The following is a 144,179-nucleotide window of genomic DNA, read 5'->3' as shown; positions in this document are numbered from 1 at the left end:
GTGCCTGCCTGCCAGGGCACAGTGTCACCCCAGTGCAACTCATATCTGGTGTAACAGTAGTGTACATTTAAAAAAACAACACTTTTTTTGACTGTGAAATAATAGCAGTCAGTTTCCTTCACACGTGTGCGTTTCAGTGCCTGCCTGCCAGGGCACAGTGTCACCCCAGTGCAACTCATATCTGGTGTAACAGTAGTGTACATTTAAAAAAAAAAAAAAACTTTTTTGACTGTGAAATAATAGCAGTCAGTTTCCTTAACACGTGTGCGTTTCAGTGCCTGCCTGCCTGCCAGGGCACAGTGTCACCCCAGTGCAACTCATATCTGGTGTAACAGTAGTGTACATTTAAAAAAAAAATACAATTTTGATTGTAATAGATTGAATAGCAGTTAGTTGTCTGCAAGCGTGTGTGTCAGGCCTACAGCGTCTACTCTGCCAGTGCACAGTGCCACTCATATCTGTTGTCACAGTAGCTTGCACGCATAGTACCACTAATCGGAAAAAAAATGACAGGCAGAGGCAGGCCACCCCGCAGGGGCCGTCGTGGTGCTGTGATTCCCTTTGGAATAATGCTCAGTGTTCAGAGGCCATGTACCCCGAACTCGAACAGTTCTGAGAACATAGTTGACTGGCTAACACAGGACACCCAATCTTCTACAGCTTCCGCTCGGAACCTTGACGCACCATCCTCCTCCAGCTTATCTTCGGGCACCTCTCAAGTTACCGCTCGCCCGCCTGCCGCCACCACCAACACTAGCACCACATCCGCTTCACTTGATCTGTCAGAGGAGTTATTTACACATCAGTTGGAAGAGATAGGGGACGTAACAGGGATTAAACTGATAAGAATAGAACTACTTAACACATCACTCCTATCTGGTGGCACATTAGATTGCACGCGCACTGCCCCAAATTTGAAGTAGGAGGACCGACCAAGCATCTTTTTCCATCTCCCGGTTCCTAAAATCGATGCCATATACACGTCCCCTGATAGGGGACGTAACAGGGATTAAACTGATAGGAATAGTACTACTTAACACACCTTATAATAACGCAGAGAGAGGCAACGCAGAGAGAGGAGTCTGAAGAAGAGGAGTCAGAGGAGGAAGGTGGCTTTGAGGAGGTGGAAGACCAAACACAGCAGGCGTCCCAGGGGGCTTGTTGTCACCTTTCGGGGACCCTTGGTGTTGTACGTGGCTGGGTGCAGGAAGAGACCTTCAATGACATCAGTGAGGACAAGGAACGGGACATGGCTAGCTTGGTATCCAACCTTGTGCAAATGGGGAGTTTGCGGTTGTGCAAATGGACTGTTTGCGGTTGTTTGCGGTGCGTTAAACGGGGAGTTTGGTCTGTCACTGTGAAGCGGTGGTAACCCTTACACTACCTGATCGATACAACATCATACCTGATGTTTTAAAGCACGTTATTCCAAACAATTTAGAAATGTTAGGTGATTTATGCCCTTTATGGATTAAAACCAGACTCTGCATCAACTATGTAATTTTCCATGGGAGTTTTGCCATGGATCCCCCTCCGGCATGCCACAGTCCAGGTGTTAGTACCCTTGAAACAACTTTTCCATCACTATTGTGGCCAGAAAGAGTCCCTGTGGGTTTTAAAATTCGCCTGCCTATTGAAGTCTATGGCGGTTCGCCCGGTTCGCCCGTTCGCGAACAGTTGCGGAAGTTCGCGTTCGCCGTTCGCGAATGCAAAATTTTAGGTTCGCAACATCACTATTTGCGATATATATAGGCAAAAATTATTATACAAAAATGCTTGTATTCTCGCTGCAAATCTTCTCCATCTACTTTTGGTGAGCTCCAATATAAGCAATGTAGGGCTCCAGACAGCAGTGCAGAAAAAAATATTTACAGGGAGTGCAGAATTATTAGGCAAATGAGTATTTTGACCACATCATCCTCTTTATGCATGTTGTCTTACTCCAAGCTGTATAGGCTCGAAAGCCTACTACCAATTAAGCATATTAGGTGATGTGCATCTCTGTAATGAGAAGGGGTGTGGTCTAATGACATCAACACCCTATATCAGGTGTGCATAATTATTAGGCAACTTCCTTTCCTTTGGCAAAATGGGTCAAAAGAAGGACTTGACAGGCTCAGAAAAGTCAAAAATAGTGAGATATCTTGCAGAGGGATGCAGCACTCTTAAAATTGCAAAGCTTCTGAAGTGTGATCATCGAACAATCAAGCGTTTCATTCAAAATAGTCAACAGGGTCGCAAGAAGCGTGTGGAAAAACCAAGGCGCAAAATAACTGCCCATGAACTGAGAAAAGTCAAGCGTGCTGCTGCCAATATGCCACTTGCCACCAGTTTGGCCATATTTCAGAGCTGCAACATCACTGGAGTGCCCAAAAGCACAAGGTGTGCAATACTCAGAGACATGGCCAAGGTAAGAAAGGCTGAAAGATGACCACCACTGAACAAGACACACAAGCTGAAACGTCAAGACTGGGCCAAGAAATATCTCAAGACTGATTTTTCTAAGGTTTTATGGACTGATGAAATGAGAGTGAGTCTTGATGGGCCAGATGGATGGGCCCGTGGCTGGATTGGTAAAGGGCAGAGAGTTCCAGTCCGACTCAGACACCAGCAAGGTGGAGGTGGAGTACTGGTTTGGGCTGGTATCATCAAAGATGAGCTTGTGGGGCCTTTTCGGGTTGAGGATGGAGTCAAGCTCAACTCCCAGTCCTACTGCCAGTTTCTGGAAGACACCTTCTTCAAGCAGTGGTACAGGAAGAAGTCTGCATCCTTCAAGAAAAACATGATTTTCATGCAGGACAATGCTCCATCACACGCGTCCAAGTACTCCACAGCGTGGCTGGCAAGAAAGGGTATAAAAGAAGAAAATCTAATGACATGGCCTCCTTGTTCACCTGATCTGAACCCCATTGAGAACCTGTGGTCCATCATCAAATGTGAGATTTACAAGGAGGGAAAACAGTACACCTCTCTGAACAGTGTCTGGGAGGCTGTGGTTGCTGCTGCACGCAATGTTGATGGTGAACAGATCAAAACACTGACAGAATCCATGGATGGCAGGCTTTTGAGTGTCCTTGCAAAGAAAGGTGGCTATATTGGTCACTGATTTGTTTTTGTTTTGTTTTTGAATGTCAGAAATGTATATTTGTGAATGTTGAGATGTTATATTGGTTTCACTGGTAAAAATAAATAATTGAAATATATTTGTTTTTTGTTAAGTTGCCTAATAATTATGCACAGTAATAGTCACCTGCACACACAGATATCCCCCTAAAATAGCTAAAACTAAAAACAAACTAAAAACTACTTCCAAAAATATTCAGCTTTGATATTAATTAGTTTTTTGGGTTCATTGAGAACATGGTTGTTGTTCAATAATAAAATGAATCCTCAAAAATACAACTTGCCTAATAATTCTGCACTCCCTGTATATATTCATAATGCATCATTTTATTTTTGGTCCAATTAAAGGTTTAATTATTTTGTATGCACACACAACCCTTGAATTAAATTACATAAAAAAATGCTTAAAATAAAGAAACCTGTGGAAGGAAAACTTCAAAAATAAAAAGACCACACACTTTTACTGTATGTGAATATCACAGATGAAAGTGAAAACATGAAAATATGCCACATGTATTTTTTAATAAAGTCCTTTGCCTGTACTCATAAGGAAAAACATCCCATCGTGGTATCCTAGAAGAAGAGAATTTTTTTGTGGTGGGCAGTTGCTGTCTATAAAGCCTTATCTATTGTCTTCATAACCTTTAGGACAATTCTTTAATAGGGTAAGAACCTTGGTATTTTTATAAAATTAAATATTAAAAGGACAGTCTACTCCAGAATTTATATTGAATAAAAAGATAGATAATCCCTTTATTACCCATTCCCCAGTTTTGCATAACCAACACAGTTATATTAATATACTTTTTACCTCTGTGATTACCTTTTATCTAAGCCTCTGCAGACTGCTCCCTTATTTTAGTTCTTTTAACAGACTTGCATTTTAGCCAATCAGTGCTGACTCCAATAAATAACTCCACGGGCGTGAGCACAATGTTATCTATGTGTCACACATGAAATAAGGCCCTCTGGCTGTGAAAAACTGTCAAAAGCATTCAGATAAGAGGCGGCAGTCAAGTGCTTAGAAATTAGCATATGAGCCTACCTAGCTTTAGCTTTCAACTAAGAATACCAATAGAACAAAGCAAATTTGATGATAAAAGTGAATTGGAAAGTTGTTTAAAATTGCTTGCCCTATCTGAATCATTGAAGTTTAATTTTGACTAGACTTTAAGGGAAGATATTAATCTTTTTGATATTTTGTGTAGTTTGTTTATTAGTGCCTAAATAATCATACATTGTACTTTTAAAAAAAGATGCATAGTATTTTTCAACTATTAAAGACAGCATTTTAAAATAATCAGTATGCAAAAAACATTGAAGCATTTAACATTGTTAATTGTTAACAATTGTTAATTGTTAATATTTTACAAAGTTTTGCAAATCCAGACACCTGGTAGAATTTTCCATTTAGGAACAGATGTAAATGAGTTTGAACTCTGGCTTATTATTATTATTTTTATTTATTTGTAATGTGCTAACAGATTCCGCAGATCTTAATCAATCACTGTGTTGCAGTCTGATAAATTTCAAAGGGAAAGTCAAGTCCAAAAAAACGTTCATGTTTCAAATAGGGCATGTCATTTTAAACAACTTTCCAATTTACTTTTATCACCAATTTTGCTTTGTTCTTTTGGTATTCTTAGTTGAAAGCTAAACCTAGGAGGTTCATATGCTAACTTCTTAGACCTTGAAGGCTGCCTCTAATATAAATGCATTTTGATAGTTTTTCACCACTAGAGGGCACTAGTTCACGTGTTTCATATAGATAACATTGAGCTCATGCACGTGAATTTACCATGGAGACAGCGCTGATTGGCTAAAATGCAAGTCTGTCAAAAGAACTGAAATAAGGGGGAAGTCTGCTGAGGCTTAGATACAAGGTAATTACAGAGGTAAAACGTGTATAATTATAACACTGTTGGTTATGCAAAACTGGGGAATTGGTAATTAAGGGATTATCTATCTTTTAAAACAACAAAAATTCTGGTGTTTACTGTCCCTTTAAAGGGATATTCCAGCCAAAACTGGAATTCACATGGGTGCATTTCACTTTTGAATAGAACCATTTTTGAAATATACATGTATTAGCAAAAATTATTCTAGGTATATTTAAGTATGCACCGTGCACCAGCATTTGAAAGACAGCACTTGCTCAGAGAGCCTAAGGTGCTTGTACAATCTGGTAATGACTAAATTTGTTAATTGCGGACATGATACAAGCCCACTGGTGCTCTAAGCAGCTACAGTATTTAAAATGCTGGTGAACTGAGAATATCTAGCTATGCTTAACATGCACGTGCAGGAAAAAAAATGTTAACACTTAAACAGTGATAGCTTTTACTACAAACATTTTTGCTAATACATGTATATTGCAAATATGTTTCTATTCAAAGATGTAATTCATCTATGTGCATTTAAAATTTGACCAGAATGTCCCTTTTAATATGAAACTCCAGCCTTTCTAGAGAAAGTGGAACAAACGCAATTTGAAGAAATATTTTACAGGAAAAACAGAAAAAAATCCAAAAAAATACATTTTTAATTGACTTTGCAAAGTTGTTTTATTTTGAAGTAAAAATGTCTGGTTACTTTAACTTTGAGTTAAATGTCCCCAAACAAATGACTGAATATAAAATATTAGAAAAAATATTTAAACTATCTGTTAAAGGGACATACCACCCACATTTTATATTTTATGATTTAGAAAGAGAATGCAATTTAAAACATCTTTCAAATTTACTTATATTATCTAATTTGTTTTATTCTCTTGATATTCTTTGATGAAAAGCATATCTAGATATGCTCACTAGCTGCTGATTGGTTGCTGCACATAGAAGCATCGTGTGATTGGCTCACCATGTGCATTGCTTTTTCTTCAACTACAAAAATTAAGCAAAATAAATAATGGAAGTAAATTGTAATGTTGTTTAAATTTCTATTCTCTATCTGAATCATGAAAGAAAGATTTGGGGTTTAGTGGCCCTTTAACCTCACTAAACCTCAAGATTCCTTTTGTCTAAAAGAAACAGTGCAATGGAAAATGTTTCTGCTTTTTCTGATTTTGTTCTAAAACATTTTCCCTCTTGGCTTACAATCACCTAGATTACAAGTTGTGCGTTATGAGTCAAATAGTAGCGTTGTGGCCCATAATGCATCATTTTCCCTAACGCAGACATTACAAGTCTTGTCGGTATAGGTGTACTGCAAGCCTTTTAGCCTGTACCGCAACGTCAGTACCGCACTCCTAAAAATTACGTTTTTTTCATGGGATTCCCATAGCGCCGGTATTACGAGTTTTGTGTTGAGGCTAAAAAGCGACCATTAGAGCCTAAAATGACAAGATCCGTACCTCCATCTAAATTCAGTAGTTATCAGTTTTACGCTGCAAAGCTGTAGCATAAAACTTATAACTAAAGTGTTAAAAAGTACACTAACACCCATAAGCTACCTATTAACCCCTAAACCGAGGCCCTCCCGCATCGCAAACACTATAATAAATTTATTTACCCCTAATCTGCCGCTCCCGACATCGTCGCCACTAAAAAATTTTATTAACCCCTATTCTCCCACTCCCCGACATCGTCACCACTATAATAAACATATTAACCCCTAAACCACCACCCTCCCGCATCGCAAACACTATTTAAATATTATTAACCCCTAATCTGCCGTCTGCCCACATCACCCCCACTATACTAAAGTTATTAAGCCCTACACCGCTGCCACTATAATAAATCTATTAACCCCTAAACCAAAAGCCCCCCACAACGAAATATATTAATCAAACTATTAACCCCTAAACCGAAAGCCCCCCACATCGCAATAAACTAATTTAAACTAGTAATCCCTAAACCTAACACCCCCCCCCCCGAACTTTATATTAAAATTACAATCTCCCTATCTTAAATTAAATTAAAATTTACCTGTCAAATTAAAAAAACTAAGTTTAAACTAACAATTAAACTAATATAATTATTAAACTAAAATTAAACTGACTACCAATTAAGTAAACTACACTACACATTAAAAAAATCCTAGCACTGCTAATTACAAAAAAAAATACTAAGTTACAAAAAATAACAAACACTAAATTACAAAAAATAAAAAATGAAATTATCCAAAATAAAAAAGAATTACAACTAATCTAATAGCCCTATCAAAATAAAAGAGCCCACCCAAAATAAGAAAAACCCTAGCCTATAATAAACTACCAATGGCCCTTAAAAGGGCCTTTTGTGGGGCATTGCCCCAAAGATATCAGCTCTTTTACCTGTAAAAAAACACAAAGACCCCCCCCAACAGTAAAAACCACCACCCAACCAACCCCCCAAAATAAAAAACCTAATTCTAAAAAAACCTAAGCTACCCATTGCCCTGAAAAGGGCATTTGTATGGGCATTGCCCTTAAAAGGGCATTTAGCTCTTTTACTGCCCAGACCCTAAACTAAAAAATAAAACCCACCCAATAAACCCTTAAAAAAGCCTAACACTAACCCCCTGACGATCCACGTACAGTTTTTGAAATCCGGCTTGAACGATCTTCATCCCGGAGTTGAAGTCCTGATCCAAGCGGCGAGAACTCTTCATCCAGGCGACCTCTTCAATCTTTATCCAGACGGCATCTTTTATTTTGATCCCGGAGGCGCGAAGCGGGTCCATCCTGAAGACATCCAGCACGGAGCATCCTCTTCATATGGTCGCCGCCGTACACTGAATCTTCAATGCAAGGGACGCGATTCAAGATGGTGTCCCTTGCATTCCTATTGGATGAAAAATTTGAATCAGCCAATAGGAATTAGGGCTGCTAAAATCCTATTAGGATTTAAGCAGCTATCATTCTATTGGCTAATTTGAATTAGCCAACAGAAAGAGAGCTGCTTAAATCCTATTGTCTAGTGTTAGACTTTTTTAAGGGTTTATTGCGTGGGTTTTATTTTTTAGTTTAGGGTCTGGGCAGTAAAAGAACTAAATGGCCTTTTAAGGGCAATGCCCATACAAATGCCCTTTTCAGGGCAATGGGTAGCTTAGGTTTTTTTAGAAATAGCTTTTTTATTTTAGGGGGGTTGGTTGGCTGGTGGGTTTTACTGTTGGGGGGGTCTTTGTGTTTTTTTTTTACAGGTAAAAGAGATGATATCTTTGGGGCAATGAGTTTTTTTATTTTGGGTGGGCTTTTTTATGTTGATAGGGCTATTAGATTAGGTGTATTTTTTTTAATTTTGGATAATTTAGTTTGTTATTTTTCATAATTTAGTGTTTGTTATTTTTTGTAACTTAGTTTTTTGTTTTTTTTGTAGTGTTATGATTTTTTTAATACGTAGTTCGGTTTATTTAGTTGGTAGTTTGTTTAATTTTAGTTTAATAATTATATTAGTTTAAACTTAGTTTTTTTAATTTGACAGGTAAGTTTTAATTTAATTTAAGATAGGGAAATTGTAAATTTAATATAAAGTTGGGGGGGGGCGTTAGGTTTAGGGGTTACTAGTTTAAGTTAGTTTATTTCGATGTGGGGGGCTGGCGGTTTAGGGGTTAATAGGTTTATTTAGTGTTAGTGATGTGAGAGTCCTGAGGTTTAGGGGCTAATAACTTTATTTAGTTGCGGTGATGTTGGGGAGCGGCGGAATAGGGGTTTATAACTTTAGTATAGTGTGGGTGATGTTGGGATGCGGTGGAATAGGGGTTAATAAATGTAGTATAGTGGCGGCGATATTGGGAGCGGCAGATTAGGGGTTAATAATTTTATTTATGTGGCGACAATATCAGAAGCGGCAGATTAGGAGTTAATAATTTTATGTACTGTAGGTGCCGGCAATGTTGGGGGTCACAGATTAGGGGTGTTTAGACGTAGGGTTTATGTTAGGGTGTTAGGTTTAAGCATAACTTTTTTTTTCCCTATAGATATCAATGGGGCTGTGTTACGGAGATTTTGTTACCACGATCGCAGGTGTTAGGCTTTTTTTTAGCCCGCTCTCCCCATTGAGCGTGTAAGAGCATGTCAAAACACTGCTTGTATTTTGGTGCAGTATGGAGCTTAAAATTTCCTTATCGCCTGCGCAAGCCGGGTTTTTTTAAACTTGTAATGGCAGCGCTATAGGGGTTTAAATAACACCACTTTTGTTGCGTTCTTTACTTTCCCTATAGTGCTCAAAACTCGTAAACTAAGTGAATGTAAGCACAATAAATGACATACAAAGGAAACCATTTTGATAACACTTAGCCATTTTACCATTGTATTACTGTTTCATATTTACTGAAGTTAATGAAATACACTGAATGAAGCAGTTATAATAAAAACCATACTATTTTACATGTGGATCTTCTACATAATAGAAATACTTTTCATGTGATTGGTGGATACGTGAATATGACATGTTTGATTGACTTACAGACTGTGTCCTTTTCAGAAGATGAAATGCAATTCAACTTGTGTGTGACTTCAACTATTATTAATACAATTACTGCAAACATACAATCTACTGATATTATATTAAATTTATTTTAAAGATTTAAAAAAAAAAAAAAAATTATTTTAAAGATGTACAAAAATGTCAAAATTAATTAGGACAAATCAAGATCCCATTTGCTAATTTGTTTTTAATGAAAGAGACATTAGCGTGTTAAGTAAAATTACTTGTTTATTTTTATTAAACATTTTTTTCACTCTGTATTTATCTCTCTATCCCAGTCCCTCCATTAAAGGAACATGAAACTCAACATTTTTCTTATGTGATTCAGGGGTATAATTTTTTTTTTTTCTAATTTACTTCTATAAAGTTTTGCAGAAAAAGTTTTTGATAAATACCTTTACTTTTTACTTAAACAAGAAAAATTAGTTACACTTTTTTATCAATAGTTTCTGAAAATGATACATTTTTGCAATATACAAAAAAAAGCTTAAAGTGAAGGTCAGTTTTGATGATTTAGTGCCGTTTTTTTGTTGTTTTTTTTTTTAAACAAGCTTTATTAAGAGTATTAGTTAATGATACAGGAGTAAAGACCATCATTGCACAGTGCAGTTCCCTGAACCGGGAAAAGGATAAAATATATAAAAATAAAAAGTCACTGTCAATCTATTGATGTCATAGATCGATTCAGAAACATAAATTTCAAGCGTAACCAGGTTCCACCTAGTAGGTAAGGTAGGTATTCCTGTTCCAAAAAAAAAAATAACGATCAAGAATGTCTGTATCAGTCCTTGGTTCCAAACAAGTTGGAAAAGCTTGATAGTTTTGTAATTTTAACAGATTTACATCATACAGAGAGTTTGAAATATACAAATCATTAATAAACTTGTAAGATAAATTTTGTGCTCAGAAGAATTCAGAAAAGAGAAAGAATAGAGAGAAGAGTAAGAGAGGAAAGAAAGTGTACACAGCCAAGGGGGGGGGGGGAAGAAAAAAAAAAAAAAAAAATCTTGGAAGGGGTGGCAAAAGGGAATTGGGTAAGGGAGATTGTTTAATGTTCTGGTCCGCGGCAGGTAAGTATTTGTAAGGTGATCACTACCCTATTTAGTAATGAACATTAAAATGCGGTGCCGTTCCAAATTGCTAACATCATCTCATAGGTTTCTAGTTGTTTGATTTTCAAGTAGTGCAATTTTTCCAGATTCAGCAAATCCTCCACTGAGGAGTGCCACTCGGCAAGGGCAGGGACCTGTGAAGACTTCCACCTACAAGGGATAAGCCTTTTGGCGCCCGTAAGCATAATCAGCATTAGGGCCTTAGTGGGGCCATCCCTGGTCTTGGGGAGGTGTAGAAGTAGCGTTGTCTCGGGTGTGTGCGGGACAGGGGTCTGTAACTTGTGTGACATGGTCTCGAGCACTGCCGACCAGTAGCTCTGTAGCTTGGGGCATGCCCACCAAATGTGAAGGAGCATGCCGTGGCCCCCGCAACCCCTCCAGCACAGGGGGCTCGCAGACGGAAAGAGCCTGTGTAACCTCGCCGGGGTGTAGTACCACCTAGTCAACAATTTAAGGTGGATTTCCTGAACAACCGCCGAGACAGAGGATCTTTTTGTTAGTATGAACGCTCTAGTCCAATCCTCCTCGTCTATTGTAGTGTTGAGATCTCTCTGCCAAGCCAATGTGTAAGCAGGCAGTTGGGCATCCGGAGGTAGGAGCAAAAGTTTATAAACTTTAGATATCAGCCGTCTAGGCGGGGTAGTATCCACACATAGAGTCTCAAACGGCGTAAGTTCCCTGTTAAAGCTTCCCCTGCACCTATGGTGCAGCAGGAAATGTGCTAGCTGATGATATCTAAGCCAGGATTGAAAAAGTTCCCTGTGCCGTTCCGAGAAATCGTGCTGTGACCGAAGTTTCCCCGCTTCAAGTGCAAAATGCAAGATACCGTCGCGTAGGCTGTAATCAGAGCCCAGTCGAGTGCCCAAAACATGATATGGGAGCTTGGGGTTTTCTATGATCGGAATCATTTGGGAGTAGATCGATGATATATGAGTGCTAGTGGCTATTAGTCTGTCCCACTCCTGAAAGGTAGTGAGAGTTAAGTGGTATTTAAGTATGAGCCGGGGGCGACTCAGCGCAGGGACCCACGCCATAGCGCCGATGTTGTGTCGCTTGAAAATTTGGCCGTCAAGTCTGACCCATTGTTTTTATGGTGTGTTTCGTGACCACTCGATCAATCTTTGCAGTAATATTGCTCGCCTATATTTGGACAAGTCAGGGAACCCCAGACCGCCCCTGTCTCGGGGGAGGTATAGAGTCTTCCTAGAGACTCTAGGTCTTGTGCCATGCCATATAAACTGCTCAAGGGAGCGTTGTAATTGAGCTAGAAAATCTTTGGGCAGTGAAATAGGAACCGTTTGCAGGATATATAATATGCGTGGTAAAACATTCATTTTAATTTAGCCAATCTTTCCCAGCCATGACAGCATTTTATTTTTCCAGGATGATAGATCGTTGGTTATTTCTCTTTTCAGTGTTAAATAGTTGTTTTTGAAAAGATCGGCAGGGTTGGCGGACAGGTATGTCCCAAGATATTTTAGTTTGGAAGAAGCCAGAGTGATGTTATGGTTTGATGCTAGGGTCTGGATAAGCTCCATAGGGGCATTAATGTTCAATAACTCAGACTTAGATAAGTTCAGATGAAAGTTGGAAAATTTCCCGTACTGTTCTAATTCACGCAGGAGCTCTGGAACAGAGGTCTCTACATTAGTGAGGGTATAAAGGATATCGTCCGCATAGAGTGCTTGCTTAACTTCAATGTCCCCCACCCTCAATCCCGTGATCCTTGGGTTCCCCCTTATCTTGTATGCTAGCGCTTCAATAGAGAGCGCAAAAAGGAGCGGAGATAGAGGACACCCCTGCCTGGTCCCATTTGTAATATTAAAAGTGTCCGATAGCGTACCGTTAACCCGAATCCGGGCGTTTGGTGTTGAGTACAGAGCGAAAGTCATGTTTATGAAAGATTCGCCAAAATTCATCACTCTCATGACTCGACGCAGAAAAAGCCAATCGACCCGGTCGAAGGCCTTCTCCGCGTCGGTCGAAAAGAGGACCAGGGGGGTGCCCTCATTTTGAGCATGACTGATCAACTGGATCACTTTGTTGGTATTATCTCGCGCCTCCCGACCAGGTATAAAACCAACCTGGTCGGAGTCGATTAAGGCTGGGAGGAATTTATTAAGTCGTCTTGCCAGTATCTTGGCGAAGACCTTCACGTCCGAATTAAGCAACGAAATTGCGCGGAAATTGGCAGGGGAGGTAGGGGGCCTTCCCGGTTTGGGTATAATTGCAACATGGGCTTCTAACATCGAGCCAGCAAGCGTCGGATCGTGCATAAGTGAGTTGAATAGAGATAGCATAGAGGGTCCCAGGATCCCCAGGAAAGTCCTGTAGTACCTGGGGGTAAACCCGTCTGGGCCGGGGCTCTTCCCACCAGGGAGGTCTTTTATAGCCTGAGAGAGTTCTTCAATGGTGATTGGGGCGTCAAGGGAGTCCCTGTCCTCATTATCTAAGTGAGGGAGATCTACTGAGGCCAAATAGTCATCTATTAACGTTTGTCTATACATTGTGTTATTTGGTTGGTGTGAGACGTCTTGTGTGCGGGAAATATTATAGAGCTTAGTGTAATAGTCGTGAAAGGAATTCGCTATTTGTTTACTACCTCTCAGTGTTGTGCCGTCCGTGTTCTGTATATAGTGTATGTGTGACTTTAATTGCTGCCTACGTATGCTTCTAGCTAGCAGTTTGCCTGGTTTGTTGCCCCCTTCATAGTATTGTTGTTTTGTTGCCAGCATCTTACGGTGTAGGATCTCGCATTGGTGTTTATTGAGTTGTTTCTTGGCGCTCTCTAAGGATTTGTATACCTCTTTGTTTCTTGGGTCTCGTTTGTGTGTAGTTTCTAGGTCTATAATACTATCTAGGATCTGTTTGTGCTTCAAGTTTTGCATTCTAATCATACGGGCCTTATGCTTGAGAAATTCGCCATGAACAACGCATTTGTGAGCCTCCCAAAAGGACGTGATTGAGGTATGTGAGGGGTCATTATGTGATAAGTAATCTAAAAGAGCCCTTTGGATATCCGCCTTCACCTCTGGGTTCTCTAGAAGAAACTCGTCAAGTTTCCATACATACGCTGTAGGGTGTATGTCAGGCCATTGTATATTACAAATTAAAGGGGCATGGTCCGACCATGTTATTGGGTCTATTGTGCATTTATTTACCATATCCAACCCGGTTGAGTCAAAGAGAAAGTAATCTATACGAGAGTATTTGTTATGCGGTGGTGAAAAGTATGTGTAGTCTCTGTCTGTCGGGTGGAGTGTTCTCCAAACATCGTGTAGCTGTAAGTCTGCAATGGTTGTCTTAACTGATTTAATAATTTTACTGGAGATGCTTGACGTGCCGTTAGAAGTGTCTATACTTGCTTCCAGTGGGATATTAAGATCTCCTGATAGGAATACAGGGCCCTTGGCAAAGTCCAGAACAAGCTTTGAAATTTTTTTAATAAAGTGGTGCTGGTCTGAGTTTGGTGCGTAGAGTGTGGCTAACGTCAAAGGATGATCGTAGAGTGTGCCTGTGAGGAGTAAGAACCTACCCTCCGGGTCTCTCTCTATGTGTGAAATTTTTAATGGAACAGAGTGGTGAACAAGGACACCGACTCCGCATTTTTTGGAATCTCCAGAGGCAAATATTGCCGTTGGATATTGTCTAGGGCTCCACTTTGGCTCCCTGCCCCTACGGAAATGGGTCTCCTGTAGAAAGATGATGTGACTGTGCAATTTACTGAGTTCTCTTATTGCTATCGATCTCTTGCCAGGGTCATTCAGGCCCTTTGCGTTAATCGTAACGAGATTGAGGCTATGTAGGCTGAACCTGCGTTGTGCGTGAGTCATCTTTGTGAGAGGAGAAAAAAAAAAAAAAAGGGGGGGGGGGGGGCGGGTAGGCGTAAAAAAGAAGTAGTGTATTAGAGTTGTGTCCGGAGCAGTCGTAAAAGTAGGGGAAATGTAGGGGTTGCCTGAGAGTCTGAGAGTATTCAGGCAACGGAAAGAAAAGATAGAAAGTATTCAAGAGTAAAGAAAAGAAGACCTCTGTGAAGAAAAGAAACAACAACTACGCGAGTCGTTAAGATAAACCACTAGAGTAGAAGGAGAGGTAGATAAGGGAAAGTAATCCTTTGGCAAGTACAATCTTTGTTACATCATGAAATTTTCCAGGGTGCAGGGAGTCCCCCGCCCTGGTAATATCTTAGGCATGGCTTCGGGGGAAAAGGAGGAGGAAAGAGGAAGACAAATGGTAAAGGGAGGGAGGGGGGAAAGGAGGGGAGAGGAGGGAAGGGATGAAGGAGGGGAGGAGAAGGAGAGGGGATGAGGGGAGGGGAAAGGAGGGGCGGGGGGGAGAGGGAAGGAAGAGGGGAAGGAAGGGAAGAGGGGAAGGAAAGAGGAGGGGGAAGGGGAGGGAGAGGGGAGGGGAAAGAGAGGGGGGAAGAGGGGGAGAGAAAGGTGAGGAGGAGGGAGAAGGAATGGAGAGAGGGGAAATAGGGAAAACAAGGCAATTTGTTACAGTATATTCATTAAGAGAGTGTCTAACAGTACAAACATAAACATTTTTAAACATCAACATGTGTACATAAAATCCCCCGTGCTATAGGCCCGGGCAGAGAGCACATGCAAACATATAACAATAACCGCCCATCAAGAGCAACATAGTTGAAGATATCTTTACATTGACGACTACACGAGTCGCCACGATAAACCACTCGAGCAGAAGGATAGGTAGAGAAGGGAAAGCAGTCCCCTGGCAAGTATAATCATTGTTACATCATGAAATTTTCTCAGGGTGTAGGGAATCTCTCACCCTGGTAGTGACTTAGGCGTGGTTCCAGGGGAAAAGGAGGAGGAATAAGGAAGACATTGGAGAGGGGAGGGCAGGGGAGAGGGGGAAGTAGAAGGGGGGGTGGAGTGTTAGGGGAAGGAGGGAAAGGCCGGGGTGGGAGGGAAGGAAGAGGTGAAGGAAAGAAAGAGGGGGAGGAAAGGAAGAGGGGAAGGGGAGGGAAGGAGGGGAAGGGGAGGGAGGGAGGAGGGGAAAGGAAAGTAAGGTGGGGGGGGAAAGGAGGAAGGGGAAACAGGGAGAACAAGGCAATTTGTTACAGCATAGTCGTTATGAAAGTGCCTAACAAAACAAAACACAAGCAGTTCTAAACATTAACGTGTAAGATCACATGCATACGAACAATAATAACCACCCATCAGGAGCAGCATGTTTATAGATATCTTAATGTTTTTTTTTTGTTTGTTTTTTTTGTTTTTTTTTGTTTGTTTTCCTTTTTTCTTTTTTCTCTGTCTCTTTTTTTTTTTGTTTTTTTGTTTTTTGTTATTTTGTATGAGATAGGCCCGAAGAGAGCACAGGTCAGGCTTGGGGAATCTGGGATAGTGCTGTCAGGCCAAGGGCCATTTTGTTCTGCATGTCCCAAAGTGAAGGGACACTGTTGCCCCCCAATTCAAAAATACAAAAAGGATACTAGGTGGACTGGCTCAATCAGTGTGGCCAACCGTCACATCTGGTGTTGTATGTTGAGTCCTTCCACACCGTCAGGGAGCCGAGGCGGAGGCCTCCAAATCCGCACCCCGCAGAGGCGCGTTGTCTTCCACTGAGAGGCTGGCCAAGAAGGCTTGGACATCTGATCCGGGACGGTGAATTACTGTTTTGTTGTTTCGTGTGGCGATTATTGATACAGGGAAACCCCAGCGGTATGGAATCTTGTTAGCCCTCAGCTTCGCTGTGATGGGGGTCAATTCCCTTCTCTTTAGCAAGGTTATTGGTGAAAGGTCAGAGAAAATCTGTAAGACCTCGCCTGCATGCTGGATTGGTTGCTTGGTGCGTGCACATTGGAGTATTTCTTCTTTATCTTTAAAATTTAAAAAGCTGACTATTATGTCTCTAGGAGGTGCTTTAGGAGGCGGTCTTGCTCGCAGAGCCCTGTGGGCACGTTCCAGTGGTAGGTTAGGGGATAATGGGGTGTTTTTAAGTGTGCGAAACAAACTTTGCAAGTACCCCTCAATTGCCGGAGGGTGTATTGTTTCCGACACGCCTCTGAATCTCAAATTATTGCGGCGGCCCCTATTATCCAAATCCTCTAATTTGTCAGATAGAACTTGTATGGTTTCTGATTGCTGCTGGATTTCCAGTTGCATCTGCATAACTGACGTAGTGGTTTCGATTTGTTTGGTCTCAGAGTGTGTCAATCTGGTATCTAGAGAATTGATGTCTTTCCTGAGGTCATTAAACATGTCACGCATTTCTTTCACTGCATTTCTAATGTCCTCTTTGGAGGAGAGGTGTTGCAAGTCCTCTCTTGTAATGTGCTGTGTCGCCTGTATGTCTGTAGTTTGCGGGGGTGGCTGGGGTATGCTTTGAAGGGGTTCCATGTCGCCTGTGGCCTCCGGAGTGCTGTGATCAACCTGTTTTAGATATCCGCTCAGAGTGCGAACTGGCGTGCCTTTGTCACTTTTATTTATGTGTTTCTTGCAAGGCATATCTGGGTAGATCCCTGCCTGAAAGGGAAATAGTTGCTGAGTCTATCTGCCTGTCTGCACTGCTGGTGTGCTGAAGGGGCTGTGTATCTTTGTCTAATATATATTTAATTTCTTGTTTTTGTTTTTTTTTTTTCACTTTTTATTTGTGTTATTATTTTGTTTGTCTCCCTTATCTTTTCTTTTGTTTTTCTTCACTTTGTTTTTTTTTTTCTTTGTTTATGATTCTGCCCTGGTGTCTCCTCATATGATTCCCCCCACCTCATAAACTTTTATCAAGTCCAAGACTGTACTGTGGCAGTGCCTAGAAGAGGGTGGCAGCGGTATTAACTGTAGGTAACGCTGGAGTTTGCTGTCAAGGCCGCCGCCCCTCCCATGTGCTGACAAGGTGGGGGCCAAATGTATGCTGCTACGCAGCGTTTTATGAGGGCATTAGTGCGGGCAAAGCAGCTTTCGGCTAACTGAGAGAGCTGTTCAGGGAGCGTGATCGTCGTTTGCAGGTATTTTAAAGTCTGGGCCCTGGTTTGTGTGTGTGTTATGAGCGGCGCGCAATGAGCAGGTCCTGTGTAGTGCGGTCACGTGGCTATGTGGGTGATAGTGTAAGTCTCTCACCTAGTAGCGGTAGCCGTTTTATGACCTCTCCACGCTCCGTTCTCTGGTCTGTGTAGTGTCCTAGAGCTCCGGGCTGAAAGGCGGTAGTCAGTTTGCACCGCAGTGTCCACAGTGTTAAAGGCCCCAAGCTCCGTTTTAATTGCGAGCCCCTGAAACTCCCACAGCTTTTGCGGGGTATAACGAGGCTGACAGGCTGAAGTAGTGAAGTCCTGTCAGGCAGGGTGTTGAGCCAAGTTGTCCCTCATAGGTTAGGGGAAAAAGGTTAGGGAATTGCCATCTTTATCTTCATGTACTGCCAAAGAATTCAGGAGCTTGTTCAGTACACAGCCATTCGCCTGCGTGGCTAAGCTCCGCCCCCTCTTAGTGCCGGTTTTTAATAAACATATTAAAAACAAGGGCACTTTAATTCATCAAAATTGACATTTCACTGTTTTCTTCAAAAACGTATCTTTTAATCCTGAATGCCGCTCCAGCAATTCCCCCGGGCGTCAAAAGCCTCTGCAGACATCCGAAATGACGAATCCGGCTTCCTCCAATCACAGCTTCCCCCCCGGGAGAATCTTGGCCTGATGCAACGCTGTGATTGGAAGAAGCCGGATTCATCATTTTGTACCCGCGAAGACGGCTTGCGATGGGTGGAGGAAGTGCTGGAGCGGCTGCCAGGATTAAAAGGTAAGTTTTTGAAGAAAACAGGGAAATGTCAATTTTGATGAATTAAAGTGCCCTTGATTTTAATAGGTTTATTAAAAACCGGCACTAATTCATCAAAACTGACCTTCACTTAAAGGGACAGCCTACACCAGAATTTTTATTGTTTTAAAAGATAGATAATCCCTTTATTACCCATTTCCCAGTTTTGCATAACCAACACAGTTATAATAATATACTTTTAACCTCTGTGATTATCTTGTATCTAAGCCTCTGCAAACTGCCCCTTTTTTCAGTTCTTTTGACAGACTTGCAGTCTAGCCAATCAGTGCATGCTCCCAGATTACTTCACGTGCATGAGCACAATGTTATCTATATGAAATATGTGAACTAACACCCTCTAGTGGTGAAAAACTGTTAAAATGCAATCTGAAAGAGGTGGGCTTCAAGGTCTAAGAAATTAGCATATGAACCTCCTAGGTTAAGCTTTCAACTAAGAATTCCAAGAGAACAAAGCAAAATTGGTGATAAAAGTAAATTGGAAAATTGTTTAAAATTATATGCTCTATCTAAATCATGAAAGTTTATTTTGGACTAGACTGTCCCTTTAAAGAATACTAATAATGCAATTTGGGTTTATTAATAACTAATACAACTAAAAAAGAAAAGAAAAATGCAATATTAACAAAGTATGTTTGCAGAACACATCATTACTTAAAACAGCAAATGAAAAAAACAAGTATGACTATTACATTCAACGTGATAGGAAAGACACTTTTATTGAATTTCATTAATCTTATAGAATTGTGTAGTGCTTGTAGTACAAATAAATAAATAAATAACAATGACTCTACAATATCTACAGTTTTTCTACGTCACAAGCTATATCTGCAGTATATATACAGTATATTAAGTAAACACATTGGCAGGAGGCTTTTTAGGTACAAGTGATATTTACAACAATTATTTTCTGAATACTTAAAGGGATACTTAACATAAATTTTTTCTTTAATAATCTTTATTTAAAAAGCAGGAATGTAAAGCTCAGGATTCTGCCCATTTTTGGTTAGGAACCTGGGTTACGCTTGCATATTGGTGGCTAAATGTAGCCACTTAGCCACCAATAAGCAACTGCTATCCAGTGTTCTGAACCAAAAATGGGCCAGCTCCTAAGCTTTACATTCCTGCTTTTTAAAAAAAAAAATAAAGATAGCAAGAGAACAAAGAAACTGATAATAGGAGTAAATTAGAAAGTTGCTTAAAATTGCCTGCTCTATCTGAATCATGAAAGAAGAAAATGTGGGTTAAGTATCCCTTTAAGACAACTCAACATACAAAAGAGTCAGGACAAATAATATGATTAGCCAAAAGTGCAAAATTATTCAATCTGCTGAATAAAATATGGACACATAAAAAACCGAGGGCACAAATATCTAAAGAAGGCTTCAGTTAAAGTCCTTATGTTTCTTGGTAACTAAATTGTTCAAGTCACCATCCATGAATGCACCAACCTATGAAATGACTCAATACCCATTATGAACTCTGTGACATTGGGGATCATGAATAATAAATATATAAATACAGATCTCTTAGGAGTCTCAATAAGGCTTCTACCAAAGCTTTAGAGCAGTGTTTCCCAACCGTGGTCCTCACGTACCCCCAACAGTCCTGGTTTTCATTATAGCTGAACCAGTGCACAGGTGAAATAATCAGCTGATGGATGAGAGCAGGTTGGTTACTGATCAGCTGATTACTTCACCTGTGCACTGGTTCAGCTATAATGAAAACCAGGACTGTTGGGGGTACTTGAGGACCGCGGTTGGGAAACACTGTTTTAGAGGACAGTGTTATACCCACTAGAAACGCATTCCTTTAGGCCAACAATACAAACGCTCTTTCCACTCAATGTCCTCCTGTAACTGTAGAAATGCAACCATGTGATCTCAATCAAGCTACATTGTTGTCACTTGTCACTCAATAGAGCCCAAAGAGTAACTGCAGACTAAATAAAGGTTTGTAAATGGTGTACGATTGCCCTTTTAGAACTTCATACGGTCATGGTTTGTTTTTTTAGATAAGCTTTAAAATGTATTCAAATTAGAAAATGATATTAGGTATGTATATCTCTTATCACTACTTTTATTTGCCACAATCATAGAGCACCTAGTGTTAAAGCTTGTGATAAAATACAATGGGGTCGATTTATCAAGCTGTCAATGCAGCTGTTTCTGTGCGAGCCCTCAGGCTCACCGGAAACAAAATTTAAGAAGCAGCGGTCATAAAACCGCTGCTCCTTAACTCATTCGCCACCTCTGAGGTGGCGGATAGCAATCATCCCTATCGGATATGATCAGGATGATTGACACCCCCTGCTAGTGGCTAATTGGCTGTGAATGTGCAGGGGGCGGCATTGCACAAGCATTTTACACGAAATGCTTGTGCAATGATAAATGCCGACAGCGTATGCGGAGCGGACATGATCTGCTACAGCCCGCAGTCCGTCCGCACATTGATAAATCGGCCCCAATGAGTTAAAATTGCATAAGAAATGGCAAATTAGGTATAAGTAAAAAATAGAAAAAAGAACAAATGCAAATGATCTACTTCCCTATTGTTAGATAAATGGGCCTGGGTATGTAACCCTCTGTAAAATAAATAAGTAATGGGTGTGTTAAAATTATATCATAATTTGAAAAGCAATGAATAGACAATATTAATGCTTCAAATTAGATTTATAATAAAATTTGAAGAAAAAACAAGAACCATTCATGGAAATAATTAAATATAAAGGACAGTAAACACCTTATAATTACAATACATTTCTGTTGAGTTGCTATAGAATAACATATCAGTCAGGTCTTAACATTTTTAAAACACAATAACATCTTGTTTGCTGCAATTCTTTTTCAATAGCCAAACTCCATCCACCACTTGCCTCATTTGAGGGAGCCAATTTGGGCTTGAGTTTGCAGCAGACAAGGCTAGCTACTGTCATACTGTTACTATAAAGTAAATTGTCTTATCTATTAAAGCCAATTAGGGAAAGATATGTAGCAGGGTTAGTCTGCAGTGTGCTTTTTCAGTTCTGAAAATTATAGAAGTCTCAATTCTCAGAACTAAATTACAATAAAAATGGAGCAAAATAAAATAATTAAGGTATATAGTGAAGTTGTTTTACTACACATAACTTTTATATTAACATTTTGGGGTGCGTACTGTCCCTTTAAATAAATTAGGCGCTGTAGACATTTATTGCATGGCTTTTTCTTCTTATTTTGTTCACTGATCTTAGTAATCCCTATCAAGACAATAAAAAAAAATGGTTGATAGGTTTATCTAGTCTAGAAAAGCCATTAAAAATAGAGATATGAAATGGCAGATAAGAAATTATACGAGGGTATGATTCTGAAGCACAAGACAAAAAAACATTAAAGTTTACAATAAAAACACCATATTTATTGAAAATGATTAAAAACAATGTGGCTGTACAAATAAGCATTGCAACCTCTGCGGTCTTACGCGTTTTGCCTTGCAGCCTTAATCATAGACATAGTCCATTTACATTCCACTTATTAATAGCAAACACTTAAAAAAAACAATGGTTACCTGCGGTCACACTGTAAAACAATTATACAAAGGCAACCAACCTAATTAGACTATATCAGAGTTTACATATTATATTAGGACAATCATTACTAATACAATATCGTATCTCTCTAATAATCTTAAATTCTAAACATTACTAGCCATATCAGAACATGGTTAAAAGATCCTAAACATGTCATTTATGCTCTTTTTAACAGAATTTCAAAAGTAAAAGCACTATTTTGTGTTAATACATTAATCTTTTTGACATAGCATCATTTCCAAATCATCATGAATCATGTGCAAAGATATATCTGCTTAGGTGACTTTCTCTCATTCTTTTTCAATAGATTTCTATTACATTAGAGAAGCCAAAATATTGTAATGTGATCTTTCAGGTTTTATAGGAAGCAAAACATATAGGGTCCTATGTTTGAATTATCAGGGGGGTAGAAGGTTCCCGACCTGGCTTTGCAGGCGAACGGACAGCTGACACTGTACATCCACTGCGTGACAATCACCCCAAACCAAAACACATTTGCAGTGTTTTATCTTCACCACCTCAAAGGTAAAACAGCTAAAAGTGGTAATCTACACTGAGTTATAGTAAAACCCAGTCTGCATAGATCCAAATACATTATGTTCATCAATTAATATTTGACAGTATCAACATCCTACAGACACACACAAAACACATACAAACACACATGTAGATATAATGTAAAATACATAAAAACAAATACAACTGATTGATAGATAGATGATAGATAGAGAGATATATAAATAGATAGATAGATAGATAGATAGATAGGTGATAGATAGATAGATAGATAGATAGATAGATAGATAGATAGATAGATAGAGATATAGATATAGTAAGATAGATAGATAGATAATAGATAGATTTAGATATATAGTAGATAGATATAGATAGATTATAGATATATAGATAGATGATAGATAGATAGATAGATAGATAGATAAAGATAAATAGATAGCTAGATAGATAGATAGATATAGATAGATAGAAAGATAGATAGATAGATAGATAGATAATAGATAGATATAGATAGATGGATGGATGGATAGATATAGATAGATAGATAGATAGATAGATAGATAGAGATAGATGGATAGATAGATAGAATAATATATATATATATATATATATATATATATATATATATACACACACAAGTCAAAATTCTAAGTCACTTACAATAAACATAAGAGAGAGGATGCTTAAAGGAAATGTAATTTATACTAATATGTGGCAATGTATAATCAATACATGAAAATAAATGCAATTGATTTATAGATAGAAAGATAGATAGATAAATATAGATAGACAGATAAATAGAGATAGACGATAGATAGATAGATAGATAGATAGATAGATAGATAGATACATACATACATACATACATAGATAAATAGATTTATAGATAGAGATAGATAGAGATAGATAGAAGATAGATAGATAGACGATAGATAGATAAATAGATAGATAGATATATGATAGCTAGATAGATAGACAGATAGATAGTAGATAGGTGATAGATAGATAAATATAGATAGATAGACGATAGATAGATAGATAGATACATACATACATACATACATAGACAGATAGCAGATAGGAGATAGATAGATAGATAGATAGATAGATAGATGATAGATAGATAGATAGATAGATACATACATACATAGATAAATAGATTTATAGATAGAGACAGATAGATGATAGATAGACGATAGATAGATAGATAGATAGATAGATAGATAGATAGATAGATATATGATAGCTAGATAGATAGATAGACAGATAGATAGTAGATAAGTGATAGATAGATAAATATAGATAGATAGACAATAGATAGATACATACATACATACATACATACATACATAGACAGATAGCAGATAGGTGATAGATAGATAGATAGATAGATAGATAGATAGATAGATAGATAGATAGATAGATAGATAGATAGATTCTTATGATTTATAAAACATATATTGCTAACAGTTTTCCCTAGGCTATCCTGCTTGGAGTAATAAATTTTCCGTTAATTATATGACAGTTTAATGACTTCACTGAATGTTCTAAATCGTGTTTGTGTCTTATATATGAACCCATAGTGCAATAAATAAACATTCTATTACAATCTTTCTTTCAGTACAAAATGGCAGCAACCAAATGTTCATAGATTTTGATGAACTATTTTCTTAGTAAAACATTATTGATGATTTCAGTTACAGATTAGTGATGACCAGTCATTATTATGTATTACTCAAACACATAAAGTATTTCATCAGTCTCTTATTTACAGTTTCAGTTACAAAGATGAAAAACTATACAAGTATGATTCTTATTCAGATTTAGCCCAATCTGCAGAAACTATAGCAAAGAAATATTCAGTTCTCTATTTCACAGGAACTGAAAGTGAGAAAATCTGCAGGTGGAATCAATAGAGCATAAGCCTGTTTAGTCTCTACCCAGCTCACACCTTGTGGTTCAGTTATGTAGAGAATTTGTCAGTTTCTGTCTCCTAATATGTTTTATTGATTTATTAGTAATTATTTAATGAATCAAGTGTTTAATCTATATCTATCTACTCATTTATCTATCTATCTCTCTTTCTACCCATCTATCTTGCTATATATCTATCTACCCATCTATCTATCCATCCATCCATATATCTATCTACCCATTTTTTCTATCTATCTGGTTATCTATCTATTCATCAATCTTTCTACCCATCTATTTATCTATCTATCGATCTATCTCTCTTTCTACCCATCTATCTTGCTATATATCTATCTACCCATCTATCTATCCATCCATCCATATATCTATCTACCCATTTTTTCTATCTATCTGGTTATCTATCTATTCATCAATCTTTCTACCCATCTATTTATCTATCTATCGATCTATCTATCTATCTGTCTGTCTATCAAATATCTGTCTGTCTATCTATCTATCTATATCCCCATTTATTTTTTTATCTGCACCTATCTATATATCTACCTTACTATCTCACTAGAGTCAATACCTATATTTCTATCTATTTAATCAATCTATCTATCTTTAAATCGCTAGAGGGTATAGTGGGGTGGGCAAGTGAATGGCCACAAAACAAAAAGCACTTAAAGGGACAGTAAAGTTATAATTAGAGATTCATAATTTAGATAGAGCATCCAATTTTAAACAACTTTCCAATTTATTTCTATTATTTAATTTGCTTCCTTCTTTTGTTATCCTTTGCTGAAAGGTTTATCTAGCTGCTGATTGGTGGCTGCATATAAATAACAATTGCCATTGGCTCACCCATGTGTTCAAGTAGAAACCAGTAGTGCATTGCTGCTCCTTCAACAAATGATAGAATGAGAATGTAGCAAATTTGATAATTGAAGTAAACGGGAAAGTTGTTTAAAATTGTATGTTCTACCTAAATGATGAAATAAAATGTTTGGTTTTCATGTCCTTTTACGGTCACATAATATCTTGTATAATTTATATCCATTTTTAGCCAGTAAATATTTGTGTGTTTTCTTGTTGCCATAATGATTAAATTTGTCATTTTAAAATTATATGTAAGAAATATAATAATATAAATTATAACCCAGACTTGTGCAACCTAAGACCCGGTGACATAATTTAGCCTGTGTTTTTCCTTTATGGCTGAAAATGTGAGAATATACAGTAAATAAATAAATCAATAATATTATAGCCAGTGCATATTCAAACACACAAATCTAAACAGTAAAGTTAAAAAAATATTAATAATAACAATTTTGTCGTTAATAAATAAATAACAATTGTCTAAATGTATCTAACATTTTTTCCTTGGCCGTTCACTCTCTCTCCTGCTTTTCTGCAACTGTTTACAAGGCTGAAATTCATCATCAGGTGTAATCATTTATGTCAAAAAGCACATACAGGGGCACAAAGATGCAACCAGAATATGCTCTTAGGCATTTGAGCATTCTCTTCCTGCTGTATTGATTGCCTATACCCATGGGGTCTATACCCTGCAAAGGGACAAATACATAGTTTAAGTCAACACTTGATTGTCAAAACACTGCTGATCATGAACTGAACAGAGCCACCCATTGGCTGCTATGAGCATATACTGCTTCTGGTTGGCTAATTAGTAGGCTGACCATATTGCCGCTTTAAAAAGGGACATATGAAAAATACATATGTCAGGGCTGTTTTCAGGGCTGTTTAAAGAAATGGTTTTGTATAAGAACCCTCACATATGTATTTTTCATATGTGTTCCTTCTTAAAGCGGCAATATGGTCAGCCTACTAATTAGTCATTATCAGCTCCAGGTCAGTAGTATTCTGCTGGTCTGAAGTTGACTTTAACTAGGAGTTTAACCCTGTTGTGTGGGTTAAACACATACATATAGGTAATCACTAAAGGAATATGAAACCCATGTTTGTTCTTTCATGATTCAGAGGTAGAATGCAATTTTAAACAACTTTCAAAAAGTTGTTTAAAATTGTATACGTTATCTGAATCATGAAAGACAAACAATGGGGGCCAAATCAGGCCACTTCTTGTGAGGTACAGGCTATAAAGGGACATTAAACACCTCAATATATTCATATAAATGGTTTAATGTAGTAAAACAACTTTGCAATATACTTTCATTATTTATTTTGTTCTCATTTCCTGTAATTTAATTCTGAATATTGTGGGCTTTCCAATTAAAGGGACACTAAACCCAAAATTTTTCTTTCATGATTCAGATAGAGCATGCAATTTTAAGCAACTTTCTAATTTACTCCTTTTATCAATTTTTCTTCATTCTCTTGCTATCTTTATTTAAAAAGCAGGAATGTTACGCATAGGAGCCGGCTCATTTTTGGTTGAAAACCTGGGTTATGCTTGCTTATTGGTGGGTAAATGTAAGCCTCCAATAAGCAAGTGCTATCCATGTTGCTGAACCTAAAATGGGTTGGCTGTCAAGATTTACATTTCTGCTTTTAAAATAAAGATAGCAAGAGAACAAAGACAAATTAATAATAGGAGTAAATTAGAAAGTTGCTTAAAATGTCATGCTCTATCTGAATCATGAAAGAAAAAAAAATTGGGTTCAGTGTCCCTTTAATGTTAAACATCGAAGTGCAGACACTGCTATGTTCCACACAGTCATTGGTTGCACACTCTAGTAAGCCATTTATAACCATTCCTAATTGGCCTCAGCAGAAAAGGTAACCTAAGTTACAATATGGTGGCACCCATTGCTTTATGGACATTAACATTTTTTAAAAACAAATAATATATTTAAAAATACATGAACAAATGACTAATCTTTCATCTGAATACATAATTCAAGCAATGATTTATTTAATGTTTATTGTCCCTTTAAGGTAACAATCGGCTAGATTTAGAGTTTTGTCGGTAACGACCCGCGTAGCTAACGCATGCTTTTTTTCTCCCGCACCTTTTAAATACCGCTGGTATTTAGAGTTCACAGAATGGCTGCGTTAGGCTCCAAAAAGGGAGCGTACAGGCATATTTACCGCCACTCTCAATACCAGCGGTGCTTACGGACGCGGCCAGCTTCAATCCTCCGGTGTGGTGAAGACAAGATAGGAAGATCTTTAGGGGCTTAGTGTTAGGTTTATTTAAGGGTGGTTTGGGTTAGATTAGGGGTATGTGGGTGGTGGGTTGTAATGTTGGGGGGGGGGTATTGTATGTTTTTTTTTACAGGCAAAAGAGCTGAATTCTTTGGGGCATGCCCCGCAAAGGGCCCTTTTAAGGGCTGGTAAGGTAAAAGAGCTTTTCTATTTTAATATTAGAATAGGGTAGGGCATTTTTTTATTTTGGGGGGCTTTGTTATTTTATTAGGGGGCTTAGAGTAGGTGTAATTAGTTTAAAATTGTTGTAATATTTTTCTAATGTTTGTAAATATTTTTTTATTTTTTGTAACTTAGTTCTTTTTTATTTTTTGTACTTTAGTTAGTTTATTTAATTGTATTTATTTGTAGGTATTGTATTTAATTAATTTATTGATAGTGTAGTGATAGGTTTAATTGTAGATAATTGTAGGTATTTTATTTAATTAATTTATTGATAGTGTAGTGTTAGGTTTAATTGTAACTTAGGTTAGGATTTATTTTCCAGGTAATTTTGTAAATATTTTAACTAGGTAGCTATTAAATAGTTATTAACTATTTAATAGCTATTGTACCTGGTTAAAATAATTACAAAGTTGCCTGTAAAATAAATATTAATCCTAAAATAGCTACAATATAATTATAATTTATATTGTAGCTATATTAGGGTTTATTTTACAGGTAAGTATTTAGCTTTAAATAGGAATAATTTATTTAATAAGAGTTAATTTATTTTGTTAGATTTAAATTATATTTAACTTAGGGGGGTGTTAGGGTTAGACTTAGCTTTAGGGGTTAATACATTTATTATAGTAGCAGTGAGGTCCGGTCGGCAGATTAGGGGTTAATACTTGAAGTTAGGTGTCGGTGAGGTTAGGGAGGGCAGATTAGGGGTTAATACTATTTATTATAGGGTTAGTGAGGCGGATTAGGGGTTAATAACTTTATTATAGTAGCGGTGAGGTCCGGTCGGCAGATTAGGGGTTAATAATTGTAGGTAGGTGTCAGCGACGTTGAGGGGGGCAGATTAGGGGTTAATAAATATAATATAGGGGTCGGCGGTGTTAGGGGCAGCAGATTAAGGGTACATAAGTATAACGTAGGTGGCGGCGGTGTGCGGTCGGCAGATTAAAAAAAATTAATCGAGTGGCGGCGATGTGGGGGGGCCTCGGTTTAGGGGTACATAGGTAGTTTATGGGTGTTAGTGTACTTTAGAGCACAGTAGTTAAGAGCTTTATGAACCGGCGTTAGCCCAAAAAGCTCTTAACTCCTGTTTTTTTTCTGTGGCTGGAGTTTTGTCGTTAGATTTCTAACGCTCACTTCAGCCAAGACTCTAAATACCAGCGTTAGAAAGATCCCATTGAAAAGATAGGATACGCAATTGGCGTAAGGGGATCTGTGGTATGGAAAAGTCGCGGCTGCAAAGTGAGCGTTAGACCCTTTAATGACTGACTACAAATACCAGCGGGCGGTAAAAACCAGCATTAGGAGCCTCTAACGCTGGTTTTGACGGCTACCGCCAAACTCTAAATCTAGGCGAATGTTTTTTTAAGCGTATAAATGCTTGTAAAAAGGTTTTATTGGAACACAACCACTCTCATTTATCTATGTATCATCTATGGCTGCTTTCCGCTACAACAGCAGAGATCAGTCGTTATGACAGACACTGTTTGTGGTGCTCACATCACTTTGCACTGACGCTTGGCGCCATACAATATACATCATCACAACTCAAAGGAAAGCAGCATTAGATCATTTCAAATGGAATATCAACACAGCATATGTTTGGAAATTTGTCAATAAAAAATTGTGAAAATTGTTCTCTCTCTTGTTATAGAAGTACCTATATAGTGTCCTCTAGTTGTTACATGGTCTATAAAGCCTAAACATATTAAGAAATGTTTTTCCTGTCCCAGTTTTGTGGCATTTTTTAACTGCAGCTCAATGTCCTTTTAACTAATTTTTAGTATTGCCAAAAGAATAATAAATTCATTTTATGTGCTGACCATCTTAAAGGGACATAAATCCCAAAACATTTCTTAATTTAGGTATAACATACAATTTTACACTACTTTCCAGAATATGTCTATTATCTAATTTCCTTCATTCTCCTGGTATGATTTGTTGAAAGATCAGGGGCCTATCTATCAAGCTCGGAATGGAGCTTGATGACCTGTGTTTTTAGGGAGTCTTCAGACTCGCCAGAAACAGCAGTTATGAAGCAGCGGACTAAAGACCACTGCTCCATAACCCTGTCCGTCTGCTCTGAGCAGGCGGACAGGAAACCGCTGCAATTCAACCCGATCGAATACGATTGGGTTGATTGAAACCTCCCTGCTGGTGGCCGATTGGCCGCGAGTCAGCAGGGGGCGGCGTTGCACCAGAAGCTCTTGTGAGCTGCTGGTGCAATGCTGAATGCGGAGAGCGTATTGCTCTCCGCATTCAGCGAGGTCTTTACTGTCCCTTTAAGGAGTAAAATAATTAAATATATTAAAGAGAATTTGGAAAGAGCACATACAGAAAGTTGTTTTTTCATATCAGGTGGTATGTGATTGAGGACACTGGGAGAAGGGAGCAATTCTAACATTCTTTGTTTTATTATTGTAAATAGTTGCAGTGGCTTTTATCACTTCGTACATATGGGCATGTGCAGACACTCATATAATGCTTTCCCTACCAATACACGTCAGATGTGCTGTATGTTTGAAATAATATATCCAAATCAATAAAACAAAATATTAATGCCTCAAAAAAATCTTGGTTCTGTCTCAAATTATTTTATTTATCTTAAAGGGACACTGAACCCAATTTTTTTCTTTTGTAATTCAGAAAGAGCATGCAATTTTAAGCAACTTTCTAATTTACTCCTATTATCAATTTTTCTTCGTTCTTTTGCTATCATTATTTGAAAAAGAAGGCATCTAAGCTTTTTTTGGTTTCAGTACTCTGGACAGCACTTTTTTATTGGTGGATGAATTTATCCACCAATCAGCAAGGACAACCCAGGTTGTTCACCAAAAATGGGCCGGCATCTAAACTTACATTCTTGCATTTTAAATAAAGATACCAAGAGAATGAAGAAAATTTGATAATAGGAGTAAATTAGAAAGTTGCTTAAAATTTCATGCTCAATCTGAATCACGAAAGAAAAATTTTGGGTACAGTGTCCCTTTAAGCAATAAGCATTTACACTTATTTTGGTTCCTTTTTCTATTGTTTTTAATTGTATTATACTAGATATAAGGAAAAGACAAATGTTTGGCATGCTTGTTGGCAAAGATTATTTTATTCATTTTCTTTAATGAATGATAGAGATCAATATATGTAATATATTTAAATGTTGGTTGATTGTAATCTTTCCAAAATTTTCAGTCAACATAGAAAAGTCCATTTTTAATTTTATTGTTTTCAAAATGATCCCTGTATCCCAGTATCTCCATTTCCTCCATAATGACTCTAGTCACCAAAAAACAAAATAGGTTAATGACGTCCATGTGTGAGTTTTGCAATTAGATTTCTAATACATGCTAAATAATCTAAATGTCATATTTATGTGAGCAGATGAATATACTGGGCATGTTAACGCAATGATTCTATTTAAAAATAATAATAATAATTTAAAAGTATGGGGGCTGTATTTATTTAATTTTTTATTTATTGAGAAAATCTTGTTTTCCATTTTGGTGAGATTTTCCTCTAAAATCAGGAAGTACAGTGCAGAAAATACATTTTTAGAAGAAGAAAGTGACCCAAACTTATCTCTCTTATAACAGGATTTTAACAGTTCTCTCACACTGTAAATCATGAAGTTATAAGGTTTAAAATATCGGCAAAAGTTCCAAACCTCACTGTACAGAACGAGGTTTGTTGCTAGCGAATATATATTACTGTAAGACGATTTTTCACAAGGCTCTAGATATTGTAAATCAAGATTATGGAAAAACCATCTCAGTTGTCAATAAACATGACAGAATGGCAAATAGTATAATCCCAAACACGAAGACACAATTAGAGATAGAAATTACTGTAACTTTCAATAAAAAAACTGTGAGTATGAAATAAAAACAAATATTTGAGACCAGAATTGCTAAACACCATTTCTAGATGTTGTGGTCATAATTTTAATTTTCTTATATGAGAGCTGATATTTTTCCAAACTAAAATTGTGATTGCTCCGATGTCGAAAATGGTGCATTAAGAGCTAAATAAAACCACTGCTAAACACAATCAGCAAGATTGGAAACGACTCCATCATTTGTTTAAAAAAAAAAAGTTGGAAAACCACAAAATTAAGATTGACTCAATCAAAGTCTTATATATAAGATTCATAGAAGTTACCATCTATACTGATTTTTTTTTTTTTACTTTTCTAAACATTGATTTAATCTATTTTGATTTCATGTAGATTAATTTTCTATGTATTAACAAAAAAATATGTTATTTTGCCCAAAAAATCTATATACTTTCTTTTTCATATTTTTTATTTTTTTCTCTTACATTAATTTATTAGAAAATAGGGTAGATTAATGTTCTAGCACATTTGTTAAAAAATGTTGTTTGCTGCAACTGCCCATTCCAAGTTAATGCCAAATAATTGGCAAATATTATTTTATTCTTTCTTTTAAATAAATGTTAGAGATCATTAAATAGAATGTAATATTTAAACATAATAATAGCAAGAAATAAAACAAAAAAAAACTTAATATTTATGGGTTGAATCTCTTACTGATTGTGGTTTAAGATGTTTCATCACCAACTGTAATAGTGTACAAATAAGTATCTTCAAATCTGAAAATATCTACCAACAACATTCAGTATTATTCACTACGTTTCCTATGATTATTACATTTGTGCAATATATTTATTTTGAAATTCTATCAGTTCCTCAAATACTAATGTGTAGTGCTTTGAGAGGCAATGTGTAATTCAGATGTAAAAACTGTATTAAATATGACTCAGCTCAAACTAAGACTCAAGAAGATTACAAAAAAAGGAAGAAAGATGTGGTAATGAATGTTTAAAATGTGTGAAATGTTACTGTCAATGCAATTATAGAATAACCATCAGAAAGATTGTTTGTCAAAAATGTTATGTCTTCCAAAACACTAAGAGCCAGATTACGAATGGCGTGCTAACAGCTACTCACAAGCGATATTGGGTTTATAGCAGCTGTTTGTGTGTGTCAGAAGGAGCGCTCGCATAACAAGTTGAATGTAAAAGTGAGCACAATCCCAATGTATGCCAGAATGATTACCGCAACCTTAGAGCTCTGGTTAACGGTTTTGCTAAAAAAAAAAAAGTGTCACAAAACACACCACAAATACATTTAAATGTACAGTTACACTCATAATAACACTATCTAATAAACATTCTTAAAAAAACAATGTACAAAAAAAGTTATAAGCGCTCAAAGAGTTGGTCTCAGGTGTTAGCAAAAAAAAAAAAAAGGCAGGCAAAGTTTGGCATTAACATAAAGATACATAAATATCCATGTCTATATATATATATATATATATATATATATATATATATATATATATACATTTATATGTGTGTACTTATGTATTTATATATTAATATATGTATTTACAGACATTTATACAGATATAAACACAAATACATATGTATACATATATTGACAAATATATAAGTGCGATGTAGCCCTTTTGTAGCTAAATAGATTGAAACATGTAAAAACATATTTATGCAATATTCCTATTTAATAAAGTGTTATACAGTGTATTTACTGTAAATATTTCACATTCCAATGTTCTTCACATAGGGGAATATGTTCTTTGTATTTTTAAATAGATATTCCTATATATATATATATATATATATATATATATACTGTATACATCTATACCTATATATAATTATATAAGTATATGTTTTACCCAAAAACATTATATATATATATATATATATATATATATAATCCAAGTTAAGCATAGCACAATCTTACAAGTATAAATTGCCAAGGTGCACTGCAAACAATAATGCACAATTCCTCCAATAATGCAGGCACTCACTGGTCTTAGTTAAAACTTAATCATTTATTTAGTCCATTTAAAAGGTATACATGACGTTTCGGTACATTCCTGTACCTTTATCAAATGTTACCAAAGTGCAAAACTCACAAATAACACTTAACGCTGAAACACTTTTGCATATGGGTGCTTTGATATTTGAGCACAAGATTCCTGGAGATCAGGCATTAACGTAGTTTTTGGAGTATAAATATACTCACAAAGGTGTGACAGTGACGATAGGACTGTATTTGGGTGAACAGCTGACAGAGCCGAGTGTACACATAGGTTGCCATGGTAACAAGGGTATTGCTGTGGGGACGTTGCGCTTAGTGATGCGCATTGATGACGTCAGACGCTTGATCCGGCTGGCGGCAATGTGGTCGCTGTTCCCTGAATACAGGGGTTATTTAAGAGCGAGTAAGGGGTAAGTTTGTTAGGGTTTTTATGTTATTTGTGAGTTTTGCACTTTGGTAACATTTGATAAAGGTACAGGAATGTACCGAAACGTCATGTATACCTTTTAAATGGACTAAATAAATTAGAATGTGAAATATTAATATTTTCATGTTGGGTTAGCGCACTTGAGAGAATGAGATCAGGTTTGTGAGCAAGTAGGGTGTTGGGTTTTTTCCACTTTTTGCAGTCGATTAAGGTCTATGGTGAAATACGTTAACGCGGTCGCGATATTAGAAGTTCTGCTTTTTCTGTGTCGGGTTAAAGTGCTATGAATACATAGAAAATATTTGGGTTTCATGTCCCTTTGAGAGGTTAAAATACTTTTTTTAATAAATGGCCACTATAAGTAGTTTGTGTCTAAATAATTTAGTCTTAAGCTAAGCTTCAATAGTTGTAAATATTTAGAAGAGAAAATTGAAAAAAAAAATTAAAAACTCAATGCTTTTCAATGGTTTGGTGCATACTCAAGGTGCAGTCATTTTTGCAATGCCTTTAACAGAAGAGACCTCTCCAATGGTATATCTATATGAAAGCATCCTGGTAGATACTCCATGCCCAAAATAACGGTGACTTTTCCTCTCAAAAAGGGAATCAATCATGCTTCTGAGAGCTGTGCATTTTAAGTATTTGAGATATTAAATAAAATGTGGATAGTGATAAACTGAATGATACCAAGATGTCAAATTATACAAAATTATGATGGCTAATAAAAACATGGCATAGCAGGCGAGGCATCAGTGCATTCCCAGGAATATGATAGTTTGAAGACCTCCTCAGGATTCTGGAGCCCTTTTAAAACTTTATATAGTACAGTGTTTCTCAACCGTGGTCCTTAAGTTATCCCCAACAGGCCATGTTTTCATTATAGCTGAACTAGAGCACAGGTGAAATAATCAGCTGATTATATCACCTATGCTCAAGTTTAACTATATGAAAACATGGCCTGTTAAGGGCACGTGAGGGCCGCGGTTGAGAAACACTGATATAGTATATTTGCTCTGGTTGGACATGTACAAGAATTTTGGAGAAGATTATCACCAGGAATTTTAATAGAAAATAGGCAAACAAATTTGAAAATCACATCATCATAAAATTTCAAGAGATGGATTTCTTATTTAAAGTGGACTATCGCAATATGGAGTGACATTTGAAATTGTAATATGGATGAATAAAAATTGTCATAACAGACAAATTGTTATGAGTTGTGATTTTAATGGCAAAGGATTAAAGGGACAGTAAACACCAGATTTTTTTGTTGTTTAAAAAGGTAAATAATCCCTTTATTACCCATTCCCTAGTTTTGCATAACCAACACAGTTATAATAATACACGTTTTACCTCTGTAATTACCTTGTATCTAAGCCTCTGCAAAATGCCCCCTTATTTCAGTTCTTTTGACAGACTTGCATTTTTAGCCAATCAGTGCTGACTCCTAGGAGCTTCACGTGCCTGAGCTCAATGTTATCTATATGAAACACATGAATTAACGCCCTCTAGTGGTGAAAAACTGACAAAATGCTTTCAGATTAGAGGCAGTCTTCAAGGTCTAAGAAATTAGCACATGAACCTCCTAGATTTAGCTTTCAACTAAGAATACCAAGAGAACAAAGCAAAATTGGTAATAAAAGTAAATTGGAAAGTTGTTTAAAATTACATACCCTATCTGAATCATGAAAGTTTATTTTTGACTTGACTGTCCCTTTAAGACTAAGATGATGAGTTGATTAGGTAACGTTGTGTTTAGAAGAGACTAAAGTACAAAAGTTAGAAAAATTGCAGTACAAAAGAGTTGACTGGAGAATAGCATATGCATAGGATTGACTATGTCCTGCTCCTGTATCTAGAAATGACATTGGAGTGTGACTGGTTTAAAGGGACAGTCTAGTCCAAAATAAACTTTCATGATTCAGATAGGGCATGTGATTTTAACCCCTTAATGACCAAGGACGTGCCAGGCACGTCCTCTATAGGAGGTCACTTAATGACCAAGGACGTGCCTGGCACATCCTGTGGAGTTTGAAGCTCTGGAAGCGATCCTGATTGCTTCCAGCAGCTTTTAAGGTATTGCAGTGATGCCTCGATATTGAGGCATCACTACAATACCTTTTTGGCACACCGATGTAGAGAGAGCCACTCTGTGGCCCTCTCTGCATCAGCCAGCGATGGTGCCGATCGTTGGTGGGTAGGAGCAGCTGCAGGGAGGCAGGTGGGCAGCCCATTGCTGGCAATCTTCCGCCCAGCAGTCGGAAATGATTGTCGGATGTGCGCAGGGGGCGTTCACGACCACACCCGCGATCGCTCCATTTTAAATTTTGAAGTGTGGGAGAGGGTGGTGGGTGGCGGTTGTGGGTGGGAAAGGACGGGGGAAATCATTTTTTAAAATAGGTTTGGGAGGGAGTATGGTTTGGAGGGGGGGCAGCTACACTACAGAAAAATAGTGGTTTATTTTAGAAAAAACACATTTAAATGCAAAGTGGGTACTGGCAAACAGCAGCCAGTACCCAAAATGGTGGAAAATAGTTAGTGGGGGAGGGTTAGAGAGCTCTTGGGGGGGGCAATGAGGTTGGGGGCTAAGGGGGGATCCTACACAGCAGAATATAAAAAAAAGCCTTTTATTTTAGTACTGGCAGACTTTCTGCCAGTACTTAAGATGGCAGGGACAATTGTGGGGTGGGGGAGGGATGAGAGCTGTTTGGGAGGGATCAAGGGGTGGGATGTGTCAGGTGGAAGGCTGATCTCTACACTAAAGCTAAAATTAACCCTTCAAGCTCCCTACAAGCTACCAAATTAACCCCGTCACTGTTGGGCATAATACAAGTGTGGTGCACAGCGGCATTTAGCGGCCTTCTAATTACCAAAAAGCAATGCCAAAGCCATATATATCTGCTATTTCTGAACAAAGGGGATCCCAGAGAAGCATTTACAACCATTTGTGCCATAATTGCACAAGCTGTTTGTAAATAATTTCAGTGAGAAACCTAAAATTGTGAAAAAGTAAGCATTTTTTTTTATTTGATCGCATTTGGCTGTGAAATGGTGGCATGAAATATACCAAAATGTGCCTAGATCAATACGTTGGGTTGTCTACTACACTAAAGCTAAAATTAACCCTACAAGCTCCCTAATTAACACCTTCTCTGCTGGGCATAATACATGTGTGGTGCGCAGCAGCATTTAGCGGCCTTCTAATAACCAAAAAGCAACGCCAAAGCCATATATGTCTGCTATTTCTGAACAAAGGGGATCCCAGAGAAGCATTTACAACCATTTGTGCCATAATTGCACAAGCTGTTTGTAAATAATTTCAGTGAGAAACCTAAAATTGTGAAAAATGTTACGATTTTTTTTATTTGATCGCATTTTGGCGGTGAAATGGTGGCATGAAATATACCAAAATGGGCCTAGATCAATACTTTGGGTTGTCTACTAAAAAAAATATATATATATACATGTCAAGGGATATTCAGGGATTCCTGACAGATATCAGTTTTACAATGTAACTAGCGCTAATTTTGAAAAAAAGTGGTTTGGAAATAGCAAAGTGCTACTTGTATTTATTGCCCTATAACTTGCAAATAAGCAAAGAACATGTAAACATTGGGTATTTCTAAACTCAGGACAAAATTTAGAAACTATTTAGCATAGGAGTTTTTTGGTGGTTGTAGATGTGTTACAGATTTTGGGGGTCAAAGTATATATTTTTTATAGTAAATTATAAGATATGATGAAAATAATGGTATCTTTAGAAAGTCCATTTAATGACGAGAAAAACGGTATATAATGAGTAAGAGGAAAATTACAGCTAAACACAAACACAGCATAAATGTAAAAATAGCCTTAGTCCCAGACGGTCAACAAATGGAAAAGTGGTCTGGTCACAAAGGGGTTAAACAATTTTCCAATTTACTTTTATCATCAATTTTGCTTTGTTCTCTTGGTATTCTTAGTTGAAAGCTAATTCAAGGTAGGCTCATATGCTAATTTCTTAGACCTTAAAGGCCACCTATTTTCTGCATGCATTTTGACATTTTTTCACCAATAGAGGGCATTAGTTCACGTGTGCCATATAGATAACATTGAGCTCACACACGTGGAGTTACCTAAGAGTCAGCACTAATTGGCCAAAATGTCAAAAAGTCTTAAAAGAACTGAAATAAGGGGGCATTTTGCAGAGGCTTAGATACAAGGAAATCACAGAGGTAAAATGTATATTAATATACAGGTAACTGTGTTGATTATGCATAACTGGGGAATGGGTAATAAAGGGATTATCTATCTTTTTAAACAATACAAATTCTGGTGTAGACTGTCCCTTTAACTATATGATTAATCAGTACATTTAAAAAAAAATCTTTTATCAAACGTATTTCTATACTTTTATGTCCCTTTAAGTATACATTTTGTTAATAAAGAAGATCACTCTTATACACACATTATATTTGTTTTATTGTCTAAGATCCATTATTTCAAATTAAAAAACAATGAAGAAAAAATGCACAATTCAAAGGTGGCTTCATAAAATTCCCTAGAGTACATCTGCAATTTATTTTAAGTTGTTCTCGTAACTACACGTGTACAACAGCTACAACTTTTGTAATTATTCACTTTTGGGTTTTTCCCCTTAATATCTCAAGTGTAGGTTCTTTTCATTCTTTAAGAATATGAAAAGAAAAAAAAAAAAAAATATATATATATATATATATACACATACATATATACATAGCTAAATTATTATTTGTTTTAAATACATTGAAAAAAAATTTTTTCTAGAATTCTAGCATTATATTGCATACAAAAAAATATTGTTTTATATATTTGGTCAATTTAATTTAATATGCAATTTAACAATATAAATATATTGTTTAAAACATGTCACACACTCTTCTTTAACAGTTTATGTAAGTAAGCCAGCTGTAAGTTTTCACTGTGTGAACAGTGAATAAGCGATCCACCTTATAAATATATATTTATGTATATATATATATATATATATATATATATTTATTTATTTTGTAAACAAAAACATTGTCCTAAAAACATTTGCATTTGAGTCAATTAACATCTTAAACAAACAAAAAACTGAAGCTTATTTCAAAAATACATATTTGTGTATTTTTTATATAATTACAAATAAGTAATTTCGAGTATAGAGGACAGTATATTTAAAACCATATGAAAACATATACATATAATCATTAATATACTTCAGAATATTAAACTATTATATTTAGTAATTTTTTTTTAATAAGAACAGTTGTAATCAATGTAATTTATAACAGAACTGAATGTACAGTTTGATGTTATAGCTTCTAATTTCTCAACATTATGGAATTATAGTTATTAATTGCTGAAAAGCATATTTGTAGCTTGAATAATCTTTGTCAATTTTGTTAACATTTATTTCAATATATGTTTCAGGGAAATACAGCACTGGATCATAACTTCACTCGTGGTTAAATATTGTTTTAAAGAAAGTGTAAAACACTTGCATCTCCCATTTCATTTAATTATCCCCTAGTTTCTGAAAACAGGTGTTATGGAAACAAAACTCTAATGTAAAAAAAAAAAGAAAAAGGAAGAGAGAATTATAGATTTTGCTAATTACTATCTCATAATGGATATTGTATACACCAAATTCTATTGATATTCACTGGTGGATACATTTGCCATTCTTTATCAAACACATAGAAAACTAGGCTCAAAAATGTGAATTACTGCATGTAACTTTTGCATTTGAATGTCTCTAAGTAGAACCCTAAATGAGAACAGGTGAGACAAATAATGGCTAAAGCACTTAGGTATTCACAGAGTGACATTTAGTTAAAGGGTGGGTGGCATTGTGGTTGTATAAACAGTAGAGATGGGTATTCACTCAATATTGGTGTCTTGGTCTACTCATGAGTATCAGTGGATAATATGGGAATTTCAGTCTCTTGCCAAGCCTAGACATAAATGGGGAATAAACAGGGGTTGGATCTCCATCGTTTCTATATTTATCTGGTGTTTTTCTGTTACATTCTTTATCGTACACCTAGCTGTCCATTGTGGTTTGTTTTCCTCTGTTCTGTTATATTCCTGAAGAAGGGACCTTAGTGTCCTAACACCCTGCAACTGTTTGCCTTCATATGTAGCTAATAAATATCAGTAGCAATTCTATATTACAACCACTTATTGTTCCCACTGAATAGTTGATGCTGTCGTGTGTTACTCTCCAAGAAAGCAAAATGTGGTCATTTGCTAAAAGTTTTAAAAGAAAGCACTCCTCATACTGGAGTATTGTGTATACTGTAGCAGAAGGGGAGTCTCATCTTGCTTGAGTCCTATCTCGCATTTTTATTCCTATTTCGGTTCCTATATTTGCAAGTTTTTTATTAAATAAGGTACCAATATTCAGATCCTGGACACAAAGTTATATTATTGGTTCCCATGGGGTTCATACAAAATGTTTATTTTTTTCGGGGATGAGATGTTATTGTAATAAAAGTCCTGTTTATCAACACAGCAAATATATAAATGAAACAAAAAATTAAAGAAAAAAACATATAATGTGAAATAAACTCCAATAATTCTTCAGGTAGAAAATATTTGTACATTGAGTAAAATATTCATTAATTCTTTAACATTAAAGCAAAATAAAACCCACTGTTTTATGCACCAAGTTCTCTACAGACATTGCTGTGCATTGGAGAGAAACAGAGCAGTTAGGTGTAAAATACAATGGGGCAAAGGCAGGTTTGTAAAGGCCCAATAATTTAGAGGAATCAGGGTGGAGTGCGCACAAGAGGAAGTCAAGATTAACAGCTGTAGGTAAAGGGTAAATCCTGTACAGCTGGCAGAGCCAAGCAGCTTCAGCATTTAGACTATCAATAAGAGTCATGATAAAAATTATAAATGGTCTTCTCCAAATTATCTTGATCACTTTATTATTAAAGCATTGTACGCTATCACTAATACAACAGCATTACTGAGTTGTTGTTTTCAGTACTAATAGTAACAGTAATATGACCTAAATTATGATCTGATTTTTAAATAACAAAACACATTGATCCAGCAATAATTGTAGGAAAAGTAATCATGGCTTGAGGGGTTGTTAAATGTGAAATCTGGTTTGCTGCGGCATTTAAGATATGTTTGATCTGGCATGCACATAGGCAGGTGTACAATATATCACAAACAATGACGCTTATGAACTTAACAGCATCAAATTACTGGTTATTTTAAAATGGGCCATTTTTATTTTGTTCTATAAAAATAAACATGGACCTCATTTTCCGCATGTACAACAAACATACAACCGAGTGTTCTTTTCTCAAACGATAACAGGACCTCCTTGTTTACATACAGTAATGATGATGTACTCAGCACTAAAGTGGTATTTACAAATACTAACAATAAATGAATGCTATTATGATGGTTAGATGACTGTTTAGATTAAATAAATGCATGAACACCTACTACTATATAATAGATTTTAAGGTGAAACACTTTGAAGTTGTAATATAAAACATTTATGGCTAGATTACGAGTGACACGCAAACAGTAGCAAGCAAGCTATATTGGGTATTTCTCGTCTTTTTGCGCACCACAGAAATATTGCGCATACTACAAGTTGAATGTAAACACGTTCTTTCAAGAGCAATCATAATTTACTCTCGCCGGGTTAGCGCAACTTCAGAACTTACGTAAAGGATAGAGGAAGAAAAAAAAAAAGTTGCAACATAAATTCATGTAAAAGTACAGTTACACTTATATAAACACTGTCGGATAAAAATAAAGTTATAAGGGCTCAAAGACAGATGGTATAAGGTGTTTGACAAACAATGGGCTTTAACATATATATGCATTCATAGACATGACTACATGTGTGTATACTGTATGTGTATATATGTGTGTGTGTTGTGTGCATGCATAGATGCGTGTACATAAGTATTTAAATATTTGTGTTTTACTGTATTTTTAAATACATATTTCTATATATACATATACCTGTATATCTATTCCTATAGATACAGTATTTAGGTATAGATACAGTATGTATTTTACATTGACATTATCAGATAAATAGAAAAAAAAAAAAAAAATATATATATATATATATATATATATAAAGTACATTATTTTCTATGTGACGAACATAAGAACGGAAGATATGCATAATGCGCAATGGGGTTCATAAAACTTAGGACTAATGAGGCCGGGTTAGCGTACATAAAGAATTGCTATCTTCAATGCGCGTTATTGAAATAGTAAATATAACATATTAAAAAATATTACATTTAAAATTAATGTACATACTGTAAAAATAGCTATATCCTATGCATTATTTAGAATATTTACATTATGAATAATGATTTTAATATTTTAAACAGTTCATATTTAATATTTCAATACTGCGTATGGCAAAAGCCAGTTCTTCATGTGCAACAACCAGACAGCGTTATTCCTAAATTGTGAACCCTGATTTACGTTAGTTTTTCTATTCCTTTGTTCTTAACATACAAAATAATGTAACTTATTATTAAATATATATTTATATATCTGATACCATTCATGTAAAATACATATCTATACCTATAGATCTATAATAATAAACAGGGGTGTGTGTGTGTATATATGTATATATATGTGTGTTTAACATAAAAAGGTCATTGTCCTGTTTATGAAGAACATTGTAATGAGTAATTTTTTTCTAATGCCTGTCAGGTAAGCACATAAGTATAGGTGGTAGTTTTTTTTTCATTTTTTTTTTTTTCATTTTGCGCTCTCCTTTGACTTCTATGGGCAGAATAAATTAACAAGGTTGCGATATTTGGTAAGCACACGTCGGGTTTTGCTCGCAAACATTTTACTTTCGACTTGTCTAACAAAGTTAACGTATGAGCGGGAGCGCAAAATAGTGCTCCACTCGTATTCTAGCCCTTAATTATGTGTAGGAAAGACGCATTCATTCTTTATTTATTTCACTTAATTTTTCTGTAATTTAACTCATTAAAACATTGTGTTTTCCCAACTTAAGAATACTGCTACATTTTACAGAAATAAGAAAAAAATGGAGGCTGAACACCTTTTCTTGAACTCTTATACTTGTACACAACTGGCCTTAGTAGACATAATAAGAGAAGGTAGTTTTAAACGATTACTTAAACAATGCACATTTTGCTAACAAATTTACAGGCTAAATTATTTTACACATTTAAACAATTATTCTGTATGCAAACATGTTTTAATGTAGTGGTTTCGCTGATTTAAAGCGCATGTATTAAAAATAAATGCATTTATTTGCCCCTTTAAATATCAAAATAAAACATAAAATACAACAATGCTTCTGAAATTAAAGAAAAATTCAAATCAATAAAATGATTTTACATTTATTCATTAAAACACCTAGGGGTGATCACAATACTTTAGAAAAAAATATCAAATTAATCTAAAAAAAAAATAATTGTGGTTTTCTATAAAAATACATAAAAAAAAAAAATTTCTCTAAAGGACTGTGATTCACCTCCTAATGTCAGATTACACTTTAAACTTGAAACCATAAAAAGGTTGTCTCATTTTCAAATAAAATATGAATGTATATTATATAACATATGAAGATCTGTTAAATAGAATGAGGCTAGAATGTGGTTCAAACTGTTATTATTTCAAGGTTTTGTCTTTAATAAAAAAAAAGATCACTGTTACGAAATCCCCTCGGATATCCATAACAAACATCAAATAAACTGTTCTGAATATTCAAGTAGATAAATACTGCTTAATTTAGCACTTTATCCAATTTTCTATCTACATACAGTCAGTATATGTTCAAAGTTTGTGTATTTTAATTCAGTTTTACACATTACACATTAAAAGGGACATTAAACACATTCAGTGTCATTTTTTTTCTAATATTAGTTGTTTAAATATTAAAATATTGAAAAAGTGTAATGTTTTAGTGTCCGTAAAGCAATGGTTGCTGCCATGTTGTAACCTAAGTCTCCTCTGCTAAGGCCAATTAGCAACAGTTTTAAATGAGTCACTAGTTTGCAACCAATGACTGTGTGGAATATACAGTAGTAGTTTTATCTCTTCAAATAGGAAATGGAAAACCCTTAATTTTCAGAGTTAAATTACACTAAAGTGTGAAAAAGAAATAATGAAACAATATTGCAAAGGTTTTATTACTACACATAAATTTTAAAAAATTATAGTGCGATCTAAGGGTGTTTAATGTCCCTTTAAAGGGACATTAAACCTAATTTTTTTCTTTCATGATTCAGATAAAGAATACCATTTTTAAACAACTTTCTAATTTACTTCTATTATCTATTTTGCTTCATTATCTTGATATTCTTTCTTGAAAAGCATATATAGATAGGCTCAGTAGCTTCAGATTGGTGGCTGCACATAGATGCCTCAAGTGATTGGCTCACCAATGTGCATTGCTGTTTTTTTTAACAAAGGATATCTAAAGATTGCAGTAAATTAGATAATAGAAGTAAATTGGAATGTTGTTTAAAATTGTATTCTCTATCTGAATCGTGAAATAAAATTTCTGGGTTTAATGGCCCTTTAAGGAAATATTACTGTTAATATAAACTGCAAAGTTTTTACTTTGCTAGATACAGAAGTCCCAAGATACACAACAAGATGAACATTTGCATGAGAGAAACGAAACAAACAGGTGCACATCAGAATCATGATCTGCAGGGATGGGGAGTGAGACTCAAAAAAGTTTCCATCTCATCAGTAGCTGATTTTTTTTTTTTTTAATTAAAGGGACATTTTTGAACATTCTGAAATGTACAGCACTGCATACAATACAATTCTATTAGAGGCATAATAACTACCCGTACGCTTTTAATACAGGGGTATATGCTAATCATTTAGAAAATTTCACAAGATATATATATATTTCCTTTTTATTAAGGTATACAATATAAAGTCAGTGCAGGCAGTTTTCAAAATATTGCACAAATACAAAATCTTAAAGAGGCTTACAGTGATATAAACCTTATTCGTAACCTTTCCACCCCAACACAAGTGTCAAAAGTGCCCATACAGAACCCAGAAACATTTAGAGTCACTTTTAACCTAAAGTAATATCTGTAACTCTCTATGAATATTTAGTTGATAAAGTTTTACCTTTCTCTTAATATATAACCTGAACTAAAACCTTCTAACTTTTTAAAGGGGGCCCTTGTGGACCCCAGAACATTATTTAAGATTCACAATCTAAAAAAAAGGTAAAGAAAGGTAGGGGACCACTTTTGGGTCCAAATTTATCAATCTGTTTAGAAATCTTTGCTATGCCCTTAGGGTTATTAGGAGGCTTCACCAATGGCTGACTTTGTACAAGCATAGAAGTAAAGGTCACACTGACAAATCATCATCTGAGTATGTACTCTATAAAACAAACCTTGATATCTCTAGGAGTTTGTCAAACCAAAGGTCATCATCACTAGAGATAATAATTATGAATACCACTCCCTATTATATTATAAAAGTTATAAAGTATATTATAAAGTTATCTGAGATAAGCATGTGACCTAAATGCTTTATATATAATGGTTTTAAATTCTTCCAAACTAACCAAGTATAATTATAACAAGTAACATTATCAAGGAGGAGGGAAAGTTTGTGGAAGCAATTTATGGGCCTCTACCAATGCAGACTAGGGAATTAATCAAGGCGTTAATATTGGGGCGGGGGGGGGGGGAGGGTAAAAGTGCATTTTACTAAGCCCAATATTGGTATCAAAATTTAGGCTATTAGAAACTAGGGTAATCAGATACAAAACTACACATTGATAGACAGAGTATAACACATTTAATCAAAAAGAGTAATATAGAAAAAAAGTTCATAAACTGGCAACGAGTGTTTAACATGAATTATATTAATGACAATCCCAACAGATATGTTATATATAATAAAGAGATAAGTAATGAGTTTCAGACCTCAAGATCTTTAGTTAAATGAGACAATAAATTACAGGCTCCTTTAATGGGGAATTTTTTTTTTTAGTAATTTTAACCCATGCTCACTCTGCTAGGTAACCAAATCAAAGATCTATAAAGTTGATGACATTAACTAGGGCAGGTTATTTCTAGTGTTACTGTTAATTCAATCATGAAATAATCCGGGTGCAAGGGACACCCCACATTTTTATTTCATGATTCAGATAGAGCATACTATTTAAAACAACTTCCCAATTTACTTCTATTATCAAATTAGCTTTGTTCTCTTGATATAAGAGTAGGCTCAAGGAAAGCCAATGACAAGACACAACATAATTTATGTAAGAATTTACCTAATAAATTCAATTCTTTCATATTGGCAAGAGTCCATGAGCTAGTGACGTATGGGATATACATTCCTAACAGGAGGGGCAAAGTTTCCCAAACCTCAAAATGCCTATAAATACACCCCCCACCACACCCACAATTCAGTTTAACGAATAGCCAAGAAGCGGGGTGATAAGAAAGGAGCGAAAGCATCAACAAGGAATTGGAATAATTGTGCTTTATACAAAAAAAATCATAACCACCATAAAAAGGGTGGGTCTCATGTACTCTTGCCAATATGAAAGAAATGAATTTATCAGGTAAATTCTTACATACATTATGTTTTCTTTCATGTAATTGACAAGAGTCCATGAGCTAGTGACGTATGGGATAGCAAATACCCAAGATGTGGAACTCCACGCAAGAGTCACTAGAGAGGGAGGGATAAAAATAAAGACAGCCAATTCCGCTGGAAAATTAATGCACAACCCAAATCAAAAGTTTTCATCTTTATAATGAAAAAAACTGAAATTATAAGCAGAAGAATCAAACTGAAACAGCTGCCTGAAGTACTTTTCTACCAAAAACTGCTTCTGAAGAAGAGAAAACATCAAAATGGTAGAATTTAGTAAAAGTATGCAAAGAAGACCAAGTTGCTGCTTTGCAAATCTGATCAACAGAAGACTCATTCTTAAAAGCCCAGGAAGTAGAAACTGACCTAGTAGAATGAGCCGTAATCCTCTGAGGAGGGGATTTACCCGACTCCAAATAAGCATGATAAATCAAAAGCTTTAACCAAGATGCCAAAGAAATGGCAGAAGCCTTATGAACTTTCCTAGAACCAGAAAAGATAACAAATAGACTAGAGGTCTTTCTGAAATCTTTAGTAGCTTCAACATAATATTTCAAAGCTCTAACCACATCCAAAGAATGTAAAGATCTCTCCAGAGAATTCTTAGGAATAGGACACAATGAAGGGACAACAATATCTCTACTAATGTTGTTAGAATTCACAACTTTAGGTAAAAATTTAAATGAAGTCCGCAAAACCGCCTAATCCTGATGAAAAATCAGAAAAGGAGACTCACAAGAAAGAGCAGATAATTCAGAAACTCTTCTAGCAGAAGAGATGGCCAAAAGGAACAATACTTTCCAAGAAAGTAATTTATATGTCCAGAGAATGCATAGGCTCAAACGGAGGACCCTGTAAAGCCTTCAAAACCAAATTAAGACTCCAAGGAGGAGAGATTGATTTAATGACAGGCTTGATATGAACTAAAGCCTGCACAAATAAATGAATATCAGGAAGATTAGCAATTTTTCTGTGGAACAGAACAGAAAGAGCAGAGATTTGTCCTTTCAAGGAACTCGCAGACAAACCCTTATCTAAACCATCCTGAAGAAACTGTAAAATTCTAGGAATTCTAAAAGAATGCCAAGAGAATTTATGAGAAGAACACCATGAAATGTAAGTCTTCCAAACTCTGTAATAAATCTTTCTAGACACATATTTACGTGCATGCAACATAGTATTAATCACTGAGTCAGAGAAACCTCTATGACTAAGCACTAAGCGTTCAATCTCCATACCTTCAAATTTAATGATTTGAGATCCTGATGGAAAAATGGGCCTTGAGATAGAAGATCTGGCCTTAACGGAAGTGGCCAAGGTTAGCAACTGGACATCCGAACAAGATCCGCATACCAAAACCTGTGTGGTCATGCTGGAGCCACCAGCAGTACAAATGAACGCTCCATTATGATTTTGGAAATCACTCTTGGAAGAAGAACTAGAGGCAGAAAGATATAAGCAGGTTGATAACTCCAAGGAAGTGTCAACGCATCCACTGCTTCCGCCTGAGGATCCCTGGACCTGGACAGATACCTGGGAAGTTTCCCGTTTAGATGAGAAGCCATCAAATCTATTTCTGGAAGCCTCCACATCTGAAAAAACACATCTGGGTGAAGAGACCACTCTCCTGGATGTAAAGTCTGGCGACCAATTGTCTATACCTGGGATATGGACCGCAGGAATTAGACAGGAGCTGGATTCCGCCCATGCAAGTATCCGAGATACTTCTTTCAAAGCTTGAGGACTGTGAGTCCCACCTTGATGATGATTGACATATGCCACGGTTGTGACATTGTCTGTCTGAAAACAAATAAACGGTTCTCTCTTCAGAAGAGGTCAAAACTGAAGAGCTCTGAGAATCGCACAGAGTTATTATATATTGATTGGTAATCTTGCCTCTTGAGATTTCCAAACCCCCTGCGCTGTCAGAGATCCCCAAACAGCTCCCCAACCTGAAAGACTTGCATCTGTTGTGATCACAGTCCAGGCTGGACGAACAAAAGAGGCCCCTAGAACTATATGATGGTGATCTAACCACCAAGTTAGAGATAGTAGAACATTGGGATTTAAGGATATTAATTGTGATATATTTGTATAATCCCTGCACCATTGGCTCAGCATACAAAGCTGAAGAGGTCTCATGTGAAAACGAGCAAAGGGGATCGCGTCCAATGCTGCAGTCATGAGACCTAAAACCTCCATGCACATAGCTACTGAAGGGAATGATTGAAACTGAAGGTTCCAACAAGCTGAAATCAATTTCAGACGTCTTTTGTCTATTAGAGACAAAGTCATGGACACTGAATCTATTTGGTATCCTAAAAAGGTTACCCTTGTCTGAGGAATCAAGGAACTTTTTGGTAAATTGATCCTCCAACCATGTCATTGAAGAAACAACACTAGTTGATTTGTGTGAGATTCTGCAGAATGTAAAGACTGAGCAAGTACCAAGATATCGTCCAAATAAGGAAACACCGCAATACCCCGCTCTCAGATTACAGAGAGTAGGGCACCGAGAACCTTTGAAAAGATCCTTGGAGCTGTTGCTAGGCCAAAAGGAAGGACAACAAATTGGTAAGGCTTGTCTAGAAAAGAGAATCTCAGGAATTGGTAGTGATCTGGATGAATCGGAATATGAAGATATGCATCCTGTAAGTCTATTGTGGACATATAATGCCCTTACTGAATAAAAGGCAGAATAGTCCTAATAGTCACCATCTTGAATGTTGGTATTCTTACATAACGATTCAAAAATTTTAGATCCAGAACTGGTCTGAAAGAATTCTCCTTCTTTGGAACAATGAAAAGATTTGAATAAAACCCCAGACCCCATTTCTGAAAAGGAACTGGCACAATTACCCCAGATAACTCCAGGTCCGAAACACACTTCAGGAAAGCCTGAGCCTTTACTGGGTACACTGGAATGTGTGAGAGAAAGAAACTTCTCACAGGCGGTCTTACTTTGAAACCTATTCTGTACCCTTGAGAAATAATGTTCTGAATCCAATGATTTTTGGATTGAATTGATCCAAACATCCTTGTAAAATCTTAGTCTGACCCCTACCAGCTGCGCTGTAATGAGGGCAGCACCTTCATGCGGACTTGGGGGCTGATTTTGATTTTTTAAATGGCTTGGATTTATTCCAGACTGGAGAAGGCTTCCAATTGGAAACCGTTCCCTTAGGGGAAGGGTCAGGTTTCTGTTTCTTATTTTGACGAAAGGAACGAAAACGATTAGCAGCCCTAAATTTACCCTTATATTTTTTATCCTGAGGCAAAAAAGCTCCGTTCCCCCCCAGTGACAGTTGAAATAATAGAATCCAACTGAGAACCAAATAATGTATTACCTTGGAAAGAGAGAGCAATGTTGATTTAGAAGTCATATCAGCATTCCAAGATTTAAGCCATAAAGCTCTTCTAGCTAATATAGCTAAAGACATATCTGACATCAATTCTAATGATATCAAAAATGGCATCACAAATGAAATTATTAGCATGTTGAATTAGCTTAACAATGCTATACACATTATGATCTGGTACTTGTTGTGCTAAAGTTTCCAACCAAAAAGTTGAAGCAGCAGCAACATCAGCAAAGATATAGCAGGCCTAAGAAGATGACCTGAACATAAATAAGCCTTCCTTAGAAAAGATTAAAGTTTCCTATCTAAAGGATCTTTAAAAGAAGTACTATCTGCCGTAGGAATAGTAGTACGTTTTGCAAGAGTGGAGATGGCCCCATCAACTTTGGGGATCTTTTCCCAAAACTCTAATCTATCAGTCGGCAAAGGATATTGTTTCTTAAACCTTGAAGAAGGAGTAAAAGAAGAACCCAGTCTATTCCATTCCCTAGAAATTACATCTGAAATAGCATCAGGAACTGGAAAAACCTCTGGAATAACTACATGAGGTTTAAAAACTGAATTTAAACGTTTACTGGTTTTAATATCAAGAGGACTAGACTCCTCCATATCTAATGCAATCAACACCTCTTTTAATAAGGAACGAATATACTCCATTTTAAATAAGTATGAGGATTTGTCAGTGTCAATATCTGAGGTAGAATCTTCTGAACCAGATAGATCCTCATCAGAGATAGATAAATCAGAATGCTGTCGGTCATTTAAAAATTCATCAAATTTATGAGAAGTTTTAAAAGACCTTTCACATTTATTAGAAGGTGGTATGACAGACAAAGCCTTCTGAATAGAATTAGAAACAAATTCTCTCACATTAACAGGAATATCCTGAACATTAGATGTTGAAGGAACAACAACAGGTAATGGATTACTACTAATGGAAATATTGTCTGCATTTGAAAGTTTATCATGACAACACAAACTACAGCCGGAGGAACAGTTACCACAAGTTTACAACAAATGCACTTAGCTTGGGTAGAACCGACATCAGGCAGCAAGATTCCAGTAGTAGATTCTGAGACAGGGTCAGATTGAGACATCTTGCAATATGTAATAGAAAAAATAACATATAAAGCAAAATTATCAATTTCCTTATATGACAGTTTCAGGAATGGGAAAAAATGCAAACAAAATAAGCCTCTGGAAACCAGAAGCAAAATGAAATAAGGACTTAAATAATGTCAAAAATCTGGCGTCAAGTATGACGCACAACTGACAAAATATTTTTTGGTGCCAAGAACGTCTACAACAAACACAAGCGTCATAGATGACGCAACTACGTGAAAACTCTCGGCGACAACTAAGACGCCGGAAATGACGAAATTACGTCAACAAACGTAATTCTCGCGCCAAAAAAGTCTTGCGCCAAGAATGACGCAATAAATTATAGCATTTTGCACTCCTGTGAGCCTAACAGCCCGCAATTTAGAAAAGAGAGTCAATTTGAAAATTTTCAGGTATTTTTTATTTATTTTTATATATGCATTTCCCAAAATGAAACTGACAGTCTGTAAGAAGGAAATATACCGATTAACCTGAATCATGGCAAATATAACTACAAACATTATATTTAGAACTTTACATATAAAGTGCCAAACCATAGCTGAGAGTGTCTATAATGGTATATAAGAGTATATCGTCGATCTAAAAAGGGAGGTAGGAGATGAATCTCTACGACCGATAACAGAGAACCTATGAAATAGATCCCCGTTAGGCTGACCATTGTATTCAATAGGTAATACTCCCTTCACATCCCTCTGTCATTCACTGCACTCTGAGAGGAACTGGGCTTCAGCATGCTGAGAAGCGCATATCAACGTAGAAATCTAGCACAAACTTACTTCACCACCTCCATAGGAGGCAAAGTTTGTAAAACTGAATTGTGTGTGTGGTGGCGGGTGTATTTATAGGCATTTTGAGGTTTGGGAAACATTTCCCCTCCTGGTAGGAATGTATATCCCATACGTCACTAGCTCATGGACTCTTGCCAATTACATGAAAGAAATATATGTGCAGTGACCAATCAATAGCTAGCTCTTAGCAATGCATTACTGCTTTTTAGCCTACTCTTATATAAAGAGAACACAGCAAATTGGATAATAGTATGATGTATGGTCTATCTAAATCAATTGTTATTTTGACTTTACTGCCCCTTTAACCCCTAGCACCAAATGGACAAAGTACTATGTCACACAGTAATTTGCCCAGCGTACCCAGTAGTACTTATGTCCAACACAGAGGAACATGCTGCATTCCCGGACGAGACAAGACAGCATCCGGGGGCAGAAGGCATCTGCATTCATATTGTAATGGAGCACTAATCGTGCTCCTTTGCCATATGAAGCCAGATCGCCAATAAAGACAGTGTCACTGTCTGTATCTGCTGCGGTAATGCCGTGGGTGGTGTTAGAGGTTAAGGAGAGAGGCGAGTTTGTGGCCTATCGCCGTAGGGGGTGGAAGGGGAGGGTTCCATATGCTACAGATAAGATTTTACTAGGTGAGATGGGCCCTGCAATATTAAATCGCTTGATGGGGGGGGGGGATTTTCTACACTACAGAAAACATTTTTTTTAAATGTATTAATACATAATATTAGAGATCTAATAAACTGGGTACTGGCAGACAGCTGCCAGTACCCAAGATGGCAGAGACAATTGGGATGGGGAGGGTTAAAGAGCTGTTTGAGAGAGATCAGAGAGGTGGGAGAGTAAGGGGGATCCTACACTGAAAAAAAAAAATCCTACCTCAGTACCTAAGATGGTGGCGAGGAGTGTGGTTGGGGGAGAGAACTGCTTGAGGATCAGGGAGGGTAATACATACAATACAATACTATTACCCTTACAAGCTAATTAACCCCTTCAGAAGTGTGATGTGCAGCTGCAATTAGCAGCCTTCTAATTACCAAAAAAACAATGGCAAAACCATGCATGTCTGCTATATCTGAACAAAGGGTATCCCAAAGAAGCTTTTACAACCACTTGTATTATGACTGCACAAGTGGTATGTAATAATTTCAGTGAGAAACCCAAAGTTCGTGAAAAGTGAACAATTTTTTTTTTTATATATGAACGCATTTGGTGGTAAAATGATGGCATGAAATATACCAAAATGGGTGTAGAGCAATACCTTGGTTTCTCTACTAAAAAATCTTTTTATATAGTTTTGATAGGTAAATCTAAAAAAAAATAAAGGCTGTATTTCTGTTTAAATGAAGTGATAGCAAAAAATGCTAAAAATTAGCCATTAGGATGGGCAAGGTTTTCTATGAAATTCCCGGTAGCAAAAGGGGTTAAAAGTGAATTTTGTAGATTACAACATATTTGAGAATTTAAAATCGTCTATATTCTTACTTTAGTTCCATTTAAAAGTTGAATATAAAGCATAATTAGTGCCCAAGCTAAAAAAGTAATATTCTCGCAGATGATACTTTTTTTTTTTTCTTGATGAAAAATGTATTCAAAATATAAAGCAAGGCTTTTAGTCTAAACACTTTTTTTTTAGTGGATTTAGGGAAAATCCAACAACTTCCACCTATAAAAAAAGTACCTGAGATAGAGAAAATTAAAAAAAAATTGTGGTTATGTAAAGAAAAACAAAGGCTACATTAGTTAACAGTGTAATTTATCGAAGCACATTGCATCAGGTTTCACATATTGGTAGAAAACAGAAAACTGTGTTTAATAGTCTTACTGGAAGTATTCAATTAACATTATGATGCAAGAAATAATATGATCAGATTCGAAGGCATTGCAGCTACTGAGCAGGGAAACGATGGTCATTAATGAGTTGCAGCATGTCATTTAAAAATATCCATCAAAATAGAACAGCAGTAAACAGATTGGCAAAAACATTACTGGCAAATATACAACAAATCTGCAATTTATCAGGCAATTTGGACAGCATGAAAGATATTGTGTTTATTATTTCAATACAAAAACATATAGAAGTCATAAACAACCAAGTACCGATTGTAATGTATGTACTGTATATAAAAAACGCAGAAAACAAAAATAAAAAAAAAAGATTATTATGGAATATATTTGAAAGTTCTGTAACATGAAATAAAATTTGACACATCCCATTAGTAAGCTAAACTCAAAAAACATAGAACCTGGGAACTACTTTACATAAGAAATATTTTCCAGTGGTAATAGATTTTAACGGTTTGGCACAGAGCTGCCATAGTATGTTTTGATTAACCACTATGCTGCGCTAGATGACAATACACTAGTTACTCTCAGCTATAAATGGCAATATATAATAAACTATCAACTAGTTTTTACCCACAAGTAGTCACCTTATGTGTGGCATATGCTGAATGAAGGAAGGTTATAGTAAGCGCTGGATGGATCGCCAAACTCCTGAGGTACCTAAGGGTCCCAATCATAGGTGTAAGAATGTAATAAATACGTGTAGTTAGACAGGAGCGCTATAGCTAAAGGTGAAAAAGGGGAAAAATCTATTTGGTGGTGCTCCAAAGTAAAAACCTATAAGCGTGTCTTAGACCAATATTACAGATATTGCTATAAAGATATCTATATGCATTGAATATAGTGTGAGACTATAATATAAGTGTTAAAAAAACGTGAAAAAATAATTAAACACAGTGTTATCTAAATCCAGTAGGATACACAAATAAACACTAATTATATGTGTAATAAATAATGATAATAAAGAAAACGCACAAATGAGTGAATAATAAGGCTCTGCCTAAAATTTAATCAAATCATCAAGTGTAAACGAATAGTTATATTTAAAAACGGACGTCTCCATATAAAAAATTAGGTTGCCACCACATATAAAACAGATACAGTCAATGAGAAATATTCTTGCAAGCCAAAGACGCCAGGGATCCAGATACACAGTTCTTTTTACAAAGAGCAAATCTTGGCTTACCCGCAACCAGTTCAGCAGTCGGTTAGGAGGGGGAATCCTTAGCTTACCCCCAAACAGTTCAGCGGTCGGTTCCGTAACTTTTATGGCCCCAATTCCCCTTTTATTATTATATTTTTTCATAATGGATCGCCTCCTCTATGTATATCAATGATCCTCTTTGTCTTGTCTATTAATTGCTAAGTACTAATATATTTAATGCAAGTTTTTAATAAAATATTTCGTTTACATTCATTACACCTTATATAGTACACAATTTTTATATTAAAAACTTTATATTTATTTATATTTATTAGATTTGAACAGTTTATTATCGAATTAGATAGAATTTTTACTTAATTTTTGTCAAAGTTATTGTATATATTTTTATTATGGTTACCTTAAATATAGGTTTGCCAATACCACCTTAATCAGTTTTTTTACACCACCTTAATTAGGATTTGGTCCAACCAATGGGAAATTGGAAACACCTTTAAAAAGGTGCATTTGTGGCAACACTCATCTTGAAAAAGCCCTGTATAGGGAGAAACGCGTTGTTAGTTGCCAATGAACTTTGTTGCTGTATTTGTAGTTGGAACTACAATTCTGTCTAGAGTCTTTTTTGTATTCTGTCTAATTGCCACGGTTGGTAACTGGTTATAAACATACTGTGGAACAGCACCAGCACTTTCCAACAGGCACCAGCACTTTCCTAATAAGAAAAGACGAATCTATTGCACATTTGTACTGGTCTGTGCACTATACCAGCGTTACTCTGAAGATAAGGTGAGACCAAAGTCCTTGCTCACTATCTCCACTACTTGTCCCTTGAAACGGATGTTTAAGAAGTATCCTGCGTGCTCTCTGGCACTTAAGAGCGGATACTCTATCTAAAGGATCACGGCAGTGAAAAATCCTAAGCCGTTCGCCCAAGGACCAATCAGATTGCGCTTTGAGGACAGCGCCTATAACAGTGACGTCACTCCGCCACGGAGGTAATCTTCATTTTATGGAACCGACCGCTGAACTGTTTGGGGGTAAGCTAAGGATTCCCCCTCCTAACCGACTGCTGAACTGGTTGCGGGTAAGCCAAGATTTGCTCTTTGTAAAAAGAACTGTGTATCTGGATCCCTGGCGTCTTTGACTTGCAAGAATATTTCTCATTGACTGTATCCGTTTTATATGTGGTGGCAACCTAATTTTTTATACGGAGACGTCCGTTTTTAAATATAACTATTCGTTTACACTTGATAATTTGATTAAATTTTAGGCAGAGCCTTATTATTCACTCATTTGTGCGTTTTCTTTATTATCATTATTTATTACACATATAATTAGTGTTTATTTGTGTATCCTACTGGATTTAGATAACACTGTGTTTAATTATTTTTTTCACGTTTTTTAACACTTATATTATAGTCTCACACTATATTCAATGCATATAGATATCTTTATAGCAATATCTGTAATATTGGTCTAAGACACGCTTATAGGTTTTCACTTTGGAGCACCACCAAATAGATTTTTCCCCTTTTTCAACTTTAGCTATAGCGCTCCTGTCTAACTACACGTATGAATATGCTGAATGCACCATTTGCCAAACAAAAGCATATCAAGATCACTGTGTTGGGGGAAGGCAACAATAAAATAACAGTAGTCTACTCGGCACAGATAAAGTCAGATATAAGAGAAGGCATTGCTGGTGATTTCTGGCATTAATGCACAGGTTTTTCTCGCACACTAACGGTTCCATCTTCCATCCCAAAGTAGACTCTCTCGGCCATGTCGATAAAAAGCCCAGTGTCCACAACTCCTAGAATAAAAAACAAAACAACAACAGTCTTGGTTACTTTACATATGTCCTCCAAATTACACAGCCAAGCAATCCCAAGTTAGGAGAATGCATTGTGTTATTAGACCGGTCTAAATTACGCAGCCAAGCAATGCCAAGGTAGGAGAATGCATCGTGTTATTAGACTGGTCTAAATTACACAGCCAAGCAATGCCAAGTTAGGAGAATGCATCGTGTTATTAGACTGGTCTAAATTACACAGCCAAGCAATGCCAAGTTAGGAGAATGCATTGTGTTATTAGACCGGTCTAAATTACACAGTAAAACTGATATACACTTGCATGCTCCAGAGCTTATGTCCTTGCTTTTCAACAAAAGATGAATAATAAAATATTAAAATGGAGCGCTCAAAAAGAGCTAAAGTGCGGCCGTATTGGACAGAAGAAAAAAGTGCACAAAAATACCGGACAGTGATAGACTATAGCAAGCGCAGAAAATTAACCACAAATGCCTAATCTATAAGTCCTAGATAAATGTACTGGGATAAGCTACAAATACATAGAATAAGTAAATACAGTCAAAAAGAAATGTAAATAAAAAAGAAATGTAAATAAAATAGGTATTTTATAAAGTGCAATTCATATACATTTATAAAAATAATACATAGATATTCATAAAAATTCATAAAAAATACATTTAATACAATTGATTAAAGGTCAACCTTATAATGTCAAATAACAATGAATCAAATACAAAAACAAATACAATAAAAATCACAACAGCAAAAACAAAATTGAATGATACTGTGTGTCCAATGAACAATAGAACAAATGTCCTCAAAGTGCCAAAAAGTCTGTAAGAGAGTCTTTGTGTCTGCAAACTTGAAAATCCGTGTAGACAACAAGCCTCCTAATGACAAAGGACAAACTCCTTAAGGCAGTGTGAAGAGCCTTATGTGAAATATAAACTCTGTTGATATCTGCAATAGTATATTGCCCAGGTGCATATACTGTGTAGTTCTGAGTTATTATCCTATCTCGCATAGAGCCGGTATTCCTGTGGTATACGGCGCCTCTGAATTTTGGCCCACGGCACCTCTGACTGTTCAGGCTGATTGTGAATTAGCCTGTCAGTTTCAGGGGGATATTCAGTTAGCAGCCGCTTGTAGGATCTAAGGCTCCAGGATTGCGAGTAGACACTTTTTACATCTTAACGATATTAGTACTTGTAATTTTATATCACTATATGAATGTAACATATATCCAATATATTGAATGTTTTATGTGGTGAGCCTCTGGGACTAAGAACTACACAGTATATGCACCTGGGCAATATACTATTGCAGATATCAACAGAGTTTATATTTCACATAAGGCTCTTCACACTGCCTTAAGGAGTTTGTCCTTTGTCACTAGGAGGCTTGTCGTCTACACGGATTTTCAAGTTTGCAAGCACAAAGGACACAAAGACTCTCTTACAGACTTTTTGGCACTTTGAGGACATTTGTTCTATTGTTCATTGGACACACAGTATCATTCAATTTTGTTTTTGCTGTTGTGATTTTTATTGTATTTGTTTTTGTATTTGATTCATTGTTATTTGACATTATAAGGTTGACCTTTAATCAATTGTATTAAAAGTATTTTTTATGAATTTTTATGAATATCTATGTATTATTTTTATAAATGTATATGAATTGCACTTTATAAAATACCTATTTTATTTACATTTCTTTTTTATTTACATTTCTTTTTGACTGTATTTACTTATTCTATGTATTTGTAGCTTATCCCAGTACATTTATCTAGGACTTATAGATTAGGCATTTGTGGTTAATTTTCTGCGCTTGCTATAGTCTATCACTGTCCGGTATTTTTGTGCACTTTTTTCTTCTGTCCAATACGGCCGCACTTTAGCTCTTTTTGAGCGCTCCGTTTTAATATTTTATTATTCGCTAGTTTTTATAGAATCTGAGAGACTTCTATTTATTTTGGAGTTTGTGTAGTAGTTTTATTTTGGCGCAATCTCACACAATTTTTTGTTTCGGTTTTCAACAAAAGATGCCAATAGAAGAAAATTTGATAAATAAATTTGTTTAAAATTGCAAACTCTAATCATGAAAACATTTTTGGGTCTCATGTCAATTTAAGCTCTCATGGTTCAGATAAAACATGTCATTTTAAACAACTTTTCAACTTACTTATGTTTATCTAATTTGATTCATTTTCTTGGTATCCCTTGTTGAAAAACATACTTAGTAGTGCATTCCTGCTCCTAAGACTACCTGAGAATTTAGTTGCTGATTGGTGGCTGCACATATTAGCCTCCTCTCATTGTATTCAGCTAGCTAGTTAGTTTAAAATTGTAATGTAATGTTACTGATCTGTGAATATGCACTACTTATGTCACAATGTGCAAGTATACGCACAGCTTTAAATACACTGCAGACACAGGAGGAAAAACATTAGAATGGTGACTAGTAACCCTCTTTCTGTAGTTTTATACATTAGTTTTAATATCCCTTTAACTGAAGATGTGACAGTCCATGTAAATGCGACACTTTGGGGCCGATTTATCACGGCCGAATGGGGCCGTATACCCCTGAAACAGGAAGAAGCAGCGGTCTTAAGACCGCTATTCCTTAACTCGTACGCCTCCTCTGAGGCTACTGACATCAATCCACCCGATCTCATACGATCGGTTTGATTGACACCCCCTGCTAGCGGCCAATCTGTAGGGGGCGGCATTGCACAAGCAGTTCACCAGAACTGCTTGTACAATGATAAATGCCGACAGCATATGCTGTCGGCATTTATCGATGTCTGGCGGACATGATTCGCTACAGCGGATCATGTCCGCACGAACATGATAAATCGGCCCCCTTATGAATCCTTTATTGTTTATAGGGCGATGTAAAACCAATAATCCATACTAAATGTTCCTATTATCTATAACAGATTCACATAATATGCTGACATTTTATATGAACCAGCAGTTCTAGTCTCTAGAGTACCGTTTTTCTTTCAGTAAATAGAAACAATTTGCGGTGGACAATTACAAAATTTGATTTGTTTTTCTCTCTGTAAACATTGAGTGAACTAGCAACTTTCCACCCTGAATAAGCAAACTATGGAGATATTTTTCAGCAACATACACTGTTTGCACATGACAAAGTTGTGATCATTTGCTAAACAGCCATCAAAAAAAAAAAAAAAAAATGTAACCACTGAACACTGAAATGCATAAAAAAAATAATAAAAAAAAATACGATCGGGTTAATTGACAACTCCCTGCTGGGGGCCGACTGGCCACGAGTCTGCAAGGCTGCGGCATTGCACCAACAGCTCTTGTGAGCTGGGGGTGCAATGCTGAATATGGAGACTGTATTGCTCTCTGTATTCAGAGAGGTATGGCGGACCTGATCCGCACTGTCGGATCAGGTCTGCCAGACCTTTGATAAATAAGGGCCATAGTGCTCTAGCAATTGACTATAATAATAAAATTATTAATAAATAATATAATTTATAATCTGCTTCTTGCACCATGGGCAGCCAAAAACATTTTTCTGCCGTCAAAACAGGTTTGCCTCCCCTGGCAAAGCAGTCCTAAGATTTTCAATCATTTAATGACACGACTGAAAACACCATGTTAATTTTTATCCTTTATATCGAGAGCGGCAGTTTATTTTGTCTGTGATTCTAGTAACCATTACAAAAACATTTATGGGGAAAAAATGGGAGATTTTAAAAAACAGAATTTATGCTTACCTGATAAATTCCTCTCTCTTGCGATGTATCGAGTCCACGGATTCATCCAATATTTGTGGGATATTCTCCTTCCCAACAGGAAGTGGCAAAGAGAGCACCCACAGCAGAGCTGTCTATATAGCTCCTCCCTTAGCTCCACCCCCCAGTCATTGTTAGGAAGAAAAAGGAGAAACTGTTGGGTGCAGAGGTGACTGAAGTTTTTTTAATAAAAAATATACTACCTGTCTTAAATAGACAGGGCGGGCTCGATACATCGCAAGAGTAAGAAATTTATCAGGTAAGCATAAATTCTGTTTTCTCTTGCAAGATGTATCGAGTCCACGGATTCATCCAATACTTGTGGGATACCAATACTTTAGGACACGGATGAAGGGAGGGACAAGACAGGTACCTAAACGGAAGGCACCACTGCTTGTAGAAACTTTCTCCCAAAAATAGCCTCTGTAGAAGCAAAAGTATCGAATTTGTAAAATTTGGAAAAAGTATGAAGTGAAGACCAAGTCGCCGCCTTACAAATCTGTTCAACAGAAGCCTCATTTTTAAAAGCCCTTGTGGAAGCCACTGCTCTAGCAGAATGAGCAGTAATCCTTTCAGGAGGTTGCTGGCCAGCAGTCTCATAAGCCAAACGGATGATGCTTTTCAACCAAAAAGAAAGAGGTAGCCGTAGCCTTTTGACCTCTCCGTTTTCCAGAATAGACAACAAACAATGAAGATGTTTGACGGAAATCTTTAGTTGCTTGTAAGTAGAACTTTAAAGCACGAACCACATCTAGGTTGTGCAACAGACGTTCCTTCTTTGAAGAAGGATTAGGACACCGAGAAGGAACAACAATTTCCTCATTGATATTCCTATTAGAAACAACCTTAGGAAGGAATCCAGGTTTGGTACGCAAAACCACCTTATCAGCATGGAAAACAAGATAAGGTGAGTCACACTGCAAAGCAGATAACTCAGAAACTCTTCGAGCCAAAGAGATAGCTACTAAAAACAGAACTTTCCAAGATTGAACCTATGCATTCCATAGATATTAAAGTTTTCAAGGGGTTCCGTTAGAAGCTTAAGAACTAAATTTAAGCTCCATGACGGAGCAACAGGTTTAAACACAGGCTTGATTCTAACTAAAGCCTGACTAAACGCCTGAACGTCTGGGACATCTGCCATCTGCTTTGTCTATTCTTTTACACAAACGTCTATCTGCCCTTTTAAGGATCTAGCTGATAATCCCTTCTCCAATCCTTCTTGGAGAAAAGACAATATCCTAGGAATCCTAATCTTACTCCATGAGTAACCCTTGGATTCACACCAATAAAGATATTTTCGCCATATCTTATGATAGATTCTCCTGTTGACAGTCTTTCTAGCCTGAATCAGGGTATCAATGACTGACTCAGAGAACCCACCCTTTAATAAAATCAGGCGTTCAATCTCCAAGCAGTCAGATGCAGAGAAATTAGATTTGGATGCTTGAATGGACCCTGGATTAGAAGGTCCTGCCTCATCGGCAGAGTCCACGGTGGAACAGATGACATGTCCACCAGATCTGCATACCAAGTCCTGTCTGGCCACGCAGGTGCTATCAAAATCACCAAAGCTCTCTCCTGCTTGATTCTGGCAATCAGACGAGGAAGGAGAGGGAATGGTGGAAACACATAGGCCAGGTTGAAGGACCAGGGCACTGCTAGAGCATCTATCAGTACTGCCTGGGGATCCCTTGACCTGGACCCGTAACAAGGAAGCTTGGCGTTCTGACGAGACGCCATCAGATCCAATTCTGGTGTGCCCCATAGCTGAATCAGTTGGGCAAATACCTCCGGATGGAGCTCCCACCCCCCCGGATGAAAAGTCTGACGACTTAGAAAATCCGCCTCCCAGTTCTCTACCCCTGGGATATGGATTGCTGAAAGATGGCAAGAGTGAGTCTCCGCCCATCGGATTATTTTGGTCACCTCCATCATCGCTAGAGAACTCCATGTTCCTCCTTGAGGATTGATATAAGCTACAGTCGTGATGTTGTCCGACTGAAATCTGATGAATTTGGCCACAGCCAGTTGAGGCCACGCCTGAAGCGCATTGAATATCGCTCTCAGTTCTAGAATGTTTATCGGGAGGAGAGCTTCCTCCTGAGTCCATAAACCCTGTGCTTTCAGGGATTTCCAGACTGCACCCCAGCCCAGTAGGCTGGCATCTGTCATTACTATGAGCCACTCTGGCCTGCGGAAACACATTCCCTGAGACAGGTGGTCCTGTGACAACCACCAGAGAAGAGAATCTCTGGTCTCCTGATCCAGATGTATCTGAGGAGATAAATCTGCATAATCCCCATTCCACTGTTCGAGCATGCATAGTTGCAGTGGTCTGAGGTGTAGGCGGGCAAAAGGAACTATGTCCATTGCCGCTACCATAAGTCTGATTACCTCCATACACTGAGCCACTGACGGCCGAGGAATGGAATGAAGAGCTCGGCAGGTGGTTACGAGTTTTGATTTCCTGACCTCTGTCAGAAATATTTTCATTTCTACCGAGTCTATCAGAGTCCCTAGGAAGGAAACTCTTGTGAGAGGGAAGAGAGAACTCTTATGTTCAGCTTCCACCCATGAGATCTCAGAAAAGCCAACACGATGTCTGTGTGAGACTTGCTAGCTTAAAAGTTGACGCTTGAATTAAGAGGTCGTCTAGATAAGGCGCCACTGCTATGCCCCGTGGTCTTAGAACCGCCAGAAGGGACCCTAGCACCTTTGGGAAAATTCTGGGAGCCGTGGCCAACCCGAAGGGAAGGGCCACAAACTGGTAATGCCTGTCCAGAAAGGCGAATCTGAGGAATTGATGATGATCTCTGGGAATATGGATGTGCAGATATGCATCCTTTAAGTCCAAGGTGGTCATATATTGACCCTCCTGGATCAGAGGCAGAATAGTCCAAATAGTCTCCATCTTGAACGATGGTACCCTGAGGAATTTGTTTAGAAGTTTGAGATCTAAGATTGGTCTGAAAGTTCCTTCTTTTTTGGGAACCACAAACAGGTTTGAGTAAAATCCTAGCCCTTGTTCCGCTTTTGGAACTGGGTGAATCACTCCCATGGTATGTAGGTCTTCTACACAGCGTAAGAACGCCTCTCTCTTTGTCTGGTTTGCAGACAATTGAGAAATGTGAAATCTCCCCCTTGAGGGGGAGTCTGAAGTCCAGAAGATATCCCTGGGTAACAATTTTTAAAACCCAGGAATCGTGAACATCTCTTGCCCAAGCCTGAGCGAAGAGAGAGAGTCTGCCCCCTACTAGATCCGGTCCCGGATCGGGGGCTACCCCTTCATGCTGTCTTAGAGGCAGCAGCAGGCTTCTTGGCCCTAGGTCTCCAGACTGACTTGGATTGGGCAAAATTCCCATCTTGCTTCGCAGCCGGGGAAGAGGGACCACCGTTGAAGTTCCGAAAGGAACGAAAATTATTTTGTTTGGTCCTCATTTTATTTGTTTTATCCTGAGGGAGGGCGTGGCCTTTCCCTCCAGTGATGTCTGAAATAATCAGTTCAGTTCAGGCCCGAATAGGGTCTTTCCTTTGAAAGGGATGTTCAAAAGTTTAGATTTTGACGACACATCAGCAGACCTGGACTTAAGCCATAACGCCCTGCGCACTAAAATGGCAAAACCTGAATTCTTTGCTGCTAATTTAGCCAGTTGAAAAGCGGCATCTGTAATGAAGGAATTAGCCAGCTTAAGTGCATTAATTCTATCCATAATATCCTCTAATGGGGTCTCCATCTGAAGAGCCTCTTCCAGAGCCTTGAACCAGAAAGCAGCTGCAGTAGTTACAGGAACAATGCACGCAATAGGTTGGAGAAGAAAACCTTGATGAACAAAAAATTTCTTTAGGAGACCCTCTAATTTTTTATCCATAGGATCTTTGAAAGCACAACTGTCTTCTATAGGTATAGTTGTATGCTTGGCGAGAGTAGAAATAGCTCCATCCACCTTAGGGACCATCTGCCACAAGTCCCGCATGGTGTCAGATATGGGAAACATTATCTTAAAAACAGGAGGGGGAGCGAACGGTATACCTGGTCTATCCCACTCCCTAGTAACAATCTTCGCAATCCTCTTAGGGACTGGAAAAACATCAATGTAAACAGGAACCTCTAAGCATTTGTCCATTTTACACAATTTCTCTGGAACCACTATAGGGTCACAATCATCCAGAGTCGCTAATACTTCCCTGAGCAACAAGCGGAGGTGTTCAAGCTTAAATTTAAAGGCAGTCATATCAGAATCTGTCTGAGGGAGCGTCTTCCCTGAATCAGAAATCTCTCCCTCAGATAGCAAATCCCTTACCCCTACTTCAGAACATTGTGAGGGTATATCGGATACGGCTACTAAAGCGTAAGAAGGCTCAGCATTTGTTCTTAACCCAGAGCTGTGACGCTTCCCTTGTAACCCAGGAAGTTTAGATAAAACCTCTGTGAGGGTTGTATTCATAACTGTGGCCATGTCTTGTAAAGTAAATGAAGTCGACGCACTAGAGGTACTTGGCGTCACTTGTGCGGGCATTACTGGTTGTGATACTTGGGGAGAGCGAGATGGCCTAACCTCATTTCTTTCTGTCTAAGAATCATCTAGCGCTATATTTTTAAGTGCTATAATATGCTCTTTAAAATTTATAGACATATCAGTGGAGGTTCCACAATGGCTTCTAAACACATGGAACAAGGAGTTTCCTTGATGTCAGACATGTTAAACAGGCTAGTAATGAAACAAGCAAGCTTGGAAAACACTTTATTCAAAGTAAACAATACTTAGAAAAAAACGGTACTGTGCCTTTAAGAGAAAAAAAGATGCACAAACTCTGCAAAACAGTGTAAAAAAGCAGTAAACTTTTCGAAATTTTTACAGTGGATTCATCAAGCCTTAGTAAGATCGCCCCACTAGTCAAATAAACGATTAACCCCTTAATGGAAAAACCGGATTGACAAAACGTCAAAAACCGGTACAAAAACGTTCAGCACCTTGCCACAGCTCTGCTGTGGCGCCTACCTGCCCTTAGGGATAGATTTGTGGGGGAAAAGCTTCCTTTAGACCCCCAAGTACAGCAGGACCCTCCAGAGTAGCAGCTTGATGTCTTGTGTGTAAAATAAACTGTGCATCTAAGGCACGAAAAAAGGCCCCTCCCACCTCACTCGATGTCAGTAGGGCCTAAAAGAAACATACCAAAGTGTTTCTAAACTAGCCATGTGGGTTAATAAACCTTAAATAAGCCAAAATGAACCTCCAAGTCCCTCAAAACATTAATCTTTTTTAATAAAAAAGTTTTTCTCACCAGTAACAACTTAGCCCTTTATGCAAGCTGGAATTCCCTACTAACTCTCTGAATACAGCTTACCCTTCCCTTATGGGGATACTTTCAGCCTTTTCTAGAATTATCACAGTCTGTCTAGAAAACAATTGACTGAACATACCTCAATGCAGCTTAGCATGCAAACCGTTCCCCCAACTGAAGTTTTCCTGTACTCCTCAGCCTCTGTGGGAACAGCAGTGGATCTTAGTTACAAAGTGCTAAGAGCATCATCCTCCTTGCAGAAATCTTCGTCCCTTTTCTGCTAAAGAGTGAATAGTACACACCGGTACCATTTAAAATAAACTTTTGTCACCACACTCACTTTACCCTTCCTATTGCTTAGAGCCGGCAAAGAGAATGACTGGGGGGTGGAGCTAAGGGAAGAGCTATATATAGACAGCTCTGCTGTGGGTGCTCTCTTTGCCACTTCCTGTTGGGAAGGAGAATATCCCACAAGTATTGGATGAATCCGTGAACTCGATACATCTTGCAAGAGAAATAAATGTATCTTTATTTAACTTTTGCACCATATTAAATCTATAATGAGACGCACAGCCAGTATTTCGCACACGGAATACCCAACCTAAGTTTCACATTAACCCTGATTATTTCATACTTTAAATATAAATGGTAGCATAACTGTATTAAAGCAGAATATAGTACTTTTTGAATATGGTAATAGACATGCACAGTGGTAAGCAAGAATACTATAGATTATTACTACTACTACTACTACATGTACGTACTACAAGGTTGCAAAATTCCATTGTAAAATCAGGGACTCTGGCGCATTTCGCGCATGCACTTCATCAGATAGTTAAGTGGGGAGCCAGTGTAGAGACTCGCAGAGCGGAGCAGCTAATGTAGATCAGCAACTTAGGTGGATGAGTCTAGCTGAATAATTCATAATAGATGGGCAGGCCATTGAGAAGTAGGGTGCAGTAGTCCATGTGACAAAACAAGGGAATTAATTAGTATTCTTTTTAGTTTCTTGTGTAACAAACCTTAAAAATAGTTAGTTTGGTTGTATTGTTATTAACAAAACCATTTAAAAAAAAAAAAAAAAAAAATTGTCTGCAAGTATTTGAATTCAAATACAAATTTTATCATTCAAATTCCTGTATTCAGAAGTGAATTTATATATTAAAAGTTAAAATGTTTCTTGCATGGAAAAAGGTTAAGTAAATGCAATCTAAATATTTAAAGTGAAACAAAGATGAAGGGCAGATAATACCTAGGTAACTACTGCTCACCAATGCAACAGACCTTCAATTCCCCCTTTCTTTACCCAAGACACTATCAAAATATTTATTCACTCAGTTATTTTGTCTCATACTACTACTACTGTAACATTCTTTCAACTCTCCCCTCTCCCCCTCCAAACTAACATGAATTATTCAGCCATACTCATCCACCCAAGTTGCCAATCCTTATCAGCTGCCCGTCTCAGTCAATCCCTTCACTGGCTCCCCATATGATCTATAACAATTCAAAAATATTGAACCTACAGACATTTAAACACTCTCACACCCAACTATATTCTATCATCTGAAACTGCTCCTCAAACCATGCTCTTCAACTTCTGACCTACATTTTTCCTCTTCTATTATTTACTACTTCCTTCTTTAAGACTTCTAATGTGCTGGACATACTCTCTGGAACTCTCTACCCAATGTACCAGACAGACAGTCTCCAAACTTGTACATTGTTTCAGGCGCTATCTGAAAGAGCAACTATTTAGAGAGAGTCTCCCCCCGATAGTTCCTCTTCATCCAAACAAAATAAATCATAACTGCTGCCTCTTGTTATATTAGTTTGTATTGTTTAGTCCGTTTTAGGATTCTGCAATCCTTTACCCTCTTAAAAACAGCCGACGTACCCTGTACTTTGGCTGTCATTTTTACTTGAAGTAAAGACCACACTATAGCCCAATGCCTTCAGGAGTGAGGCATGTTGTACGTCTCGCTGTTTGCAACGAGACCCCCACTATTGTAAGGCCAAAAAAAACCTTAAGGACATACTGAGTGCATCTGTGTCGTTAAGCGGTTAAAATGACATGGAAATGAAATTGAGAGTACTTTATACATAAATGATAATAATGATAACATTACTAATAATAAAAATAAATTATAACATTGCTCACTAATGTTCAGGGACTTTTCCCAGAGAAAAAAGCAGGCTCATTCAGCACTGGGATATCCAAAATTAGTACATACAATTTGAAAATATTACAACTACTTTTGTGAAAGCGACTTGTTATACAAACAGATTTAAAACTTGTAAAAATGACAATGCTTTCTGACAGTTGTGACTTTTGCAAATTTTTTTGTATACACGGTACAATATTGCCATCTGGTGGACATATATCTATTTATAAAGCACATTATAAATAACGCAGCAACTCTTAAAAGTCACCTGTACCATTCACGCTTGCTAATAATGACAGGGTACTAGTGGTGTCCCCAAACCACCTGCACTTGTTACAGATCAATAGCGGTTATCAGCACGACATTAAAAAGGGACATGAAACCCAAAAAAATAATTTCCTGATTCAGGTAGAGTTTACAATTTTAAACAACTTGAGGAAAGGGTTGCTTCTTTAAGGGAGTTACTGCAGCCATCAAGGGGTTAAGTGGGGGTCCCCATGGGAGTCTTGGGGCTCTAATCCAGGTTACCAGGTCATGATTATAAAGCTCCACTGGTTCTCTTGCCTCTGAGTTTGTCAAGCCCTGACTCAAATAGACCATTCACAAAGAAGAACTTCCTTAGTAAATAATCCTATACATTTTGGTCTATATCTACATTGTCTATGAAGTACAGCTATATGCTTATACATTACCATATGGTGATAAAGGGTCACTTTGCATCAGATGTCTCCCTAAAGACTCTACTGTTCAGGGATACATACAACCTATGCTAACCTTTCTTTATACCAGTTCCACTCCTCCATTGCTATCCCCTGAACCCCCTTAGCATGTAAGCCTAAGAGTCCAGCTGTTTGTATCTCACCTTCTTAAGAGATAACTACAACAGTGCGACTCTTGGCAGGGCCCTATACCCATTTGATCTCTATAATTGTTTTGTTGTACTCTGCCTGCTCAGACATAACAAGAGAGGTGCACAACAAGGAATGCACATAGCTATAATTGTTATCCTAAGAGATGGTAGCTGTGCCTTTCGAATAGCAGCAAACAAACAGCAGCATTCTTCTTTATCTCATAAGCCCAAATCTGGTGCCCTTAGTCATGTCATACTATTGATAGATAGCGAGCAAGTGCAGCTAAATCACTCAGCTATAAATATGGTCATCTTGGTTTTGCTGCTATAGAATAACACATCGGCCAAGCCAAAACTTTCTTAAAACAAGCATCTTGTTTGCTGCAATCGTTTTTCAATAGCCAAAGTCCACCCACCATTTGCCCTCATTTGGAGAAGCCAAACCTGGCTAGTGCCTGCAGACAACAAGGCTAGCAACAGTCATAATGTTAGTATAACATGCATTATTTTGCAGTTATTACTTAAAACAAATGAGGGACAGATGTTAGGCAGGGTTGGCCTAGAGAAGTTATGCTCAGAACTGTAAAAAAAAAAAAAAAAAAAAAAAAAAAAAAAAAAAAAAAAAAAACACGCAACCATTTTTAGGGCTAAATTACATAAAAAATAGGGGGAAAATAAATAATGAAAGTCTATTGCAAAGTTCATCCTAAGCATTTTATATATACATTTTATTTATTTATTTTAAAAATCACAAGCGGTTTACTGTCCCTAAACAATCTTACATTTTTAGTAGTTATAGGATTTTTTTGCTAGCCCCTTAAAGTTCAAAATGATACGAGATTTTGTTACTTACTGAGATAAGGCTGACACCTAGTGGTCACTCAGATGCACACACTCTACAATATAGTTCATGTCATTCTACAGTTTTGGATTGCGATAGATGATAGGAATAGGATAGGAATATAAAGTGATATATGCCAAAATCCCCAAAAGTCTGCCCTTCAAATAAAACATTCTCTGTTTCAAAATGTATAGGTTTACCAGCTGGAAAGAAAGAAATTATGTAAACAAACCAAGCTATAAATGAACAGAGATCAGTGAAAAGACACAATAAGTCGCAGATTAGTAAAATGCATCATAAACAAGAAGGTGTGTTTATAGGACTTAATTATCAAAATTAAAGGGATAGAACAGGCAAAATATGCTGAGAGGGCACTTGCACCAGTATTCAATCTCAGAGAGCTGTTGGTAGTGTGTATTGTGCCTGGGAAAACTTAATTTGTGTCATATAAGCCACTGGTGACTCTCGCAGAAGGTATAGCATTTGAATACTGGTGTATGGACCCTCACAGTATATGTGCATATGCCAGTGAAAAACTTTGGAAGTATATTACAAAAATGCTTCTCTTTAAAATTGAAATGCACATTTTAAGTATGACCTATCCCTTAAAGGGGACCTTGACAGGAAAAAAAAAAAAAAAAAAAAAAAAGTTTGGGATCAAAGAGCAAAGATACTGGAAACTTAAAATACAAAATTAGCTTGTTTAACCCCTTAATGACCACAATGTACCCTATATGTCACTGGTCATTAAGGGTTTTTTCAGGACATAATAGCACAAGTCTAGCAAGAACACGCTATTAATTCCCTCCCTCCAGCAGGCTTTGTGAAATAGAGCAGTCTCAACGCTGGTGGCAAGACCGCGATATAAAACAATCAAGTCCCAAAAAAAGGCCAGCGACATACAGGGTACGTCGCTGGTCCTTAAGGGGTTAAAAAGATAATTGGATACCAAAATAGATTATATATATATATATATATATATATATATATATATATATATATATATATATATATATATATATATATATATATATATATATATATATATATATATACACACACATACACATACACATACATACACACATATACATACACATACACATATACATATACATACATATACACATACATACACTATTTAATGTATAAGGTTTAGGATGTACCATGCTTACCAACTCTTCTAGCTTAATGTAGTACATTCAAAAATACAATAAAAAATGTGAAAAAAAAAAACAAAAAAACATAATTTATGCTTACCTGATAAATTCCTTTCTTCTGTTGTGTGATCAGTCCACGGGTCATCATTACTTCTGGGATATAACTCCTCCCCAACAGGAAATGCAAGAGGATTCACCCAGCAGAGCTGCATATAGCTCCTCCCCTCTACGTCAGTCCCAGTCATTCGACCAAGAATCAACGAGAAAGGAGTAACCAAGGGTGAAGTGGTGACTGGAGTATAATTTAAAAGATATTTACCTGCCTTAAAACAGGGCGGGCCGTGGACTGATCACACAACAGAAGAAAGGAATTTATCAGGTAAGCATAAATTATGTTTTCTTCTGTTATGTGTGATCAGTCCACGGGTCATCATTACTTCTGGGATACCAATACCAAAGCAAAAGTACACGGATGACGGGAGGGATAGGCAGGCTCATTATACAGAAGGAACCACTGCCTGAAGAACCTTTCTCCCAAAAATAGCCTCCGAAGAAGCAAAAGTGTCAAATTTGTAAAATTTGGAAAAAGTATGAAGCGAAGACCAAGTTGCAGCCTTGCAAATCTGTTCAACAGAGGCCTCATTCTTAAAGGCCCAAGTGGAAGCCACAGCTCTAGTGGAGTGAGCTGTAATTCTTTCAGGAGGCTGCTGTCCAGCAGTCTCATAGGCTAAACGTATTATGCTACGAAGCCAAAAAGAAAGAGAGGTAGCAGAAGCTTTTTGACCTCTCCTCTGTCCAGAGTAAACGACAAACAAGGAAGAAGTTTGGCGAAAATCTTTAGTTGCCTGCAAGTAGAACTTGAGGGCACGAACTACATCCAGATTGTGTAAAAGACGTTCCTTCTTTGAAGAAGGATTTGGACACAAGGATGGGACAACAATCTCTTGATTGATGTTCCTGTTAGTGACTACCTTAGGTAAGAACCCAGGTTTAGTACGCAGAACTACCTTGTCTGAGTGAAAAATCAGATAAGGGGAATCACAATGTAAGGCTGATAACTCAGAGACTCTTCGAGCCGAGGAAATAGCCATTAAAAACAGAACTTTCCAAGATAACATTTTTATATCAATGGAATGAAGGGGTTCAAACGGAACACCCTGTAAAACGTTAAGAACTAAGTTTAAACTCCATGGTGGAGCAACAGCTTTAAACACAGGCTTGATCCTAGCTAAAGCCTGACAAAAGGACTGGACGTCTGGATTTTCTGACAGACGTCTGTGTAACAAGATGGACAGAGCTGAAATCTGTCCCTTTAATGAACTAGCTGATAAACCCTTTTCTAAACCTTCTTGTAGAAAAGACAATATCCTAGCGATCCTAACCTTACTCCAGGAGTAACCTTTGGATTCGCACCAGTATAGGTATTTCCGCCATATTTTATGGTAAATCCTTCTGGTAACAGGCTTCCTAGCCTGAATCAGGGTATCAATAACCGACTCAGAAAAACCACGTTTTGATAAAATCAAGCGTTCAATTTCCAAGCAGTCAGCTTCAGAGAAGTTAGATTTTGATGTTTGAATGGACCCTGTATCAGAAGGTCCTGTCTTAGAGGTAGAGACCAAGGCGGACAGGATGACATGTCCACTAGATCTGCATACCAAGTCCTGCGTGGCCAAGCAGGTGCTATTAGAATTACTGATGCTCTCTCCTGTTTGATTTTGGCAATCAATCGAGGAAGCAGCGGGAAGGGTGGAAACACATAAGCCATCCTGAAGTTCCAAGGTGCTGTCAAAGCATCTATCAGAACTGCTCCCGGATCCCTGGATCTGGACCCGTAGCGAGGAAGTTTGGCGTTCTGGCGAGACGCCATGAGATCTATCTCTGGTTTGCCCCAACGTCGAAGTATTTGGGCAAAGACCTCCGGATGAAGTTCCCACTCCCCCGGATGAAGAGTCTGGCGACTCAAGAAATCCGCCTCCCAGTTCTCCACTCCCGGGATGTGGATTGCTGACAGGTGGCAAGAGTGAGACTCTGCCCAGCGAATTATCTTTGATACTTCCATCATTGCTAGGGAGCTTCTTGTCCCTCCCTGATGGTTGATGTAAGCTACAGTCGTGATGTTGTCCGACTGAAACCTGATGAACCCCCGAGTTATTAACTGGGGCCAAGCCAGAAGGGCATTGAGAACTGCTCTCAATTCCAGAATGTTTATTGGAAGGAGACTCTCTTCCTGATTCCATAGTCCCTGAGCCTTCAGAGAATTCCAGACAGCGCCCCAACCTAGTAGGCTGGCGTCTGTTGTTACAATTGTCCAGTCTGGCCTGCTGAATGGCATCCCCCTGGACAGGTGTGGCCGATAAAGCCACCATAGAAGAGAATTTCTGGTCTCTTGATTCAGATTCAGAGTAGGGGACAAATCTGAGTAATCCCCATTCCACTGACTTAGCATGCATAATTGCAGCGGTCTGAGGTGTAGGCGTGCAAAAGGTACTATGTCCATTGCCGCTACCATTAAGCCGATCACCTCCATGCATTGAGCTACTGACGGGTGTTGAATGGAATGAAGGACGCGGCATGCATTTTGAAGTTTTGTTAACCTGTCTTCTGTCAGGTAAATCTTCATTTCTACAGAATCTATAAGAGTCCCCAAGAATGGAACTCTTGTGAGAGGAAAGAGAGAACTCTTCTTTTCGTTCACTTTCCATCCATGCGACCTTAGAAATGCCAGAACTAACTCTGTATGAGACTTGGCAGTTTGAAAGCTTGAAGCTTGTATTAGAATGTCGTCTAGGTACGGAGCTACCGAAATCCCTCGCGGTCTTAGTACCGCTAGAAGGGCACCCAGAACCTTTGTGAAGATTCTTGGAGCCGTAGCCAATCCGAATGGAAGAGCTACAAACTGGTAGTGCCTGTCTAAGAAGGCAAACCTTAGATACCGGTGATGATCTTTGTGGATCGGTATGTGAAGGTAAGCATCCTTTAAATCCACTGTGGTCATGTACTGACCCTCTTGGATCATGGGTAAGATTGTCCGAATAGTTTCCATTTTGAACGATGGAACTCTTAGGAATTTGTTTAGAGTCTTTAAATCTAAGATTGGCCTGAAAGTTCCCTCTTTTTTGGGAACCACAAACAGGTTTGAGTAAAACCCTTGTCCTTGTTCCGACCACGGAACCGGATGGATCACTCCCATTGTTAACAGATCTTGTACGCAGCGTAGAAACGCTTCTTTCTTTATCTGGTTTGTTGACAACCTTGACAGATGAAATCTCCCTCTTGGGGGAGATAATTTGAAGTCTAGAAGGTATCCCTGAGATATGATCTCTAGTGCCCAGGGATCCTGAACATCTCTTGCCCAGGCCTGGGCGAAGAGAGAGAGTCTGCCCCCTACTAGATCCGGTCCCGGATCGGGGGCTCTCGGTTCATGCTGTCTTTGGGGCAGCAGCAGGTTTCCTGGCCTGCTTGCTTTTGTTCCAGGACTGGTTAGGCTTCCAGCCTTGCCTGTAACGAGCAACAGCTCCTTCCTGTTTTGGTGCAGTGGAGGTTGATGCTGCTCCTGTTTTGAAATTCCGAAAGGGACGAAAATTAGACTGTCTAGCCTTAGCTTTGGCCTTGTCTTGAGGTAGGGCGTGGCCCTTACCTCCCGTAATGTCAGCGATAATTTCTTTCAAACCGGGCCCGAATAAGGACTGCCCCTTGAAAGGTATATTAAGTAATTTGGACTTAGAAGTAACATCAGCTGACCAGGATTTCAGCCACAGTGCCCTGCGTGCCTGTATGGCGAATCCTGAGTTCTTAGCCGTAAGTTTGGTTAAATGTACTACGGCCTCCGAAATGAAAGAATTAGCTAGTTTAAGGACTCTAAGCCTGTCCGTAATGTCGTCTAGCGTAGAGGAACTAAGGTTCTCTTCAAGCGACTCAATCCAAAATGCTGCCGCAGCCGTAATCGGCGCGATACATGCAAGGGGTTGTAATATAAAACCTTGTTGAACAAACATTTTCTTAAGGTAACCCTCTAATTTTTTATCCATTGGATCTGAGAAAGCACAGCTATCCTCCACCGGGATAGTGGTACGCTTAGCTAAAGTAGAAACTGCTCCCTCCACCTTGGGGACCGTTTGCCATAAGTCCCGAGTGGTGGTGTCTATTGGAAACATCTTTCTAAATATTGGAGGGGGTGAGAACGGCACACCGGGTCTATCCCACTCCTTAGTAACAATTTCAGTTAGTCTCTTAGGTATAGGAAAAACGTCAGTACTCGCCGGTACCCGCAAAGTATTTATCCAACCTACACAGTTTCTCTGGTATTGCAACGGTGTTACAATCGTTGAGAGCTGCTAAGACCTCCCCTAGTAGTACACGGAGGTTCTCCAATTTAAATTTAAAATTTGAAATATCTGAGTCCAATCTGTTTGGATCAGAACCGTCACCCACAGAATGAAGCTCTCCGTCCTCATGCTCTGCGAGCTGTGACGCAGTATCAGACATGGCCCTAGCATTGTCAGCGCACTCTGTTCTCACCCCAGAGTGATCACGCTTGCCTCTTAGTTCTGGTAATTTAGACAAAACTTCAGTCATAACAGTAGCCATATCTTGTAATGTTATCTGTAATGGCCGCCCAGATGTACTAGGCGCCAAAATATCACGCACCTCCCGGGCGGGAGATGCAGGTACTGTCGCGTGAGGCGAGTTAGTCGGCATAACTCTCCCCTCGCTGTTTGGTGAAATTTGTTCACATTGTACAGATTGACTTTTATTTAAAGTAGCATCAATACAGTTAGTACATAAATTTCTATTGGGCTCCACCTTGGCATTGGAACAAATGACACAGATATCTTCCTCTGAGTCAGACATGTTTAACACACTAGCAAAAAAAAAAAAAAAAAAAACTTACAACTTGGTTATAATCTTTTTTAGCAAAAAAAAAAAACGCACTGTGCCTCAAAGAGGTACTAACGATTAAATGACAGTTGAAATAATGAACTGAAAAACAGTTATAGCAACAAACTTTAAAACAACACAACTTTTAGCAAAGGTTTGTTCCCATTAGTAAAAAACAACGTTTTTTATTCACAGTCACTATAAGAATTCTCACAGCTCTGCTGAGAGAATTTACCTCCCTTCAAAGAAGTTTGAAGACCCCTGAGATCTGTCAGAGATGAACCGGATCATGCAGGAAATATAAAATTAGCTGACTGGAATTTTTTGATGCGTAGCAAAGAGCGCCAAAAACGGCCCCTCCCTCTCCCACACAGCAGTGAAGAGAAACGAAACTGTCACAATTAAAGCAAAAAACTGCCAAGTGGAAAATAATGCCCAAGTATTTATTCACACAGTACCTCAGCAATGTAAACGATTCTACATTCCAGCAAAAACGTTTAACATGAGAATAGTTATTAAAAGGATTAGTGACCTTTAACACAGTAGTTCCGGTGAAATACCATCCCCAGAATACTGAAGTGTATACATACATGTCATTTTAACGGTATGGCAGGCTTTTCTCATCAATTCCATTCAGAAAATAAAAACTGCCACATACCTCAATGCAGATTCATCTGCCCGCTGTCCCCTGATCTGAAGCCTTTACCTCCCTCAGATGGTCGAGAACAGCAATATGATCTTAACGACTCCGGTTAAAATCATAGTAAAAAATCTCTGTCAGATTCTTCCTCAAACTCTGCCAGAGAAGTAATAACACGCTCCGGTGCTATTTTAAAATAACAAACTTTTGATTGAAGTCATAAAAACTAAGTATAATCACCATAGTCCTCTCACACATCCTATCTAGTCGTTGGGTGCAAGAGAATGACTGGGACTGACGTAGAGGGGAGGAGCTATATGCAGCTCTGCTGGGTGAATCCTCTTGCATTTCCTGTTGGGGAGGAGTTATATCCCAGAAGTAATGATGACCCGTGGACTGATCACACATAACAGAAGAAAACAGTATTTCAGAATCACCTGGAATCATTTTAATGGCGGTGTTCACAGATTTCCAGTCATGCACTTTGTCAAACTTCCAGTCCAAAAGAAAATTCCCATTGTCGGTCACAACTGGGCCCTAAAAACAAAAAAAAGGTGATAGTAAAGAATAAAATTGTAACTGGAGCAAGGTTTTAGGCTACCTCCGGTATTTGGAGTCAATCAAAAAAGGGTCTAACGCTCACTTTTCAGCCGCGACTTTTCCATACCGCAGATCCCCTTACGTAAATTGCGTATCCTATCTTTTCAATGGGATTTTTCTAACGCCGGTATTTAGAGTCGTGTCTGAAGTGAGCGTTAGAAATCTAACGACAAAACTCCAGCCGCAGGAAAAAAGTCAGTAGTTAAGAGCTTTCTGGCCTAACGCCGGTTTATAAAGCTCTTAACTACTGTGCTCTAAAGTACACTAACACCCATAAACTACCTATGTACCCCTAAACCGAGGTCCCCCCACATCGCCGCCACTCGATTAAATTTTTTTAACCCCTAATCTGCCGACCGCCACCTACGTTATCCTTATGTACCCCTAATCTGTTGCCCCTAACACCGCCGACCCCTATATTATAATTTATTAACCCCTAATCTGCCCCCCACAACGTCGCCGCCAGCTACCTACACTTATTAACCCCTAATCTGCCGAGCGGACCGCACCGCTACTATAATAAAGTTATTAACCCCTAATCCGCCTCACTAACCCTATAATAAATAGTATTAACCCCTAATCTGCCCTCCCTAACATCGCCGACACCTAACTTCAATTATTAACCCCTAATCTGCTGACCGGAGCACACCGCTATTCTAATAAATGTATTAACCCCTAAAGCTAAGTCTAACCCTAACACTAACACCCCCCTAAGTTAAATATAATTTTTATCTAACGAAATTAATTAACTCTTATTAAATAAATTATTCCTATTTAAAGCTAAATACTTACCTGTAAAATAAATCCTAATATAGCTACAATATAAATTATAATTATATTATAGCTATTTTAGGATTAATATTTATTTTACAGGCAACTTTGTAATTATTTTAACCAGGTACAATAGCTATTAAATAGTTAAGAACTATTTAATAGTTACCTAGTTAAAATAATTACAAAATTACCTGTAAAATAAATCCTAACCTAAGTTACAATTAAACCTAACACTATACTATCATTAAATTAATTAAATAAAATACCTATAATTACCTACAATTAAACCTAACACTACACTATCAATACATTAAATACAATATCTAAAAATAACTACAATGAAATAAACTAACTAAAGTACAAAAAATAAAAAAGAACTAAGTTACAAAAAATAAAAAAAATATTTACAAACATAAGAAAAATATTACAACAATTTTAAACTAATTACACCTACTCTAAGCCCCCTAATAAAATAACAAAGACCCCCAAAATAAAAAATGCCCTACCCTATTTTAAATTACTAAAGTTCAAAGCTCTTTTACCTTACCAGCCCTGAACAGGGCCCTTTGCGGGGCATGCCCCAAGAAGTTCAGCTCTTTTGCCTGTAAAAAAAAACATACAATACCCCCCCCCCAACATTACAACCCACCACCCACATACCCCTAATCTAACCCAAACCCCCCTTAAATAAACCTAACACTAAGCCCCTGAAGATCATCCTACCTTGTCTTCACCTCACCAGGTATCACCGATCCGTCCTGGCTCCAAAATCTTCATCCAACCCAAGCGGGGGCTGGCGATCCATCATCCGGTGGCTGAAGAGGTCCAGAAGAGGCTCCAAAGTCTTCATCCTATCAGGGAAGAAGAGGCGATCCGGACCGGCAACCATCTTGATCCAAGCGGCATCTTCTATCTTCATCCGATGACGACCGGCTCCATCCTGAAGACCTCCACCGCGGACCCATCTTCTTCCGGCGACGTCCAACTGAAGAATGACGGTTCCTTTAAGGGACGTCATCCAAGATGGCGTCCCTCGAATTCCGATTGGCTGATAGGATTCTATCAGCCAATCGGAAATTAAGGTAGGAATATTCTGATTGGCTGATGGAATCAGCCAATCGGAATTCGAGGGACGCCATCTTGGATGACGTCCCTTAAAGGAACCGTCATTCTTCAGTTGGACGTCGCCGGAAGAAGATGGGTCCGCGGTGGAGGTCTTCAGGATGGAGCCGGTCGTCATCGGATGAAGATAGAAGATGCCGCTTGGATCAAGATGGTTGCCGGTCCGGATCGCCTCTTCTTCCCGGATAGGATGAAAACTTTGGAGCCTCTTCTGGACCTCTTCATCCACCGGATGATGGATCGCCAGCCCCCGCTTGGGTTGGATGAAGATTTTGGAGCCAGGACGGATCGGTGATACCTGGTGAGGTGAAGACAAGGTAGGATGATCTTCAGGGGCTTAGTGTTAGGTTTATTTAAGGGGGGTTTGGGTTAGATTAGGGGTATGTGGGTGGTATTGTATGTTTTTTTTTTTTACAGGCAAAAGAGCTGAACTTCTTGGGGCATGCCCCGCAAAGGGCCCTGTTCAGGGCTGGTAAGGTAAAAGAGCTTTGAACTTTAGTAATTTAGAATAGGGTAGGGCATTTTTTTATTTTGGGGGTCTTTGTTATTTTATTAGGGGGCTTAGAGTAGGTGTAATTAGTTTAAAATTGTTGTAATATTTTTCTTATGTTTGTAAATATTTTTTTATTTTTTGTACTTTAGTTAGTTTATTTCATTGCAGTTATTTGTAGATATTGTATTTAATTAATGTATTGATAGTGTAGTGTTAGGTTTAATTGTAGGTAATTATAGGTATTTTATTTAATTAATTTAATAATAGTATAGTGTTAGGTTTAATTGTAACTTAGGTTAGGATTTATTTTACAGGTAATTTTGTAATTATTTTAACTAGGTAACTATTAAATAGTTCTTAACTATTTAATAGCTATTGTACCTGGTTAAAATAAATACAAAGTTGCCTGTAAAATAAATATTAATCCTAAAATAGCTATAATATAATTATAATTTATATTGTAGCTATATTAGGATTTATTTTACAGGTAAGTATTTAGCTTTAAATAGGAATAATTTATTTAATAAGAGATAATTAATTTTGTTCGATGTAAATTATATTTAACTTAGGGGGGTGTTAGTGTTAGACTTAGCTTTAGGGGTTAATACATTTATTAGAATAGCGGTGAGCTCCAGTCGGCAGATTAGGGGTTAATAATTGAAGTTAGGTGTCAGCGATATTAGGGAGGGCAGATTAGGGGTTAATACTATTTATTATAGGGTTAGTGAGGCGGATTAGGGGTTAATAACTTTATTATAGTAGCGCTCAGGTCCGCTCGGCAGATTAGGGGTTAATAAGTGTAGGCAGGTGGAGGCGACGTTGTGGGGGGCAGATTAGGGGTTAATAAATATAATATAGGGGTCGGCGATGTTAGGGCAGCATATTACGGGTACATAGGGATAATGTAAGTAGCGGCGGTTTACGGAGCGGCAGATTAGGGGTTAATAATATGCAGGGGTCAGCGATAGCGGGGGCGGCAGATTAGGGGTTAATAAGTGTAAGGTTAGGGGTGTTTAGACTCGGGGTACATGTTAGAGTGTTAGGTGCAGACGTAGGAATTGTTTCCGCATAGCAAACAATGGGGCTGCGTTTGAGCTGAAAAAAAACCTAACACCTGCAAAAAAGCCGCGTTCAGCTCCTAACAGCCCCATTGTTTTCTATGGGGGAGTCGTGCACGAGCACGTTTTTGAGGCTGGCCGCTTGCGTAAGCAACTCTGGTATCGAGAGTTGAAGCTGCGTTAAATATGCTCTACGCTCCTTTTTTGGAGCCTAACGCAGCCTTTATGTGGACTCTCAATACCAGAGTTATTTTTATGTTGCGGCCAGAAAAAAGCCGGCGTTAGCTTTTCGGGTCGTTACCGACAAAACTCTAAATCTAGCCGAAAGTTTGGAGAAGTTTCACTTAATTCACTAAAGCTTAGCTTTAAAGTGCTTCGATTCTTTTTATTAGGACATGTGGTCCTGGTCCTGTGCACCTCTAAACATTTTGTTATTGTACAGGTACAAATCTCAAAATCTGGAATTCCAAAATCCTAACTTACTCTGAAATCCAAACTTTTTAAATATTTTTGAAAAATATAAAATTATCAAAAATTTCTATTTTTCCCCTCCTGCAAGTCAAAATCTTCTTTGCCTTTGTTTTTTTTTGTGTTCTAAGGTGCAGACACTAGTCTATATTTATTTAAAAACATAACTTACGCTTAACAGATAATTTAATTTCCTTCTGTATAAGGAGAGTCCACAGAATCATTCCTTACGGTTGGGAAATACTGAACCTGGCCACCAGGATGCGGCAAAGACACTCCAGCCAAAGGCTTAATACCTCTTCCACTTCCCCCATCCCCCAGTTATTCTGCGGAGGGAACAAGGTACCGTAGAAGATATATCAGGGTATACATGGTGCAAGAAGAAGGACCGCCCATCGGAGAGCACGGGCAGGGGCCATAGACTCTCCTTATACAGAAGGAAATGAAATTATCTGGTAAGCATAATTTATGATTTCCTTCTTAATGTAAGGAGAGTCCACGGCATCATTCCTTACTGTTGGGAAAACTATACCCAAGCTCTAGAGGATACTGAATGATAACAGGAGGGACAAAAAGAGAGGCGGACCCTAATCTGAGGGCACCACAACCTGCAAAACCTGCCTCCCGAAAGCTGCTTCAGCCGTGGCAAAATCATTAAACTTGTAAAATGTAGAAAAAGTATGTAAGGAGAACCAGGTAGCCGCCTTACAAATCCGTTCCATAGAGGCCTCGTTCTTTAAGGCCCAAGAGGAAGCCACTGCTCTAGTAGAATGAGCTGTAATCCTCTGTTCCGCTGTCTCATAAGCTAAGCGAATAACACTCCTTAACCAAAAAGATAAGGAAGTCAAAGAGACCTTCTGACCCTTACGCTTCCCGGAATAGACAACAAACAAGGAAGAAGTTTGTCTAAAATCCTTAGTAGCCTAAAGATAGAACTTCAAGGCGCCAACCACGTCCAAATTATGAAGCAAACGTTCCTTCGAAGGAGGATTATGACACAAGGAAGGAACCACAATCTCTGGATTGATTTTGTGGCCTGTCACGACCTTAGGAAGAAAACCTAACTTAGTACGTAGGACTGCCTTATCAGAATGGAAAGCCAGATAAGGAGGCTCACATTGCAAGGCAGCAATCTCAGATACTCTGCGCGCAGAAGCAATAGTCAGTAGAAAAAGAACCTTCCAGGACAACAATTTAATGTCAACTTCATGCATAGGCTCAAACGGCGCCCGTTGCAAAACTATAAGAACAAGATTTAGACTCCAAGGAGGAGCATTAGATCTAAAAACAGGTCTGATCCTAATTAGAGACTTAACAAAGTACTGTACATCTGGAAGCTCTGCGAGCCTCTTGTGCATTTAAACAGACAGGGCCGAAATCTGTCCCCTCAGGGAACTGGCAGAAAGGCCCTTCTCCAGTCCATCCTGGAGAAACTATAGGATCCTGGCAACCTTAACTTTATGAGAGGAAAATCCACGCTCTTCACACCAGAATAAGTAGGTTCTCCACACCTTATGATAGATGCAACGAGTACCCGGTTTATGAGCTTGAATGAGTGTATCAAATAATTCTCTCAGAAAAACCTCTCTTGGCTAGGACTAAGCGTTCAATCTCCATGCGGTCAGCCTCAGAGAATCTAGATTTTGATGAACAGGACCTTGTTCCAGCACATCCCTGCAACAAGGTAACTTCCACGGAGGAGATGATGACATCCCCACCAGATCTGCAAACCACATCCTTTGCGGCCACGATGGAGCAATCAGTATTACTGATGCTTGCTCCTGCTTGATGCGGGCCACTACACGAGGAAGGAGTGGTAACGGCGGGAAAAGGTAAATTAGACTGAACCTCCAAGGTACTGCTAATGCATCTATTAGCTCCGCCTGAGGATCCCTGGACCTCGACCCATGTCTGGGTAGCTTGGTATTGAGACCTATCTCCGGCGTCCCCCAACTGTTGCATATCTCGCAAACACTTCGGATGGAGAGACCATTCCCCCGGATAAAAGGATTGTCTGCTGAGAAAATCCGCTTCCCAGTTGTCCACACAACTGGAATGTGAATCGCTGACAGCGAACAGCTGTGGGCCTCTGCCTACTCCAGAATCAGAGATACTTCCCTTATTGCTAGGGAGCTTTTCGTTCCACCCTGATGGTTGTTGTAAGCCACCAAGGTTATATTGTCCAATTGGAATCTGATAAACTGGGACAAACCCAGAAGGGGCCAAGCTTTCAGAGCATTGAAGATCATTCCTTCCGAGTCCACAGGCCCTGTACCTTCTTGGCACCCCAACAGCTCCCCATCCTGAGACTTGTGTCCGTATTCACAATCTCCCAGGATGGTTGCAAGGATGTCCCTCAGGTGAGATGATCTGGACAGAGCCACCAAGAGAGCGATTTTCTCAATTGGCTGTCCAGAGAAATCTGTTGAGACAGATACAATGATCGCCATTCCACTGCCTCAGCATGCACAGTTGCAACGGTCTGAGACGGAACCTGGCAAAGGGAATGATGTCCATGCTAGACACCATGAGACCAATCACCTCCATACACTGAGCCACAGAGGGCCTTAAGGAGGTACAGAGGGCAAGACATGCCGAAGCTAGCCTGCAATGTCTCTGGTCTGTTACAAATATCCTCATGGGTATGGAGTCTATTATAGTACCCAGGAATTCCACCCTGGTGCTTGGTATAAGAGAACTCTTTTCTAGGTGTATCTTCCATCCATGAGATCGAAGAAGAGAGAGGAGAGATTCCGAATGGTCTTCCGCCCCACGAAAAGATGGTGCTTGTACCAGAATATCGTCCAAGTAGGGAGCTACTGCTATACCCGGATTCTGGCAACAGCTAGAAGAGCCCCTAGAACCGTCGTAAAAATTATTGGAGCAGTAGCTAGACCAAACAGAAGTGCAATGAACTGGAAGTGCTGGTCCAGGAAAGAAAACCTTAGGAACTGGTCCTTGTGGATTGGAACGTGAAGGTAAGCATCCTTCAGATCTATAGTGGTCTTTAACTGTCCTTCCTGAACTAAGGGAAGGATGGACCCATGGACCTTATCGTCTCCATCATTTAAATGAGTGAACATTTAGAAATTTGTTTAAGCACTATTGGTACAGAATCGGGGGGAAGTTCCCTCCTTTGGGACCACGAAAAGGTTTGAATAGTATCACAAACCTCTTTCTGCAATAGGCCCCGGGACAATGAATCCTAAGGAGGACAGATCCCGCATGCACCCCAGAAAGGCTTCCCTCTTTTCTGGTCTGGAAGACAGGATTGAGATGAGAAATCTGCCCTTGGGTGGATGAGACTTGAAACCTCTCTTATATCCCTGAGCTATGACCTCCAGGACCCATGGATCTTCCACATTCCTGAACCAAGTGTCTGAAAAGAGAGACAGTCTGTCCCCTACACGATCCAGAGGTGGATCGGGTGCGCGCCCCTTCATGCCGATTTAGTTTCGGCATGCTTCTTGCTCTGCTTGGACCTATTCCAGGACTGAGCCGGCTTCCAAGTACTCTTGGTTTGCTCGGGCTTAGCGGAGGACTGCTGTCGTTGGGACTTATAACAAAAGGAACGAAAATTAGAAACTTGTCCCTTAGACTTGATCTTTTTATCTTGTGGTAGGAAGGAACCCTTACCCCCTGTAACTGTAGAGATAATGGAGTCCAGGCCTGGACCAAATAAAATCTTTCCCTTAAAGGGGAGGGAAAGAAGTCTGGACATAGAAGTCATATCCGCAGACCAGGACTTCAGCCAGAGCGCCCAACGGGCCTGAACCGAAAAGCCAGAAGCCTTAGTATTTAGGCGAATAATCTGCATATTTGCATCACATATAAAAGAATTAGCAATTCTAATTGGGCCTTAATTCTTTCCTGGATAACATCAAGGGGACCCTCCACCTCTATTAAATCCGATAAGGAGTCGAACCAATAAGTAGCTGTTGCAACATTTTTCTTAGAAGAGTTTCCATCTTTTTATCCATCGGCTCTCTGAACGACGAGCTATCCTCAAGCAGGATAGTAGTGCGTTTAGCAAGCGTGGAGATAGCACCATCTACCATAGGGACGGAACCCCACAACTCCAATTGAGAGTCCGGGACCGGGAATCATTTTTTAAAGGAAGACAAGGGGGAAAAGGAATATACAGTTCTGCCCCATTCGGTTTTAATAATGTTCGCCATCCTTACAGGTACAGGAAAAGTTAAAGGCACTATCCTGTCCTCGTAAACTCTGTCTAATTTAGGAATCAAAGGTTCATCAGGCAGTTTGGGCCTCTAGAACCTCTAATGTAGACAGGACTTCCTTTAGAAGAAAACATAAGTGTTCAATCTTAAATCTTAAGGCTGGTTCCTCCGCAGCAGGAGGCTTAGAGGCAGCAGACTCCGTCCCAGAAAGTTCACCCTCTGAAGCCTCAGAGTGCAACTCATCCTCGGATAACTGAGACAGAGCAGTAAAATCTAATAAATTACATGATGACCCCGGGGCAGGAGAGCTATGTTTAACTTTTTCGCTTGTGCTTAGCAGGGCGAGGTAAAGCACTGAGGGTCGCAGACACCGCCGTTTGTAACTGCGCAGTAACATCTGGTGGTAAAAGGCCCCCTCCAGATGGAGGATCAAGTGTGCTATGGGAAGCTGCGTTTGTAGAAGGAGATGAATGTTGGGTATGCACCTCACAGGATGGTGAGTCCTCAGAGGTGCACGGCTCAGTGGTACTAAAAGGGTTAACCTTCTTTGACTGAATAACAATGTCAACATAATTGAGAGGGCGGGCAAACAAAAGCCTCCTCACAATATAAACAGGTATTACTATTTGGAACAGATGTGAGTTCCCTCTAATATATCAGAATCCTCCATAGCTTAAACTAATAACAGCAGGACACAGAAAATAAACAAACAATCTTTATTTTTTAAAAACAGCACCTTTATACTCCCAATGGCTGGGGCATTTACCACCTCCTAGACCCAGACAATACAGAGAAATAGCATCTTCTCCAACAGCCAGCTCGGTCAGGAAAGAGGAAATTAAAGCGAGACCACTCCCGATCACATGGTGCGCAAGGTAGGACAGCCCCTGCTATGAGAAAAAGCACACCAAGCTACAAGCTGGGCAGCACTCAAAGTGAAAGTAAAAATCTGTGCATTCCAGCCACATAAACAGCCTATGAGCCCAATAAAATCTCACACATAAAATCAAAGCATCACATTTGATTAATCCCCACTGTTCAATAATCCCCCTCAGGAGATATTAACCCATGATTCTATTAAGATAAAAGGAGCCACACTGTGACCCCGTCTTCTAGCGTTTTCAACATATAAAAAAATAGAAACGATCTAACCAGAATCCATGCTGTGGAACAGAAACACAGCGTCTTAAGTGTGACAGTCTTGTAGCATTGCTCCTGACATGGACTTGAGTGAGAAAAAAAAGCAGGCAGTGAAACTCATCAACACTGATTGCTTAGGAGCTGTTAGCAGGCAGTCTGGGATGGGTTCGCAAAAAGACTCTCTGCATCTCTTGACTTTTACTTTCATCAATGCTCTCACTGAGAGGCTGACAAGACTACTTAAAAACTCCAGTTCCATATTGAAGGGCAGATACCCTTCCTAAGGAACTACTCTGAAATCTTCAGACACTTCTCTGCCATCCTACTGTGACGAAGGGCAAAGAATGACTAGGGGATGGGGGAAGTGGGAGAGGTATTTAAACCTTTGGCTGGGGTGTCTTTGCCTCCTCTTGGTGGCCAGGTTCAGTATTTCCAAACGGTAAGGAACTCTCCTTATATTAAGAAGGAAACAACTATTAGCTGTCTGATTACAGTACAGTAGTGTCTTTCTGAGGGTCCTACGTACACAAAAGTATTACAAATTATATAAAACTGCCTTTAGCCTGAATGTATAAACTGTATAATGACCTGTAAATATTGGCATAAGATATTGTTGTCTACATTTAGTCCCATCCCATCTCCAACTCTCCCATTTTACAGATGCAAATATTCCAAAATCTAAACCAGTTTGGAAAAAAAGTGTTTTCTACCTGTGATATAAAATGTGAATGTGTCTAATAAAAACAAACCCTTTGCAACATACTTATTTTTGTCCCAACCCCTGACCTGTAATTTAACTCTGAAGATTATGAGATTTTTAATTCCTGATAGGAGTGCAGCTTCCAGACTAAACACGGCTTTTACACAGTCACTGACTTTACACTCATTTATAGCTCACCTTGATTGGCCTAAGCAAACAAGATTAGATGGGTTACAATATGGTGGCACACACTGCTTTATGGTCACTAAACCATTCATTTTATATTTAAACAACTTATAGAATAAAAAATAAAAAAATACAACTACATATTATTCTCACATTTTTGTTTTGAATACTTCCAACTAGCATGTATTTTGTGTGCAATGTCTCAAAGTTGTCAAAAGGGGACAGCATAATACTTTTAAATCCTAATACTGAACACACAAGTATATACTGGAGAGAGTGGACTAGGGGGCAGAGGCACTGCAGGTGTTGGGTGGGTTTTCTAGGGGTGAAAACAGAACAATCTTTTCTGCTAGTAAGAAATGGGTAAGTAAAGCAGGGGAATTGCTAAAAGGACACATGACACCCTCAGTTTCCCCTCCCTGCTATTTTTTATGGTTCACTTACAGCTTTGCTAACTGCCATCCTCAGCTCTGCAACACCACCAAACCGACTCTGCAGTACTTTAGTTACAGGAACATAAGCCATAGGGATAACCTCAATAGGAATTCCTTTCTTCCACTGCTCTCCAAAGTGTTTGGAATCTTTCCTGCAAAAGAAAAGCCAAGATAAAATAGTCATTCAGAAAATATCTGGTTATCACAAGAAGATGAGCAGCTGGAGATGACTCCTGGTACATAGGGAACAATCTGCCTTATAACAGGACAGAAGAAGCAGATACATTGGAACATTGGTAAACTGGAAATGCTGATGCCGTATGGTTTCTTTATCTGGCATTAAAGTGAAAGTCAATCCTAGCGTTTTGCAAAAGCTAGTATTGACTACTGAAACAAATAAAGGGGACTTTCATTCATGAAGTATAAGACACTTCATGTAGAAAGCTCCTTTATTTGTTTTAACCGATCGCCGCTCTTAGCTGCTACGGCAGCCCACGGCTTAAACATTTTTTTGCTAAGAGGTGACGTTTTCACCTCTTAGCCAAGAGCCGTGCGGTAAATCTGTCTCCCATGGGCGCCAAGCCGGATTTACCGCAAGGCTATTGGCCAAGAGGTGAAAACGTCACCTCTTAGCAAAAAAATGTTTAAGCCGTGGGCTGCCGTAGCAGCTAAGAGCGGCGATCAGTTGAAACAAATAAAGGAGCTTTCTACATAAAGCGTCTTATACTTTATGATTGAAAGTCCCCTTTATTTGTTTCAGTAGGCAATCCTAGCCTTTGCAAAACGCTAGGATTGACTTTCACTTTAAGTTTACTTTTATTTTATTAGCAATTTGTAGTTCACGGATACGACCCAATAAAAGCTACTTAAGCCCTTTAACTGCTGAGCAATTTCCACCCCTGTGCTGAGTTGTTTTGCAGTCTTTAAAATGTTGCTCATATTTAGGGCGTGATATTCAAAACCTTGCTGGCATGGAGAGAATAACACAAAATATTTGGTGAAAAAAAAATGTATTCATGTATTTGTCAGGAATCCCTGAATAACCCTTTACATGTATTTTTTTTTTTTTTTTTTTTTTTTAAATAGACAACCCAAAGTATTGATCTGGGCCCATTTTGTTATATTTCATGTCTCCATTTCAAATAAAATAAAAAAATGTTCACTTTTTCGCAAACTTTAGGTTTCTCACTGAAATCATTTACAAAACAGCTTGTGCAATTATGGCACAAATGATTGTAAATGCTTCTCTGGGATCCCCTTTGTTCAGAAATAGACATATGTCTTTGGCATTGCTTTTTCGTAATTAGAAGGCCTCTAAATGCAGCTGTGCACCACACTTGTATTATGCCCAGCAGTGAAGGGGTTAATTAGGTAGCTTGTAGGGTTAATTTTAGCTTTAGTGTAGAGATCAGTCTCCCACCTGACACATCCCACCCCCTGATCCCTCTCAAACAGCTCTCTTCCCTCCACACCTCACAATTGTCACCGCCATATTAAGTACTGGCAGAAAGTTCTAAAAGGCTTTAAAAAAAATATATATATATATCTGCATCGGCCTCTCTGATGCAGATCAGAGAGGGCCACAGAGTTGCTTAAAAAAGGGTATTGCAGGATGCCTCAATATCGAGGCATTGCTGCAATACCCTGAAAGCGATCAAGATCGCTTCCAGGGCTTGAAACCTCAGAGGATGTGCCAGGCACATCCTTGGTCGTTAGGGATTAAGGGAGCTGAGATTGAGGGATTTCAATACCTACCACAGCCAACTCCCGTTAACCCTGTGGACATGCCCGGGGCTTGTTGTGACATCACCTGCACCCCTGGATTACCCCAGTGACCACCAGTGATGTGTGGTAAGTGTACACATGGTCATTACGGCTGAATATATTTGGTGGATGCTGACAGTGTGTTACCATTCGCACTTAAAGGGTTAAAACATTTCTATTATACATATGAAATAACACAATGTTAGTTTTCTTTTGCATGAAAAAAGCAAACAGGAAATGCAAGCCTGTGTACAACTGGAACCAGGGAACGATTTGATCATTGGTTAACAAGCAATAAGCCCATTGTTTTAAAATGGTGGACAATGACAACTCAAAAGCATAATATTAAATAATAATTTAGTAAAGGGACATCCATGTTAAATCCACTCTTAGAAAGCAAAGAAAAATAATATCATCCTTTAACCCCTTAATGACCACAGCACTTTTCCATTTTCTGTCCGCTTGGGACCAAGGCTATTTTTACATTTTTGCGGTGTTTGTGTTTAGCTGTAATTTTCCTCATTCATTTACTGTACCCACACATATTATATACATTTCTCGCCATTAAATGGACTTTCTAAAGATACCATTATTTTCATCATATCTTATAAATTTACTATAAAAAAAATTATAAAATATGAGGAAAAAATTGAAAAAAAAACACACTTTTTCTAACTATGACCCCCAAAATCTGTTACACATCTACAACCACCAAAAAACACCTGTGCTAAATAGTTCCTAAATTTTGTCCTGAGTTTAGAAATACCCAATGTTTACATGTTCTTTACTTTTTTTGTAAGTTATAGGGCCATAAATACAAGTAGCACTTTGCCATTTCCAAACCATTATTTTTCAAAATTAGCGCTAGTTACATTAGAACACTAATATCTTTCAGGAATCTCTGAATATCCATTGACATGTATAAAAAATTTTTTAGTAGACATCCCAAAGTATTCATCTAGGCTCATTTTGGTATATTTCATGCCACCATTTCACCGCCAAATGCGATTAAATACAAAAAAAATCGATCACTTTTTTACTAATTTTTTCACAAACTTTTGGTTTCTCACTGAAATTATTTACAAACAGCTTGTGCAATTATGGCTTAAATGGTTGTAAATTCTTCTCTGGGATCCCCTTTGTTCAGAAATAGCAGACATATATGGCTTTGGCGTTGCTTTTTAGTAATTAGAAGGCTGCTAAATGCCACTGCGCACTACACGTGTATTATGCCCAGCAGTGAAGGGGTTAATTATGGAGCATGTAGGGAGCTTTTAGGGATAATCTTAGCTTTAGTGTAGTAGACAACCCCAAGTATTGATCTAGGCCAATTTTGGTATATTTCATGCCAAATGCGATCAAATTAAAAAAAAAAAAAGTTAAAATTTTTCATAATTTTAGGTTTCTCACTGAAATCATTTACAAACAGCTTGTGCAATTATGGCACAAATGGTTGTAAATGCTTCTCTGGGATCCCCTTTGTTCAGAAATAGCAGACATATATGGCTTTGGCGTTGCTTTTTGGCAATTAGAAGGCCGCCAAATGCCGCTGCATTTCACACGTGTATTATGGCTAGCAGTGAAGGGGTTAATTATGTAGCTTGTAGGGAGCTTGCAGGGTTAATTTTAGCTTTAGTGTAGAGCTCAGCCTCCCACCTGAAAAATGAGACCCCCTGCTCCCTCCCAAACAGCTCTCTTCCCTCCCCCACAGTTGTCCCCGCCATCTTAAGTACTGGCAGAAACTCTGACAGTACTAAAATAAAAGCTATATTTGGGCTTTTTTGTGTGTTTAGCATATTTACATATGCTGCTGTGTAGGATCCCCCCTTAGCCCCCAGCCTCACTGATCCCCCACCAAACAGCTCTCTAACCCTCCCCCTCTGCCTTAATGGGCGCCATCTTGGGTACTGGAAGCTGTCTGCCAGTAGCCAGTTTAGTAAAAACATGTGCCTTTTTTTTTTAAAAAAAATGCCCTTTTCTGTAGTGTAGCTTCCCCCCCCCCCCCAAGATCAACCCCCCACCCCTTCCAGATCCCTTAGCCGTTTATTTACAGCTTTCAAAACTTTTTATTTTTTTACTTTTGACAGTTTATTTTTATGTAGTGTAGCGGTTCCCTCCCGCTCCGTGCACGCGCCCGCCGCCCCCTGTGCACGCGCGCGCTACCATGCGCGCTCCCGCCCCCCTCCACTCCACTCGGCACATCGATGGCCGCCCACCCGCCTCCCAGACTTGCTCCCACCCACCAACGATACCGGCCACCGATGTCCGGTGCAGAGAGGGCCACAGAGTGGCTCTCTCTGCATCGGATGGCCAAGGGGGGTTATTGCAGGATGCCTCAATATCGAGGCATCACTGCAATAACCGTAAAGCAGCTGGAAGCAAACAGGATCGCTTCCAGCTGCTTTCCAGACCAAGGACGTACGCCACACGTCCTCGGTCATTAACTGTATTTTTTTTTAGGACGTGTGGCGTCCGTCCTTGGTCATTAAAGGGTTAAAGTACAGTTTATCATATCTCATTTGTTGTAGCCACATTAGAACAGATATAAATGATCTCCTACTATTAAGGAAGATATATACATGATCTCCTGCACTTATAAACAACCATTATGTAGAATGTTTTAGGATTAGTGTTAAAATAATAAGTATTGAAAGTACAATATAAACACAGTGGCAAAGTTCTTTTTTTCTTGCATTAAATTGTTTAAAACTCACTTTGTATCATGGTCTAAATATTTTTTTTTTTTTAAAAAGTCAGAGAGGTGAACAAGACTCTTCCAGACAAGTAGAGGCTCACTGAAATACTCAGCCAAAATATTAACCTTTTTATAGGTTTGGCAATGTGTGAAGGTCAAAATGTATAAATATTTTCCTATGATATAGGAACCATGAAATTGTGTTATTGTTGGCTATTTAAATAAAAAAAATACAAAAACATAAAATATTACAAATTATTATGTCTGGAACATAAAATATTTTAAAATATTTTCCTGGTTTCAGGGACATTTGAAGGGGAACACAGTATTATCAGAGGCTGTTTTCGGTTATAAAATAAAAGGGATATATTAAAATGGAAGTAGGAGAAAAACAGAGTGTAGGGTAGCTCGATGGTAAAAAATATTCACAAGCTTAAGTGAAAACACAAAATATTAAAAACAGCCTTCTTACAAGAAGAGGAGATATAACGGTCTGATGCGTTTCAGCATTATGCTTTCATCAGAGACCTTATATTAAAAGGCACAGCCTACTCCAAAATAAACTTTCATGATTCAGATAGAGAATGTAATTTTAAACAATTTTTCAATTTACCTTTATCACCAATTTTGCTTTGTTCTCTTGGTATTCTTAGTTGAAAGCTAAACCTAGGAGGTTCATATGCTAATTTCTATGCCCTTGAAGGTCTTCTCTAAGGACATTTTGACAGTTTTTCACCACTAGAGGGTGTTAGTTCATGTGCGTCATATAGTTAACACTGTTCTCACGCACGTGGAGTTCAGGTGAGCCAACTCTGATTGGCTAAAATGGATGTCTGTCAAAAGAACTGAAATAAGGGGGCAGTTTGCAGAGGCTTAGATACAAGGTAATCACAAGAGGTAAAAAGTGTATTAATATAACGGTGTTGGTTACGCAAAACTAGGGAATGGGTAATAAAGGGATTATCTATCTTTTTAAACAAACATTCTGGTGTAGACTGTCCCTTTAAATATATTCAAGTGGAAATGGATTTTTAAATTTAAAAAGGGACATACACTTCAATTTTTTATTTCTCATGATTCATATAGACAACACAATTTATTTTTATCTAATTATCTATTTGCTTTGTTCTCTTGGTATCCTTTATTGCAACAAATACCTAGGTAGGCTCAGGAGCAGAAATGCATTAGTGGAAGCTAGCTGCTAATTGATGGCTGCACATATATGCCTCTTTAGGTTTGAGACTGTTCAAGATCCCATGTAGGTGTGAGCATAGATTACAGGAACATGGAAGTCAAATAAAAAATACTAATAAAAATAAATACATTTAAAAAAAATATATAGATTTTAAGCCTATCCCCCCCCCCCCCCCCCAAACAGTGAAGACATTTGTTGACTTTGTATTACAAAAAGTTAAGTTGTATGAAAAAGATCTGGCATGGGCAAAATAAATCGTTTTAGATAAATAGTTCAGACAAATTTTGACAACAGTATTTGTTTGCTAACAGAAATTTGTTAACCCTTTATTTCCTATTATAGACAGCTGTAAAGATTAAATACATTAAAGTAGTTGCTAGTGCAACAATTTTTTTTATTTTTTTTAAATTACCAAAGTGAAGCTTCATATCTTACCTGTAATCAGCGATTACGATAAAGGATTTTGCACAACCAGCAACTATTTTTTCCTGGGTTAAACAGCCGCTAAACAGAAATTAAAAATAAAATAAATAAAAATCAAACAATTTCGAACGGAAATAAATATATATATAGGGAAATTAACAAAAACAACTAAAACTCTCTTGTGTACTATATTAAATCTTTATATAATAAACATTTTCCCACTGGCTAATAACTGTTCTATATCATTGGATAAAAAAAATTACATAATACATAATTACAAAAATAAACATTCCAAAACAGACAATGCAAAGGGACATGAAACCCAATTTTTTCCTTTCATGATTCAGAAAGAGCATGCAATTTTAAACAACTTTATTATCTTGGTATCCTGTGATGAAAAGCATATCTAAATAGTCTCAGTAGCTGCACATAGATGCATCATGTGATTATCTCACCCATGTGCATTGCTATTTCTTCAACAAAGGATATCTAAATAAGCAAATTTGATATTAGAAGTAAATTGGAATGTTGTTTAAAGTTGTATTCTCTATCTGAATCATGAAAGAAAAATTTTGGGTTTCATGTCCCTTTAATTCCTTACTTGGATTAGGAGAAGTTAGCTAGCGCTAACAGAATTATATATTTTTTTTTTGTGTTTTTAAAATATATATATATATATATATATATATATATATATATATATATATATATATATATATATATATATATATATGATTTATTTTTCTTTTTAAAAAAAAAAAAAGTGTACAACCAAACTGTTAAAAATCACAGTGTAGTAGGTATATCTTCAACAAATGATGCAAAATGAACAAAGCACATTTGAAAAGTTGTTTAAAATTGTATGTTCCATCTAAATCAAGTTACATTTTTATTTTACTGTACCTTTAAATGCTGTTATTTACAACAAAAGTCAGCACCCCATCCCCCAAATACACACAAAAATAGCTACATTAGTTAAATTATACTTTACCCTCCTCCCTTGATAAGGTTAAGATTAGAATCCACTTCATCAGCTCCGTCAATAGCAACATCCAGCTGTATATTGAGGAACAAGTCAATTATTAGCATAAAGGAACTTGTTGTTTTTTGTGACATCCACAAGATGGCATTTTAAACTAGATAACATTTAAAACAAAATGTATTTTCCTGTAATGAAAAAAACCCTTCCGTTTATATACCTGCATGGAATTTCAGAATTAAACACATTATAAAGCCATCATTAAAAAAAAATGTCTCATTGTCATTGATTAATTTTATTAAATGAGTAAAATAATTGTTCCCTGATAAACTGCAGAAAAAGTACCAGTACAAAATATACTGGAAGCATTAGTAACATAAGACCAGATAAATATGCATGCAAATAAATCAGTCAATTTTGAGTCTTTGACTCACATATAGAATACTAATACTGTACAACCTACACAAAACAAACACTTCTTGACTACTCCACATAATAAATGACTAGAATACAAATGTAGGTAGAAAAGGACATTAAAGTGAAAGTAAATTATTCCTCATTGCAATATATCATAATAATCTATAGGTGAAATATAACATTTTCGCATGTTTTTTTTTTTCGTTTACTTCAATCTAATCGTTTATATTTCTATTATTTATTTCAATACCGTTCTTGGCTTTACTCCTCCCACCCTCCTCTTCCTGGATTTTGTATTCATTACGTATAGAGCGGTCCCACCCGCTCTACACGTAGGCTTGAAAGCTTGTTCACGATTTTGTGATCTATTGCGCATGCGCTAATCGGCGTACAAATGCGCATGCGAACTTTCTCATCCCCTATAGAAAACGCGCATGCGTCAAACTGTTTGGCTAGGACGCTGAAAATCTTGGCAGCAAATGATCGTCAGGAATGCGCATATTGTGAACGCGCGACTGACATCACCGTGCTTATATTGGACTCTGTGCATGTGCATTCAATGCTAGCAGGCTGTGACGTAGCTTTCTGGCCGCCGATCGGCCAGAAAGTCAATTGGTAACTGCAAAAAACGTGACCAGGAAATAAACTGACTGGCTTAATTGAAGATGCCAAAAATATGCGGTTAAATGCGGCGAAAAGGGTATTTATGTACACAATTAAAAAATATCATGAATGAAAGCGCTGTTTTTTTAAGGATTTATGTAAATCTGCAGAGCTAAGTTTACTTTCACTTTAAATATATTAAAATAAAAGGCAAATAATGAGATCAAAGAGCAAACAAAACTTGTATACAATTAATCCACAGCACAACTGAACCTTACTTATGGTTAAAGTCAGAATGACCCACCCAAAGAAAGATCTATGTCAATGCTTTAATTGGACAAAACATGCAAAAAAAAAAAAACTAAACAATATCACAGAAAATATTGGTGAGAACTAAATAAAACAAATCTTTCACACAAATGCCCAGAGATGCTGTAGGCCTAAGGAGAAGGTTTACTTTAGGATGCCGATCTAAATCAGTCAGAGTTAATCCATGCTGGAGGATCAGCTGCCGTGCCTACAAAAAAAAAAAAAAAAAAAAAAAAAAAAGAAGAATTATAATAAAATTGTAACAGAACGGTTGTTCCAGGAGGGGTGGATCAAATGAGCAGTGATATTTAAAAATAAAAGATAAATAAAAAAATAAAAAACTGTGAGGACTGGGCAAATATATAATGGGATCCAAAAATGTAATAATACCAAGAGCAAAACTATGCATATATGATTAAAAAAAACATAAAAGGCAAATTAGAGTCTCAATGGTACATTACTGACTAACAAGGAAAGGGACTTGGGAATTATTATTTCAGACTATTTAAAATCTGGTAGACAATGCAACAGTGCAAAATACTTAATACTTTAATAAAGGTCAAATACTTGGATCTTGGTTCTTATGCCACTTTACAGATCACTAGAGCTAGGCCTCATCTGGAATACTGTGTACAGTTCTGGAGACAATTGCTCCAGAAGGGGAAAAAAAATAATAAAAAAAAAAAATAGAAACTGTCCACAAGGAGGGCTGCTAAAATGGTACATGGTTTTAAATATAAAAACGTACAAAGAAAGACTTATCTAATCATGTATGGTTTAGAGGAGAGAAGGGAAAGGGGTAACAAGATAGAAACCTTCAAATATATAAAGGAACTTAAAGGGACAGTGAACCATAGAATTGTTATTGTTTTAAAAGATAGATAATCCCTTTATTACTCATTCCCCAGTTTTGCATAACCAACACAGTTATATTAACCCCTTAATGACCACAGCACTTTTCCATTTTCTGTCCGTTTGGGACCAAGGCTATTTTTACATTTTTGCGGTGTTTGTGTTTAGCTGTAATTTTCCTCTTACTCATTTACTGTACCCACACATATTATATACCGTTTTTCTCGCCAGTACTAAAATAAAAGCTATATTTGGGCTTTTTTTGTGTTTTTTATAGCATATTTACATATGCTGCTGTGTAGGATCCCCCCTTAGCCCCCAGCCTCACTGATCCCCCACCAAAGAGCTCTCTAACCCTCCCCCTCTTCTGACCCTTATGTTTACCAGTGAAAACAATGAACAGGGCAGAAGACTGCCAAAAAAACTTCAGTTGCTTGTAAATAATTTTTTTGAGCATGTACTACATCCAGGTTGTGTAACAGACACTCCTGAGAAGAAGGATTCAGATTAAGAAGGGACAACAATTTCTTGATTGATGTTGTGATCCGATACCACTTTAGTACGAAGGACCACCTTATCCGCATGAAAAATAAGGTAACACCTTGCAGAGCCGAAAGCTGGGAAACTCTGCGAGCAGACGAAATAGCAAGTAGAAACAAAACCTTCGACGATAACAACTTAATATCAACTGAATGCATAGGCTCAAAAAGGAGCCTGCTGCAAAATTTTAAGAACAAGGTTAAGGCTCCAGGGAGGAGCAACAGGTTTAAATACAGGCCTGATTCTGACTAAGGCCTGAACAAATGATTGAACATCTGGCAGATCTGCCAGATGTTTATGCAAAAGAATACACAGAGCAGAAATCTGACCCTTCAGAGTACTGACTGACAAACCTTTCTCCAAGCCCTCCTGAAGAAAAGGACAGAATGCGAGGAACCCTCACCAGACTACAAGAGAAAACTTTCGATTCACACCAATACAGGTATTTACGCCATACCTTATGGTAAATCTTACGAGTAACAGGTTTACAAGCCTGAACCATAGTATCAATGACCTACTCAGAAAAACCATACCTAGCCAAAACAAGGCGTTCAATCTCCAAGCAGTCAGGCATTTTTCACTTACATTAGGGATGTGTGATATGGGGGAGAAATTCACTATTGCAATTTTATTACAATATTTTTTAAACCTACATTTTGCATTCAAAAATGCTTTTAACTGTTCAAAACAGTGGCTTGTTCCCTCTGTAGTTAGTGCTGCAGACTGAATAGGCCAGAAAAAAAAAAAAAAAAAACACCACCAGACTGCCACCTTCCTTGTCTGTGCACACCTCAAGACAGGAGCAACAAAACATGAGGCAAGTAAAACGGCGGTGGTAGCATTACGTACTGTGACGCTGATGTGACGCTTACTGGTCCACCACCCTGGAGGGGTGATGCTGAGCTGGACTGGAGCAGTAGTGTGATTAACATGACATGTTAAAGGTAAAGGGGCATATGTATCAAGCTCCATATGGAGCTTGATGCCCCCCGTGTTTCTGGCGAGCCTGCAGGCTCGCCAGAAAAAGCAGTTATGAAGCAGCGGTCACAAAGACGGACACACATCGCCGAAAATCAACCCGATCGAGTTGATTGACACCCCCCTGCTGGCGGCCGATTGGCCGCGAGTCTGCAAGAGCTGCTGGTGCAATGCTGAATACGGCGAGCGTATTGCTCGCCGTATTCAGCGAGGTCTGGCGGACCTGATCCGCAGTATTGTATCAGGTCCGCCAGCCCTTGATATATAGGGGCCAAAGTCTCCTCCAGAGTTTTTATGGTTTAAATAGATAGATAATCCCTTTATTACCCATTCCCCAGTTTTGCACAACAACAGTTATATTAATATACTTTTTACCTCTGTGATTATCTTGTATCTAAGCCTCTGCAGACTGCCCCCTTATTTCAGTTGTTTAGACAGACTTGCATTTTAGCATATCAGCACTGACTGATAAATAACTCCACGGGGAGTGAGCACAATATTATCTATAAGACACACGTGAACTAGCACTGTCTAACTGTGAAAAACTGTCATAATGCACTGAGATAAAAGGTGGCCTTCATGGGATTAGAAATGAGCACAAGAGCCTACCTAGGTTTAGCTTTCAACAAAGAATACCAAAAGAAAAAAGCAAATTTGATGATAAAAGTAAACTGGTAACTTGTTTAACCTCTTTGTGACCACAGCACTTTTACATTTTCTAACCATTTGGGACCATGGCTATTTTTACATTTCTGCGGTGTTTGTGTTTAGCTGTAATTTTCCTCACATATACAGTTTTTCTCGCCATTAAATGGACTTTCAAAACATACCATTATTTTCATCATATCTTATACTTATATATATATATATATATATATACATACATACATACATACACACACACATATACATATACACTTTTTCTAACTTTGACCCCCAAAATCTGTTACACATCTACAGCCACCAAAAAAACACCCATGCTAAACAGTTTCTAAATTTTGTCCTGAGTTTAGAAATACCCAATGTTTACATCTTCTTTGCTTTTTTTGCAAGTTATAGGGCAATAAGTACAAGTAGCACTTTGCTATTTACAAATTAGCTATAGTTACATTGTAACACTGATATCTGTCAGGAATCCCCGAATATCCCTTGACAAGTATATTTTTTTTAGTAGACAACCCAAAGTATTGATCTAGGCCCATTTTAATTAATTTATTTAAATTATTTACAAACAGCTTGTGCAATTATGGCACAAATGGTTGTAAATGCTTCTCTGGGATCCCCTTTGTTCAGAAATAGTAGACATATATGGTTTTGACGTTGCTTTTTGGTAATTAGAAGGCCGCTAAATGTCGCTGCACACCACACGTGTATTATGCCCAGCTGTGAAGAGGTTAATTAGGTAGCTTGCAGGGTTCATTTTAGCTTTAGTGTAGAGATCAGCCTCCCATCTGACACATCCCACCCCCTGATCCCTCCCAAACAGCTCTCTTCCCTCCCCCACAATTGTCCCCGCCATCTTAAGTACTGGCAGAAAGTCTGCCAGTACTAAAATAAAAGGGTTTCTTTTTCTCAATCTATTCAGCTGTGATGGGCCCCCCTTAGCCCCCAACCTCCCTAATCCCCCCCCCCCAAACAGCTCTCTAACCCTCCCCCCCGCTACCTGTTTGCCCCCCCAAAAAAAGTTATTTTTTTTATAAAATATTAATTTTTCTGTAGTGTAGCTGCCCCTCCTCAATACCCCCCTCCCAGATCCTTTGATTTTATTTTTCCCCCTCCCTCCTTACCATTCAGTTACATTGGTGGCAGTAGTTGCTGCGCGCCCCCCGCCACCAATCGACACCATCGCTATCGGTGCAGAGAGGGCCACAGAGTGGCTCTCTCTGTATCGGTGTGTAAAAAAAAAAAAAATATATATAGTATTGCAGGATGCCTCAATATCGAGGCATTACTGCAATACCATCGCTTCCACCACTTGAAACTCCAGAGGACGTGCCAGGAACGTCCTTGGTCGTTAAGGGTATTTTTTTTGTAGGACGTTCCTGGTCGTGAAGGGGTTAAAATTGCATGGCCTATCTGAATCATGAAAGTTTATTTTTGACTAGACTGTATAAACAAATTGCAGCCTCATTTGATTAAGAAGTTGCATAGCCTCATATCTAGATTAATCAAACACAGTCCTAACTTAAATTAAGGCCCAGTCTGCATAATAAATACTCTATTGACCTTGTAAATATATTGTCTGTTATGTCTCACTATTTCAGAGCTGATAAAGAGAGAAAATAAAATAGAATGAGACAACTTTAACGGTTTGCTTTTATGCATGGACTGTTTTATAGAGGGAATTTTCAGTTCAATTTGTTCCACAATGTTTTGAAGGTGCTTTTGTGATGCTGAATCCTTCACAGCGGAACTTGTTGTATGCGCCAAAAAATTACCAGATAGACGCAGGTCCATTATAATAAAGAATGACTTACAGATGTGATGATAGCATAGGTACAAACGTTTATAACTTTGCCATTTGAGGTGTAATGTTAAGGCATATTGTTTCCGTGAGTTATTTATTTCACAAATGTTTTATTGAAACTAGTTCCAATGTCTTATTGCTCCAATGATACAATTACTGCATGTTCAAAGGTTCCAGGAAGCCTCAAGCAAAATGTTTATGTCTTCTATCGGGCTGTGTGTTAAAGTGAAGGAAAACTGATGAATGAAAGCCAGTTTTTTTAAAAATACTATTAAAAACAGGGGCACTTTCATCCATCAAAGTTTACAAAGCAGCCGTTTTTTTTTTTGTTTTTTTTTAACCCCTTAATGACCACAGCACTTTTCCATTTTCTGTCCGTTTGGGACCAAGGCTATTTTTACATTTTTGTGGTGTTTGTGTTTAGCTGTAATTTTCCTCTTACTCATTTACTGTACCCACACATATTATATACCGTTTTTCTCGCCATTAAATGGACTTTCAAAATATACCATTATTTTCATCATATCTTATAATTTACTATAAAAAATATTATAAAATATGAGGAAAAAATGGAAAAACACACACTTTTTCTAACTTTGACCCCCAAAATCTGTTACACATCTACAACCACCAAAAAACACCCATGCTAAATAGTTTCTAAATTTTGTCCTGAGTTTAGAAATACCCAATGTTTACATGTTCTTTACTTTTTTTGCAAGTTATAGGGCTATAAGTACAAGTAGCACTTTGCCATTTCCAAACCACTTTTTTTCAAAATTAGCGCTAGTTACATTGGGACACTAATATCTTTCAGGAATCTCTGAATATCCATTGACATGTATATATTTTTTTTTAGAAGACATCCCAAAGTATTGATCTAGGCCCATTTTGGTATATTTCATGGCACCATTTCACCGCCGAATGCGATCAAATAAAAAAATTATTTTACTTTTTCACAAATTTTTTCACAAACTTTAGGTTTCTCACTGAAATTATTTACAAACAACTCATGAAATTATGGAATAAATGGTTGTAAATGCTTCTCTGGGATCCCCTTTGTTCATAAATAGCAGACATATATGGCTTTGGCTTTGCTTTTTGGTAATTAGAAGGCTGCTAAATGCCACTGCGCACCAACCGTGTATTATGCCCAGCAGTGAATGGGTTAATTAGGGAGCATGTAGGGAGCTTCTAGGGTTAATTTTAGCTCTAGTGTAGTGTAGTAGACAACCCCAAGTATTGATCTAGGCCCATTTTGGTATATTTCATGCCACCATTTCACCGCCAAAAGCAATCAAATAAAAAAAAATTGTTCACTTTTTCAAACTTTAGGTTTTTCACTAAAATTATTTACAAACAGCTTGTGCAATTATGGCACAAATGGTTTTAAATGCTTCTCTGGGATCCCCTTTGTTCATAAATAGCAGACATATATGGCTTTGGCGTTGCTTTTTGGTAATTATAAGGCCGCTAAATGCTGCTGCGCATCACATGTGTATTATGGCCAGCAGTGAAGGGGTTAATTAGGTAGTTTGTAGGGAGCTTGCAGGGTTAATTTTAGCTTTAGTGTAGAGATCAGACTCCCACCTGACACATCCCACCCCCTGATCCCTCCCAAACAGCACTCTTCCCTCCCCCACCCCACAATTGTCCCCGCCATCTTAAGTACTGGCAGAAAGTCTGCCAGTACTAAAATAAAAGGTATAAAAAAAAAAAAAAAAAAATTTTTTTTTTAAGCATATTTACATATGCTGCTATGTAGGGTCCCCCCTTAGCCCCCAACCTCCCTGATCCCCCCAAAATAGCTCCCTAACCCTCCCCCTCTGCCTTATTGGGGCCATCTTGGGTACTGGCAGCTGTCTGCCAGTACCCAGTTTGCAAATAAAAATGTTTTATTTTTTATGTTTTACTTTTTGTTTCTGTAGTGTAGCTTCCCCCCCACAGTCCAATACCCCACCAGCCAAACCGATCACCAAAAAAACCATATTAACCCCTTTGATCCCCACTTCTAACATAAACATTTTCTGTAGGTAGTGGTTCCCACCCGCTCCCTCCCCGTGCACGCGCCCGCCCGGCCTCCCCGTGCACGCGCGCGTCCGTGCGCGTCCCCCCGATCCCGCCCCCCTCCGCATCACAAAGGCCATCGATGGCCGCCACCCACCTCCCATACCGGCTCCCACCCACCAACGAACGTAGCCGTTAATGTCCGGTGCAGAGAGGGCCACAGAGTGGCTCTCTCTGCACCGGATGGCTACAAATGGTTATTGCAGGATGCCTCGATATCGAGGCATCACTGCAATAACCGGAAAGCAGCTGGAAGCGAGCAGGATCGCTTCCAGCTGCTTTCCAAACCGAGGACGTGCAGGGTACGTTCTCAGGCATTAACTGCCTTTTTTTTGAGGACGTACCCTGCACGTCCTCGGTCATTAAGGGGTTAAACAAAAACTTACCTTGTTTTCACAGCCAGAGCAGCTGCCCCCACCTGGAGATCCTCTCTTCACACGTCAGCAATGACTAATCCTGCTTCATCCAATCACACCTTTCCCCCCAGGGTAGTCATTGCCTGAGGCCATGCTGTGATTGGAGGAAGCAGGATTTAGTCCTTGCTGATGTGTGAAGAAAGGATTTCCAGGAGGGGGGCAGCTGCTCTGGCTGTGAAAAGAAAACAAGGTAAGTTTTTAAACAAAAATGGCTGCTTTGTAAACTTTGATGAATGAAAGTGCCCCTATTTTTAATAGTATTTTTTAAAAAAACTGGCTTTCATTCATCAAAGTTTACCTTCACTTTAAAGGGACATGAAACCTAAAGTTTTTCTTTCTTGATTCAGATACAGCATATCATTTTACACAACTTTCCAATTTACTTGTATTATCTAATTTTCTTTGTTCTTTTGGTATCCCTTTGATAAAAATACCAAGGTAGGCTCAGGAGCAGCAATGCACTACTGGGAGTTAGCTGCTGATTGGTGGTGTCACAGATATGACAGTTGTCATTGTATCACCATATGTGAGCAGCTAGCTCCCAGTAGTACATTGCTGCTCATTTAAAGGGATAGTCTATAAGCAGAATTTTTATTGTTTAAAAAGATAGATAATCCCTTTATTACCCATTCCCCAGTTTTGCACAACCATCACAGTTATATAAATACACTTTTTACCTCTGTGATTACCTTGTATCTAAGCCTCTGCAGACTGCCCCCACCTTATTTCAGTTCTTTTGACAGACTTGCATTTTAGTCAATCAGTGCTGACTCCTTGGTAACTCTACGTGCATGAGCACAATGTTTACTATATAACAAACATAAACTAACGCCCTCTAGTGGTGAAAAACTGTCAAAATGCATTCAGATAAGAGACGGCATTCAAGTTATAAGAAATTAGCATATGAGCCTCCTAGGTTTAGCTGTCAACTAAGAATATAAAGAGAACAAAGCAAAATTGGTGATACAAGTAAATTGTAAAGTTGTTCAAAATTACATGCCCTATCCGAATCATGAAAGTTTAATTTTAAAACTAGACTGTCCCTTTAACAAAAGATATCAAGAGAATTAAGCAAATGTAAGTTTTATGTTCTATCTGAATTTGTCCTTTTAATACAGTTTGTTAAAACTACAAAATACAAATCTTAAACAGATAGAAGAGAAACAATGTAACACTAGGAATACATTTGCAAAATCTGCTATTAGTAAGAATTGCAAAAATACATTATATACGGCAATATTACAGCATAAAACAGAAAAGAATATGTTACAAAAACTACAGCAAAAAACTTTTAAACCATCTCACAAACTAAAAGGAAATAACAAGCGTCTCTGATTAAGAATCCTGTCAACATTTAAATAACAGCGTAATATTTACCTGGAAAGATGTGGGAACACAAACTACGTTCAGCTTCTCCTGCGCCACCCTTTCAGCTGAAAAATAACAAATAAAATCTCTATTTCAGTTGTTCCATGCAGCTGGTCCGATTAGGTTTAATATAAAATTGTTTAAGCAAAGAAACTTACTGCAAGTCACAATATGTAAATTCCCCACACATTTTTTATTTTTTCCAAGGCCAAAGGAATTTATTGTACTAGTATTTTATATTTAAAAAAAAATATTTGTTCACTGGTTCTTGTCCTTAAAAAGGGACACTGAACCCAATTTTTTTTTCTTTCATGGTTCAGAATGAGCATGCAATTTTAAGCAACTTTCTAATTTACTCCTATTATCAAATTTTCTTCATTCTCTTGGTATCTTTATTTGAAAAGCAAGAATATAAGGTTAGATGCCGGCCCATTTTTGGTGAGCAACCTGGGTTGTTCTTGCCGATTGGTGTATAAATTCACCCACCAATTAACAAGTGCTGTCCAGAGCCCTTAACCAAAAATGTATGTCTCTTTAGCTTAGATGCCTTCTTTTTCAAATAAAGATAGCAAGAGAGTGAAGAAAAATTGATAATAGGAGTAAATTTGAAAGTTGCTTAAAATTGCAGAAATTTAGCTTCAGTGTCCCTTTAACAGCATAAACACAATTCTGTAAACTCCTCTAGAAAAATATAAGTTAGCTTTTAGATAAATGAACATTTAACCCCTTAATGACCGGAACATTTTTCAATTTTCTTACCCTTAATGACAATGGCTATTTTTACATTTCTGTGGTGTTTGTGTTCAGCTGTAATTTTCCTCTTACTCATTTACTGTACCCACACATATTATATACCGTTTTTCTCGCCATTAAATGGACTTTCTAAAGATACCATTATATCTTATAATTTACTATAAAAAAAATTATAAAATATGAGGAAAAAAAATGGAAAAAACACACTTTTTCTAACTTTGACCCCCAAAATCTGTTACACATCTACAACCACTAAAAAACACCCATGCTAAATAGTTTCTAAATTTTGTCCTGAGTTTAGAAATACCCAATGTTTACATGTTCTTTGCTTTTTTTGTAAGTTATAGGGCCATAAATACAAGTAGCACTTTGCTATTTCTAAACCACTTTTTTATTCAAAATTAGCGCTAGTTACATTGGAACACTGATATCTGTCAGGAATACCTGAATATCCATTGACATGTATATATTTTTTTTTAGAAGACATCCCAAAGTATTGATCTAGGCCCATTTTGGTATATTTCATGCCACCGTTTCACCGCCAAATGCGATCAAATTAAAAAAAATGTTCACTTTTTCACACATTTTGTCACAAACTTTAGGTTTCCCACTGAAATTATTTACAAACAGCTTCTGCAATTATGGCACAAATGGTTGTAAATGCTTCTCTGGGATCGCCTTTGTTCAGAAATAGCAGACTTATATGGCTTTGGGGTTGCTTTTTGGTAATTAGAAGGCCGCTAAATGCCGCTGCGCACCACACGTGTTTTATGCCCAGCAGTGAATGGGTTAATTAGGGAGCATGTAGGGAGCTTGTATGGTTAATTTTAGCTTTAGTTTAGTGTAGTAGACAACTCCAAGTATTGATCTAGGCCAATTTTGGTATATTTCATGCCACCATTTCACCGCCAAATGCGAGCAAATAAAAAAAACCTTTAAAATTTTCACAATTTTAGGTTTCTCACTGAAATTATTTACAAACAGTTTGTGCAATTATGGCACAAATGGTTGTAAAAGCTTCTCTGGGATCCCCTTTGTTCAGAAATAGCAGACATATATGGCTTTGGCGTTGCTTTTTGTTAATTAGAAGGCCGCTAAATGCTGCTGCGCACAACACGTGAATTATGTCCAGCAGTGAAGGAGTTTATTAGGTAGCTTGTAGGGCGCTGGCAGGGTTAATTTTAGCTTTAGTGTAGAGATCAGCCTCCCACCTGACACATCCCACCCCCTGATCCCTCCCAAACAGCTCTCTTTCCTCCCCCACCCCACAATTGTCCCCGCCATCTTAAGTACTGGCAGAAAGTCTGCCAGTACTAAATAAAAGGAGTTTTTTTTATTTTATTTTTTAAAAAAATGTATTCAGCTGTAATGGAGCCCTGCCTTAGCCCCCAACCTCCCTGATCCCCCATCAAACAGCTCTATAACCCTCCCTGCTACTTAATTGCCGCCATCTTGGGTACTGGCAGCTGTCTGCCAGTACCCAATTTGCCCCCAAAAACAGTATTTATAAACTTTTCTGTAGTGTAGCAGCCCCCCCCCCAGATCCTTATATATATATATATATATATATATATATATATATATATATTATTTTTTTTTATGTTTTTAAAAAAAAAAATTAGAACTTTTTATTTTTTTCCATTGGTGTCAGTGGCTAATATGCGCGCGCGCGCCCCCACGTGCACACGCTGCCGCCTCCTTGCTACACTCCCCCCGGAACACAGCACCATTGTTACCGGTGCAGAGAGGGCCACAGAGTGGCTCTCTCTGCATCGGAGGCTTGTTAAAAGGTATTGCAGGATGCCTCCATATCGAGGCATCACTGCAATACCCTGAGAGCTGCTGGAAGCGATTGCGATCGCTTCCAGCGCTCTCTTAAACAACTGACGTACCAGGTACGTCCATTGTCACTAACTGCTAGTTTTTGCAGGACGTACCTGGTACGTCAGTTGTCATTAAGGGGTTAAGAAAAAAAAAAAAAAAAAGGAAGAGCTAATATAGTTGAAAATCTCAAGTGAGAGTTAAAACAAATTACAAATACTTTTTTTATTTAATCGAATTTGGTGGTAAAATGGTGGCATTAAATATAACAAAATGTGCCTAGATCAATACTTTGGCTTGTCTACTAAAAATGATATATAACACACAGAGAAAACCCAGCACTCACTTACAAGCTCTCAGCTAAGATTTAAAAGCAAAAATGGAAAGGTTAGTTACCGCATCTGGCCAAATGGGACAAGCCCAGGTACCTCGTCAAGGTCTTTTCCAATACCTGGGACCCTAAAACAGCCACACAATGCAAGCTTTCAAATCCAAACAAACTGGGAACAAGGGAAGGGTACACAGGGATATGTAATCACTCTAGACATATACAAAACACAGAAGGGAACTGCACTCTCATACCGGACCGGGTACACATCCCATGACCCTGCAACATGCTCAGCCCTTGCTTTTAAATCTTAATTGAGAGCGCTGTGTGTGTGTGTGTGTGTGTGTGTATGTGTAGTATATATATATATATTTTTTTTATTTTTTTTTTCATGGATTCCTGACAGATATCAGTGTTACAATGTAACTATCGTTAATTTTGAAAAAAATGGTTTGGAAATAGCAAAGTGCTACTTGTACTTATTGCCCTATAACTTGGAAGAAAAAAAAAAGCAAAGAAGATGTAAACATTGGGTATTTCTAAACTCAGGACAAAATTTAGAAACTATTTAGCATGGTTGTTTTTTTGGTGGCTGTAGATTTGTAACAGATTTTGGGGGTCAAAGTTAGAAAAAGTGTGTTTTTTTCCATCATATTTTACAATTTTTTTTATAGTAAATTATAAGATATGATGAAAAAAAAATGGTAGCTTTGTGTGGGTACAGTAAATGATTAAGAGGAAAATTACAGCTAAACCCAAACACCGCAGAAATTTAAAAATAGCCTTGGTCCCAAACGGTAAGAAAATGGATAAGTGCTGTGGTCCTTAAGGGGTTGTGTGTGGGTGCATTTCAATTTTAAATAGAAGCATTTTTGTAATTCCATTAGCAAAAACGCTTATAGTTAAAGTTATTACTGTTACAGCAGGATACGCACATATGCTACATGTGGCTAGAGGATTTAAAAAAGCATGCCTGCTCACTAGCAGTGGTGTGTATTGCATCAGTGAAGACTTAAAGGACCAGTAAAAACAGTAGATTTGCATAATCAAAAGACAATGCAGTAGCACTGAGTCTGAACTTCAAATGAGTAGTAGATTTTTTTTTTCTGACAAATTTCAGTTATGTCCATTTCCCCTCCCCCTGTATCATGTGACAGCCATCAGCCAATCACAAATGCATATTTCTATATTCTGTGAACTACTGCACATGCTCAGTAGGAGCTGGTGACTCATTGGAAAGTTGTTTAAAAATAACTTTTACCAGAAGCTAGTAAAATACACCAATCTTCAACTTGTGTGCGCAATGCGACAAAGAAATAAAAACGAAAAAGTGTTCTAAAGTTGTACAAAAGATTAAAATTACCCTCATTTCATTTCTGCATCACATCACTGTCTGATTAACTATTGTACCTTATTGTATATACAAACAAAAGACAAATACCTAGTCGTTTCACCGAATGGACAATTGTTGACCCACTTCCAATGCCAAGAGCCTGATTATTCTGCACAGAAAAATAAGTCACTTTATTAAACTTCAGTGAACAGATATTACATGCACGTTTGTCTTCCAGACATTAAAATGTACCTTTTTTTTACAATAAATTATACTTTCAATAAAAAGGAATTGACGTGCACTTATTTATATTCAGTAAAGGGATATTAAACCCAACATTTTTCTTTCATGATTCAGATAGAGAATACAATTTTAAACAACATTCATTTACTTCTATTATCTAATTTGCTTCATTAGTTAGATATCTTTGTTGAAGAAATAGCAATGCGCATAGGTGAGCCAATCACACGGGGCATCTATGTGCAGCCACCAATCAGCAGCTACTGAACCTATCTAGATATGGTTTTCAGCAAAGGATATCAAGAAAATTAAGCAGATTAGATAATAGAAGTAAATTAGAAAGTTGTTTAAAATTGTATGCTGTATCAAATGAAAAAAAATTTGGGTTTCATGTCCCTTTAAAATTGCATGATCTTTTTGAATTATGAAAGGAAAAGTTTTAACAACTTTCCAATTTACTTCTATTATCAGTAGTAATTAAGAATGACTGTGATAAGCACAAACTAGATAAGTTTATACTTTTAGGAAATATCTGTAAGGCGTGCTGGGCCTATGGTTTTTATCTGCCGTCAATATCTATGTTTCTATCTAATTTGCTTCATTCTCTAGGAAGGCTCAGATGCAGCAATGCATTACTGGGAGCTAGATGCCGATCCGTGGCTGCATATATTCCTCTTGTCATTGGCTCACCCAATGTGTTCAGCTAGCTGCCAGTAGAGCACTGATGCTCCTTCAACAAGGATTCTAAGAAAAAGCAAGTTTGATAACTGAAGTAAATAAGAGCATACAATTTTAAACAAATCCATCTGAATTCTGAAAGAAATAATGAGTCTGCAATATACTTTTATTTATTTTGTCCCCTTTTCCTGTAATTCCAATCTGAAATTGTGAGTTTTTCAGTTCCTGTTGGAACATAGGCTGCACACTCTAGTGACCTATTTATAAAACTGTCCCTAGTTAGCCACAGTAGAGAAGGTAACCTAAGTTACAACATGGCAGCTCCCACTGTTTTATAGACACTAAAACCCATACACTTATTTTGAAAATATTTAAACTAATGAAAAATTAATCTGCATGTTATTCACAGACTAATCTTTTCTTTGAATGCATCATTCTATCTAGCATTTATTTAGTGTTTAATGTCCCTTTAATAAGGATACCTTGAGTACATATGACAAGTAGATATCTCTTTACTTCTGCAGACTATTCGCTCCCATTTACCTTCACGTGATTATCCACAGCTGCATAACCTGCCAGTCTCTTTGCCTCTTCAGTCATTCTGCTTATGGTAGTGAGCAGTCTGCGCTGGATCATACAGGGAGCACAAAATGGTCTTGCCTGCCAAGAACAGGGAACAGATATTGTAATCTCTGTGTGCTGCCCTATTACATTTGTGCTCCAATAGGATTAAAAAAAATGTTGCATTATTGAGGTTTGTAGAGAAATAACAAAAAAATATAATAAATGCATTTCCTGCAGTTTGATACAGAAAATCATTTTTTTCCCCCAGTAACCCCCCAGAGGGTAAATCCTGAAGACTTAAAGGGACATGAAACCAAAATGTTTTATTTCATGATTCAGACAGAACATGCACTTTTAAACAACTTTCCAATATACTTCTATTATTTAATGTGCTTCCTTCTCTTGTTATCCTTTGAGAAAGGTTTATCTAGGAAAGCTCAGGAGCAGCAAAGAACCTAGGTTGCTGCATATATGTACAGATTGTCATTGGCTCACCCATACAGTTAGAAACCAGTAGTGCATTGCTGCTCCTTCAAAAAATGATACCAAGACAATGAAGTAAACTTGAAAGTTGTTTAAAATTGTATGTTCTACCTAAATCATGAAAGAAATGTTTGGGGTTTCATGTCCCTTTAAAGGGATAGTAGAGTCAAAATTACACTTTCATGATTCACATAGAGCAGGCAAATTTTAAGCTACTTTCTAATTTACTCCTATTATCACATTTTCTTTGTTCTCTTGCTATCTTTATTTAAAATAAAATATGTAAATCTTAGGAGCCGGCCCATTTTAGGTTCAGCACACTGGATCGTGCTTGCTTATTGGTGGCTACATTTAGCCACCAATAAGCAAGCACAACCCAGGTTCTAAACCAAAAATGGGCCAAGCTCCTATGCTTTACATTCCTGCTTTTTAAATAAAGATAGCAAGAGAACAGAGAAAAATTGATAATAGGAGTAAATTAGAAAATGGCTTAAAATTGCCTGCTCTATCTGAATCATGAAAGAAAAAGAAAAAAAAAATGTTGGTTTAGTTTAAGCAACTAAATTACTGCCATTATCAATTTTTCTTTGTTTCCTTGGAACCTTTATTTGAAAAAGCAAGAATGTAAGCATAGGAACAGACAATTTTTGGTTCAGAAGCTGGGTAGTGCTTGCTGATTGGGGGCTAAATGTAGCCCCCAATCAGCAAGCACTACCCAGGTGCTGAGCTAAAAATGGTCTGGATCCTAATATTTTTTCAAATAAAGATACCAAGAGAACGACGAACAATTGATGATAGGAGTAAATTAGAAAGTTGATTAAAAATTGCTTGCACTATCCAAATCATGAAAGTATAATTTTGACTGTACTATTCCTTTAACTTGCTCTGCGCCTTTAACTATATAGTTATTGTTAAAATTCAGGAGCACACAGCACATAAGACTCATACACAGCAGAAATGCAGTATTTAAAGGGATATAAAATTGTAAAAAGAAAAATGCTGTAATACGTTAGATCATTGTATTATTACTCTCTTGCTTGTATATAACTGTGTGTTTAACCCTAGCAAAGGCATTAGACACATAGTTAAAGTCATCTACCTAAACACACCTTGCAGGCCAATGACAAGAGAAAAATGAATATCCACCAATCAGCAGCCAACTGCAAACAGTATAAGATATGTACATTCTTCATATATTATTTTCAACAAAGGATACCAGGAGATGACCAGTGGCCTTTATCAAATGTTATTGAAACGTAACATTAAAAATGGTAATTGAGAAAGTAACAAGAATTTTTGCTGCCCCTTAAAAGGGACAATTTACTCTAATTTTTCTATACCCTTTAATTTGGAGTGTATTAAAAGGGTTTACAAAAAGCTCCTTTGCCTTTATTTCAGCATTTGAAATAGCCCGATTTTGCCTGTGGTATCCCTACCTATACTAAAAGTTTCTATTCTTAAAGGGACAGTAAACTTTGGGAAAATTTAACATAATTCTACACTATGCGCTACATGAAGTCTAATGGTGCACTAGGGCTTGTTGTGATTAAACAGGGAGCCTGATTGTGCTATTGAACTACATGTAGCGCGCTCCTGAGCTAGGTAAAGCTGTCAGCTACATTACCTAGCGTGGGTGCGCGCTACATGTAATTCAATGGCGCGATTGGGCTTGCTAGCCAGTGATACGCAATTTCAAAAAACAGCCACACAGAAAAGGACGGCTATGCACTAGAGGTAAGTAAAGTTGTAAGTGACGAATTAGGCATAAAAAACTCTAAGTATAGAGTATTGACAAGCTATGTACAGTTGTGCTCATAAGTTTACATACCCTGGCAGAATTTATGATTTCTTGGCCATTTTTCAGAGAATATGAATGATAACACAAAAACTTTTTTCACTCATAATTAGTGTATGGCTGAAGCCATTTATTAGCAATCAACTGTGTTTACTCTTTTTAAATCATAATGACAACAGAAACTACCCAACCAACCCTGATCAAAAGTTTACATACCCCAGTTCTCAATACCGTGTATTGCCCCCTTTAACATCAATGACAGCTTGAAGTCTTTTGTGGTATTTGTGGATGAGGCTCTTTATCTTCTCAGACGGTAAAGCTGCCCATTCTTCCTGGCAAAAAGCCTCCAGTTCCTGTAAATTCTTGGGCTGTCTTGCATGAACTGCAAGTTTGAGATCTCCCCAGAGTGGCTCAATTATATTGAGGTCAGGAGACTGAGATGGCCACTCCAGAACCTTCACTTTTTTTTCTGCTGTAGCCAATGACAGGTCGACTTGGCCTTGTGTTTAGGATCATTGTTATGTTGAAATGTCCAAGTACGTCCCATGCGCAGCTTCCGGGCTGATGAATGCAAATTTTCCACCAGTATTTTTTGATAACATACTGCATTCATCTTGCCATCAATTCTGACAAAATTTCCTGTGCCTTTGTAGCTCACAAATCCCCAAAACATCAGAGATCCACCTCCGTGTTTCACAGTAGGAATGGTGTACCTTTCATCATAGGCCTTGTTGACTCCTCTTCAAATGTAGCGTTTATGGTTGTGGCCAAAAAGCTCAATTTTGGTCTCATCACTCCAAATGACTTTGTGCCAGAAGGTTTCAGGCTTGTCTCTGTGCTGTTTGGCATATTGTAAGCGGGATACTTTGTGGCATTTGTGTAGTAATGGCTTTCTTCTGGTGACTCGACCATGCAGCCCATCTTTCTTCAAGTGCCTCCTTATTGTGCATCTTGAAACAGCCACACCATGTTTTCAGAGAGTCCTGTATTTCACCTAAAGTTATTTGTGGGTTTTTCTTTGCATCCGGAACAATTTTCCTGGCAGTTGTGGCTGCAATTTTAGTTGGTCTACCTGACCGTGGTTTGATTTCAACAGGACCCCTCATTTTCCACTTCTTGATTAGAGTTTGAACACTGCTTATTGGCATTCTCAATTCCTTGGATGTCTTTTTATATCCCTTTCCTGTTTTATACAGTTCAACTACCTTTTCCCACAGATCCTTTGACAATTCTTTTGCTTTCCCCATGACTCAGAATCCAGAAACGTCAGTGCAGCACTGGATGAACGATGCAAGGGTCTGTCAGGAGTCCAGAAACTCATTGACCTTTTATTCACACACACACACTAATTACAAGCAAACAGATCACAGGTGAGGATGGTTACTTTTAATAGCCATTCAAACCCCTTTGTGTCAGCTTGTGTGCATGTTATCAGGCCAAAATCACCAGGGTATGTAAACTTTTGATAAGGGTCATTTGGGTAGTTTCTGTTGTCATTATGATTTTAAAAGAGTAAACACAGTTGATTGATTGATTATAAATGGCTTCAGCCAAACACTAACCATGAGTGAAAGAAAAGTTTTTATGTTATCAGTCATATTCTCTGAAAAATGGCCAAGAAATCGTAAATTCTACCAGGGTATGTAAACTTATTAGCACAATTGTAAATACAGCCAGCAGAAGAAATTACATTCCCAGTGGGGATTGGGAGATAAAGTTGTAAAATGTTAATTTTCAATTGCTCTTTTTAAGTACTGTATAGAGACAGAAATAAGAAAGGGAAGCATTTGATTTGCATGTCTGATCTCTCTGCAAGCTTATCCTATTTTGATGGGTTGTGGTTTCGCAGAGCAAATCCAGCTATTTAATTTACATTTTTTCAGTATTTTTTTAAAGTATTTGCCAATATAATCACCAAACTTTGATGTTGTACCTTAGCTACACATCTATAATATCAATCTTCTAAGGTTAAGGGGCAGTAACCCCAATCTTCCTTATCGTTTTTACAGTTCTCCCTCACCTTATTTATCAAGTACGGGTAAAAGAAATGTCTAATAAAAAGTATCTCTTCCTGTTATTTAGTAGATTAAATATTATAAAAGGATTATTCCAGTGCTGCAGGTTTCCCATTTTATTCTATGTGCCTAATTCCAAACATAATTATTTGAGTTGATGTAGAACACTCTAAAAATAATCTGCTCATCAGAGATGTAGATCCACATTTAGATCACTGCTGAAAAGTCTTCCATAGAAACAAAATTAACACTATGAAAAAAAAACATCAGCAGAATATTGCTTTGTGTTTTCATTAGTGCTTTACCAGGCAAATGTAACAGCTACACTCATGCTAATTTGAACCAGGGATAGGCAAGGTGTCCGTACACGGACACTGGTGTCCGTGACTAACCCTTGCAATGTCCGCCACAACCTTAGCATATTCTTTCTGATTAAATAATAGGAATAAAAAAACATGTAGTGTGAATAAAGTTAGTGGCTTGTCAAGAGACTGCTAGCAATATTGGGTGATAAGTTATGGAATAAATAAAGCCTAAGTGAAATACTGGATGTGTATCTGTATCTGTATAATAACACCCAGCTCTATACAAAGACACAGTAGTGACACTGGCACATGTGTATAGCCAGACAAGGGCTGGTTATAGGGTCAGTGGTATCTGCAAAAGTATAATAACACCCAGCACTAGATAATGACACAGTAGTGACACTGGCACATGTGTATAGCCAAACAAGGGCTGGCTATAGGGTCAGTGGTATCTGAATCAGTATAATAACATCCAGCACTATATAATGACACAGTAGTGACACTGGCTCATGGGTATAGCCAGAGGAGGGCTGGTTATAGGATCAGTGGTGTCTGCATCAGTATAATAACACCAAGCACTATATAATGACACAGTAGTGACACTGGTTCATGGGTATAGCCAGAGGAGGGCTGGTTATAGGATCAGTGGTATCTGCACCTGTATAATAACACCCAGCACTATATAATGACACAGTAGTGACACTGGCTCATGGGTATAGCCAGAGGAGGGCTGGTTATAGGATCAGTGGTATCTGCATCAGTATAATAACACCCAGCACTATATAATGACACAGTAGTGACACTGGCTCATGGGTATAGCCAGAGGAGGGCTGGTTATAGGATCAGTGGTATCTGCATCAGTATAATAACACCCAGCACTATATAATGACACAGTAGTGACACTGGCTCATGGGTATAGCCAGAGGAGGGCTGGTTATAGGATCAGTGGTATCTGCATCAGTATAATAACACCCAGCACTATATAATGTTTTTTATTTCAAATGTACCTTGGTGTCCTTCACTAAGGTCTGTACTTTGGAAAATGTCCGCCACAGCCTTTGTCTGTGCCTATCCCTGATTTGAACCCTTATGCAGAAAAATCTGTAAATGCAAAAGGACTTTATAACTTTTATAGGCATGGGTTAATAATCCCCATAGTTCCTTACTTCTTGCATTCTGCTGTAATTAAGTGGTGCATGGTACTTACCACGTGCAGTTCTAGTTATTATTACAGCATTTAAACACCATAATCAACACATCCTCATTCATTCCACACCACATCCGATTTCCTCAATGCTAAGCATGCTGCAATGTGTTCACACACAAATAAAGGGTCATATTAATTACACTGCACGCAATATCAACCACAAAATAGGTTTCCTAATAGTGCTGCAAAGAAACTGAATTGTGTTAACTATTAACAGAGATAATGAGTGCAACAACAGTAAACAGCAATCCCCAGTACTTTGTCTCCACTTTCATCTTGTCTGATTTGTCTGACACTGTGCCCCTCTTCTATTTAAATTGCTAGTACCACAATGTGTTCAGATCCAGCAGGCTCAGTGTTGCATTTAATTTGTAAGAAAAGAAGTAATAACATGGAAACAGTAACTTGTTAATTCATATTGTGCTTCAACCACAGAGACAGACATTCTTACAATTGGTAGAACATATTAATGTGCTAGTGCAGCTAATAGCAATACACTGCTCTTTGCTCCTATTCACATGAGCAGCATTTAACACTATCAAAATGTACAAACTGCAAACAAATCAATAAACAACTTTCCCCACTCACTGTGCTGCTGTTGTCTCTTCTGCAATGTGTTCAATCTGCACACATGATGTTCCCTTCCCAGTAATGCACTGCAATCCACTGACATCACTCATATGGGCGGGGCTTGAGAAGCAAAGTAAATGTCTTAAAGAGACAGGCAGGTTTGAGCAGCACATTTTAGGTTTTACTGCTTGAGCTGCACATCATGTAAGGACTCAAAAGTGCAGTGGATTACTCACGTTTTTGCTGTGATATCTTACCTTTGAAATGTATTTGATACACACACTTAATATAAGTATTAACATATTGTAGTCAGTATTACGTTTGTTGCTAAAACTGGTTAAAAGAAAGTGTATTATCAAATAATAGCAAATAATTCCCCCCCCCCCCCCCCCAGCCATAGCTTTAAAGGGACAATAAGCAATTTGATAATTTAATAAGAAATCTTTAATCATATATAGTAAAAAAACAACGTTGCAATATATTTTTATTATTTATCTTGTGTCTTTTGCAGACCATATATTCCAGTCATTGGCTGCACACTTCTAGTGACACATTTATAACTGTGCCTAATTGGACTCTGCATGGTGGCACCCACAAAAACTTTTTTTTACACATTTTAATATTTAAACAAATAATACAATTTAAAAAAAAGCACATTATCTTTGCTTTGAATACATAATTCTATTTAAAATGTATTTGGTGTTAATGCCCCTTTAATTATCCCTGGCACCCATATTGGAGTCTTGTGACTTCTGACACTAGTTATTTTCCCTGGAAGTAATGTGAAATAATTACAGCTAGTTAACATGGATTTACAAAGTGACAATATGATTTATAATAATGATAACACTTTTGAGCTGATATTTTTCCCATTCATTTTAGTAGCACAATTAATACATGTTCTAAGATTCTAAATTGTATAGAAGAAGGGAACTGGGGGGGCAGATTGTAAACATGACCCAGGGGCATCACAAGTAAAAAGCTAGAGCAATGCAGCCAATAGAGGAATGTGGGGGTGATCAACTGACCTGTCTCAATTCTCATTTCAGATCAAATATTGACATTGTTTCCTTAAAGGGACATGAAACCCAATTTTTTTAACTTCATAAATTAAATAGAGCTTGTGATTTTAAACAACTTTCCAATTTACTTCTATTATCTAATTTGTTTTGTTCTCTTGGTATCCGTTGTTGAAAACAATACCTAGGTAGGCTCAGAAACTTCTGATTGGCGGCTGCACATTTATGTTACTGGTTGACCCAATGAGTTCACCTAGCTCCCAGTAGTGCATTGTTGCTTCTTCATAAAAGGATACCAAGATAATGAAGCAAATCAGATAATAGATGTAAATTAAAAAGTCACACAGCAACACTACCAAGAGATCATACTATGAGCTAGGTTTATCAAGTGCTTGGAGAATTCTCCATCATATTCTCCTCTCATTTCTCCAGAGTTCGCACTCAGAGAGGCGCACCGGTGCGTTCATATTTATCATAAAACTGATCGTATTTATACACCCTTTTCTAAAGGTGAACTGGGGAGAACAATGATACATTTCTCCACGTTTGTGTTTTAAATGGGCCAAATTTACGTCTTAATTGTAATATAAATGTTCAAATACCTATTGTGTGTAATAAAAGAAATCTATAACACATTTGTGTTTTACTTAGTACAAAAATACAAATTCAGATGTATGTTCAGTATGTTGTCGGTTACTTATCTATCAAAAAGACACTGGAAGCTTTTAGGAATCCAGCATTAGGCTTTACTTATACAGATGCAACAGCAGCATTTAGAACGCACCAATCACTTGTAAAACAGTAGTCAGCACACAGAAAGAAAAAACAAAACTTCCTTCCTGTTAGTGAATTAACAAGTTCACAGGTAATGGTATAAACAATTAGTAATCTGATATGAACAGCGCCATCTACAGCCTAAGTGTTGTTCACACGTGTGATACAGTACACGCTGTTGTATTTCCCAACATATGTATGTACAGTATGTATGTGTGTATATATATATATATATATATATATATATATATATATATGTATATATTCTATTTTTTTTTTTACTTTCCTCTTGGGTACATTAATAGTTTGATCTTCTGGAACTGCAAAAAAAATAAAAGGAAAGAAAGAAAAAAGAAAGAAATGGTTAAATACTCATTCAAAATATTTTTATGATTTTACAGGTATCCGGATAAGCCAAAATTCCATCAAAGAAAAAACAATTACAAATCAAAACATCCACAAAATATTTTTTTTCACAAATGACCATAACAAATATACCACTCACTAAAAAAAAATAAGTGTCACAATGGTGAATAACAAGTGATAATAATATTGTGTTAACTAAATAATCCAATACCGACCATTAGGTTAAACAAATACCAAAAGCAAAAAGTCCTCTGGTTTAAAGAAAAAGGCAGCCTTTATTTTCAGCAATCCTCAGCAGAGATACTTAAAGGGATACTAACCCCACGTTTTTTCTTTCATGATTCAGATAGAGCATGCAATTCTAAACAACTTTCTAATTTACTCCTATTATCAATTCTTCTTTGTTCTCATGTTATCTTGATTTGAAAAAGCAGTAATAAAAGGTTAGGAGCTGGCCCATTTTTTAGTTCAGCACCTTGGTAGAGCTGCTGATTGGTTTGCTACATTTAGCCACAAATCAGCAAGTGCTACCCATGTGCTGAACAAAAAATGGACTGGCTCTAAAGCTTACAGTACTGCTTTTTCAAATCAAGATAGCATGAGAACAAAGAAAAATTGATAATAGGAGTAAATTAGAAAGGTGCTTAAAATCTCATGCTCTATCTGAATCATGAAAGAAAAAAATTGGGTTTAATATCCCTTTAAAGAAATGAAGTAGAAACCATAGCATAAAACAGTATAACATATGTGCACTGATCCCACACTTGAGTCAATCCTATTCACGTGTTAGAGAGCTATAACCAACTCTATTATAAGCGCTCTATATGGATAACCTCCTGGTTCACAGCATACAAATAAGAATTTATTAAAACCAATATAAAGACATAGGTCACTAAGGGTATACAGCCTGGGCAATTACAACACACTTTGTATATATTAATCCTTTCAAGCCAGAAAAGCACTAATATACACAAAGTGTGTTGTAATTGCTCAAGCTGTATACCCTTAGTGACCTATGTCTTTATATTGCTTTAATAAATTGTTATTTGTATGCTGTGAACCAGTAGGTTATCCATATAGAGCGCTTATAATAGAGCTGGTTATAGCTCTCTAACACGTGAGTAGGATCGACTCAAGTGTGGGATCAGTGCACATATATTTTATACTGTTTTACGCTATGGTGGCTATTTCTTTTCTTTGAGGATCTCTGCTGAGGATCGCTGAAAATAAAGACCCATTTTCTCTAAACCAGAGGACTCTTTTCTTTTGGTATTTGTTTAATCTAATGGTCGGTATTAAATATACCACTCACCCTAATCATAATATCCTCCTCTTGCCTTACAACAGATAGACCTGCAGCTAGTGTTAAAAAAAACTCCCTGCTAAAGCTAGATGCACACCCAACCAGAGCAGAAAGATAACTGATGACTTATGGAGAACAGTTGTTCACGCATTTGTGTGAGAAGTTTAAGTTGTCGTGAGGCTCATTTACTTGATAAATTTGTGACTAGTCGTATTATATGCCGTTCTGTTAAAAATGTGACAGCAGGAACCAGAATTAAACCGTTTTTTTAGAGCATGGGTGCGCCTTGCCGAATGCAAATTTTGATGGAGAATGCAGCCTTCGTTTTAGGCGGCTTTTTGCAATGGTAATAAGGGGAATCAATCTTTGGACTAAAATAAAGAGAAAATTGAGGAGAACTGAGGAGAATTTCAATGATAAATCTAGAACAATGCAATGATAGCTGATGACAAAAGGTTGGTAGTAGCTTGTGGTGACAGCTGATTGTAGGCTATGGTTTAATGGGAATAACAAGGAACCAGTTTTTGAAAACTGGTCTTGGATGAGTTCCACAAGAGAGGTGTAACCTGAAAGAAGTCTTGAAGATGGAGGTGCTGAAGAGATGGACTAAGCGGTGTAGGTCAGAAGCAGAGAAAAGGAGGCAGCTAGAAGAAAAGGTTTAGGATAGCATGGGGTGCATTGTTTTAGACAGCTTTGCATGTAACAGTTAGAATTATGGATTTCATCCTGGAGTATGGTGGAAGTCACTTTGTAAACTGGCAAAGAGAAGAAGTAGAGGAGTAAAAGTGGGTGAGGTGGATTATTTTAGCCGAACTATTTCTGAGAGATTGAAGTGGAGACAGTCTGTTGAGAGGTAGACCAATTAGGAAGTGAGGAATAGACTAATTATGACAGTGTTTTGTATTTCAAATGTGGCAGAATGTGATGAGACACTGAATTAGGAAGTAAAGTAGCTGACAGGGTCAAATTATACTTCAAGTCAGTTGCCATGGGGTGAAGATTAATTTAGTGGAGTTGTACACATTTTGGACTTGAATACAAGTTGAGCGCAAAATATTGTTTCTTCGAAAGCAATATTTACGCTCAGCTTAATAATACCAGTGCATGCAAAATTACATGTGATGTACAATATGAACGAGACCTTACGTTCGCATTGCATGGAAGCATTTTGCTCATAAGAGTGCACTTCCATAGGCTACAATGGAAGCCTTGTTCTCATCCTCTCAGACACGTCATGAGAACTAGCGCAGCGATGGGCAGCAAATATAACTATATATGAATATATACATATATATTTATGTGTTAATATGTGTATATGCACATATTAACACACACACATATATTCATTTACATATATATTTACAGTGATAACACATTCCCTATAGACCACAACGTAAAGGCACTTTTCAGTGCCGTTTTTTTTTTACTCCCCACACCCACTACTTTTAATCCTTTAAAACTGCCTCCTGCAGTTATTATTTTTTTTTAAAAAATGCTACATTTTTTTTATATTTTTAATATTGCACACTACACTAAATTGTGGGGGCAATCTGACCTCTGGTTAATTTTCAGAGCGCTAATTATTACTGCGAGCTCGTGGTAGCAATAACCATCACTTGTAATGGCAGGTAATTTATCGCGCGCCATAAACTGAACGAATTTGCCCTTTTGCGGGCACGCAATAAATTACTGCTCCACTTGTAATCTAGCCGTTCATATGTGGGAGTATTGTTGGAAGACACAGTAAAAATTCAGTCTTGGATTTATTGAGGTAATTGGAGGGCATCCAGGATGAGATGTTGTGAGAACTCTGTGACACAATTTAGAAGGGAGGGGGTGGAATAAGATATATGGTCAGCATTTCTGGATTATGCTTGGAATATAGATCAAAATAGTAAGAAACCTCTTTGACAAGATGTAGCTATTCTATCTCTGGACGCAGTCAAAGCATTTGATTCGATTGTATGGCAGTATCTATTTAGAGAGAATTTTGGGTTTAAAGGTAAATTTATCCAATTTATATTCAGGCTATATTTAAACCCAATATCTCATCTTCTTATTAACGGATTTTTATCTTTTAAATTAGTATTACAGAGAGGCACCAGGCAGGGGTGCCCTCTGTCTCCGTTACTGTTCAATATCGCGCTTGAGTCCTTAGCGATTCGATTCCGAGACATTTTAACAGGGGTACAACTCGGCTCCCAGAAACTTAAAATGTTATTATATGCAGATGATGTATTGGTCTTTCTAGTCAACATCCAACAATCTATACCGACTATTTTACAAGCTCTTGAAGAATTTAGCTCTTTTTCAGGGTACAGGATTAATCTAGAAAAAAGCGAATTAATATGTATAGGCAATACACCTTTAGTATTACCTAATATCCCGTTTAAAGTGGTTGACACTATTAAATATCGGGGTTTAGCGCTACACTAAAATCCCACACACTGGTATAAATCTAATTTTGAATCTTTATTTCAAAAGGTTGAATGGGATCTACAGCTATGTGCTGCATTCCCGTTGTCAATTACAGCTAAGGTTAATTTAATCAAATCTATTATATTTCACCGTCTCCTTTATCCTCTCCAGAATCTCCCACTATTTATCTTAAACAAAGATTTAAAGAAAATTTGTACACCGTTTTCTAGATTCATTTGGAATAATACAAATCCTCGAATTGCACTCTTTAGATTAATGCAAAAGTTTGATTCTGCTGGACTGGCCCTTCCTAATCTTAAATTATACAACCTGGTGGCAATGGTGAAAACAGCAGTAGATTGGCTTGCGGGATCTAATATTGTTTCATCAAAAGACTTAGAAAACTGTCTAATTACTCCATTCTCTTTAAAGGCTATTCTGCACCTCCCGGTGCAGAAATTGCCTCAGAATGTTAGTGGGCTTATTTCCATAAAAAATATAATTGTTGCCTGGCAAAAGTTTTGCATGAGCCTAGATATAGATTTTACATTTTCTGAGTTTTTACCAATTACAGGTAATCCAAGTTTTTTACCAGGGTTGTATCAGAAAGTATTCAAAGATTGGACTCAAAAAGGTCTAGCCCTTGTAGACCAGTTACTGGATGAAAATCACCAAATACATACGACTGATTTCATATTTAATAAGTATGGCCTACCTAGGGCTAATTTGTTTGCCTACTTTCAAATCCGCCATTTTATCGCCTCACAAAATTGGCATTTTCCACCTCCAATCGCATGGTCTGATATTAGACTTTGTATACAAAATTTTTTATCAGGGGACTCTTCGATCTCGCTGTTATATGACATTATGTTGAATAAGCAAAGCTTGCTTTATCTGGATAGTATTTGTAATTGATGGTCACCAACAATTCCCACAATAGATCACAAAAAAATTAAACAGAGTTTTGACTCACTTCGCAAATGTAAAGTACCTATGGGCTGGAAGGAATCACACATGAAACTGATTAATAATTTTTATTTATCTCCACTTAGAATATCTAGGTTTTATATAACAGCGGCTAGTATTTGCCCTCGCTGTTCTAATGACAAAGCAGATACATGTCATATATTCTGGATATGCCCTAAAGTTAGACAGCTATGGCTGAAAATCATTTTATGTCATCTTCTTAATCCCTCCACAAGATGCTATTAATAATATCACAATAAATAGCCTCAACACTATCATACTTTTAGTCAGATATTGTATACTTAAAAGCTGGAAGGCTAAGCAAGTACCGGGGTTGTCTACGATTTTTAAACATATTCAGGAGCAAATTGTGTTTGAATCATATCATCTTAAAGATGCCTCAGAGAATAGGATTAAGAACTTTTTATGGAGATGGACTCCGCCTATTTTAACTTATCCAAGATCACTTCAAAAATGGATCATTTCTCCTTTTTTGTTGTCTATCAGTTTTGCGGAATTTACCTTATTAAATGTTTTTCCGCAGACATGGAATGATAACTATTGAGAAGACTATCTAGGGGGAGATGTGGGAGGGGGGAGAGAGGTCAGTAATTCCCCCCCCCCCCCCTCTTTTTTCTTTTTTTTTTTTTTTGGTTTCTTTGTTAGTTTCTTTGTTTGTTGTATTGTCTGATGAGTCCTAATGAGAAAAAAAAAACCCAGCATTGTATATATACATAAATTGCTTATGATATGTCAATAAGTATATTAGTGAGTTTCTCTGTTGTTTCGATGTATAACATATGATATTTGGCCCTGCGTGGTGCAAAAAACAGATGATGTCTTTTTATTTTTTTCCTGTTATACATTGCTGGATATAAATAAAATTAAAAAAAAAAGATACATGGTCAGCAATCAGGATATTAGGCAGAGACAGTATCAAAGAGGTAGGCAAATTTAGGTCAGTGTCCAGCCTGAAGTCAGCAACAGAACAGGCAGAAGTACAAAAGGATAATCCAAAAGACAGATTACAGCAAGCCAGAGGTCAATAACAGGATATATAATTCAATGAAAGCACACCAGGAAGCAAAAGACAATCCTGTACACGGGTACTAGCATGAAGCAGACTTTTATAGGCTTCTGCTTAGTAAACTGCCTGCAGATGGCAGGCAGGTGGAGCCAGAGAGCCAAGTAGTGCATAAGTAGAATCTGCAAACAAAAACAAACAGAGTCTAAACCCTCCAGTGGCTCAAGAGGGAAGATGAGAGAACCAGTAACCAGAGGTCCCAGTTTAAACTCTAGGCACATGCATGACAGTACCCTCTCACACAAAGATACCTCTGGTTACTTGGGCTTAGCAGGGTTCTTTATATGGAAAGTTCAGATAAGTTGTGTGTCATGTACATCACGAGCAGGCCCCCCAGGTTCTCTCTGCAATAGAGTAACCCTTCCAGTCCACAAGATATTGCACAAAAAAAGAGAGAGAAGTTTGACAGTACCCAGCACTCACAAAACACTATATAGTAACAGTATGCATTGAAAACCAGATTGTGTCAAGAACTGGTTATTAAAACGTAACTTTTACTAATGATAGAATAAAAAGGGTGGTAAATAGTACCAAATGTATAACATAAATATGTGAGACATACATTTAAAATTTAGATTAAGAAACAGATCAGGACTGTGTGTGTGAAACTTCAAAAACAGAATTACTTCCCTGGGTAATAGTTCAAATACACCGTAACCCTCAGGGCTCAGAGAATACACGGATTGCTCTAAAGCTAATCTAAAAAGGGGATTGACCCCAACAACATTACCTAATCTGAGCAATACTGATATCTAGAGCAGGAGAGGAAACGGTTTATAAATAACTGATTAAGGAAGGCAATTGCCACATCAATATGAGCTTAGAAAGGTCCCAGGTAAACACAAATTAGCAAGTCTCATGCACACAGACAATGCCTGATGTACATTTCGCCGCTAGCACGGCTTTCTCAGAGGCTAACCAGAGTCAGGGCCCCAACCCGGTATTTGTATCGTCATTGACCAATAGAAATTGGTTCTAAGCACACACCTCTAGATGCAGCCTATCACAAGAGGCTTAACATAATTGGTTAAAGATTCATCACATGATCGTATCAAGCAGATGTCAGGCTAGTAACATGTTGAAACAATTTTGTAATATACGATATTAGATATTCGCTACATTGTTTCAAAATCAAGAATAGGTGTCAGGAGCATTGAAAGATGTCAGCAACCGTTCCATCCCAACATGATTTACTAAACTTGATTGTAAATTTCAATCATGCAAGTCTAGCTTACTCAAAATTGTCACTCCCACCTGGTCAAAGATTAATTCTATCCACCAATTGGATTCGAAAGTGTTTTACAATACAAAAATCTGCGTTCATTACCAATAACAGATTTTCATTCACACATTTCAACACACATATAATGAGATTCATCCTTCCTATGTCACACGTAGGAAAATCCTCAATTGATGCATAAATCCTCTCCATGTATGTTGATAGAAAATTTGATTGCGTTTTTCAAAAAACGATCATAAGAGAATGATGTCAACATCCTTCCTATATCACACGAAGGTAAATACTCTATTGATGTAGAAAAATAAATAAATAAAGCCTCTCCATGTATATTGATAGAAAATTTAAATTTTAATTGCGTTTTTTAAAAAACGATCATGAGAGAATGATGTCAAAACTCATTCACAAATTTACTTAAATAAGACACACTCTTCTTATCTGTCAGAGCAAAGAGTAATGTTAACACGAATAAGTATATTGACTCTATTGAAACGGAATCTTCTTGTGTGTCCCTAGTAGATTAAGTGCATAAAATAGCTTGATATCAAAAATCTATATGTAAGATTTATGAATAATATCACGTAATGCGTATCACATTTCAAATAGCAAACCAAAAAAGGGGGGACATTGTTTGCAATATTTCAGCCAATATTATCACTATAGTGCAGATCCTGCCCATTAGTGGATTAACCAAATTTAATTGCGTTTTTCAACAAACGAAATTTGGTTAATCCACTAATGGGCAGGATCTGCACTATAGTGATAATATTGGTTGAAATATTGCAAACAATGTCCCCCCTTTTTTGGTTTGCTATTTGAAATGTGATACACATTACGTGATATTATTCATAAATCTTACATATAGATTTTTGATATCAAGCTATTTTATGCACTTAATCTACTAGGGACACACAAGAAGATTCCGTTTCAATAGAGTCAATATACTTATTCGTGTTAACATTACTCTTTGCTCTGACAGATAAGAAGAGTGTGTCTTATTTAAGTCAATTTGTGAATGAGTTTTGACATCATTCTCTCATGATCGTTTTTAAAAAAACGCAATTAAAATTTAAATTTTCTATCAATATTCATGGAGAGGCTTTATTTATTTATTTTTCTACATCAATAGAGTATTTACCTTCGTGTGATATAGGAAGGATGTTGACATCATTCTCTTATGATTGTTTTTTGAAAAACGCAATCAAATTTTCTATCAACATACATGGAGAGGATTTATGCATCAATTGAGGATTTTCCTACGTGTGACATAGGAAGGATGAATCTCATTATATGTGTGTTGAAATGTGTGAATGAAAATCTGTTATTGGTAATGAACGCAGATTTTTGTATTGTAAAACACTTTCGAATCCAATTGGTGGATAGAATTAATCTTTGACCAGGTGGGAGTGACAATTTTGAGTAAGCTAGACCTGCATGATTGAAATTTACAATCGAGTTTAGTAAATCATGTTGGGATGGAACGGTTGCTGACATCTTTCAATGCTCCTGACACCTATTCTTGATTTTGAAACAATGTAGCGAGTATCTAATATCTTATATTACAAAATTGTTTCAACATGTTACTAGCCTGACATCTGCTTGATACGATCATGTGATGAATCTTTAACCAATTAGTGTATGTTAAGCCTCTTGTGATAGGCTGCATCTAGAGGTGTGTGCTTAGAACCAATTTCTATTGGTCAATGACGATACAAATACCGGGGTGGGGGCCCTGACTCTGGTTATCCTTGGAGAAAGACGTGCTAGCGGCGAAATGTACATCAGGCATTGTCTGTGTGCATGAGACTTGCTAATTTGTGTTTACTTGGGACCTTTCTAAGCTCATATTGATGTGGCAATTGCCTTCCTTAATCAGTCATTTATAAACCGTTTCCTCTCCTGCTCTAGATACCAGTATTGCTCAGATTAGGTAATGTTGTTGGGGTCAATCCCCTTTTTAGATTAGCTTTAGAGAAATCTGTGTATTCTCTGAGCCCTGAGGGTTACGGTGTATTTGAACTATTACCCAGGGAAGTAATTCTGTTTTTGAAGTCTCACACACACAGTCCTGATCTGTTTCTTAATCTAAATTTTAAATGTATGTCTCACATATTTATGTTATACATTTGGTACTATTTATCACCCTTTTTATTCTATCATTAGTAAAAGTTACATTTTAATAACCAGTTCTTGACACAATCCGGTTTTCAATGCATACTGTTACTATATAGTGTTTTGTGGGTACTGTCAAACTTCTCTCTCTTTTTTGTACCTATATATCTATCAGACAGTCAGCACCCCCCTTCTCCTACACTTCACCAGTGATACTAACTGGTATATAATGAATACTGAATAGATTATATATCTACTATTATTTCAGCATACTATATTATGAAGGGGTTGATATTTGCTTAAACTAACACCGTTGCCACTATTTCCATCACAAGATATTGCAGCTGTCTACCCTTACGTATGGAATCCAGACTCTTATGAACTTCATGTCAGTATATGGCCGGGTTATAATACAATATATTTAATAATTATTCTTTAAACAAACCCCAATAAAATGCATATACAAAACAATAAAATTAATGTAAATTCCTAAATTCTTTATATTAGTTAAAATTTATAGGCACGTTGAATTATATTTATAGAAAACCAGATATGGATCAAACTATGCAATGTTTAAACTGTTACGATATTCTTTACAAAGCAAACCAAATTGTATCTTTAGAATTAACCTTATTCACATCTAAGCTAGTTAACCCACAAATGATTTTATACAACTCTAATTAAAACACCAGAAGTTATATATATTCTAAATGTAAACAGCCAGATTATGTGCCAATTTATCTAAGATGAAATTAATTCTTTATTATCTACAATTAAGACAAATTCTAAAATATATTTATATATTTGCAAAGATAAATTACTTAGCATACAAAAGGCAAGCTTAAAACTATACAGGACTATGAATGCAAGCTAAAATAAAAAATGCTCTCTTAAATCTATTAACTGCAGTTTGATTGTAGCAATAATGAATGTATTTGCTTTAAAATATCAAATTATAGAATTCATACATTACCAACAAGAGCCAATTTAGTATTTAAATATTCCTTGTTTCACCTCATATGAAAATAAGGGTATTTGCAATGTGGATAAGAAAAAGTAGCCCAATTTGCTTAAAAATGACTGTGTACCAATGCAACCAGTTATCAGTCCAGAATTCAGCAAAAAGTCAGTAGCTCCCTCTCTCCTCTTGCATTCAGCTTATATATCTTAATCATTTGTGAAACAAATTTGATTGGCCCTAACGGAGCTTGTCTTGGATTGGCTCTAGTGGAGCCTGTCCCTGGTCCGCCCTTAGAGTTGAAACATGTAATTGGCTATTTGGATTTGCATGTGTTCTGATAGATAATCCATTTGGTTATCATACCAGTTTTAATCCCCTAGGGGGACAACCGCAAATATCCACACCACCAATATTGCTAACAATTAAATACATCCTTATAAAGTGATTATTTAAACTACTTAACTTCCTTGTATTAATAAGTTACATGTTCATATACAAATGGATCACACAGTACCATTTTTTCTGATAATTTTAAGACCAAATGTGAATATATTCCACTTATAATATATAAAAATGCGTTTAAAATCATATTTTCTATGAAACGATTTAAAAGGATTATAATATCTTCATCATGGATTCACTTACTCTCTCAGCCATCACCTTAATATCTCATACATACTTTGAGGTCAGCAGACCTATGTGGTTTCATATTTCTAATATATTTTGAATGCACAAAACACCAGGATTATTTTTAACATCATATTATTATTATCTTAAAATCCATTTAAAGTTGCATTTGATTATTTTCTTATATTCATATAAAAACACAGCATATTTAACATTCAGTGCACCTCTTCCTGTATGTATAGATTGATGCCCATGACCAACATTCATAGGACATCCTGCTGTCTGCAAAACAAAGAAATAATTGTTAAAAATGTCAAACATTCATATATCTATTTGCAGTATTTATCAATCTCAGCAAATATTTATCTAATATGTTGTTGTTTCAGATCAATACATATATATATGTATATAAATATATAAATATATATATATATATATATATAATATATATATATATATATATATATATATATAGATGTTTTAATATGATCTGTGTATTTTAAAATATTATGAGGATTTAGACACAATTTCTTTATCTGAGATCTCGTTTCTCATGTGCTGTATGTAACTTAAGTTCAGATGTCTTCTCAACTGAGAATGTGTATCAGATCTCAGCAGGGATTATTTGGCACTTAGATGTTAAAAACTACAATTCCTTAAACATGTTTGTAGATTCAATTATTCCCACAGACGGACCGTCTATTCTCCACAGGGGGCCTGTGAGTTCATTACTCATCTTGGGCAGGAAGCCCATATATAGGCATATACCTCTGGGGGTTTCAAAAATGCTAATATTTACCTTGAAGTGGTTCACTGGTCTTATCTTATACAAAGCTTTAAACCTTTTGTTCTTTCTTAAGATAACTATGACAACATTTCTTTTGATGAATGAGAGAAGGGGGCTGATTTACACAGCCAAGCATCATTTGGCATATAAATATATTTGCTGTAACAGTGACATCTGGAGTTTTGCAAATAAAATTAATTATTTGATGTACACAACCATATATATTTATTAAATTATATATATATATATATATATAATTTAATAGCATTCACAGATCTTCTGACATTCATATTCAGGATGACTCTCTGCAGAGACTGTTGGAGGACAGCTAGATGGTAACGAAAAGCGATTCTTGTGAAAAGGTTTCAAAAGAGACATATGGAAGGTATTAGGGATTTGAAGATGCTTAGGAAGGCTTAATTTGTAGGCCACTGGGTTAACTTGAATAAGTATATGAAAAGGACCTCTGAATCTAGGACCTAATTTAGTAGAAGGTTGTTTTAAGTCTCATTTTCTTAGCAGATAACCTTACAAGTTGGTTTAAGTGGTAATTGAGAGCTGGCCTTCAATGACAATATGTATAATTCTTATCCTTTTGATGCATGAATAAGGACTTATCTAATTCTCTTCCTGTGTTTAGTAAGGTGGGTCACCATCATCCTTTTGGCAGAAGGAACCTCGACTACTGAGGGTTGAAAAGGTAATAACCTAGGTTGATAACCTAAGGAATCTTGAAATGGGGAACATTTCAAGGAGGAATGCCCAGATGTTTACAAACAGCCCTCCAGAAAGCTGAAACAAATTGAGGACCTCTGTCATAGACTATGTCTTTGGGAATTCTATGCAAGCGGATTATATGTTCAATGATAAAAAGATACCAGACTGAGTGCCGACGTGGGATTCTTCATAGGAACAAAGTGAGTGAGCTTGAAAAAGCGTTAATAAACCACCTAAATTACTGAGTTGTGCCTGGAAATAGGAAGGTCCAAAATTAAATCCATACTTATATAGCTCCAAGGAGAATGTGCCACAGGTAATGGATGAAGTAACCCATGCAAATAACTTTAGATCCAAGGACTGTTTAGGGAACCTTGCAGAACAAAAAGAACCAGATTCACATTCCAAGGGGCCTATTTATCATTGCGTCAATCTTGACGCATTCGCTGGAGTCAATACGCTTGTCAGACATTGCTGCCGCGAATCTACATACAATGCCCTAATTTATTAAAAAGTCTGACAAAAACATGTGCGTCAAGTACGGAGCGATGAGCATCAGACTGTTGATAAATTAGAGTCATTGATGTTGCGGATATTCTATTTTTCCGACTTTATTTATACCATTTCATTACTGTCCATGTACAAGCACATTTCTCTAAAGCTAATATTTTATTTTTCATCTGTTATTGTCCAAGAAATAACTATATTTATACCTGAACAAACAATAATATCTCATAAAAAGTTATTTTCTATGTATTTGTTATACAAAAAACTGATATATGATATTTTCACATAAATTAATGTGTATTTGTATTTTTAGAAATCATGATATATCTATCTCATGGTTTTTTTTTTTTTAAATTATTATTAATGCTAGAATTTGTACATATATCTTTGCACATACTTGTGTATATATATATATATTTATATATATATATATATATATATATATATATATATATATATATATATATATATATGTATGTGTGTTATGTCAGAAATCTTTTGCAAACATATTTACATGTCCCTAAATTCCTTTTTTTGTTCTAAACAATGTTGTCTTTCATATCTCTGTGTTTATTTATACCAGTATACTGTATGTATGAAGTGTAAATATATTATTATTCTGAGCAAGAATAATTGCGAATATAACATGTAATCAGGGTATCATATGTATTTATTTGCAGTCAATGGATATTTTAAGAGCTGGACCAGTTTTCTCTCTGCACCTGTGTCACTCCTCCTGATTGAAGTCTAGTTTTAAACACCACCCCTACACAGGTGTAAAAAAATGGGCTGGCATATAAGATGACATTTCTTAATGAAAATGAAATTCAAGAGAAGGAAAAAAAACACTGAAAATAGCATGACAATAAAGAGGTGATTTTAATTTCTGCTGTATCTGATTCATGACAGTTTAATGTTAGGTAGACTATCCCTTTAAGCTATCATCATAAGATTATATTGAATCAAACATCCTTCGAATTTTAAAATCATTGTCTAAAATATTAAACTGTGTGTCCTAATGTCATCATTAATGTTTAACTTTAATACTAATTTCACATATACATACTTTCAAGTATAATACACAATGTAAGAAATGGCACTTACAAGTTCTGATGAGTGATCAATAATACAAGTATCAAGCAATTTAATTTGTTAGTGATAGTAGAAAATGAATATTAAAATCAGATTGGCTGATGTCATAAATCATGTAGTTATGCATTTCCCAATCAAAAGCGGTGGAAAATTTCACTAGTTTGTGGGTTGTTTTTGAGTATTAGGTCCAATTTAGTGTGAAAGTGTTGCGTCAAATTTAGTGTGAAGTGGAGAGTGGGACTTGTATTACATGCCTTAAACATAATGCAAATAGATTTATAAAAAAATAATAAAAATAAAAAGGAAGTTAGCTATATTGTTATGAATTTATTTCATTTTTATCTCTATATCTACTAGTGCACCAAATTTGGAGCAATACTTTGCACCAAATTTGGAGCAATACTTTGCACCAAATTTGGAGCAATAATATTGTCCCCTTGCTTTGTAATGATTGACAAAGATGTAACATAATCCATAAGTAGTAATGTAATTATTTCATTTTTATCCCTATTTCTACTAGTTCACCAAATTTGGAGCAATACTTTGCACCAAATTTTGAGCAATTCCTCTAGAAGAACACCAAAGTAAATACGTTTTCTGCATGATAGGCTTCCTGACTTGCATTAAAGTAGAGCTAACAGAATCTGAGAAACCTCTGTTTTTGAGAACTAGTCGTCTAACCTCCACACCATCAAATTCAGAGATTTGAGATCCAGAAGATACATGGGTCCTTGAGACAGCAGACTTTCCATATGGGTAGAACCCATGGAGGAAGAGATGACATCTGTATTAGGTCCGCATAGCAAGTTCTGCGGGGCCACACCAGAGTTATGAGAATTACAGAAGCTAATTCCTATTTGATTCTTGCAATGACTCTTGGAAGAAGAACAAATGGAGGAAATAGATAGGCCAGACGAAAGTACCAAGGGCAGACTAGAGAATCTATCATGTGAGCCCTTGGATCTCTTGATTTGGTGCAAAAAACAGAAGTTTGTGGTTCTTACTAGACGCCATGAGATCTATTTCTGGAAGATCCTACCTCAGGACTAGGGATGGGCGAATGTGTAAATTTTTGAATTTCGAATGTTAGAACGAATGTTATTACCGAAAATTTGAATTATAAATCCGAATGTTGATAAGAACGAATATTCTTAAAAATTCTATAATCGAATGCTATTTACAGTTTTCGAATGTCACTTTAGAATTTGAATGTTTATAATTATATTGAATGTCCACATTCGAAATTTCGAATTTAACATTCTATTTAACAAATACTATTCAGAAGTTCAATAGTTCATGTGGTAGGGAGGCAATCTAGTAAATTGATACATAAGAGATACAAATATATCATTTTGAATGTTTCTATATATTCGAATATTACATTTAAAGAAAGCATTAGAAATACTATCACAAACATATAAATTCGAATTTTTCTAATTCAAATATTGCATAATTCGAATATTACATTTAAAGAAAGCATTAGAAATACTATTACAAACATATAAATTTGAATTTTTCGAATTCGAATATTGCATAATTCGAATATTACATTTAAAGAAAGCATTAGAAATACTATTACAATTATAAATTTGAATTTTTCGAAAATAATATTTTCGAATTTAATCATAAAATTCGAAACCGAACATTCAAAAATCGAATGTTAGAATGTTATGTATACATTCGAAATTTGATTCAAATGAATGAATGTGTTAAAATTAACCATTTTTTGAATGTTGTGAAACATTCACCCATCCCTACTCAGGACTAATTGATTGAACACGTCCTGAAGAAGAGATCATTCCCCTGGATGGACCGACCAATGACTTAAGTATTCTGCTTCCCAATTGTTCACTCCCGGAATGCAAATAACAGATAGGGGCATATTTATCAATGTGTGAGCGGACATGATAAAAAGTAGCGTATCATGTCCGCCACGCATCGATAAATGCTGACAGCATACGTTGTCAGCATTTATCATTGCACCAGCAGTTCTTGTGAACTGCTGGTGCAATGCCCCCCTGCAGATTCGCGGCCAATCGGCCGCTAGCAGGGGGTATCAATCAACCTGATCATAGCCGATCGGGTTGATTTCTCTCAGCGGCCTCAGAGCAGGTGGACAAGTTATGGAGCAGCGGTCTTTAGACCACTGCTTCATAACTTCTGATTCCTTCCGTTTCCGGCGAGTCTTCAGGACCTTGATAAATTGGCCCCATAGAGTGTAGTAGTTTTCCTCTGCCCAACACAGAATGTGAGATACCTCTCGCATAGCTAAGGGACTCACGTCCCTCCCTGATGATTGATGTATCCCATGGCAGTGAAATTGTCTGACTGGAATCAAATTAATTTTTTCCTGTTTGAGAAGGGGCCAAAATTGAAGCCTGAAGAATCACACAAAGTTCTAGGATGTTGATAAGTAACCTTGCCTCCATAGGTAACCATACTTCCTGTGCCCTTCAAGACTCCCAATCAGACTTGCGTCCATATTGACTACAGTCTAGATAGGCCAAAGAAAAGTAGCTCCAAGGGTCAAATAGGGACTTTCCCTCCACATGAGAGAGATTGTTGGACAGAAGAACTGAACTCTATGTGCTGTTCTTGTTGGAAACAATCCTTTGACCACTGTTGAAGCATGTACAATTGGAAAGGACAAAGATGAGAGCAAGGAAAAGGTACTTCATCATTTCCATTTTGAAAGAGGGTACCCAGAATAGGACGATAAGTGCCTTCCTTCTTTCAAACAATAAAGAGGCTGGAGTAGAAACCCTAACCCTGGTGAGATATTGCAACAGGTTGGATCGCTCCCATATCCTCTAAGTCTTGAACACATTGAACAAAGGCAGCCGCCATGGGAGTATGATGTTCATGCAGATTTGAGTTGGGCTTTTTGGTCTATTTGTTTTTAGACCAAGAAGATCCTGGTTTCCAGGAAGGTATGGATAATTCAGACTTTTGGTTGTAGGGGACTTTTGGTCTCTAGGGGAGTAAAAAGAACAAAAAAATGATTTGTTTGTTTCTACTTCCTCTTAAATTTCTGGTCCTGAGAAAGAAAAAAAACCCTTTCCCGCAGAGACAGTTTTGATAATAGAATCCAATTTTGATCCAAAAGCATCTACCCTTCAAAAGGGACTGATAATAGCTATTCTTAGAAACCATGTGAGTTGCCCAAGATTTAAGCCATAAAGCTCTCCTTAAGAAAACAGCAATGGACATATGTTTTACATCACTTTTGATGATATCAAAGACTGCATCACAAATGAAATCATTAGCCATATCAAGGATTATAATGCTGTTGGTAATATCCTCAGAAAATTGATCAGAAACCATCTGAGAAAGAGAATCACACCAGAAGGATGCTGCAGCGGCCACACAGGTGATTGCAACTGCAAGTTTAAGCTGAAGAGCCGAATGGGAGAATAATTTCCTATGCATGGACACAGCTAAGCTCCATCAACCTTAGGAACTACTTCTCAGGCTGTTAAATTCTTATCTGAAAGTGGATACATTAAAAAAAAAAAAAAAAATCTGTTTGAAGGAATGCCTGGTTTCTTCCATTCTTTGGCTATATTGTCTGTAACCAAGTCTGGTGCTTCAAAAGTCTTAGGCACTTTAGGCAGAGCTTTAAAAACTTGATGCAACTTATTTACAGGTTTGGAATCCTGAATTCGGCTCTGATAGCTGCAAGGTATTCAAAACCTCCTGAAGTAGGAAGTGGATATGGTCCACTTTAAATCTAACGTGGAATCAGCTTAGACTCAGGCATAGGGTCAAAGTCCTCAGAGGACAATTCACCCTCAGAACCCTCAGACAGAGACTCAGCCAAGTCAGAGCTTTGTAAGGTTGGTGGTAACTGAGCCTGGGGTATAGGACCCTGTCTATTACAGGTAGTGTGAAGCAAATCGCTTGATTTTTGCTTACGCTTACTTGGTTTGTGGATAGCCACTAAACTCTCTGTCATAGTCATTTGAAGATTGGATTTAAAATCTGGAGGAAAGTCAGTAGAATCTCCCTGGCCCACAAAAACAGACATGGGCACTAATCGTCTGCCAGATGTCATACTGACAGGATTATGGCTTGCAAATTGGAGATGTGGGACACAATTCGTACATAAATGGTTAATTTGATCCACTGGAACAGTTTTGCATAATAAATATGGAAAATGTACTTCAGAAAGTTGTTGGGAGGCAGTATGTTCCCTAGAGGTCCCTTCTAATGGGTCAGTCAAATCAAGTGGGGGTATAGATTTGACTGCAAAATAATAAGCAAAACTGCTGGTAATTGGAAATAAAGATATATTCCAAAACATTATATTATCAGTGTATTTACACAAAATACAACAAGCAGTCTATAATAAACACCTCAGAACCCCAGAAGACAGGAGAAATGGAGCCAAAAGGGTGGGGCGGAGCCTAAATTTGGAATGAGCGCAGGCTAAGGCCTGTGAAAAAACACTAAAAAACACCATACACATATTATATTGAATTAAAAAAAAATACTTTGATCCCCTTGTGTTTCCAACCCTAACCTCATCCATCATGATCTGAATCAATAACTGCATAAGGCAAATAGTGGTTTTCTTAAAGAGACAGTGTAGATGTTTTTGTTCTGTGAGGAAATATAGTGAACCCAGGACTAAAACCTACTCAGAGCTGTTAAGGGGTAATAGGGCAATGAAGAAAGAGGAATTTTAATTTTGGTGTTAAACACATGGGTAAAGCACTATGTGTAAAGGCTGAGAACCCCCATGTAAGGAGAGTGCTGGGAATTGTTCCTGGGCTGTATTTAGTGTCTGAGTCACTTACCTGGGCTGCAGCACCCCTCTACTGTATCTTACCAGCTTGCCGAGGCCTTTCTCCCTCACAGAATGCTGATCCAGTAGAGAACCCATACAGTGCAAATAAATATTCTGCAGAGGATACTTGTGGATACACCAGCAACCCCAGCAATTATGGCTGAAAAATGTACCCGTGAGAGTACTGACATGCCATAATTGATATATTCCTTTACCCCTGAAGTCTTCCCTGAGTGAAGATGGAAGAGGGGTACTCGGTCTCAAGTCAGGTCTGAGCTCCCAATAAATAAATAGAAAGAAAATAATAAAATCTTACTCGTACTTCTCTCAACCTCTCTCCTCAGAGGCCAAGAACAAACTGAGGTGGGGAGAGGAGGTGGGCTGGATCAAAGCTCTTGTGAGGGTTCTTGACCTCCTCCTTGTGGCAGGAAATATATCCCACATTGTATGGACACATATGGACTCTCCTCATCTTACAAAATAAATGTCTGTACTTAAAGTGAAAGTAAAGTTAGTCCCTTTCGAACAGATTATTTTATTCCACTACCTTAATCTATTAAGATTGCTAACTTTATTTTAATACATTTTTTATTTATTGTAAGTATTTAAACATATGTAATTTTCCTACCGTTATCATCCGAACTCCACCCATCCTTTACTTCCTATCTTTTGGAGCTCTGACTTATAGAGCAGTCCCACCCGCTCTATACATAACTCAAAAGCGCGTGCACGATGACAATTTGTTTTGCGCATGCGCTAATCCGGTATGTCTCTGTCAACTTCCTGCCCAGTTTAACATCAGTTTATCAATCACAGTTTCACAGTTTAACATCAATCCCAATGACGTTTTCATTTTATGGCCAGAGAAAACAAATGCGCATGCGTGAAACGGGAGCGCACTCCTGATATAATAGTGTCAGGTAAAATATTTGCACATGCGTAGATTACGAAGTAGGCGGATGACGTGGTTTCACAGCCGCATAACGGCCATATTTTCAATTGGCTGTTTAAAAAACGTGACCAGGAGGTTAAAAAAAAAAGAAAATGACGGGTTGAATTTAGAGAGTCGAAAAAATATAATATTTCTGGCGATAACTTTGATTACAGCTATATTTACATAAAACGATGAATGAAAGTCATATTTATTTTGCACAAAGACTGTTACTCAGGATCGCAAACCAGGTAAGTTTACTTTCACTTTAAGTAATGGTTAAAAAAAAAAACTACATAAATGAGAAGGGTTCTCTTTAATTATTGGCCTTTGAGTAAACAGCAATAAAGATGATAAAGAGGATTTAAGAAGATAAACAGCTATTTCATAATCAAAAATAAACCTACAGGAACACTTCCCCATACATTTTATACTCTGCAGCTGGTATAACAAGTCATTGGAAACACATAAAGGGGAAACCAATTTTACAGTACATTGTCCCTTAAAGGGATATTAAACAGTCAGTACACGCTAGACATAATGATGTATTCAAAGATTAGCTTTAGAATAATACGTAGATTTATTATTTAGAATTATACTACTTGTATTGAACTAGTTTCCTATATATCTCTGTCTTCTGCTGAGAACAATTAGGTAAAGATAACAATCAGGCAATAAAATATAGTTTCTTTAAAGAAGGCTTTGGGAAAATCTAGTTAGCTTATCTTATGTTCCACACAGCCTTGTTTTCTCAGCAGGAGCGTGAGATAATGGGAATACTTAAGTGCAAACATGGCGACGCCCATTACTTTATAGGAATTCAGTGGAATTCAGTGGAATTTAGAAAACAAACATTTTCTGAGTTAAATTGCAGGAAAGGGAGATAAAATAAATAATGAAAGTATATAACTTTTTGACTACACATAATTAAACATATTGGGCTAGATTTTTTCGCTCACACACAACACCACTGAAAAACTTTTAATGCGCAGCGGTTAGCGCATGTATTACAAGTAGAATGGAATGTGCGCAAGTTAAACCTGATGCGCGCTAACTTTAGGACTTCGTATATCACAACCTCGTTAACTTCTTCTCCACCATAGACTTCAATTGAGAGTGCTTTTAAAAAAAAATAACACTTATAGCTCCTGCACTAACCCGACACAGGATTAGACCTACAGCACTGAAGTTGAAAGTAGTTATAAATATTTAACATTTCAATGTTCTTTACATAGAAGAAATGTTCTTTTCATTCATTTTTAAATATATATATTTTTAAAAAACATTAGCGCACCACTTGTAATCTATCCCTTTATATAACAATCTCCTAATGTTTAATATCCCTTTAGGAATACATGATGCATATGTAGTTTCATATTGTGGTCCCTAGGTGGCAGAAAAACTCCTAGAATTAGCTATGTGACAAATCAAGAAAACAAAAATCAAAAGGCATTCTACAGTAATTCAAGTTTACATTTTCTTAATTATATCATTATTTTTTTTTTTACATTTTTCATTGGAGTGTTACAATAATTAAAAAAGTAAATTATATTATATTATATACCTGATTTTCAGCTTTTTAGATTGAGCCAATTCTAAAGAGATAAAGTAGTAACACAATATGCATTAAAGGGACACTGAACTAAATTTTTTCTATCGTGATTCAGATAGAGCATGCAATTTTATCAACTTTCTACTTTACTCCTATTATCATTTTCTCTTCATTATCTTGCTATCTTTATTTGAAAAGCAGGAATGTAAGATTAGGAGCCGGACCATTTTTTGTTCAGCACCTGGGTAGCAAGTATAGCAAGCCCTACCCAGGGTGCTGAACCAGAAAGGGGCTGGCTCCTAAGCTCAGGTTTCTGCTTTTTCAATAAAGATAGCAAGAGAACGAAGTAAAATTGATCATTATTATTATTATTCTTTATTTATAAAGCGCCAACAGATTCCACAGCGCTGCCCATGGGTACAAGGATAACAGTACAATGGAGAAACAATATGATAAAAGACAAAATTTTACAGACAAATACAGGGGGAATTGAGGGCCCTATTCCCGTGGGAATTTACAATCTAGAGGGGTAGGAGGATGGGAAACAGAAGGTGGGGACTGCAAGGGTGAGAATGATATTAGGGAGGAGATAGACGGTAACTGTTAGTTAAGTGAAGTTAGTTTGTTAATAATTCTGGTGATAAGCTTCCCTGAACAGAAAGGTCTTTAGGGAACGTTAAAAGGAGGAGAGGTTAGGGGCAAGTCTGACAGCTCGAGGAAGTGCGTTCCAGAGGGTTGGTGCCGCACGAGAGAAGTCCTATAGTCTAGCATGAGAAGAGGTGATGGTAGCGGACGCAAGGAGCAGGTCATTGTTGGATCTTAGGGGGCGGGCAGGAGTATATTTGTTGATGAGTGAGGACAGGTAGGGTGGGGCAGCATTGGTGAGGACTTTGTAGGTCAGGGTGAGAATTTTGAATTTAACTCTGTTGTGAATGGGGAGCCAGTGAAGGGACTCACAAAGAGGTGCAGCAGAAACAGAGCGTCGAGAGAGGTGGATTAGCCTGGCAGATGCATTTAGGATGGATTGGAGGGGAGAGAGGCGGGAGTGAGGGAGGCCAGTTAGTAAGTTATTGCAGTAGTCAAGTTGGAAAATTACCAGGGAGTGGATTAGCTGTTTAGTAGTTTCAGCACTTAGAAACAGACGAATTTTGGAGATATTGCGTAGGTGGTTGCGGCAGGATGAAGAGAGCAATTGGATGTGGGGAATGAAGGACAGATTTGAGTCAAGAGTAACTTTGAGGCAGCGGACTTGGGATGATGGGGAGATAGTGGTGCCGCCAACAGTGATAGAAAAATTAGAGAGTGGAGTAGAGTTAGAGGGGGGAATTAGAAGTAGTTCGGTCTTGGACATGTTTATTTTTAGGCGGTGAGAGGCCATCCAGAAGGAAATGCCAGATAAGCAGTCGCTGATGTGAGAATTGACAGAAGGAGAGAGTACAGGGGTGGAAAGGTAGATCTGGGTATTATCAGCATAGAGGTGATAGCTGAAGCCATAGCTGTTGATAAGTTTACCCAGTGAAGAAGTGTAAATAGAGAAGAGTAGAGGACCCAGGACAGAGCCTTGAGGTACTCCAACAAACAGAGGCAATAGAGAGGAGGAGTCACCAGCAAAAGATACAGAGAAGGATCTGTTAGAAAGATAAGAGTGAATCCAGGAGAGAGCAGTGTCACAGAGCCCAAGAGAGCTGAGAGTCCGTAGGAGAAGGGGATGGTCAACAGTGTCAAAGGCAGCAGAGAGGTCAAGTAAGATGAGTATAGAGTAGTAGCCTTTGTTTTTAGCAGAAAGGAGATCATTAGTAACCTTGGTGAGGGCAGTCTCAGTTGAGTGTTGGGGACGGAAGCCAGATTGCAGGGGGTCGAGCAATGAGTTGGAGGACAGGAATTGGGTTAGGCAATTGAAAACTAGATTTTGAAGCTAGGGGGAGCAGTGATATGGGGATGTAGTTTGCAGGAGAGTTAGGGTCAAGGGAGGGTTTTTTGAGGATGGGGGTGACCTTTGAATGTTTGAAGGAGGCAGGGAATGAGCCAGTAGAAAGGGATAGGTTGAATATGTGAGTAAGAGCCAGAGTGAGGGTGGGAGACAGAGGAGGAATTAGATGTGAAATAGGAGTAAATTAGAAAGTTGCTTAAAATTGCATGCTCTATATTGGGTTTAGTATCCATTTAAGTGCTACATAAAAAAGCTAAAATGAGTCACATATAAAAGCTCATCATATTATAAATCATGAGCATAAAAGTACAATGCATTTAGTATGTAATCTCAGTACAATCCATGTTCAAAGCATAATGTATTTAGCGTTACCATATTCAGAGACAGAGAATACATTATAGGAACACTTCAAGTTAGTTATGTTTTATTTTAGGTCATCAGTATTTGTATATAAATCCAAAAAGTATTGTTAAATCTATGGGTAATTTACCATTACATTTTTATATAAAGTGTCTCTAATATCGCTATGATTCTCTTTATGATATACATTTCTATCTTTTATATTTATTATTAAGTCTAAGTTCAAAATAGACAGACACTTTAGTGCAGTGATAAGGAAATTGCCTAGAAAGGGGAGACTTGAGTTTGAAGCTCCCCACCTATAGAATCAGCAGTTTCATATTCCCTCTTTTTTTAATCTTTCTTTTTTTTTTTATTCATACAGATTAATTTGTTTTAAATGATCCCATTTATTATTAAGTTAATATACAGGGAGTGCAGAATTATTAGGCAAGTTGTATTTTTGAGGATTAATTTTATTATTGAACAACAACCATGTTCTCAATGAACCCAAAACACTCATTAATATCAAAGCTGAATATTTTTGGAAGTAGTTTTTAGTTTGTTTTTAGTTTTAGCTATTTTAGGGGGATATCTGTGTGTGCAGGTGACTATTATTGTGCATAGTTATTAGGCAACTTAACAAAAAACAAATATATACCCATTTCAATTATTTATTTTTACCAGTGAAACCAATATAACATCTCAACATTCACAAATATACATTTCTGACATTCAAAAACAAAACAAAAACAAATCAGTGACCAATATAGCCACCTTTCTTTGCAAGGACACTCAAAAGCCTGCCATCCATGGATTCTGTCAGTGTTTTGATCTGTTCACCATCAACATTGCGTGCAGCAGCAACCACAGCCTCCCAGACACTGTTCAGAGAGGTCTACTGTTTTCCCTCCTTGTAAATCTCACATTTGATGATGGACCACAGGTTCTCAATGGGGTTCAGATCAGGTGAACAAGGAGGCCATGTCATTAGATTTTCTTCTTTTATACCCTTTCTTGCCAGCCACGCTGTGGAGTACTTGGACGCGTGTGATGGAGCATTGTCCTGCATGAAAATCATGTTTTTCTTGAATGATGCAGACTTCTTCCTGTACCACTGCTTGAAGAAGGTGTCTTCCAGAAACTGGCAGTAGGACTGGGAGTTGAGCTTGACTCCATCCTCAACCCGAAAAGGCCCCACAAGCTCATCTTTGATGATACCAGCCCAAACCAGTACTCCACCTCCACCTTGCTGGCGTCTGAGTCGGACTGGAGCTCTCTGCCCTTTACCAATCCAGCCACGGACCCATCCATCTGGCCCATCAAGACTCACTCTCATTTCATCAGTCCATAAAACCTTAGAAAAATCAGTCTTGAGATATTTCTTGGCCCAGTCTTGACGTTTCAGCTTGTGTGTCTTGTTCAGTGGTGGTCGTCTTTCAGCCTTTCTTACCTTGGCCATGTCTCTGAGTATTGCACACCTTGTGCTTTTGGGCACTCCAGTGATGTTGCAGCTCTGAAATATGGCCAAACTGGTGGCAAGTGGCATCTTGGCAGCTGCACGCTTGACTTTTCTCAGTTCATGGTTTTTCCACACGCTTCTTGCGACCCTGTTGACTATTTTGAATGAAACGCTTGATTGTTCGATGATCACGCTTCAGAAGCTTTGCAATTTTAAGAGTGCTGCATCCCTCTGCAAGATATCTCACTATTTTTGACTTTTCTGAGCCTGTCAAGTCCTTCTTTTGACCCATTTTGCCAAAGGAAAGGAAGTTGCCTAATAATTATGCACATCTGATATAGGGTGTTGATGTCATTAGACCACACCCCTTCTCATTACAGAGATGCACATCACCTAATATGCTTAATTGGTAGTAGGCTTTCGAGCCTATACAGCTTGGAGTAAGACAACATGCATAAAGAGGATGATGTGGTCAAAATACTCATTTGCCTAATAATTCTGC

At 37.5% G+C, this 144,179-nt stretch overlaps 1 protein-coding gene across 2 annotated transcripts; it reads right to left on the bottom strand.

The window, feature by feature from the left end:
- Positions 1–56,520: 56,520 nt before the first annotated feature.
- Positions 56,521–116,775, bottom strand: RPIA (ribose 5-phosphate isomerase A). 2 transcript variants are annotated; one of them, XM_053704291.1, is made up of 10 exons: positions 116,723–116,775; positions 110,309–110,425; positions 108,956–109,016; positions 104,622–104,677; positions 96,076–96,135; positions 94,611–94,675; positions 93,632–93,700; positions 87,553–87,694; positions 76,824–76,923; positions 56,521–56,799 (listed from the first exon to the last, which is right to left on the bottom strand). In XM_053704291.1, exons 2-10 carry the CDS (start codon positions 110,399–110,401, stop codon positions 56,702–56,704), a joined length of 744 nt encoding a protein of 247 aa, XP_053560266.1. In that variant the 5' UTR covers positions 110,402–110,425; positions 116,723–116,775; the 3' UTR covers positions 56,521–56,701. The 2 variants fall into 2 exon arrangements, with proteins under 2 accessions (XP_053560266.1, XP_053560267.1); XM_053704292.1 differs by lacking the exon at positions 96,076–96,135.
- Positions 116,776–144,179: the final 27,404 nt, after the last annotated feature.

Source organism: Bombina bombina, chromosome 2 (assembly GCF_027579735.1).
Source record: "Bombina bombina isolate aBomBom1 chromosome 2, aBomBom1.pri, whole genome shotgun sequence".
In the NCBI taxonomy this organism is placed as follows: domain Eukaryota; kingdom Metazoa; phylum Chordata; class Amphibia; order Anura; family Bombinatoridae; genus Bombina; species Bombina bombina.
The sequence above is the reverse complement of the archived record's forward strand: the minus strand, read 5'-3'. Positions and strand labels throughout refer to the sequence as shown.

Bases quoted from the DNA above. Each gene is read 5' to 3' on its own strand.
- RPIA (XM_053704291.1), bottom strand. From the start codon at position 110,401: ATGATCCAGCGCAGACTGCTCACTACCATAAGCAGAATGACTGAAGAG. The intron at 109,017-110,308 runs GTAAATGGGAGC...TTTTCTGTGCAG, and splicing joins CTGTGGATAATCACGTGAAG to AATAATCAGGCTCTTGGCAT. The intron at 96,136-104,621 runs GTAAATATTACG...TTTTTTTTGTAG, and splicing joins GTGTTCCCACATCTTTCCAG to GCACGGCAGCTGATCCTCCA.